General features: G+C 43.8%; 5 long non-coding RNA genes across 29 annotated transcripts; 1 reads left to right on the plus strand and 4 right to left on the minus strand.

Annotated features, from left to right (window-relative positions):
* Positions 1 to 1,006: 1,006 nt before the first annotated feature.
* LOC125551614 (uncharacterized) lies at positions 1,007 to 5,059 on the minus strand. 2 transcript variants are annotated; one of them, XR_007302915.2, is made up of 4 exons: positions 4,640 to 5,059; positions 3,897 to 3,955; positions 3,391 to 3,821; positions 1,007 to 2,390 (listed from the first exon to the last, which is right to left on the minus strand). It is a non-coding gene; the product is annotated as an uncharacterized LOC125551614 (long non-coding RNA). The 2 variants fall into 2 exon arrangements; XR_015600871.1 differs by having other exon boundaries at positions 3,897 to 4,552.
* An 11,664-nt stretch (positions 5,060 to 16,723) lies between these two features.
* On the minus strand, positions 16,724 to 22,332 carry LOC125551615 (uncharacterized). 12 transcript variants are annotated; one of them, XR_015600880.1, is made up of 5 exons: positions 21,877 to 22,332; positions 21,656 to 21,781; positions 19,284 to 21,526; positions 18,723 to 18,885; positions 16,724 to 18,636 (listed from the first exon to the last, which is right to left on the minus strand). It is a non-coding gene; the product is annotated as an uncharacterized LOC125551615 (long non-coding RNA). The 12 variants fall into 12 exon arrangements; XR_015600879.1 differs by having other exon boundaries at positions 19,284 to 21,523; positions 21,656 to 21,786; XR_015600877.1 differs by having other exon boundaries at positions 21,656 to 21,786.
* A 16,812-nt stretch (positions 22,333 to 39,144) lies between these two features.
* Positions 39,145 to 43,993, minus strand: LOC125551616 (uncharacterized). Of its 10 annotated transcripts, none has more exons than XR_015600882.1 (7): positions 43,381 to 43,993; positions 42,842 to 42,941; positions 41,859 to 42,760; positions 41,124 to 41,758; positions 40,905 to 40,994; positions 39,605 to 40,813; positions 39,145 to 39,497 (listed from the first exon to the last, which is right to left on the minus strand). It is a non-coding gene; the product is annotated as an uncharacterized LOC125551616 (long non-coding RNA). The 10 variants fall into 10 exon arrangements; XR_007302931.2 differs by having other exon boundaries at positions 40,905 to 41,758; positions 41,859 to 41,956; positions 42,681 to 42,760; positions 43,381 to 43,992; XR_007302924.2 differs by having other exon boundaries at positions 40,905 to 41,758; positions 41,859 to 41,956; positions 42,588 to 42,760; positions 43,381 to 43,992.
* A 7,603-nt stretch (positions 43,994 to 51,596) lies between these two features.
* On the plus strand, positions 51,597 to 65,680 carry LOC125551618 (uncharacterized). 3 transcript variants are annotated; one of them, XR_015600884.1, is made up of 10 exons: positions 51,597 to 52,342; positions 52,465 to 52,686; positions 53,313 to 54,210; positions 54,336 to 54,529; positions 56,786 to 56,871; positions 56,960 to 57,411; positions 57,537 to 57,614; positions 64,161 to 64,253; positions 64,708 to 64,838; positions 64,941 to 65,680. It is a non-coding gene; the product is annotated as an uncharacterized LOC125551618 (long non-coding RNA). The 3 variants fall into 3 exon arrangements; XR_015600885.1 differs by lacking the exon at positions 64,161 to 64,253 and having other exon boundaries at positions 64,941 to 65,092; positions 65,160 to 65,680; XR_015600883.1 differs by lacking the exon at positions 64,161 to 64,253.
* LOC125551617 (uncharacterized) lies at positions 60,424 to 63,324 on the minus strand. 2 transcript variants are annotated; one of them, XR_007302937.2, is made up of 6 exons: positions 62,899 to 63,323; positions 62,611 to 62,817; positions 61,937 to 62,269; positions 61,217 to 61,707; positions 61,001 to 61,065; positions 60,424 to 60,758 (listed from the first exon to the last, which is right to left on the minus strand). It is a non-coding gene; the product is annotated as an uncharacterized LOC125551617 (long non-coding RNA). The 2 variants fall into 2 exon arrangements; XR_007302936.2 differs by having other exon boundaries at positions 61,217 to 62,269; positions 62,899 to 63,324.
* Positions 65,681 to 144,179: the final 78,499 nt, after the last annotated feature.

The following is a 144,179-nucleotide window of genomic DNA, read 5'->3' on the forward strand; positions in this document are numbered from 1 at the left end:
TTAAAAAGTACATACAAACAGGCTAGCGATAATCCATTTATTCATGACATGTGCGGAATAATGTGTTATTGTGGGTAAAGAAAAACGACAAGAATATACGATGATACATTAGCACACTATACGGAGACATGCATGCATCATGGACGGTTTTCGGTTCAAGCATCACCAACTTATAGCATGTTCAACAACATTTAATGTTGAAGTTATTTAAAAATCCATAATTATTTCTAATCAAATAATTTCTCCACCATATAAAATCTAAAATAAGTATTTTAAACTTCCACTTTGAAAGATTAGACTAAAGCATTAAGTATATGCAAGTCACCTTAAATTCAACCAGAATATTGTTTTCGAAGTCAAGTGATTTTATTATTTTTAGAACAATAGTAGCTTAATTTTGAGTTAAAATAAGTAGGATGTTTTTTTTAGTATTTATAAGAGAATTTGTGTACTGCTGGCTGCTGCTGATTTACAAGGCGGTCACTGATGGGATCGATATACATATTTGTAGTTAATCTATATTAGCGCCCACACACACATGTACTTTGGGTGTTTCCTCATGGCACCGTACCTGGCGGAGATAGACTTGGACCGCGTTGAGGTAGAGCATCGTCGCCATCAAAGATAGATGGCAATCAGAGAGGTGAAATTACATATGTCTGGGAGAAAGACCTCCATTGTAGAGTGAAATCTTCTTTTGTTTTTCTCTGATCGTAAAAAACAGTGGGGAATGCTCACGATCACACAAAAGAGCAAAACCATATTGCATACCTGAGTGTCTAGATGTGACTACGAATTCACAAATCAGGGTGGGTGATCATGTAAGTTCTCGTTCACAAATCAGCATGCTGCGGAAAGCATAATGAGATATCCTGGAAGTAGGAAATATCCGACCAGCAAGGAGCACTCATTATTTTGCTACTGGCCTTTGCACACATAACTGAAAGTGGGATCGGTATTACTTAAATGCTGAAAAGAATCTTCTGACGATAGCAGTCATCAAGGAAACATGAACAGTTTGTGCATAACTTGGCTATTAGCCTTGGCACAAATCAATTAAAAGTGTGATTAGTAAGACAATTACATTATAAAAAACTCAAAGCTTTTACAAAATGATGGCAAAACTGCATACACAAAAGATAACTTTCATAACCAAATATACTATCTAATTGACTAAATTTCCTTTGCTTCCACGTCGTGGAAGTAGGGACGGACTTGTACGCATCTAGCCTGCAATCTGCACTTTGTGCAGCGCCATTGGCAGCGACACCGGAGCGAACCGCTTTGCGACTTCCCGTCGGCTCTCTTCTTCTATGTCCCAGCTCATGACGACTTGTAGAAGGAACGCTACATGCGTTTTCCACAACCTAGAATGAAAAATCTTGGTAGCAAAGGAAAATGTCGAGGAATGAGAAAGAGCAAATGTCTCTGTCTAAATAGCACAGTTAGTATTACAGCAAACAAACCTGCACCAACTGCCTTAACTGAACCTTGAAATCAAGACCTAGTTTAATCTGATCTGGCCAAAATAAGCAGTGAATTCATGGAACATAGTCATTTTCTAAAAGGAAACATATAGTTAGATTGTCCACTCTAGATCAAAGACTGCAGTTTGAAGGGACTGTCCAATCTACATAAATCATGACCATGTTTTCTACATTTCCTAACTAAAACAACATTGTCTGAACATTGGCTTAGGCATACTGTAATACAAATTGCAAACTGCTGACAAGTGTTGACCTGTCGTTGGTTTTTGATGACCATATAAATTAACTTGGGTGAAAAGAAAATTTCAGTCATAGTGATAGCTCCAGCCAACAACCAAAAAAGTAGTCTCATTGGTTATAAACATCGAGCAGTCCAAAAAGTTGTCGGCTCCAGAGCAGTACGGAACATCATCCTAATCAGATATATCCTGAGAATACTGAAAATGTACAGCCAGCAACATGAACAAAGATAACATCGCACACACTTAAATGATGGGGAAGAAACATGATGTGTTTCTTACAATGAAAAAAATAAGTTATCTCTTCAGTGGTGCAAACACATTATTGCCACAATGGGCATAGAAGTCGCTTTGCAGGCTAAAAGTACTACCTCCGTACCAAAATATAAGATATTTGGAAGGCCTGGTACGGAGGTAACACTATTTTTGTTGGTAATAGCACATAGAGCATAATATAGACAACTAAATGAAGTTAAAAATGGTATGTTTAATCATGTAATATCATGCATGTACACTGAAGAAAGGACAGTTGTCTTTGATAGAATTTCCAGTTCACCTGCACTGTGAAAGGACTGGAATCGCATATAAATGCCATTATCCAGTGAAGTAAGGTCTCAATGCCATTCTCCAGCATATGATTGATCACATCCTGGATGCTTTGCATCTACGGAAGAAGAAAATATGTCAACACAGAGCAAGATAAATAACATCTAAACAAAAGTAGTAGAGGATGGTCGGGCCGCTTTCAGATATGTTCTGTTCATTGTTTTTATCTTTGCAACCTGATGGATCTTTTGGATTAATTGAGAAGCCCACTTGTGATGCCACTGGTATTTAGATTATGAAGAAACTGTGGATAGCAAACTTAAGGCCTCCTTTGGTTCATAGGATTGGAAAATCATAGGAATAGGAAAGTCATAGGAAATGAGATGACATGCATCTCAAATCCTATGCATAGGAATAGAAAAGGAGATGGCCTTTGATTCACACCATAGGATTTTTTCCATTGAGTCTAGGCTAATGTTTATTTTCCTATGAAATGTGGAGGATAGGAAGAAATCCTCCATAGGAATAGGATTTCTTTCCTACAAACCAAAGAGCTCTGAAGGAATTTTTCCTATAGAAATCCTATCCTATGAAAATCCTACAAAATTCCTCCAAACCAAAGGAGGCCTAGTGTGTTTCCCTTGCTTTTAGTAGTCCTCTCATCACCACCTGACGGCTGTTCGATTGCGCATTGACGAAGGCATGTATGCAGTTTCTCAATCTGGCGAAATAGATAATTTAAGTAGGAATTTCTACCATGAATAACTACACAAAGTTTGCTCAGTTTCAGCAGCCGAGCAATGTCGGGTAGCCCATTCTCATCGCTGGAAACTATGGACATGAGAATATCTCCATGTTCAATTTCTCTATGGATGTGTAGTAACTAACCATCATTAGGTTACACGACAACCATGATTAGATGAAGTATGATATCCCCTGACGTGAAAGACAAAACCTTTATAAGTTGGAGTCTGGCTTGGACCTTATTTTCTTATTTATAATCTATTACTGTAACTTTTATAATGTAAAGCCTCTCTGTTTTGTCGTCCAAAAATTGGGAAGCAAGAAACAGAATTATCTCTGTACTGAAAAAAACTACAAAATCTAAAAGGATTTACCTATTAGCGCTTGAAGTCGTCCAGGTAGATGACTATCAAGCATAATGCAGTATTCAGCAACCATCATTTCAAGGCGATTTACATACAATTGCATGTTCTACACGTTCGGAAGTAGTACCACTGTGCATGGAGCTCCCTGATGCAGCTGATATGGATGCATACCTGGAAAGAACACAAGGACAAAGTATACAGGGGATATTGCTTGACACCGGCTCATGTGCTTCACCAGCTAAGGGAAGACCTTGGGATTGGGCATGTCGTGCACTGTTCCAGAATCTTCATGATGCTAATGCTAGAACGGCCAATAGAACCTGATTGAGAAATCACCGTTTTCCTTCCTAGTCCTCTAGTGATGTTTGGTGGGGCAACCCATTGTTGCTGTAGGTACATTAGGTAAAGCCTGTACTCCTTTTTCTTCCATTATTATTCAGCTGCAGATGCAAATCATCTAATGGGTAAGATGTATTTTTTTTCTTTGCCATACCAAAAAAGGATGTAGTTCTTACCATCCTACCATCATTCCGTTACACAACAATCCTGATTAGGAGAAGTATGATATCCCCTTCTGTGAAAGACAAAATATTTAGAAGTAGTAGTCCCACTTGGACCATATTTTCTTGTTAAAAATCTATTAGTTCTTAAAATGTAAAACTTCTTTATTTTTCACATCCAAGTATTGGGAAGCACCAAACAATATTATGTTTGTACTGAAGAAAGAAGAACAAAACCTAAAAGGATTAAGTTATTGGTGCTTGAAGGTCGTCCAGGTAGATGACTATAATTGTAACATTCAGCAACCATCATTCCAAGGCGATTTACTTCATACAATTCATCTACTACATGTGTGTTGCGTTTCCACATCAATATCACCTTTATTTGTAACTGGCATTTTTATAGGACATGTTCTGTAATACATAAAAACTCTAGGTCTAATACTACATTTTAAATTGTGAAGCAAAATTCAAGATTATCAGGCCCAATGGAATCTCATATGTCAATGAGTTACATCTAGTTGAACTGAACACACTTGCACACGGTTACAATATAATGACAACATGATAAAGAGCCGCAATTTTCCTTTCATATAAAGGAAAGGGGAATATATTACTGTCACAGTAAGATTGGATAGGATCAAAGTATAATTTCCGTTGAAAAGCTCACTCTGATAAAAAAAAAAGTGTACCAAATTGGGGAATTTTTAGGCAGTCAAATTTTTCTATGAAGTGGTACAGTAGAAAGAAGAAATTACCTAGGCAGAATCAAGCCGGCAGTTCGAAGAACATCACCTCGCCTCACAATAGGGTGGCGGCGATGTTCACCATTGGAACCAGGCGGATGGGTCCGACGGCAGATAGAGTGTGCCTAGAAGGAGTGGCTGGTGGCGAAGCCAGCGGGGTTGGGGAAACCAATGTCGAGGTGGAAACAGCGGGGAGGAGTCCCGGAGGCGCCATGGTAGCAAGGTCGGGGAGCCGCCAATGGCCGCGACGTCGAGTGCCGCCGGCGGTAGAAGGCAGCGGGTCCCCGGTAGTGGATGGGCGCGGGTGTGTTGGCACTTGGTGTAGGGGTAGGCGCGGCGGCGGGGTAGGACGCGGCGGCGGCCGGCTATGAGGGGCGGGGCGGGGCTGGATGTCCAGATGAGATCGAGAGGAAGGCTGGGTTTGTTTTTCTATTCTATCACTCGTACCGCTCCAGGTTCAGTTAATATGAGGACTGCGGCCGAATTACTAAATAGTACAGCGACCTTTGCGTAGAAAGGATGCGACGGTGAAAATGTGCTAACATTATGCTATTAGTACCACCTCGTTTATATTACGATTTTGTCTATACGAATCCTAAAAGCGTATTACGACTGGGTAAAAGCGTATTGTGACGATGAACCCACGGAGCCATCCCTCTCCCCTGCCCTCCCCGCACCAGCAGTGCACCAGACAGTCCTCGTCCTCATTGATCTCCCCCACTCCCGCAAATGTCCAACGCCCTGCTATACCTCCCCTTGTTTATCCCCTAAAAAACCTAAACATGATTAGTTAGATAAAGGGAGACCAAGAACGAACGAGGAACGAACCTGGGGCAGCCGGAGACGCGGCTGCGAAGCCCTACCCGAAACCCTAGCCATGGGGGATGGGCTTGCGAGCGGGCGGTAGAGGACGGGAGTGAAGACTCTGGCCGGAGGGGAAGGAGGCGTGGACCGTGGGGAGCTCGGGGGCGTGCTGCACGGCACCGGAGGTCACTGGAGAAGCGGCCGACGTGGGTGGTGGCGGCGGCGAGCGAGAGAGGAGGCGAGAGCCCGTGCTCCGTGTATGGACACATGTATTTTCTTTCTGTCTCTTCTATCGGCTTGTCTGGCTGCTGGATTTGATTCGATGTGCTAAGGCCCATGTAGGTGATGTACAGGGAGGCGTGACTGACGGGAAACGTGATGTAGGAGCCGATGAAATCGAAAATTACCTAAGCAAAAAAATTAGTACCACCTTGAATATGAGTGTTTTTTTTAACTGAAAGCGTAAATTCATAGGGAAATGCATATTATGACGGTGAATCCACGGAGTCAATCCGTGCTTTATTATTAGGGAAAGAAAAAATAATATATAAATATAAATATATATATTATATTATATTATATATATATAATATATATATAATAATATATTATACTAGTACAAATGCCCGTGCGTTGTACCGGGCGAAAAAAAGGCACACAACCTGCTTTATGCGTCATTTTTATATCCAATTTTAATAAACATCAATAATAAGGTTACACCGATTATTGCTTTTTGTAGGATGAAGTTTGGACATGAGGAATCAACTTAGCATTCTTTGTCTGATGGAAGAGTAGTTTTGGATGGAATAGTTGTCCATCGGTTTTATTTTTTACTATTCAAGAAATGCGAAAATTTCCTTATTTTTAATAAAAATCACAAAAATTGGGACACTTTTAAGGAAAGATAATGTTTTTATAGAAATTGGATCATTTTTTTTTGAGGAACTTTTTTTTGAACAGATGTATCTACTACCACTATAAAAGCAAGAGAGGACGGAGAACCAAGTCATCCTATCCATCCAAACCTGCAATCTGATGGTCTACATCCTTCCAACATACTAAACATTTTTTATGCTTTAATTACCCATCTATGCCATTACGTTAATTAATTACCCACCATGCTATTGGATTAACGTCATCAGGAACACGTCCCGTCAAAAAAAAAAAAAGAAATCCTCACGACGTCGCTGCCCTCTGCCCTCTCGCGACCACGCCCTCGGGCAGTTTTGGCCACCGCCCACACCTCGCCCCACCTCTCCCCCAGATCCTCCCCGCCAGCCACCGCCCTCGACATGTGCCTCCGCCGCCGGACCGCCGCGCCCCCGCTTCAGGCGCTCGGGCCGCCCCGTCCACGCGCCGCCCGGGCCGCCGGAGCTCGGGCCGCCCCATCTTGCCACCTCCTGCTGCCGTCCATGTGTAGCTCGTCGACTTAAAACGGCGCCACCGCTCCTTCCTTCTCCTCCTCCTGTGCACTCGCCCCGATCCACCCCACCTCCGATCGTCGCCCGCGCTCCTGCAAGCCGCCGCCGACCTCCTCAGCCGGTCAACCGCGCCCAACGCCCTTCTTTGTTTTCTCCCCCTCTCCTCACTAATCTCTCTCTGCTCCCAAACTACAGGACGCCATGGCCACCGGAGGCAGGGGACGCGGCCGTGATGGGCCCGAGCTCGGCGGCGTGGAAGCCATTGGAGGCGCTGGCAAGGCCAAGGGCGGTGAGCCTGGCAGCGACGGTCTTGTGCATTGAGCGCATGTAGGACTTCCTCATGAGTTGTTTTCCTCCAACGCCGGGGTATGGATCTACGTGCGGGCTGCAGCCGCCGCCACCGCCTCGATCCCGACCCCCATCCCCCCGCTTCCCGGGGACAGACCCCGTCGCCTTCTCCCTTGTTCCTCGGACCCCAGGACGTCCTGCTGTCATCTCCTCCCTGTCCCAGTCTTCATCCGGTCATAAGGTTCCCCTCAAAGAAGGTATGCATGAGCAGCTAGCTAGGTTGTTTGTTCTCATCCACCGCAGCATCAGTTCTCTTTCTTATTGAATATAATCAATCAATACCACTAGGCCGTAGAGATGGGATCTTCACAATGTCTGGGTCAGATCCGCCCTGGTGTCCATAGCAGGATCATGCATGTTGTTGTGTTCATGGATTCCATCTTGTGGATGATGATTTGTGTATGATTGGTGTGCTATCTTTATCTTGCGTGGTTACAAATTTTAGTTGTTTTTACAAGGAATGGTGTGCGATAGCTTAGTGCATTTTATCTTATAGTAAAATAATTAGAACTACTCTGCACATGGATACCCTTGCGTGTACAATTGCTATATTTTTTAGAAGATACTAACTAACTAAAGATTCTAACTGCCGCTCTTTGTAGATTTTGAAGGAAGGGGAGAAGTCTGCTAAGCCACCCCTTAGGAAGCGGATGGACTAGCTCGACGCGGTCTTTTCCTGCCCATTCTGCAATCATGGGAGCAGCATTGAATGCCGGATGTTAGTACTATATTCACGTGTTTTCCTGTTAGTTGGTTGATAATGGATGGCTATCTATCCATTCAACATTGTGAATGGCCTTCTTTTTCTCATCAGTCATATGCACAACCTGAGTGGTGAGGTTACTTGTCAAATCTGCCAGGAAAGCTTCAGCACCACTGCAAATGGTACATAGAACTGCAGATTGTACCTCTGGCATGCCGACGTCCTCACCCCATCATTGTGCGCCCCCGCCTATCCGCTCATGCATTCACATTGAGGAAGATGATGAGTACCTCGGCCTGGCCACGCCGCCGTCCTCTCCCCGTCATCACGCGCCCCCACTCGTCATCCATCCGCAGCTTTTCCAGTCCCGGCCGCCGGAGAGTCTCGCCGCTGGGAACAAGCACCTTGCAATCGTGGTGTGCTTCTCCGTTGGTGCTGTCGTATAGACATCTTGCAAGTAAGTGACCTTCAATCCAAATGTTATCTTTCTCTGCACTTGATTTCAGTTGCTTTCTTACGGTCTCCTGAATTACTTGGCATGTGTCAGCCATTCTGAATAGGGAACGTTCTTACGGACATCATGTTCACTTGGGATACTTACTGGATTAAGGAAGAAATTTTGAAATGCTTCTGAAACAATATCGTTTCATTACTTGAGGACTTTGGATAGTTCAGCATGTTCGATTGAGCATAATTAAGAAGCTTCATTTGTAATTATATAAAAAAAATTGTAAAATGATCTGTAAAAGTTGAACTTCTCACCAAAATTATATCCCTGAAGTTAAATCAAGTGAAAAAATAGTGTGTTGCAGTGCAGTTACTTGCAGTTGGGACTGATCTGATGAAGAAATTATTCTGTTAAAAACCTGGCAGATAGTTTTTCTGCTGGCAATATAATTACACTTGTTTGGATGTGCTTGTTTTGGATTAAATGATAGAATGGGTGCTGTACTGTTGTTCTTGATTTTCTCACTTATTTAGTAGTGTTTGACGGGCATTCTAATCATCTTTTGAGACCACTTTGGAGATGGAACCTGATTGAAAAGCTCGGACTTTCCTATTAGCAAGAGTATTTTATATCTGACCATGAAAATCTGTAATGCTATTGTTCCTGCAGATTCAAGAACTCAGATTTAGTAACACGATAGATTTTTATCATGCCTCGCTATGAAATCAGGTTTGCTTGCAGTGCAAAGGTCAATTGAGAATTTGAGATCCTTTGTGAAGAACTGTAGATGCTTGCTTGTCGACTGCCTAGAGATTTTGTTTCTGAATATTTTTGTGTTGGATCGCAGGATGTTGCTGATATATGGTTGTGTTTGTTCAAAAAAGTCGTGTTGTGTTACTGATCAGGATATTAGTATATCCCAATCTCATCACAGGATCTGTTCACTGGGTTTCTCAAACTATATAGCATTTTATTAGTTATGGGTTGGGGCAGTCTTCCTTTTTTCCTCTTGAGAAAACATTGAAGCTTAATGTCTTGATGCATTTGAAAAAGAGAATGGGAAAACAAAACAATTTACTTAAGGGTTACATGAGTGCCTCTGAATTTTAAAAAATGTCAGCAATAGTTTCCTGTTTTGACTAAGATTCTTTATTTTCTTGGGAGCAAGCATTTTCTGTAATTCACACCACAACATGACGGCATGTGCATAGAAAAAACCATCATTTCGGTAATCGGAATATTAGCTTCGGTAGCCTCATTTGCAATTGTGTATGTCTGTCAGGTTGATGCCGAGGTAGCTAGCAAAGATGCATGATGCATATATTATTCAGTATTGTTCTTACCGACGTTTTTCTTTCTGATGATAAACCACGGGGATAAATTGGCAATGTATCTCTTCACCTTCCCGAATGAGAGCTTCACGGAGGTCCTCCTGGTGTGGGAGATCATGAGAGCCTAGAAATGCAAATGAAGCTGGAAGGATTATTTCGTTGGTGTCCGAGAGCGAAATATTTTGTGTTGCAAAGTTAGCCGTGGACCCTGTGTCGGAGCTTTGGGATGATGATCTTGCCGCTACGCTGGTCATGTGTCAAGCGTATGCCTTTTACTTTTAATACACGGCATTTTTGAGGTGCAGGATTTCTCCAACAGCACTATACATAGGGCCTTCCAGACTATCTCATAGATTTTATCCTGTAAAGTCGTGTGAGTTGTTTCATATGGTCGAGTGTGAATGAATCGCTGGGATGCCACTTCTGCTGGTTGGGATGTTGACGGCGTGTGTGCTTTTTGCCGCTGCTAGCATCTAGATGAGTAGTACAGTGCACAACTGCATTAGCTTGGGACGTATGTGCTTCAATACTTCTTTTTCTGTTGGGCTTTAATATTCTACTAAATTTCTGATCGATAAAAATGTTTGTGGCTACTATAGTATATGTGAAATATACAAACATTTATTCCTTGTTTTCTTATCGTCTAATGTGTTTGACACTTTTTCTTTCAGATTTACCTCTCTTCTTTGTGCAGCAGGTGCAAGGTCTCAACATGTTCAAGGCTACTTCCAGCTCTTCTTTTTTCATTTTCATCTTATTTTTGTTCATGCATTTTTCTACCATACAAGGACTTGAGGTGATTTGTTGGTTGTAGGGCATGGGGAGCTTCACAATTATGTTAGCTCTATACTGAATGTATCAAAACATTGTTATGGTTACTTCTTATTGTTTGGTTACACAAAGTCTTGGCAGCACAAGTTGTATGTATATCTTGAGATACATGGTGATGCATCTTTGTGAGATTAATTGTGAACCCAATTTATTGATGCTTTGACAGTTTCTGATTTAGTGGCTTACGCTGAAGGTGCATACCATCAGCAAAGATATGATTAGGCTTAAGATATAAGGAGAAATAACCATTATATATGAAATTTAATTACACATGGTTTTTCGCTTCCGTGAAGGATGGAGTTATGTTTAATGTCTAACTTTCACATTTTGTTGTGTATGGATCCATAGTTGATGACCAAGTTATTGTTTATGTGTGTTATTTGACTGTCAATCTGTAGGTTGTTGTATATAATGGCTGAGAAGTCCATTGTGTGTGCATGTTCGATACGAGATATGGTAGCATATGGAAAGAATATCTGCAAAGCTATATATAGTTCAAATTTAGATTTGAGCTACATTGTTGCATTTGTTCATTTTATTGAAATAATTGTGTCCTAATTAGAATGACCGGGAAAATTTGCTTTTATTATTATACGTGCGTTGCACGTGCACGCTTACTAGTCTATCCCTAATAATAAAGCACGGATTGACTCCGTGGGTTCACTGTCACAATACGCTTTCTTTTCATGAATTTACGCTTTCAGTTTTTTTTCTGTAACACATCTATATTTATTTACCATATCCAAAGTGGAACTAATCTATCTGTATATATCCCGGCTGCGTTGTAGTTTTCCCCCGCCGATCCGGGAGCCCCTTGCCCCGCCGCCTTCGCGCTCGGCCTCGCCACCGGCTGCCGCGCCGCCGGACCTCCACGCCTCGCACCCCTCTCCCTGCTCTCCCTCTTCTCCGTTTCCTTCCCCTCTGTTTCTCTCTCACACACAAGGACTGCCTCTCACTTCTTCTACAGGAGCAGCCATGGCCAATGACTAACGCCGCCTCGCCCGGATCAGGCCGGAATCGACCTCCTGCAGCCGGATCCGCGCCATCCCGACCTCGCCGGCCTTCCTCCCTGTCTTCATCGCGATCCATCACCGGGCTCGAAGACAATCCCATTATGTAGCAGCAACCGCTGCCGCCGCCAGCAGCAGCAACAGCAACAGGCGCGGCCGAGATCGGCGGAGACGGGGGAGCATGCACGCGCTCCCCGACTCACCCCATCTGCGCGCACGTTCGCCATCGTAGGCGCCGGCGGCTACCACGCCCCGGAGGTGCTGGACACATGGCAGCCCACGCTGAAGGCGGACGTCTACTCCCTGGGAGTGCTCCTACTGGAGCTCCTTACCTGCAAGTCCCCGACACACGCATCCATGCAGGACGATGTCGGCGGCGCGCTCGACCTGCCGTACGTCGTTGGTACAGTCGGTGGTGCGCGAGGAGTGGATGGCTGAGGTGTTTGACGTGGAGCTCGTGCGGCTGGGCGCCATCACCGATGAGGAGATGGCTGCGCTGCTGCAGGCACCCGTAGAGCTATGGGCATAGAGGCAGCAACTCGAAACTCCATGGTTTGCACACAGCAGCACAACGCCACGGTCTGCATGCGGCATGACCAACTCCACTCAGATTAAAATTATGTAGCTGTATACGATCCTCCCTTTTGTTCAGGTTTCCATGATTTTTTCAGTTGAATTCAGTTGCAGATTCATTCAACTCATCTCCATTGCCACACACAGAAAGGCTCTGATTTTTATTTTTCTCTGCAAATTGTAACCATTGTTCATATCACACTAAGCAGGCACCACTTGTCAATTTTAGTAGAGTCTGTACATTGGGTCGTTGAGTATGACAGCTGAGCGGCCTCTGCTGATATGAAAATTCTTCCAGAATCTGGTAAGAAATTTCCATAGGACGTATATTCAGCTCCTGAGAAGTACTTAAACATCAAAGGATTGCATACTTTATATGTAAATATCTTACTCAGAAAAGTAGATCATGGAAGAGTCATCTGTACAGTCATTTTGAAGATTATGTTACCCAAATTACAACTCACATTAGAAAAAAAAACTGAGCATCTGCAGCTTTCTTCCTGAGATTGCAAAAGAAAATTAAGACAACATGCATGCTGGTGTCCTGCAATTAGTAAGTCATATCTAGAAAACCCAAAGTAAAACTGATATATGTCAAATGACCCATATTTAGGGTGGTTTTATCAGAGAGAGTATCGTGTATGGTTCACACAGACTCCAGATGTGGCACCTCTTGGAAAATTCTATTGTATGAATGAGGATCCTACATTTCCTTTGATCCGAACCTTTGGTACACAATTTTAAAGGTTTCATCATAATAAAAACTGACAGTCTTTATACAGTAATCTGAACATTTTGTGGGTTGCCGGACAACTTTGTTCTCCAGTATAGGTGGCGTATGTTTGTGCAAAATGATCATGTAAGGACATCTGGTAACTTTATTCTTTTGTGAAGGTTGATTTACTTGATGGAGAAAACTTACATTTCCTCTAAACAAGTGAACATGACATGTGTGATGTTCAAAAAAAGGAGTTTTCGTGTGTTGGCTGGCAGCCCTAATGAACTTTAGACATGTATCCGAGGTTTCGTTGGCTGTAAACCAGTACGGTCAACAATTTGAGTTTTAGCTTTCTACCAAAAAAATAGAACTTAACTACCGGTACCTTCAGATTTAGAATATTCCTCTGCTTTGGGACGGATGGTGGTTATTTGTAGTGATTGGGATAAACTCTGTACATCGACTACACGTGAATTTACCAATCTGATTAAATGAGTGGAGGTTCACAAAGTGCACATGTATAAACCTTTCGTCCATCACCTTAGTGACATGTAATAATTTTGTAAAGGTTACAATGATGCACCATTTAGAAGTAGCAGTTATTAAACTCTCAAAGAATATGCTGCAAAGTGGAAGGCACCGATCGAATTCCTCAGGACATTCATCCCTCTCCACCCACAACGCTCTCATCGTCTGCTAAATGGACCAAAATGATGTTTGGAATTGCTTGCTGCTGCAATTGTTATTCTAGGTTGGTTTGTTTGCTGCTACTATTACTTAAGATTATTGATATTGCTAATTTTTCTGGTTCAGAAACATAAATTTACTCGGAGTAATACCGGCCCCATGTCATGAGCTCATGCGCAATTCTCAAATGATCCATCTTTTTTCACATGAGCGTCAATTGTCCCACGACACAGTTTCTCATGATCAATGTTTTCTCCCGTTGCAACGCACGGGCATTTGTGCTAGTCTTTCCCTAATAATAAAGCATGGATTGACTCCGTGGGTTCACTGTCACAATACGCTTCTTCTCGTGAATTTACGCTTTCACTTTGAATTTAAATATATACATGAGGTGGTACTAAAAAATCGCTTGGTTCGTCCATCCGTTTTCCCCTTCTTTTCTCTTTGGTAGGCGTTGGGTCACCCGTCGCCCACCTAGGCCACAGCCCGTAGAATCCAGACGAGACACGATGGGAGCCGGCCCAGTCAATCAAGAGAGGAGGCAAAAACTTCCGCTGATCGTACTCCCTACTTCTGTTAGGTCCTCGATGGCATCGAACAGAGCTAGCCCATTATTGTGTAAAGAAAACTGATTTGAACTGCTATCAAAAGTACCACCTCGCTTTGTTATGTCCCATCATACCAATTTATATACGTCATTGAATTAAAATTCGTAAGAAGCCTCGAGCGTACATGGATCAACATGAGATACATCTTTGAGATGAAAAGCTGATGCAAACGACCTAGCTAGGGTATTCGTCATCCTCGCAACACCAGCATCCGCCGTCACCCCGCCCGCCGGTCACCGTCAATAGCATCAGATGCTTCCGGTGAGCGGCCTTGCATCGGATGCTTCCGGCGAGCAACCCCGCGTGGCTGGCGCTCCCGCCGGTGACCAGCCTTGCTTTTGCAGCCGCCCCATTGTTGCTACCCCCATACGAGAGAGTCGCGCGAGAACGCTTGCCGCTGCTGCAACTTCTCGCCGCCGTCAGCTAATTTCCGTCAAACACACCATGGCTGGATTTGTGCTTGCAGAGAGAGCATGGTTGTTGCTGGATATGGCGTGAGCTTGCACAAGCCTTGGCGGTGGCTCTTGCTTGCGCATCAGTGGGGTTCCAGAGATAAGGGGAGAGAAGGGAGGAAGGAAATTGGGGATGACGGGGACAAGAAGGGACGGCTATGAAGATAAGGTCAACAAGGGACAGCGGTCCGTGCGCCAGACGACACGCGTCACCCGCGCGAGACTACTGGTGGGACAAGCCTATGGCCGCTTTTCTCGCAAAAAAAGTGTACGGCGCTTGAAAACAAGCAATTCCCGTAGGATAGGATTAGATTTAGCTAGATTTGGTAATACTCCTATATAACTAGGTAACCTCGTGTAAACTTTCAACTAAATCAAATCGTCGTGCATGCATTTTTACATAATTGCCGGGTTTGGTACGACATTCTTTTTTAAGTTGGATTTGCATATGTTTGTGTTTTTTATGTACTCATACTTTTTTTATGTACTCATACTAACTACACAGGTCACGACACATACGGCACAAACATATATGTCTAGACGTCCAATGAAATAAATACATAAATTATCTTCAGGAGCTGCTGATCTCGATGTCAAAACATAGGCATTTACGTGTTATGGCCACGGCTGATCTCGATTTATACGAGTGCATAATAAATCATCAATGTCAAAACATAGACATTTACATGTTATGGCCACGGAGTGTTTAGTTATTCTCAATAAAGCTAAAGTTGTTGTTCCGAATCAGAAAGAAGATGCAATGTTTGATGTCCCTGAAGATGGTCACGTTGAAGGTGTGGTATGGAGGAACATGGCAACCACCTTAAACATCCTTTTGACCCAAAATTGATGCTATGGAGAAAAAAGAACAATTGCATCCAGATAAAATTATTTTGAAAGTGTTGTATATATATGATATTTTTACTGTCTAATGTCAATACAATACTTAATCTGCTGGTGTGGTATATGCTTTGTCACTAGGCATTAACAGACTGATCTACAACATCGTACTGAAATTTGTCGGACAAAAAACATGGTGTATATAGCAATGCTCTTACTTTAATATCATTTTTCCGCTTTCTAAATTACTTCAAAAAACATGATACTCTAGCACGCAAACAACACATATATTATTATACTTATGTCTAGCGTAATTAAATTTATTTATAATTCGCTACATATGCTCTATTTATGATCCAAAATTTATATTAGCTTTTAATCAACACCAGATTCATACAGTATACATGCAGGCAAGCAATTTTGATGGCAATCTCGAGTCATGGATGCTAAGAAACAAAAAAGGAAAAGAGATAGAGAGCAGTATGCACAGATGACCAATGAAGATAAATAGGAAAAACTGAAAAACCGTCGTAAAGCCTATCATTTCAAAAAAGAATTAAATATTGGCCCCAGTTGCAAAAAATACACACAAGGGACGAAGAAATATTCAAACATGAAGCCAACACAGAAGATAAAAAGGTGCGCACGGGAAAGGCAGAAATAGACAAATATGCAACCAGAATAAAAAAAGAAAGCTAGAATAGAACAAATTACAGCTAACCGTGAATTGAGACGCAACACACTAAACAAAAATTCAAGTGTGATGGAAAATCTGCATATAAACCACAGAACAGAATAGTACATGAATGAGGACTTCACGATTAGCATGCACATACACAACATGCTTGGACGTTAAGCGAAGTATACGCCATTTTTACTATATGATATCAGTAACTCAACATAATTGTCGTGTGTATGATTTTTTTATTATCAGTACGATGCTTCATTTACTTGTGAGAAAACGTCATATTGAAGTCAGATGAAAGACATCATGTGTTCTTTTACTTCAAAATCATTTGAATTAGTAACTGAACTCTTGAAGAATGTGCTTTAAAGTCAAGAAAAATGCACCCGGTGGAAGTCCTCCGTGCACCCCTCTCTCTCCAACCACTGGCCATCCAACCCGTAGCAACGCACGGGTATGTTTCCTAGTGATTACCAAAAATACTTGCTACTACGTAAAGGTACACTTGACTACTCATGTACGTGTGTGATAAGCACCGGATAGCACTTGCTGAATATCAATTATGTAATACAGTGAGAGTATCCATCTTCGTCGTAAACATACTGGCCATGAGAACATTTTAAGCACGGAGGGAATATATATGTTATAATGACACAAAGATAGAACAATATATGGAATACACCCTTGCATACCTCTTTTCCTTCAGCTACAAAGGATACCCTCGGATCTGTCATCGTTATTGGACTGAGCGAGGAAACAGTTAAGCATACAGGAATTATCTAATTAATGGAGCAACATGTAGGATCACATACTAATAAACTTGGTCAGTGTCATCTACACTCGGTCATTCAGTCTCCCCCTCATTAGATTTTCTAAAAGAGAACCTCCTCTCTGAATTCTATTAACAGAAACCAAAAGTTCATCTACAGCATGAAGAAAACTAAAAAGGGAAGAAGAAAACAGAAATAGGAACATTCAGGTAACCCCAGAGGGCACCCAAAACCCACAGATATCTAGGATCCGGGGTTTGCCCTTTCAGCAGCTGCGCAATAGAAACAAAATATTTCATCGCTAGATGAGAGTGAACATACTCGCAAAAGCAGTCACCAACAAGCAGGAACAGTCCACAAATGGCAAGAGTGGCTTTAAAGTTTGATTCCTCTGTTCACTTTAATTGCTTTTAAGCTGCCAGTCAAACGACTCTAGGTCGCCATCTTTGAGATGCTCGAAAGACATGATTTGTCACTTGCTCGAAGAGCTTTACTCCCCAAATCAGCACTAATCTGCAAAATTGACCATCAGTTTAACCAAATAACAAACCACATGAATCAGAACAAAAGTATCAGACACCGCATTTATTCTCAAAACAGGCCTCATTCATAAACCTCCAAATCGTCAATACAGCAGCCAACCCCACTGCAATACAAAAAATTGTCTTGATTTTTTCAATCTAAGCCCTCAGAACCTAAAGAAGTCATGATCACTATAAGGTACAGTTTTTCAGATTAAAAGTGAATTGCAAAATGGTTGAGATCAACTAAGTAGCCCATCTCCGCCATGTAACTAACATGCTTTATTGTTGTTCCACAGTTGAAAAGTATCTCCCCAAAGAGTCCATGTAAATCGCACTGATTCCCATATGATTTTAGGTTTAATGTAGCTGATTTGAACATTAACAAAACAATCACTGAAATAAGACTGACATATTGAATAGAAATATAGTTTGTGAACAATATGCTCGGGACAGATTCGGTAAGAGAAGAACAATCAAATAATATGACTTGTACCATTCACACTTAAAACTGACTAACAGAAAGGAAACCAGGAATAATTTTCCAACAATGTAATCATCAGGGATTCAACATCAAACACAGCTAACCCTACAGTTTGCGCTCAGTATGATCAATACGAATTCGACATGACAACCACAATTGAACATGAAGACTTGCAGGATTCACACATAAACTGCATAACGGATAGGAAACCATCTTAATAAACTGATATAAACTTAACAGATGAGATTGGAAGATGGAGAAGAAAGGGTCAGGGGAGAGGTTCAATTGGGTTGGTGCCTTTTTGAGATCAATATGCTCCTATACCTGGGTGGGGATGTCATGGCCTCGGCGGAGATCCGTGTAGGATTACGGGGCGCAGACGCGGGGCGCCTCGGTGGGGATGTCATGATGATCAATTGTATTTTACATACGAAAGGGGATTTATTCGGCCAAGAAATAAATAACTAAAAACTTCAGTAAAACGAAGGATAGGTTATGATGCATGGTACTGATTAAACCACATATATCAATGTACATACTTTTTTGTAGGCGCAAAAAGTAGGAGGTAATAAGCTACGTACCAGGTTGAAGCTCCCTACACATCCAAGGAATAAGGCCATCACAATCATCTATATTCAGCAAGTGCACACCGGCATCAGAGTTCTTGCCTGATCGTGACATGCCGCCATTCTCCAGTTACATATGATGTAATATGTATTCCGTCCCAACATAAGTGGGATGGAGGGAGTACTTGTTTACGAAGAACAATTTTCTTCTGTAATTACAATGCACGCACATCTTAGATGAGGTTCAACTGAATCTCAGTTCTATAAATTATGTAAAGATGCGAATTGGTGGCACCTTATTCTTCTTTTTCTTTTCTCTCGACGGGTTCCATCTATTCATCTGGACCATGCACCATCTCCCATAATTATGCCTTCAATCAATAAGCATGTGCATGCACAACCCTTTTGTCCCACTAATAGTTGTAGCAGCCCATGAGCCGTACCTGATCACCTTGAACCTAGTATGAAAAAGGAAAACATGTGAAGAATTTCTTCGTAATATACATGAGAAGATATATAAACTTCTTCCTATTCCTTGACTGAATATTTAGCACTGTATTTTTTGTTTGACATTCGGATCTTCACTTCTCATTCATTATAATCTGAATGATGCTCATAGTCTATTATGTTCATAGTCTATTATGCTCATATGGTAGTCCGATTGAATTCCACCATTCCAATTAGTCTCCAGAAGCATCTTAAGCCACAACTACTTATTACTCAGGCCTTGCAAGATATTATGTACTATATTTGTAAACTAATATAAGATCTTTTAGATCACAATTAGTTTACAGAGGGAGTACAACTCTAGCATATTTGCACATGATGATCTCATAAGAGGAGGAAGAACACATGCCTGCAAGGACAGATGAGACGCCCAGGGGATCTCGTGCTTGAGAGATCCTAGACAAATCTGCGATGTTCCCCTGAGGGAGAGAGTCGCGGATAGTGGACTCCTCTTCCCCATGAACCCCACTATCATCCTTTCTCCTCCCTCTTCCAGGAAATCCACCTCAAATTCCATGGATTCCTAACGGGGGTCACTCGAATTGACGGCTGGTTGCTCGGATTGGGTGCCGCGAGCTTGAAGATTGCAGGAGGTTGAAGACCGAGGAGGCTCAGAGTGGCGCCGAAGAAGACGGGAGCAGGTGCAGAGGGCAAGGAGATAGGGCGATAGACGACCGCGGAAGATGACCGGCCGCGCGTGCGGTGGCGATGGCGGCGGCAGTGCCGTACGTGTGTAGGCATCGAGGAGGAGAGGCCGTGCTAGTGGGTTTCTTTTTACAGAAAGATCTGCTCCCCCGTGCGTCAGCCCAACCCACGAACGAAACGTTTTTTCACCGTTGACATCGGATAGAAAAACGATGGCAACATTAGTACCACCTCGCGTATATGTATTAAATTCAAACTGAAAGCGTAAATTCATAGGAAGAAAGCGTATTGTGACGGTGAACAAGAGCCCGTGCGTTGCAACGGGTTAAAGAAACCACCAAAATTTGATGGGCCAAAAAAATGCATTAGCAATTGTAGGAAGTAAAACACATTTATAGAAGGACCAACATCCCAAATAATAGATCTTCAATCAAATTTCCAATAGTCAAATCATCCTCCGACAACACTGATATGGAAAGCTTAATTAGATATTTTGATGGCAGATTAATTAGAGAAATATTCAACAGAACTCACAACAAAAACCCAAAATGTCAATGTCCACCACTGTGTTGCATAGCTATTGTTCTTTTGGGATCATCATTGCATACTTTTAGAGCACCGTAATGCTGGCTATCACCATACTTTTTGATGATTCAGTTTATAATGCATGTTCAGAAATGCAAGCTCACCTTCTCCATGCATGGCCTCAACCGAGACTACGAGTCTACGATTGAGGAACAAAAATAAAAGAAGACCCGATCATCAGTTGAATAAAGTAAATACATGTGAACAATATAAAATTGACCAGAGGTATATTCGGCTATCTTATCATGAATAAAGAAGACCCAATATGAATTGCTACATATTTTATGGGATTGGAGAAAACAACGGGGTACACATATGTAGGCACCACAACTGCTCCTGATATGTACCACGTCCTCCTTTACCTCTCTGCCCCATCCAAGCGCATCCCATCTAAAGCACCCTGCCGGCTTCACCCTCGGCCTGCACCTCTCCGCTGCCTGGCTTTCGTAGCCGGCCACGGCGCACTGCACGAGCAGGCCGTCCTGGTCAACACAGCAGCGCGGCCGTGGATTTGATAGCGCCTCCCAGGGCCTGAAGCCAAGTGCACCTGACCATGCAAACGTTGCACTGGCACCTCCTCGAACCAGCACCACCGCCCCCGACATCACCCATCTACTCACTCCTAATCCTACTTTGCTAGGTGCAGCTAGCATATCTATTCATCTGTATGTAATTAAGCTAATTGATAACTGAAGAAAGAGCAGAATATATGAAACTACAAGAATTACTCCAGCATCATGTCCAAAAATTACTGTAACCAAGTTCAAGCCACCATGTTCAGGTATATGTAGTCAGCAACATGAAATTTCCTGGTTCAATCCTTTTCTAGTAACAACAAATTTTCAGAAAAAAAATAGACTGAAACATGGGCTTGTATCGCTGATTACCTGAAACATAATGCAAAATACATAAAAAAACATACAAAGTAGTTGGTTTAAAGACTCTAGTGCATATCAGCCAAGCTGAAATTATGAGCAATCAGAAAAAATAAAATGAAACAGGGGTAGATCCGAGGGGGGCAAATCAGCTGCATTCATTATACAGCAGTGCAAACAAAGGAAAATCAGATGAATTCACCGATCATACAGTGGTCTACCAACTACAGTAACATCAACAACTACTACTTGAGGAACACAGGCACCACAAGTTCACAACCAAAGCAGCAGGGCTGTTTTTGAGGGGGGCGAGGCATTACATACCTTTGCTGTAGCCGCGATATTAGACGGCTCGACGGATGTTCTTCTACCTCCGGCGAAGTTGAAGGCGACATGATGCTTTTCTCGTCCAAGTATTCCGAGATTTGATGGATTTTTCGGTCCAAGTACGCAACCTGATGGAGATTCCGGTCGAGGACCCTTCCTTCTTATAGGAGGGAAGTCCAATCCGGGTCAGGCAATCCATTGATTTGTGTTGGAGAAGGACAGTAGGACACGGTCACGAATTCAATCCAAATCAGACACGGAGCAGGATATCGGAGATTAAGAAGCTTACGTCGATGGAGGCCTGATTGGTTAGATCGTAGAGGACTGGCAGTGGAGACTCGATGTTACACAATGAAGCGAGCAAAATCGACGCCAACCACCAATCTGTATCATCCCATTCCCAGGTTGATGAAATCTATGCTGGAGATTTTGTAAGGATCAGCATTCAAACACAGAGCGGATCGAATAGGGCGAACGAAAGCGAGCAAGCGAGTAGAGAAACAGACTCACTTTTGCACGATGGCAACGCGGCCCTCTCGATGACGGCCGGGCGCACGGCGGCAGCCTCCTCGGGGGCCGTGAGGCGGGAGGTCCATCCCTTGAGAACCTGGGGGCCCCACGTCTCACCGACGGCGGTGAGCTGCATGACGCAGGTCCAGAGCAACATGGTCATGGCGGCGCGCACCATCCAGAGCTTCATCCGCGACCGTGCTGCGGACGACAACGGCGCTGGTGCACGGCATACTCACCATGCCTCCTCCACGAATGCTCTCCCTCCACCAGCAGTTCGAGCGCTCGCGCAGGGCGCGGTAGCCGCCGGCGACCGCGCAGACGGACGACGACGCGTAGGTGGTGTGGAGGAATAAGTCGGAGAGCGCCGCGCCGCCCTTCACCTTCTTGTCCTCCGCCGCCGCTCTGGAAAGGAAGCGGATAAGATACAATAAGGGGAAGGAGCACTGCGGGTTGAATATTCCAAATGACAGGGGTTTTATGCAAAAACGAATAATTATTTTTAGCAGATTTTTGGGCCACTGCCCAGACGGACGGGCTGAGGCCCAAGTGGCAACGCTTCAGCCATGTGAGACGATCTTAGGGCAAGGCCCAGGTAGTAGTGCGGACAACAGATCATGTACGTATGAAAATTTGGCGACGTGGTTCCCCGAATTAGTACCACCTCGTATATATGTTTTCAATTTAAACTGAAAGCGTAAATTCACAGGAAGAAAGCGTATTGTGACGGTGAACCCACGGAGTCAAACCGTGCTTTATTATTAGGGATAGACTAGTAAATATGTCCATGCGTTGCTACGGGTTGTTGTCCAAACCATGAACTATAGCCCGTGCATTGCAACAGTTTTACAAAATTAGTTATAGTTAGTTTACTTGTTATTTCATCAGATACATATTGCAAAAATAAAAATAACAGCTTATCAATAATCCAGAGAAATATATGCCACTTCCATTGATTATACAGGAACTGGTCAAAATTTATTATTAGATTTGGATCGAGATAAACTACTTTAGTTTCCCGAAAAGCAAAAAACTCCCTTCAAAATGTAGAATTAACTCTACATAAGATGCTCAATGGAAGCAAACATTTGTTATTTGTATAAGTTTATGCAAAACAAACTCACTGAAGTTACTCACCAAGATGCCCGATGCAATTCCAAAGCAGAAAACGGAATACAAACTCGTAAAACTCACAACAATGTCTGTATGCAAAGCCTCACAAGAGGTTTCTGCAATCTCACAAGATGCTGGGTTTAGTCTAGACGATCTTCTTCACAAGCATATTTTGTAAGCAACTACTACCTTTGATCCTCATGATGCAATGATTGCACACCAAATTTGTAGCTCTATTGGAATGTGTTGGTCTCGTTTATACCTTCGCATGATTGCGACTTTGGTTTACTTGTGCATGTATTCAGCGATGTACTGAATGTAAATAAGGCTATTTAGTGCCAGTCTGCCATTGCTTCTCAAGGCTTTAGTAAACAGACATATAATACCTCTTATTTATTTTATCTGAAGGTTCTTGTCGGATTCACAGTGTGAAAAAATGACAAAAAACTGACATTAAAATTTCTAAAAGTGGACAACTAAAGGAAATGTACAAACAAAATTTAATTTGTGTCAAGTAGGTCAAACCAGAACTATAAAATGTCATTTCTGAAATGTTTGCCAAGTATGTTATCAACATAAGAAAGGAGCCTTGCACTATGTTTTGACTGAAAGGTGCACATTGGTGACCTTAATGTAAATAACATGTCTTAAAATAGTTCATACAAGGGCTATAAAAACATATGAAGAACATAACCCTTCCAAGGTCAAATGGAGTTTTGAACCATTATCATAACCATGAAGATTCGAATCCCCAAAAATAGGGCAGTATTAAGATGTAGATTTCTAAAGTCGTTACACTGTTGTTTGTATCCCTATGGAAAACAAAATTTGAGTACAATTAAATCCTATTAACCTACTACAATAATTCAAAATAATCAACTAAATTGCATTTACCGAACATGAGAACTTATTCTTGGAAGATGTCAGAAAGGAGATCAAACACCATCAACAATAGGCTGTTTAGAAAATAAATGACATGTCAACTGGCATAGAAAATCTTTAAATCATGTTTGACATGAAAATTTGGCTATTACAAATGGCAACTAAATTACACCTGAGAAAGAAAACATCAAGAAGCTAGAGAGAACGGACATGAAAGAACCACCTGAACATACAATTGCACCAACAGGATAGAAATCCATCTCCATCGATCAAACTTGTTTTCACCCTGTCGTACGTAGTGGAGTACACATACGGCATATCTGATGCCATCGGTTCATCAATTGATTCAAAAGAAAAGTTCCGACCAAGCATGCATGAGCACATCCCAGGAGCTCCTAGCATTGACTTCCAACACCTATAACAGATTTTAATACCATGGAGCAGTATTTTCCATATGAGATCATCCTCACCTACTGGTCCAGTCACATGAATTTTTACAAGCCAATGCAACTTTTAACTGTCGGACTGAAACCACAAAGCTATAGGCCTGAAGAACAAAAGGCAAAAATCCTCAAATTAACTGACCGGCCACTTGTACTAGAATAACATATCTCTCCGTAGCGCATTATAGCATCATGTTAAACCAACCGGTGGCCAACATACCAGCTTTGACCAATCAAAAATAGATCCCATAGGAATCCCCAAAGAGCAACACTACAGCAGCAGATTACAACCTGATCAGAGATGCCAGCCCAAGGGCAAGGAGAGGAGGGCATACCTCGGTGGTGGTCGTCGAATCCTCATCTACTGGCCTACCTGCAGCTCGTCCAGAGAATATCGTAGATGTTGCTGCAAGAGCCCGACCCGCCGCACCGATGACCAGCAGTCCACCTGCAAGAGGGCGCAGGTGGAGGCCATGATGGCCCTCGTTGACGATGTCGCCTACCTCGCCGGCACCTAGCTCGCCACTGCCAAGGCCCACTGCAACATCAAACAACCAACAACGCTAAATTTTCCAATTGAAAGAAGCAAAGATTATTTAACAACAATAATTTTTTATCTCAAATTCAACATCCTTCAGAGCACCAGGGTCTCTATCTCTCTACCAATCTAAAGTTTCAAACGGTCCAATGCCAAAACCTCATAAAGTCACCACAAGGTTATCTTCTAATGTTTCGATTCGAAAGAAATCCCAAGAATTTCAGGTACCATTGACCTGAGCATGGAAGACAAAGCTTGTAAATGTCATGGTGATTTCACTCCTAATCGATGGCAGAATTCGTTTGAGAAATATATGCACAACAGAGGTACCGAAAAAATGATATAAACTGACCACGTCTAGGATTCTGATCTACAAAAATAGAAGACTTAATGTTTCTGGCTTGCTTTGAACTAATGCACCAAATGAAAACATTTGATGTGCCCTCCTATATAATAATTAGAAAACATAATTCTTTTACGAAGAAGAATAAATATTGTGTGTTGGACCATTCGGGTCGTTGGCATCAATTGTCAGTATTTTTTTAAGAGCGAGAACATCAACTATTGATCTTAAAATTACTTTATGTCCACTCAAAAGTATTAAAGCCACTCTTCACTTGCATGATCTACAAGTATCTGAACACTTCCTTATGGACTATATGGCTCGGAGGTCCATCTTAATAACGATCTAAAGTTAAAATGGAAGCAACTAAGGAAGCAGAAGTAGCCCGTTAGGAGCCCTAACTCAGAAACACGTAGATGCAGTTTCCTAATATAATCCAAATATATTTGAAAAGGTTGATTGTATTAAAACGGCAATAACCGACCATGAATAATAAATTTTGGAAATAGAAACAATGAAGTGCAAGTTAATCATACACCATGAGATGCGATAGATATATTAAGTTTGAATGTTTTCTTGTGCTGAAACAAACAAATGTGCATGCAGTTTTTTTTCAGCTTTAGCATGGGAGAACAGTACTTTGGCAGTGACTGAGTTTCTTCACCGGCACACTGATATTGACAATTACATATATTTGTTTCTACTGCATGTTAAATGAAAATTTTGATTAATTTGCGTACCTGTCTAACCTAGGATATCGCAATGCTCATAACAAATCTAATGACGTGTCTCACCTAACCTGCCAAACTCTGCTTTTTTCTTTCGGGGAAACCTGCCAAACTCTGTTATGATCAAATCTTTAAGATAGAGCTCCGGTCAAGTCAGTTGATTTAGAACCTTTTCAGTTTAGAGTTAGTAACATGTAGCGGCCAAGTTTTCTTATTTGTGTTGGCTTGTTGCCTTAATAAATGATCCTTTTCCAAAATAATATTATTACATACACATGGAGGCTAGGAAACAGAAAACTGTGTCTGAATGGATTGATAAATCTATCTATACGTTTGCATTATAACCTTAATCTAATGGAAGCAGAGAAATTCAAAGAAACTAATAATCTAAGAGCACATCATCAATCATGGAGGCGTTCTGTTTGAAGTTCGGTGTCATGTAGAAATTTAGAGCGCCTCGCTGCTGCTGTGCACAATTACAGGAATCCTACTGTTTCATTATAACTGTAGCATCTACTCCAAATACTGAATGATGGAATTAACCTATCAAATATTGAATGCAGCTAGTTTTGGGTTTTTAAATAGTTATTTGTCCTGACTAAAATAAGGATTTTGACATTGGTTGTAGTTTTGCGGCAAATTAATGATAGGCTGCAATTATGAATCCAAAATTTATATTAGTGCTAGAGCACAATCATTGTGCACAAAGTAAAGGAAAACAATTGGTATATACACGATACAGAAGAAATTGGAAGTATATAGTACACGGGTGCAATCAACATACAGAGAGGTCATGGACTTCGAAGAAATCTGCAACAAATCAAAGGAGACCGAGAGGGATGTGAGAGCTCACCCATTTGCCTGACACAAGAAATAGAAATTTTCTTAGTCTGTAGATTCAGTAAAGAAATTACAGTGAAACATAACATTCCAACTCTGCAAGACCACTAACAGTGGCGCATATACTCTCAGTTTTGATCATAATAAGCCAATAGCCCAAGATCAATTGCCAATCATGAACCTTCATGGTCCTGTAAAATAGCCTCTGTACCTCTCCATAGCACACTATAGCATCACATGAAGCCAGCTAGCGGCAAATAGACCAATTTTTACCTGCCAAATTTAGGTCCCGGATAAATCCTCTGCTCGCTCGTCGTCCATCCCTGCACGTCCTCCACATCAAATTAGCAGCAACTGCGTCAAAGTAGCAGCAGCAGCAGCATCAATCAACAAACAACAGGAAAGGAGCAGTACTATATGTAGCTAACAGCAGCGCAGCAGCCATCCCTCTCCCCTGCCCTCCCCGCACCAGCAGTGCACCAGACAGTCCTCGTCCTCATCGATCTCCCCCACTCCCGCAAATGTCCAACGCCCTGCTATACCTCCCCTTATTTATCCCCTAAAAAACCTAAACATGATTAGTTAGATAAAGGGAGACCAAGAACGAACGAGGAACGAACCTGGAGCAGCCGGAGACGCGGCTGCGAAGCCCTACCCGAAACCCTAGCCATGGGGGATGGGCTTGCGAGCGGGCGGTAGAGGACGGGAGCGGAGACTCTGGCCGGAGGGGAGGGAGGCATGGACCGTGGGGAGCTCGGGGGCGTGCTGCACGGCGCCGGAGGTCACCGGAGAAGCGGCCGACGTGGGTGGTGTTGGAAATATGCCCTAGAGGCAATAATAAATTGGTTATTATTATATTTCCTTGTTCATGATAATCGTTTATTATCCATGCTAGAATTGTATTGATAGGAAACTCTGATACATGTGTGGATACATAGACAACACCATGTCCCTAGTAAGCCTCTAGTTAACTAGCTCGTTGATCAATAGATGGTTACGGTTTCCTGACCATGGACATTGGATGTCGTTGATAACGGGATCACATCATTAGGAGAATGATGTGATGGACAAGACCCAATCCTAAGCCTAGCACAAAGATCGTGTAGTTCGTATGCTAAAGCTTTTCTAATGTCAAGTATCATTTCCTTAGACCATGAGATTGTGCAACTCCCGGATACCGTAGGAGTGCTTTGGGTGTGCCAAACGTCACAACGTAACTGGGTGGCTATAAAGGTACACTACAGGTATCTCCAAAAGTGTCTGTTGGGTTGGCACGAATCGAGACTGGGATTTGTCACTCCGTGTAAACGGAGAGGTATCTCTGGGCCCACTCGGTAGGACATCATCATAATGTGCACAATGTGATCAAGGAGTTGATCACGGGATGATGTGTTACGGAACGAGTAAAAGAGACTTGCCGGTAACGAGATTGAACAAGGTATCGGAATACCGATGATCGAATCTCGGGCAAGTATCGTACCGCTAGACAAAGGGAATTGTATACGGGATTGATTAAGTCCTTGACATCATGGTTCATCCGATGAGATCATCATGGAGCATGTGGGAGCCAACATGGGTATCCAGATCCCGCTGTTGGTTATTGACCGGAGAGTTGTCTCGGTCATGTCTGCATGACTCCCGAACCCGTAGGGTCTACACACTTAAGGTTCGATGACGCTAGGGTTATAGGGAAAGTATGTACGCGGTTACCGAATGTTGTTTGGAGTCCCGGATGAGATCCCGGACGTCACTAGGAGTTCCGAAATGGTCCGGAGGTAAAGATTAATATATAGGAAGTATGGTTTTGGCCACCGGAAGTGTTCCGGGCATCACCGGTAGTGTACCGGGACCACCGGAGGGGTCCGGGGGTCCACCGGGTGGGGCCACCAGCCCCGGAGGCCTACATGGGCCAATAGTGGGAAGGGACCAGCCCCTAGGTGGGCTGGGGCGCCTCCCACCAAGGCCCAAGGCGCCTCCAAGAGGGGAGGGGGGCAAACCCTAGGGCAGATGGGCCCTAAGGCCCACCTCAGGTGCGCCTCCCCCTCTCCCCCTTGTGGCCGCCACCCTAGATGGGATCTAGGGCTGCCGCCACCCCTAGGGAGGAAACCCTAGGTGGGGGCGCAGCCCTCCCTCTCCCCCTATATATAGTGGAGGCAAAGGGGCAGCACAACACATGAAGTTCCTCCCCTGTTGGCGCAGCCCTACCCCTCTCCCTCCTTGTCTCTCGTAGTGCTTGGCGAAGCCCTGCTGGAGTCCCGCGCTCCTCCACCACCACCACGCCGTCGTGCTGCTTCTGGATGGAGTCTTCCCCAACCTCTCCCTCTCCCCTTGCTGGATCAAGGCGTAGGAAACGTCACCGGGCTATACGTGTGTTGAACGCGGAGGTGTCGTCCGTTCGGCACTAGGATCATCGGTGATTTGGATCACGACGAGTACGACTCCATCAACCCCGTTCACTTGAACGCTTCCGCTTAGCGATCTACAAGGGTATGTAGATGCACTCTCTCTCCCTCGTTGCTAGATGACTCCATAGATTGATCTTGGTGATGCATAGAAAATTTTAAATTTCTGCTACGTTCCCCAACAGTGGCATCATGAGCTAGGTCTATGCATAGTTTCTATGCACGAGTAGAACACAAGTTGTTGTGGGCGTCGATATTGTCAATTTACTTGCCGTTACTAGTCTTATCTTGATTCGGCGGCATCGTGGGATGAAGCGGCTCGGACCGACCTTACACGTACTCTTACGTGAGACTGGTTCCACCGACTGACATGCACTAGTTGCATAAGGTGGCTAGCGGGTGTCTGTCTCTCCCACTTTAGTCGGATTGGATTCGATGAAAAGGGTCCTTATGAAGGGTAAATAGAAATTGGCATATCACGTTGTGGTTTTGGCGTAGGTAAGAAACGTTCTTACTAGAAACCTATAGCAGCCACGAAAAAACTTGCAACAACAATTAGAGGACGTCTAACTTGTTTTTGCAGCATATGCCTTGTGATGTGATATGGCCAAAAGGATGTGATGAATGATATATGTGATGTATGAGATTGATCATGTTCTTGTAATAGGAATCACGACTTGCATGTCGATGAGTATGACAACTGGCAGGAGCCATAGGAGTTGTCTTAATTTATTTATGACCTGCATGTCAACATAAACGTCATGTAATTACTTTACTTTATTGCTAAAGCGTTAGCCATAGTAGTAGAAGTAATAGATGACGAGACAACTTCAAGAAGACACAATGATGGAGATCATGGTGTCATGCCGGTGACAGCGATGATCATGGAGCCCCGAAGATGGAGATCAAAAGGAGCAAAATGATATTGGCCATATCATGTCACTATTTGATTGCATGTGATGTTTATCATGTTTTACATCTTATTTGCTTAGAACGACGGTAGCTTAAATAAGATGATCCCTCACTAAAATTTCAAGAAAGTGTTCCCCCTAACTGTGCACCGTTGCGAAGGTTCGTTGTTTCAAAGCACCACGTGATGATCGGGTGTGATAGATTCTAACGTTCGAATACAACGGGTGTAAGCCAGATTTACACATGCAATACACTTAGGTTGACTTGACGAGGCTAGCATGTACAGACATGGCCTCGGAACACGGAAAACCGAAAGGTCGAGCATGAGTCATATAGAAGATACGATCAACATGAGATGTTCACCGTTGATGACTAGTCCGTCTCACGTGATGATCGGACACGGCCTAGTCGATTCGGATCATGTTTCACTTAGATGACTAGAGGGATGTCTATCTGAGTGGGAGTTCATTAAATAATTTGATTAGATGAACTCAATTATCATGAACATAGTCTAAATTATCTTTGCAAATATGTTGTAGATAAATAGCTCATGTTGTAGCTCCCTGTTTCAATACGTTCCTAGAGAAAGATTAAGTTGAAAGATATTGTAAGCAATGATGCGGACTGGGTCTGTAGTCCGAGGAGTGTCCTCACTACTACACAGAAGGCTTACGTCTTTGATGCACCGCTCAATGTGCAAACCCCTACAACGTCGTCTGTGGATGTTGTGAACACCTGACAGACACATCCTGATGACTACTTGATAGTTTAGTGCACCATACTTTACGGCTTAGAATTGGGATTCCAATGACGTTTTGAACGCCATAGAACATATGAGATGTTCCAAGAGCTGAAATTGGGATTTCAGGCTCATGCCCGTGTTGAGAGGTGTGAGACCTCTGACAAGTTCTTTTGCCAACAAGATGGAGGAGAATAGCTCAGCTAGTGAGCATGTGCTCAGAATGTCTGGGTGCTACAATCACTTAAATCAAGTGGGAGTTAAACTTCCAGATAAGATAGTGATTGATAGAGTTCTCTAGCCACTATCACTAAGCTACTAGATCTTTGTGATGAACTATGACATGCAAGGGATGGAGTTGATCCCGGAGCTGTTCGCGGTGCTTAAGACTGCAAAAGGTAGAAATCAAGAAGGAGCATCAAGTGTTGATGGTTTAACAAGACCACTGGTTTCAAGAAGGGCAAGGGCTAGAAGGGAAACTTTATGGATGGCAAACCAGTTGCCGCTCCAGTGAAGGAACCCAAGGTTGAACCCAAACCCGAGACTAAGTGCTTCTATTGTAAGGGGAACGGTCACTGGTAGTGGAATTACCCCAAATGCATGGTAGATAAGAAGGCTGGCAACTTCAACAAAGTATATACGTGTTATTAATGTGTACCTTACTAGTACTCCTGGTAGCACCTGGGTATTGGATACCGGTTCAGTTGCTATTATTGGTGACTTGAAGCAAAAGCAATGGACTAAACGGAGACTGGCTAAGGGCGAGGTGACGATGTGTGTTGGAAGTGTTTCCAAAGTTGATGAGATCACCATCGCATGCTCCATCTGCCTTCGGGATTAGTATTGAACCTAGATAAATGTTATCAGGTGTCTACGTTGAGCATGAATATGATTAGATCATGTTCATTGCAATATGGTCATTCATTTAAGTTAGAGAATAATGGTTATTCTGTTTACATGAATGATACCTTTCATGGTCATGCACCCTATGTGAATGGTTCATTGAATCTCGGTCGTGGTAATACACATGTTCATGCCAAAAGATGTAGAGTTAATAATGATAGTACCACTTTATTGTGGCACCGCCGCTTAGGTCATATCAGGATGACTAAGACCCCGTTCTCAAGTACAATGAAACGAGCAAGTGACTTGTTGGAAATCATGCATGCTGATGCGTGTGATCCAATGAAAATTGAAGCGTGCGGTGGATATCGCTATTTTCTCATCTTCACTGACGATTTGAGTAGATATAGGTATATTTACTTAATGAAGCACAAGTCTGAAACGTTTGAAAAGTTCAAGCGATTTCAGAGTGAAGTTAAGAATCATCATAACAATAAGATCATGTTCCTACGATCTGATCAAAAGGGGATTTTCTGAGTTGTGAGTTTGGCAATCACTTAAGACATTGTGGAATTGTTTCACAGTTGAAGCCACCTGGAACACCACTGGGTTATGGTGTGTCCGAACGTCGTAATCAAACCTTATGAGATATGGTGCGATCTATGATGTCTTTTACCGATCTACCGTTTTCATTTTGAGGATATGCATTAGAGACAGCTGCATTCACTTTAGATAGGACACCATCTAAGTCCGTTGAGACGATGTCATATGAACATTGGTTTGGAAAGAAACCAAAGTTGTCGTTTCTTAATGTTTGGGGCTGCGATGCTTAAGGCTTCAGCCGGAGAAGCTCGAACCCAAAGCGGACAAACACATCTTCATAGGATACCCAAAGGTGACAGTTGGGTACACCTTCTATCTCAGATCCGAGGGCAAATTGTTTGTCGCTAAGAACGGTTCCTTTCTCGAGAAGGAGTTTCTCTCGAAAGAATTGAGTGGGAGGAAGATAGAACTTGATGAGGTTGTCGAACCTTTACTTCAACCAGAGAGTGATGCAACACAGAAAGATGTTTTCTGTGGTGCCTACGTCTGTTGAATAGGAAGTTAATGATAGTGATCATGAAGCTTCGGATCAAGTTGCTATCGAACCTCGTAGGTCGACAAGGATATGTACTACTCCTAAGTGGTACGGTAATCCTGTCTTAGATATCATGTTGTTAGACAACAATGAACCTACGAGCTATGGAAAAGCGATGGTGGGCCCGTATTTCGACAAATGGTTAGAAGCCATGAAATCCGAGATAGGATCCATGTATGGACTTTGGTGGACTTGCCCATTGATCGGCAACCCATCGAGATAAATGGATCTTTAAGAAGAAGACGGACGTGGGCGGTAATGTTACCTTCTATGAAGCTCGACTTGTGGGAAAGAGTCTTTTCACAAGTTCAAGGAGTTGACTACGATGAGAATTTCTCACCCGTAGCGATGCTTAAGTCCGTCGGAATCATGTTAGCATTAGCCGTGTTTTTCGATTATGAAATCTGACAGATGGATGTCAAAACAAGTTTTCTTACCAGTTTTCGTAAGAAAAAATTGTATGTGATACAATAAAAGGTTTTGTCGATCCTAAGGATGCTAAAAGGTATGCTGGCTCCAGCGATCCTTCTATGGACTAGACCAAGCATCTCGGAATCGGAATATATGCTTTGATGGAGTGATCAAAGCTTTTAGGTTTATACAATGTTTGCTAGAAACTTGTATTTACAAGAAAGTGAGTGGGAGCACTACAACATTTCTGATAAGTATATGTGGATGACATATTGTTGATCCGAAATAATGTAGAATTTCTGGAAAGCATAAATGGTTGTTTGAAGAGTATTTTTTTTCAAAGGAAGACCTGGATAAAGCTGCTTACATACCGGGCATCAAGATCTATAGAGATAGATCAGGACGCCTGATGATACTTTCAAAGAACGCACACCTTGACATGTTTTTGAAGGAGTTCAAAATAGATCAGTCAAAGAAGGGGTTCTTACCTGAGTTGTAAGGTGTGAAGTTGAGTAAGACTCAAAAATTGACCACGGCAGAAGAAAGAGGAAGGACGAAGGTCGTCCCCTATGCTCTTGTCATAGGCTCTATACGGTATGCCATGCTGAGTACTGCATGTGTGCCTTGCCACATGTCTGGCAAGAGGGTACAAAGGTGATCTAGGAATGGATCACCAGATAGCGGTCAAAATTGTCCTTAGAGGAATAAGGAAATGTTTCTCGGTTATGGAGGTGATAAAGAGTTCGACATAAAGAATTACGTCGATGCAAGCTTAACACCTATCCGGATAGCTCTGAGTAAAGATACCGGATACGTATAATGGAGCAACAATTTGGAATAGCTCCAAGTGGAACGTGGTAGCATCATCTATGATATGACACAAAGTTTTGGGAAGTACATAGGGATCTGAATATGGCGAGACCCGTTGACTACAACCTCTCACAAGCATAACATGATCAAACCCAGAACTCTTTGAGTGTTTATCACATAGTGATGTGAACTAGATCATTGAGTCTAGTAGACTCTTGGATGTTGGTCACATGGCGATGTGACCTGTGAGTGTTAATCACATGGCGATGTGAACTAGATTATTGACTCTAGTGCAAGTGGGAGACTGTTGGAAATATGCCCTAGAGGCAATAATAAATTGGTTATTATTATATTTCCTTATTCATGATAATCGTTTATTATCCATGCTAGAATTGTATTGATAGGAAACTCAGATACATGTGTGGATACATAGACAACACCATGTCCCTAGTAAGCCTCTAGTTGACTAGCTCGTTGATCAATAGATGGTTACGGTTTCCTGACCATGGACATTGAATATCGTTGATAGCGGGATCACATCATTAGGAGAATGATGTGATGGACAAGACCCAATCCTAAGCCTAGCACAAAGATCGTGTAGTTCGTATGCTAAAGCTTTTCTAATGTCAAGTATCATTTCCTTAGACCATCAGATTGTGCAACTCCCGGATACCGTAGGAGTGCTTTGGGTGTGCCAAACGTCACAACGTAACTGGGTGGCTATAAAGGTACACTACAGGTATCTCCAAAAGTGTCTGTTGGGTTGGCACGAATCGAGACTGGGATTTGTCACTCCGTGTAAACGGAGAGGTATCTCTGGGCCCACTCGGTAGGACATCATCATAATGTGCACAATGTGATCAAGGAGTTGATCACGGGATGATGTGTTACGGAACGAGTAAAAGAGACTTGCCGGTAACGAGATTGGACAAGGTATCGGAATACCGATGATCGAATCTCGGGCAAGTATCGTACCGCTAGACAAAGGGAATTGTATACGGGATTGATTAAGTCCTTGACATCATGGTTCATCCGATGAGATCATCATGGAGCATGTGGGAGCCAACATGGGTATCCAGATCCCGCTGTTGGTTATTGACCGGAGAGTTGTCTCGGTCATGTCTGCATGACTCCCGAACCCGTAGGGTCTACACACTTAAGGTTCGATGACGCTAGGGTTATAGGGAAAGTATGTACGCGGTTACCGAATGTTGTTCGGAGTCCCGGATGAGATCCCGGACGTCACGAGGAGTTCCGGAATGGTCCGGAGGTAAAGATTAATATATAGGAAGTATGGTTTTGGCCACTGGAAGTGTTCCGGACATCACCAGTAGTGTACCAGGACCACCGGAGGGGTCCGGGGGTCCACCGGGTGGGGCCACCAGCCCTGGAGGCCTACATGGGCCAATAGTGGGAAGGGACCAGCCCCTAGGTGGGCTGGGGCGCCTCCCACCAAGGCTCAAGGCGCCTCCAAGAGGGGAGGGGGGCAAACCCTAGGGCAGATGGGCCCTAAGGCCCACCTCAGGTGCGCCTCCCCCTCCCCCCCTTGTGGCCGCCACCCTAGATGGGATCTAGGGCTGCCGCCACCCCTAGGGAGGAAACCCTAGGTGGGGGCGCAGCCCTCCCTCTCCCCCTATATATAGTGGAGGCAAAGGGGCAGCACAACACATGAAGTTCCTCCCCTGTTGGCGCAGCCCTACCCCTCTCCCTCCTTGTCTCTCGTAGTGCTTGGCGAAGTCCTGCCGGAGTCCCGCGCTCCTCCATCACCACCACGCCGTCGTGCTGCTGCTGGATGGAGTCTTCCCCAACCTCTCCTTCTCCCCTTGCTGGATCAAGGCGTAGGAGACGTCACCGGGCTATACGTGTGTTGAACGCGGAGGTGCCGTCCGTTCGGCACTAGGATCATCGGTGATTTGGATCACGACGAGTACGACTCCATCAACCCCGTTCACTTGAACGTTTCTGCTTAGCGATCTATAAGGGTATGTAGATGCACTCTCTCTCCCTCGTTGCTAGATGACTCCATACATTGATCTTGGTGATGCGAAGAAAATTTTAAATTTCTGCTACGTTCCCCAACAGGTGGTGGCGGCGGCGAGCGAGAGAGGAGGCGAGAGCCCGTGCTCCGTGTATGGACACATGTATTTTCTTTCTGTCTCTTCTATCGGCTTGTCTGGCTACTGGATTTGATTCGGTGGGCTGAAGCCCATGCAGGTGACGTATGGGCTGAGATAGGGAAGCGTGACCGATGGGAAACGTGATGTAGGAGCCGATGAAACCGAAAATTACCTAAGCAAAAAAATTAGTACCATCTTGAATATGAGTTTTTTTAACTGAAAGCGTAAATTCACGGGGAAAAGCATATTGTGACGGTGAACCCACGGAGTCAATCCGTGCTTTATTATTAGTGAAAGATATACTAGTAAAAGGGCCCGTGCATTGCAACGGGAAAAAACAGACATGATACAGTCGGTCTTTTAGATTCGGCAAACTACGGTTTTCAGTTACAACATTATCGACTTATTCATCTTGAGTAGCATTGTATATCAATGAGAGAGGAAACATCAATATTGTTCATTCCTTCTTTATGAGGTCTCTCTTGTATGTCACTTTATATGGCCATACAGTCCTCTTTTTATTGTCATGTTATAGCTACATACCTCAACCCACGTAATGTTCATTCTTTTTTTACCGGGTCACTCTCTTATTGCCACGTTATAGCCACACACATCTCAACCCCGTACACAACTTGCATTCCTTCTTTACTGGGTCTGTCATTGTAAAATTATAGCCACACCTCACTTTATGTTTTGTTTATTTCCAGAGAGGCTTGTTGAATGTATATTTGGGAATATATATAAATTTATGAGATCTTGTATGAATTATCGAAATAGTACTATTAGTTAATAAAATAACATTTTTGATAGAATCGAAAGCTGGCCTACAACAATTTGCCTGCCTTGCCTCAACACCGGCCTACTTGACCATCCTTTTTAGCCGGCCCACGCCTAACAAACCCTAGCGCAGCTCGATCCCCTCCTCCTTCCCTTGTGCCTAAGGATGAGTATAAAAACTGAGAACCAAAGACGAAAAAACAGGAACCAAAGTGAAAAAAACCAAGGATTGAAACTTCGATTGTTCAATCGGTTAGCGAATGATAAAAAACTGGAATTATTGAGTTGAGCTCGGTCATTGGAATTTGCTAACCGAATTCCTAAATTAACTGAAATACAGTAATTAAAGCCGGCCAATTAAGACCTATGACCCATCCACGTTAAGAAAAACTACATGGAGATTTCCCACACCCTTTTTCTCAGCCATAAATGCAGTCCCCACACCACGTAGAACAAAAGAACGCAACTCTCGCATGATTTCTACCCTTTTTTTTTGAGCAAAATGATTTCTACCCTCCCAATAGAGGGAAATCCCTTCTTTTCTTTAAAAACAGGCCGGCCCATTCCAGCACACCCCAGCCAGGCCTCCACTTATCCCCACCACTTAGAGAACCCTAGCCCGATTCTCACTCGTCTGCCTCCTCTCGATCTCCTCGACCTCACCTCGCGCCGCCAGGAGGAGAGGAGCAGCGCGCGCCCGATCCCCTGCACCGATCGGCCGCTGCCGCCGGCGAGGTCCTCCACCGCCGCCACCCGCGTCTCTCGCGCGTTCTCCTCCTCCCTCTGTGCCCCATCGCCCCACTCTCACCCTCTTTCTCTTCCCTGCTAGCGCTGAAGGAAGCCATGGCCGCCTCCTTTCGGTTCGCGCCGCTGCTGTCGGTTGCCCTCGCCGATGCGTTCCCGGTTAACCCGTTGCCAGCATCTCCCATCCACGATGCTCCCCTCTGCTCGTCTTCTTGCTATCCCCTGCAAGCCTGCGTCGCCATGGTCCATGGCGTCGACGCCGGCGAACTCCTCGCCCCCGGACGACTCTCCATGTCTCCTCCATCTCCGCGCATGCCTCCCGCCTCGCTGCCACCGCATCGCTGCCGCCGCCAGATGTGACGAGCGCAGCAATAAGGATTGCGGGTTGAAGAACGAATCGGTTTTTGGTTTAGCCACTTATAAAAAGGGTCTGTGGGTTGATTAAATAAAAAGTTAGGGGCCTCTTGCAAAAATGCCACGGCGGTGAACCCGATAGACTCATTGCAACGGAGACATAAATATTTTGTAGTTCAATACCAATTATATGTGACATTTCTGTTAACCTGCAGAACGTCAGAAATTATAGAATAATGATGCCTACAAATAACAATGCACCAGGAGAAACAAAATCACCTTTTTTAAGTAAAAAAACCTGATCCAACATTCAAGTAATTTAGGTGCTGATCTTTGTGCATAGTACTCCCTCCGTAAAAAATAAATATAGAAACGCTTAGGTTTTTAAAAGTAGTGATCTAAATGCTCTTATATTTCTTTACAGAGGGAGTACTACGCTACATTACACAGTGATGATGATACAAGCAGGAGAAAATTGAGTATTATGAAGTGAATCTACCAAACAGCCCTGACTACTAAGGATCAATCTAGATATTTATGTGACCTTCTAAATCATGGCCCTTAAGTTTCTTTTGATGCTGGCCTTACTTCATATAAAGGGATATCAGATTGTTGATTGATGCCAAGCTCGTCCATCTTGTGATAAAGGTGTGTTGCTTTCTCTTCTTTTTTAGATGAGCAATAACAGTTCAGAAGTGCACCATAGGTTCGATGGTTCTTGGCCATCAAATTATTTTTCAGCTACCACAGTGACATGTATCTTTATAAATGAGGTCCAAACGTTTTCCACGGTCAGTGTACGACATGTTCATACCCTTGTATCAAGCAAGAGTGTCCGAGAGGACTAAGTTAGCTACAAACAAACTTCATTGTACTACATGAAGAATAAAGCATGAGAGACTGGATATCTCTGTTGTCAGTTTGGTTCACACCTCCGGCCATGTTGGTCAACTGAAATACACTCCAGCTATAAGCTTGCTACTCAGTTGAGATTATGAGCACTGTACTGAGCCTAAGATAAAGAAGGAACCTTGAACAGAGTTTGCTTTCAAGACACCGAGATAACAAAAAGCTCAATCCACTTAGTATAGCGGAGTAACACTCAAGGTTATGTCAACTACAGTATTAGCAAACTAAAGTCTGAATCATCAATGCCAATTGAAGATCACATTTGTTCGCATTCGAAAGTCAGAGTGCATCAAATCAGTATAAAAAGAATCCAATGCATCCTTGCAAATCTCTAGTGCATAATCACAAGTGAAAAAGGACAAACTATTTAGTAAAACAAGGGTGGTGCAAACTCAAGTCTGAATCATTATCAATGGCAATTGAATCGAACTCATCTCTGCTTCTGATCCTCTGCTGCCGCCCCTGACCTGCTGATTCTGCTCTCTGCTGCTGCCCTCGGTTGCTGTACCTCTCCTTCTCCAATGAACTGCTGCTCCTAATCTTCTCTGAACCCAAACTGTTGCTGCTTCGCTTCCTCTCTAAACCTCGTAACAAAATTTAGAAAGCTTAGAGTGCACCATAGCAAAAATGCAGGTCTCGACATAGGGTAATAAAATTCTGATCTTGGGATCTTTAGATGAAGTACCTGCGATCAATTCCATGTGTGCAACACTCCAACTACTAAAAGAGTCAGGTTCGAAGCTAGAGCCTCTTGGTAAGAGCTGAGGGATTCTACACCAACCAAACAACAAGGCACAAGAAGACCATGATGTATCAAGTCCTAGAAAATTGAGTATTAGTTGCATTTTTACTCAAAAACACTTTCAACTACTATTAGATGCTCCAATCTATATGCGCGTGCCTAAAAATTCTAGGCTGCAAAACCAAAGAAAACGGAAAAGATCAAGACACACAATTGTTCCATTGCATGAGAAGGTAAGCTGATCTTTACAACATTCTATATATCTTATATCTTTGTGAGACCCACGGGCTCAGTGTAGAAAACTCTTCTAATGGATATTAATATTATTGCTGCTAATGTTGGTCCTTTCAGCCTCAAATTTCTACTCCAGTTTAGACAGGAAGCCCCATTGTTCAGTATAGATGGCAGTTTATATGTGTTTTTAAAAGCAAGAGCACCACCTCATGCTATGGAAACCTAAAGAGCAGACAACAAAAATGCCCATTTACATAATCTAACAAACTTTAAGCTAGTAGTCCTATGACCACAAGTTTATTACTATGGACATTTACATTTGTCTACTTGTAGTATAATCATATAACGGGCAAGCACAAGTTCCAGTATATAGTATAGCATACGTACACATAAATGTAGACCAAATTTCATCGGCTAGAATTGTGAACCGAATCAATTAGAAGAATACAAACGGACCATATCCCCACAGAATAAGAGATGGCCAACTGCTCATCATACAATATGATGATCAGAAGTGTGGAACAATTCACACGACAAATAAATAAACTTGTTCAGCAGCCTCCCCAGCACTCGGCAATGACACCGGCAGCCTCCCCAGCACTCTATCACTGCACGAGCTACCATTACCCCTTGTCTATCTCTCGATCTTGATCTAGAAAAATAACAGTGAGAAAAGAATTATTTACCTGATACAAAAAATATAATTCTCTGGTGCATGAAAAGAAACTATTGTGGCAATCATTAAACATGCAACAGGACTTTATAGGAACCGCATATAGTCATGGGTAAATCTCAAAGCATCTTTGCTCGATATTCTCTTTATATGATCTGCCAAAATTAGGTGTGCTTCTTCTGCCATTATGCTTGGCAAACTCAACAATTCGCTTGCTATAGTTCCTTCGTACTATATTTGGCAACCTAAAAATAATGTGTAGGGGAGGGCATAAGTGTATGTCAAAGGATCATAACCCAAAGTATGTTTAGTAAATTACCACAGAAAAGCACAAACCTGAGTGTGCAAAAGAATTGTTAGCAATTGGGATGGGCATCGATGAAGAACATTTCTGATCTACAATGTTTGAACACCGGGAAACTTACTCTTTTTAGAAGAAAAAAATGGCCAGGAGAAATCACAAATTAGTTCCAGCTCCCTCCATGCTTCTTATATAAATACAACCAAAAAGCAGTGATAAAAACTTCCCCCCTTGAGGCAGTATGGACAGCTTACCAAATCTTTAGTCTTTCTCATCTTAAGGTCATCTCCAACATCAATACTCTGAAAACAAATATGCCAAAGATGGGTTTTACCTTCCCTGGAAGTTTATAGTACTCCAAAGCTTCATCCAACCGTTGTTAACGGAGGGGAATACATATATATGCAGGCAACCACAACCTGCTCTCGTGACCCGTCGTCTTGGACCTTGCCGCCCCGTCCCAGTGCCTCCATCTATCTGCAACAAACACACCTTGCCGCCCCGTCCCAGTGCCTCCATCTATCTGCAACACACACACACCTTGCCGACTTCACCCAGGCCTACCCCTGTCTGCGATGGGCCTGTGCCTCCAGCGTCCGCCATGGCCTGCAGCTCGTCCATCGTGTGCTAAAACCTGAATCCAGGTTGTACGTTGTCCCGATCCAATCTCTCCTTTTTCCTTTCTCATCATCCGATCTTTTTTCCTCGAGGTGTCTCACTATAGACGCAGACTTTTTTTAGTTCTATTTAATCGGCCATAGGCACAACTCTTTGTCACCCGAGTTGTGTAGTCTCTCCTTTAATTCCTTCCTGCATATATTTATGTCAATGTGCTTACGTCCGTTCTCTCATCAAATGCCCGTATGTTGCAACGGGAGAGCACCGGTTCCTGTGAAGCACGGTTGGTCGAGTTGAGAAACTGTGTCATAGGACAAAAAAAGCAAATAAACTATCCTTCCACTACTCAATGATAAAAGCAAATAACTTACTGTGCAAATGGCTCAAGTCAGTTAATTAGGAACTTCTTCATATTAACCAACTCTTCACGTGCAGCAACAGCCATCATCTCAAATATGCTGAGGCTTGTCTATAAAGGCAAGAACAAAATCAAGTTTAGGAACATCAAAAATTAATTAGAATGAGAATAGTACGTTGATGGCATGTGGCAAGCACAGAATACTCAATCTCATTCTTGTAGGGAACAATCAAATGCAGCAATGTGGCCACCTTTATGACTAACTTTTGTGGGATTAAAAGAGCTACATCTGTTGACATTCAACAGTTATTGGCTTCATTCTTACCCTAATTCTTAGGACATATTTGTGTTTACAACAACATTCAGGTCAGGTAACAAAGACTAACTCCCACGGTTACATGCTTGAGGTGATGCTATCATTCTGTCAGTATAATAGTAGAAATCCTCATATCCTCTTGCAATGAGCAGAAATATAATCTGTATGTACATGTTTATGTTTTTTCTACCAAGAGAAAACTATTATGGACATGAAACATAATCAAATCAGGTTGATTTCTATTTACAGAAAGAATCCCATTTATATGGTCTATCTGTACAATTATATGGCTAATGGTTAGAACGAATGAATTTATTTTGGGGAACAAGAGAACGGATGATTTGAAGTGTATGTGCTCCACCACTATGGTGAGGACACACATATTGCTTATTGTGCAGGATAATAGAAACATGCAGAACGTCTTACCTCAGATTTGCAGGAGTACTACTGGACCAGATCTTATCAGTTCAAGGAACAAATTGGAGTGGTGCGCAGTAATACTTTTCTTACAGAACTTACTTTGCACGTAAACTAATCTCTAACACAAACACATCTTCAGAGCCACCCAATAGCTCAGCCGACTTCGATCTTGACCCCAACTGTACGATACAGGAAAACAAAGTTGACTAAACCACACAAGAAGAGAGGATTCCAATATGATGAATCCGGTGATGGAGCACCTTTTGGTCCCTGCAGCAAAGCTGGATGCCACGAAGGAGAGGATATGCCGAGCGTCAGGTGGCTAGCATGACAAATGTTCCCAAGATTTTTTCCTGGACACTAAAAAACTAAAAACAGTTGGATTCAACGACAAGCATACACGATCCTTTAATTCTCCACAAAACAAAAAATTGCAAACATAAAAAAACATACAACTTTACATGTTTTTCCTTTTTTCTCTCAAGATGGAAATCATAATACAGAAGGAGATAGGCCAAAAGATTGACTAAAGGAATAACAGAGCAGCTCCTCTCTGTTTTTCCTGAACCACTACACTTTTTTTCCTGGACCTCTGCAAGGGACAACAGCAAGCGTCTGGATTCTCCACTGCTACCCATGCAACTTGCAGTACAATTTTGCATATTTATGCAGGTTTATATGAGGCAACAAGCCATGACCTGAGTTGTGTGCTGGCCATGATCTCAAGGTGTGCACACGACAGTAAGTATTCTAGCAACATCGATTACTTGAAGACAGAGTATACATTGACAGAACTTACAGTATTACTTGAAGACAGTGGGCATTGACAGAATTTCATCCTCCAGCGGCGGAGCTTGGCAGGGGCGGCGGCGCTGTGAGGTGCAGCCCATGGGGAAGGTGAGGGGCGGCCAGATCCGCGGGTGCTGGCGACAAACGACGGCCTGGTCGGGCGCTCGGTGAGGCAGAGGCGCGGGGGCACAGCTGCGCAGGGAGGCTGCCGGTAGGCTCGATTTGGAAATCAAGGAGAGGACTGGGTGGATGGATTTTTGGATCGGGGGGATCCCGATGGGAGGAGGGTAGGCGGTGGTGACGCTCGACGGCGGGGTGTGTCCGGCGGCGCGCGGTGAGGGCAGGGTAGGAGGTGGTGTTGCGCTGCCGGTGGAGATGAGATTGGGAGGCCGGGACGTGCGTGGCTGGGCAATTTTTTTCTCTCCCGTACCGGTTCGGCTGACTTACTATGAAGACTGCGAGTGGAATATCTAAAGCCTCGTTCGGTTACACCCCTTCACAAAAGGATTAAAGGGGATTTGAAGAGGTTTTGACTTGTAGGGGATTAAATCTATTTCAATCCCTGCCAAACCCCCTTCAAATCCCTCCCACCCGAACACAGCCTAAACGGAGAGGGACTTTACGACTATTAGTATCACCTTGTTTATATTACGATTTTGTCTATATACGGATCATAAAAGCGTATTATGATATGAGAAGAAAGCGTATTGTGACGGTGTATTCATGGAGTCAATCCGTACTTTATTATTAGGGATAGAAAAATAAAAAAACTAGCACAAATGCCCGTGCGTTGCAACGGGAGAAGAAGAAAAAATAAACATACTTTCGGAACCCAATAGCTCAAGACCCTTCCCCCTCCTCCTTCTCCCATGACCGACTGTCAGACATGGTAACATTAGTAAACTCTTTGAAATCTTCCACATTGCCGCATGAGAAACAACATGGAAAGATGTGTTGTGCAAAAACATAACCGTGAAAGGAATTTGTAAGTGTACTGTAGGTGTGTGCAATTTAAATCCATCTGGTCGCGAGTATCTTTTCACATATTTATTGACGTTGCTTAGTGATGCCCCAAAAATAGCGCACTATAATGAAAATAGTAAAGTCTTAGTACAACGTTCTTGCTTCACTATGGGGCAACAAATATTTCCATGAATCAGTGTTGGATAGGTTTAGGGAATGGGTAGCATAGCACTATTTGTGTTGAACGATATTAGAAGCATTTTTTGCGGGGTAATGTTATTAGAAGCATTTTTTGCGGGGCAATTATATTAGGAGCATTGTACAAATATCCTCCATCAGTGGCTAATATGACAAAGTAAAGTGCGGAGTTTGTGTCGCACACAACAGGGAGTCCACCTACTTGTGCTTTGGTGACCAACATTGTAAGAGTTTGTGACGAGCGCTAGCGGGTCGAGCAGAAAAATAAGAACAAACGTTTATTTTTGTTTTTGGAGACCGCCCTCTTTCTTTCCTTCCTTATTCTGCCATACGACATGAAATCCCCCCTCCTCTTTCCACATGAAATCCGATCCCTCTTTCCTTCTTTATTTTTCTTTCTTTTCTTCCTTATATGTCAAGAGTCATGAAATCCCTCCTCTTTCCTTCTTTATTTTTCTCTCTTTCCTTCTTTATTATGAAGGACTTATTTCCTTCTTTATTGGTTTCCGAGATGGCTCCTTAATACCGAGGAAACTCATGAAATCGCCCTCCTCTTTCCTTCTTTATTTTTTCTTTCTTATCTTCCTTATTCTGTTAAGAGACATGAAATCCCTCCCTCTTTCTTTATTTATTTTTTCTCTCTTTCCTTCTTTATTATGGAAGGACCTATTTCCTTCTTTACTGGTTCCCGAGATGGCTCCTTGATACCGAGGAAACTCGAAGATGTATATAAATTACAAAGATTGAGTTTAAGGTAGCGGTATGGGACTATTTAAAAGGGTTTAGAGTTCGATTCAGCCCACCATCGCATACTTTTCTGCACCAGGCTTTGGGCCAGCTTTGCCTGTTCAGTTGTGTGGCTTCCCTCGGCAGGGTGGGCCAAAATAATGAGGCGACCGAAAATCCTCCTTGCGTGGTAGACTAAATGGGTAATCCTTGTTTTTCCAAACATACAATGGACCAGCTGAGTTGGTTGCCCATTTAGTCTACCCTCAGCTTCACCTCCCCTTGTTAGTCTACCCAAACATACAATGGGTAATCCTTGTTAGTCTACCCTCCCCCCCCCCCTGCACCACCCTAGGCCTGACTAACACTGTCCTAGCTTCACCTCTCCACCTCTCCAATCACCACAGGTTGTTGTGTTCTTATGTACGCGTCCATTACATCAGAGACTCTTACCACCACGTGTAGGATAAGCTCGAGGATCCTTTTTTCGTTTACAAAATTATCATACAATGTAAATATGTCAACTGCTCTTTGCAGAATCGCTAAAAAATTCATGTTAATTTCCTGCGAATGAATAATGTTTGATTTTTTTGTATGAATTTCTATTTTGCGTTGCCTAGGCTTGCCAAGGTGGACATGACTAATATTATTGTAGAAGGCACTTCAACTTTTGCCTCGAATGAAACAAGGTATTTGGATCGGACTGTAAGCACCCAAAACATTTTTGCTTGCTTCCTTTTTGAGTTTCCAGTTATCCTCTATTTCCCTTCTTCATTTTTACTGGATGTGAATCATTTATTGCTGTCACTAAATCCATGTTGGAAAATCTACATTGGTTTGACATAGGCACATTGATGAGAGTGCTTAAAGCTGCCACAGTTGTTTGAGTGGTTTGTGTTTTCAGTACGAAGAAAATCTACATCTTATTTTTATTTTGTGAAGAAGAGCCATCTCAATTTAAAGTGTGAGTTGTTTGTGTTCTCAGTACGAGATCTGCTATCAATTTTTTTCCGGTGAAACATAACATGCATGCAAGGTAGCTACTGTTATGTTGGAAACCGAACTTACTGCATCTAGAAAAGAATACTCATTGTGCCACCAGTTAGTAGCAACTTATCAAATCCTGATGGTTAGAAGCAAGTTTCACTCGCTGAAAACTATTGTTGTTGTATTCCTCTCATGAGTTTTGTTTTGTTCCTATTGCTGATTGGCTGGCCCGTTTTTACAATTTTCTAAGTAATTTTATATTATGACATTCTTACATTCATAGTTTTGGTTTTCTTCAGGATGGGGACTTATATCCTTGTTAGGCAGTGAAGATGCTCTTGTGGGTCACATAACACATGTTTAAAGCCTATCTCCCGGTGCAAAGCACGAGCGATTTTCCTAGTAATTTCTAATTGTCATTGCAAACATGTTCAATCATAATATGCTAAATCATGGATACTAAGTTAAACATAGTTACAAAAACAAAAACAAGTTGAGTTCATACCCGCTTTTCCCTGCCACAATCACTTCATCAAATATCGTCATTATTGCCTTTCACTTCCACAACCGAATGATGTGAAAATAATAATAGTGCAAAAGTGTCGTGGGCTAAGTTGGAATCTGCAATATTTTATTCAGAGGAGAAGACAATAATATGGGCTCTTCGTTAGATCAACAATAATGCATATGAGAGCCACTCGTCATTTTCATCGTGGTCTTCTCCTTAATACGACTCAATAAAAAAAGAATTTTAGAGAAACACACTGAAATATTTTTGGAGTTTTTGATTTTTCATAAAGAAAGCAAATTAAGGAAAGAAAATGAAACGAGAAAAACCATTTACACGGGAAAGCTTCCAACAAGCAAAAGAAGAAACGGGAAATCTTTTTGGGTTTTCTTTTAATACTGCAACTAAATTAAACTAGAGAAAAAAATGAAAAGAAGCAAGAAATATTTTTGGGTCCTCTCAAAGTTTTTCAAACACATAAGAAGAAAGCGAGAAAATAAAACTAACATGGATAATACAATGAAAAAGTATTAACACCAAAAAACTGCAATGAAGTGTGTGAACATGAATATAATGTCAGTGGAAATACGTATTCCCCCAAGCTTAGGCATTTGACCTAGCTTGGTAATCGCCACCCATAATAGCCATCCAGTCCCATGTGAAAGTGCTGAGGCGGCGGCATCTGAGCGTCCCACTACTGGGCTGCTCCTCTACCGCTGCATGGTTGTTCTGTTAGGCAACAATATCCGCTGGTAGGATGGTTTATCCGTTCCTAGCAATAGAATCAAACAAAGTAGGTGCAGGCAACGGGATAATATCACGGGTATTCTCACCAAATACCAAGTTATAACAAATATGGTTAAAAGAATCAGAAGCATAAATAAAGTGGTGGTTCTTCATCGCATGGTGATCTAGATAAGCTCTGGGCAACGGAAAATCATGATGGCGTATCTGAACACTAAAACATCTCGCTAAGCGAGTGGCATAAATACCACCATGGATTTTACCCTTAGTTCTGTTAATGTGCAGACGATGCAATGATTGTTGGGGAACGTAGTAATTTCAAAAAATTTCCTACGCACACGCAAGATCATGGTGATGCATAGCAACGAGAGGGGAGAGTGTTGTCTACGTACCCTCGTAGACCGAAGCGGAAGCGTTGATGCAACGTAGAGGAAGTAGTCGTACGTCTTCCCGATCCGACCGATCCAAGTACCGTTACTCCGGCACCTCCGAGTTCTTAGCACACGTACAGCTCGATGACGCTCCCCGGGCTCCGATCCAGCAAAGCTTCGGGGATGAGTTCCGTCAGCACGACGGCGTGGTGACGATGATGATGTTCTACCGACGCAGGGCTTCGCCTAAGCACTGCAACGATATGATCGAGGTGGAATATGGTGGAAGGGGGCACCGCACACGGCTAAGGAACGATCACGAGGATCAACTTGTGTGTCCTAGGGTGCCCCCTTGCCCCCGTATATAAAGGAGGGAGGGGGAGGTGCGGCCGGCCCCAAGGGGTGCGCCTGGAGGAGTCCTACTCCCACCGGGAGTAGGACTCCCCCCTCTCTTGCCTTGTTGGAGAAGGAAAGGGGGAGGGAGAAGAGGAAAGGGGGGCGCCGCCCCCCCCTTCCTTGTCCTATTCGGACTAGGGGGGAGGGGGCGCGTGGCCTTCCCTGGCCGGCCCCTCTCTTCTCCCTTATGGCCCATGTAGGCCCATTAACCCCCGGGGGGGTTCCGGCAACCCCCCGGTACTCCGGTAAAATCCCATTTCACCCGGAATGAATCTGATGTCCAAATGTAGGCTTCCAATATATCAATCTTTATGTCTCGATCATTTCGAGACTCCTCGTCATGTCCGTGATCACATCCGGGACTCCGAACTAACTTCGGTACATCAAAATGCATAAACTCATAATAACTGTCATCGTAACGTTAAGCGTGCGGACCCTACGGTTCGAGAACAATGTAGACATGACCGAGACACGTCTCTGGTCAATAACCAATAGCGGTACCTGGATGCCCATATTGGCTCCTACATATTCTACGAAGATCTTTATCGGTCAGACTGCATAACAACATACGTTGTTCCCTTTGTCATCGGTATGTTACTTGCCCGAGATTCGATCGTCGGTATCCAATACCTAGTTCAATCTCGTTACCGGCAAGTCTCTTTACTCATTCCGTAATACATCATCTCGCAACTAACTCATTGGTTGCAATGCTTGCAAGGCTTATGTGATGTGCATTACCGAGAGGGCCCAGAGATACCTCTCCGACGATCGGAGTGACAAATCCTAATCTCGAAATACGTCAACCCAACATGTACCTTTGGAGACACCTGTAGAGCACCTTTATAATCACCCAGTTACGTTGTGACGTTTGGTAGCACACAAAGTGTTCCTCCGGCACACGGGAGTTACATAATCTCATAGTCATAGGAACATGTATAAGTCATGAAGAAAGCAATAGCAACATACTAAACGATTGGGTGCTAAGCTAATGGAATGGGTCATGTCAATCAGATCATTCAACTAATGATGTGATCCCGTTAATCAAATAACAACTCTTTTGTCTATGGTTAGGAAACATAACCATCTTTGATTAACGAGCTAGTCAAGTAGAGGCATACTAGTGACACTCTGTTTGTCTATGTATTCACACACGTATTATGTTTCCGGTTAATACAATTCTAGCATGAATAATAAACATTTATCATGATATAAGGAAATAAATAATAACTTTATTATTGCCTCTAGGGCATATTTCCTTCAATGATAGCCCCTAAGTTGTAGGTGTGGTCATTGTGGAGTGCATGACTAGAATGGCGAGGCCAGGGGCACTAAGTATACCGCCCTTCTCTCTAGCAGTCAGACACTTCGTGACAAATAAGGCAATGTAATGCACAGAAGGAAACTGCAGAATAGTGGTTGTGGCTTTCGACATGCCCCTTCCCCCACCCACTTTCAAAGTGAGGAGGAAGACCTCAAACTCTGTCGGTCTAGGCACTCTTAATTCCCCATCAGAGGGAATTAAACATATCTCACAAAATTCAGTGAGCGGTATCTGACGGGTTTTATAATATAAATTAAACCGCACTGCAGGAGGTTCATGCCTATTTAGAAAATAAATTTTTTGCACAAAGGAGTTCGTGAGGGTTTGGTGTTGGTCACACTCATCTGCCAGGAAGTTGGTAAGTCCAGCATTTGCAATGAACTGCTTGAACTCTTGGTGGAATCCGACTTCTTCCATGAAGGCAATGTGCGGCCATTCGCACGGCCGGACCTCCATCCATCGTGGAGTGTTGATGTCATCAGCTGATGATTCACCGATGACTCCCTCGGAATTCTTCTTAGATGAAATCCTTCGAAAAAGGTCCATCTTCCTAAGAACAAGTTGAAATTTTTGAGCCACAAAATGATGTCAACAAAACTTCACAAGATTGATAGTAACTACTCACATGGATTCCTAGAGGCCATATCAAGCATTCAAACTACTTGGAACTCAAGGAATTCAACATGCAAGGTCATTTATAGCAGCACCAAGAGTAGCTAATTACTCAAAATATAAACCACTAGAACAATAACTAATTGGAGCAATGGAGGAGTCCTATACGAACTAGCAATCCCCCAAAACAGTTTCGGGAACGGAGCTCCGAGCAAGGAGATCAAAATTCATGGGTTTGAGAGGAAAAACACGAGAGAGAGAGAGAGCTAGGTCACGAAGTGAGCTAAAGGGATAAGTGAGGCGGGCCTTATGGGGCCCACTACCCACCAGGGCGCACCAGGTGGGTGTGGCGTGCCCTGGTGCCTAGTGGCCACCTGAACACCCCCTGTGGTGTTTTTTGTACCAAAAAATTCTTAAATATTCAGAAAAAATTCGTGTCAAAATTTCACGTCATTCTGAGCACTTTCATTTTCGGGCACTTTTTATTGCACGGAAAATTCAGAAAACGGGATAAACATGGCATTTTATTGTATTTAACTAAAAATAATAGAAAATAAAAGGTGGGTATAGAAGGTTGTGCCTACTAAATTCATCGACCACGTGCCTGTCGAAAACAACCCATTAATAAGGTTGGTCAAGTCTTATTAACAACCATTTTCAATTAGCATGAACCCGAAGAACTTTCGTAAAACACTAAGTTACCTAAATAGGGATAAGCATCTCCTCAACAGTAAGTGTTTCATATTTCTTTTTGACAGTAGGTAGAGGGAGTTTAAAACTTCCAACAGTAATTGTCGAATTTTTTTCAATAACATTGATACCATTCACTTGAAATTGTTTCTTCGGGAAGTGCGCCGTATGCTCATTACCATTGATATGAAAAGCGACATTGCTTTTGTTGCAATCAATAACAGCCCCTACAGTGTTCAAAAGGAGTCTACAAAGGATAATCGACATGTTGTCGTCCTCGGGCATATCAAGTGTAACAAAGTCTGTCAAGATAGTAACATTTGCAACCACAACAGGCACATCCTCACAAACATCGATATATATGGTAGTTGACTTGTCAGCTATTTGCAATGATATTTCAGTGAGTGTGAGTTTATTCAAATCAAGTCTTTTGTATAAAGAGAAAGGCATAACACTAACACCGCTCCTAAATCACACAAAACAGTTTTGACATAACTTCTTTTGATGGAACATGGTATAGTTGGTATTCCTAGATCTCCTAATTTCTTAGGTACTCCATCCTTAAAAGAATAATTAACAAGCATAGTGGAGATTTCAGCTTCATGTATTTTCATTTTATTAGTGACAATATTTCTCAGATATTTAGCATAAAGGGACACCTTTAAAATATCATCCAAATGAGTTCACAAAAATACTGACATAAGCATTTCAACAAAGCGTTTAAATTCTTTCTCATCTTTTTTCTTAGATGGTTTGGGTGGAAAGAGTATGGATTTCTAAACCCATGATTCTCTTTCTTTACCATGTTTGTGCCACCCGAATAATTAAGCTACAGTAATCCTCTACTAATGATGCCACGTTACCATGATTATTGTTGTTAAACTCACGTTGATTCAAACCGGCTCATCCCTTGTCTCCCCAATTGATGCACAACACCTCCTTGTCGTTCCCTCCCTGCGCGCGCCCCTGCGGCTAACCCCAGCCGCCAACTCGTGTTGGGGACACTGAGGATGGGAGCGGGGCAGCCGCGTCGCTGAGGGGTTGGACCGGCTGGGTCGTCACCGCTTGGGTGGTGAAGTAGGGGCAACGGTGGTGCCGTGTTGGGGCGGAGGAGAAGGATGGAGACGACGGGCGAAGACATTGTTGGCGTCGGCGGCGAATCTGGTAGAGCCCCTCTCTCTTCCCAAGCCTGCCCCTCTCACCCTCTTCCTCAAGCGGCAAGACCCCAGGGGGATGGAGGCCTGACGACGCGGGCGTTGGTGCGCTTGCGTGGCGGTCTGGCGGTGGCCGGAGGACGCCCATCCCAGCCAGAAGCAGCAGAAGGCAACTGAAAAGTGGAGCAGATCAAGCACCCGGGGTCACCTGAGGCGGCTCGGTGCACCTCCAAGTGCGTCAGTAGCTGCGTCCTCCGTGGAGCCGGCGCTCCCGGCATCATCAGGCCCTTCAACGTCAGAAGGTAATTAGACCAAGGGATGAGTCATCGATAGATGGACTATGTCCAGCCATTCATTATCCCCATGCTTGTTCTAGCCGATCAACTATTGTACTTGACTGACGCATATAATTGCACACATCCAGACCCCTGATGGTGTTCAAGGAAGTTTTCCGCAGCTGGCAGTAGTGCTACGTATGTGATGTAGAGCAGTTCGGACCATGGAATTCTTCTACTCGATTCAGAACAGCATCAGTGTAATGTGTTTGTCTGTACAAGTGGTCTGACACCTACGTCCTAATCATGGACGAAGAAGACAAAGACAATGATCCATGGTATCATCAACATGTATGCTGCAGCTAACAAAGGTCAACTTATCCAACTATTCTCCGTCCCTACTGCATTCCACAATTACCATATACTATACTACATGATCAATGGATGAGCTATGAATAGCAGTAGCTCTTGCTGGAATAGTGAAGCTCCACCTTCTTTTTAAGGAAATGCAAGTAACATACCTTAGATAATTATTTTTACCGCGTATTCATCATCGTCTTCTCCCCGTGCGGCCGCCTGTACAAGCGTTCCTCTTCTTTGGAGATCGATGTGTTTATTAAAAGCAGCAGTTCGTTTGTATGGATGGATGTGGAGCTTATTAGCTGAGACAACGATCAGCCTGTTCCCGTATGCAGACAAAACTATTTTTATCTATTTTTTGGATGAGTGTGCTATAATTGCTATTAGCCTATTGAGGATTTTGCTACAGCTTTGATCTTTCTTTAAATAATTCTGGGTAGGAGAGTAGAAACAATATCTCTACTCATATGGAGTCATGGTACGTGTTAGATGGTTGCTTTGACAGGAAACATATATTGCCTCGCCTCCATTGTTGTTTCGTTTATGAGCATCAGGAGACTCGCTGTGATATGGATGTAGATGACAAGAAGAGTTCAGAGAAGTAATTTGAAGCAGATTCATTGGTCCTAATTTTCAGGGAGGGCAATAATTTTAAGTGAGGCTGCGGACGGGATGAACCAAACTCTTGCACCCGATATGCAGGCAAGTAATCTCTTACCCTTAAATTCCCTGGATTGTTTTACAGTTCATTAAATCCATTCTCCAAGAAAACAATTATTTATGTTTCTATATCAAGAATAATATTCTTAACTGGATTATGAGCAAAAAGAAGGGAAGGTGATTAGGACTGCATTCAGAGTCAAACCTTAGACAATAGGCAATAGTGAATTTTTTTGTTTGCCAATGAAATCAGATGATGTTTCTCACAAAGATGGTACACATAGTGTGTTATCTGTTGTTTCTTCATAACACATGCTAAATATCGGATTATCTTCATTGTATAGCTAATCCTTCTGCCCTCTGCATTAGGCGAAGGCATAAGCCTAGGTTCAGAATATATTATTATATGTTGGACAGTTTAGTATTTACCATCTTCCTAGATTATTCTATTATTGTTGAATGTATAATCGTTTCTTAATCAGAATTAAGAAAATCTTTCCGACCAAAATAATTAAGCATGTATGAAGTACTCCAGACTAGCGATTTTTATATTTAAAGAAAACCGTATGAAAATTTTCATGTAACTGTTACCGTGTAACTAATCTTCATTTCTAACAAAAAGCGTATGATATTTCCTTTCAAAATATAAGGAGAAATTTTCAGCTAGGACAAACATAAGTGTAGTTTTACATGATACAAAAGGAAATTATTGCGTGCCAAGTATATACATGTTTAGCATTTTGTACATCGAATTGGGCACACACACAATTGTTTCTGGTAACTGTTCTATGCAAGGGATATATGAGGTCACCGAGGAGATCCTTACTGCAATCCCATGCCTCAACGCCCAATGGTCCTACAATCTAGGATGTCAGGTAGCATAAGTAGTACCCTATTAGTTGTTCACTGAAAAAATTCATGCTGGGATGATGCAATCTTTTACTTAATTTAGGATTTCTAGACTGCAATAAAACAAACTGATGAAGTTCGCTGTGAATAGGAATGTGGCTATGCTCTACGACAGTGATGTAAGGGAGAAGTGGCAACACAAATGAGTTGTTACGAGAGTTCAAGAATTTGTTACTCCCGTTACAACGCACGGGCATGTGAGAGAAAATATTCTGCCAGAGCTCTCCTAGCGCGTCCACTTTCTTCCGTGGCCAGCAGCAGCGACAAAAATTCTGGGCACTTAGGGTGAGATAGACAAGCATGATTTTCCCTTTTGTGATGATATTTGCATTCCAGAAGTAGTTCTTGCTTCATGAGATTCTGCTTATGTTTATTTTCAGATTTCAGGACTGACGTAGAGGAAGTGATTAGTACTTTGAGCCGATTGTGGACCTGTGGTAGTTGATATGCTTGATTGTTCTGCTTTGCTTATCAACTAGCGATGCTTTGATTTTAATGTGGCCCCTAACTTATTTTTTAGAAAAGAAGGATGACCTCCGGCCTCTGCATCTGGGAGATGCATACGGCCACTTTATTGATTATTCTCAAGGACCTTACAAAGTATTACAATAATGTGCCTGAATCCACCATCTTAGCAACACATGCCGCTACTCCAATCCAAAAAGATGAAGGGGTGCTAGCTGGACCACTACCCAAACCACTCACCTAAGCCTAACATCAAAAGCCGGAAGCCGAAACATATTCGGAAGCCCCAGCCGAGCCACATACCGGGTCTGGGGCACAATCCGGTCAGACGCACTCGTGTGTCGTAGCCACCATCTTCCACAGGTCCGTCTTCAGAACATATTGAGGCTTCTACCTTGTCTGGCCACTCTGCCATTGACGTCACCATGACGCCAGACAACAACCTCCTCCTGCGCGAGTCCATCTCCGTGCATCGGACGCCGAGCCTCCACAGCGCCATGCCGCCGATATCCGCCGCCATCGATGTGTGAGATGAAGTACCGCTCCACCATCCGCCTAGCCAGCACTTACTCCAAAACGATGGCCCTAGGAGGGAAATAATCATCGTCCGATCCGGAAGACCCAGATCTAGGGTTTCCCCCGGAGCATCCCGAGCCTGATGACGCAGACTGCAACGACGATGCCTCGACAAGGGAATGACATCTAAGACGCCGCCATCGTCCGCCATGACCGTAGTTGGCGCGATTTTCATCGGCAGTTGCTCCACCAGACGTGCGCCGCCGACGTCGCTGGTCCCTTCAACCGCAGCAAACTCCAGAACAATGCCCTAAAGAGGGACTACGACGCAAAAGCGCCGCCATCGCTCGATCCCAAGGAGATCTAGGGTTTCCCCCGTAGTTGCCCGCGCTGTCAAGGGCCAGACAAGGGTAGAATCCCGCGGATCTGCCCAGCTGCCGACGAGTCGCACCCACCACCGTGCCGACGGACGACCAGCAATCCGGCCACGCCGCCGCGAACCGATCCGGACACGCCGCCGCCGTCCCTGGTGGCCGCGACGCGCCAGATCGCAAGGCCTCCTGCCGCGAGGAATCGACGTCGCCGAGGCGCCACCGCCACCCGCCGTGGCGACCGGCCCGCCGCCACGCTCCGGCCCGGCGGCGCTGTCCCGCACCAGCCCCACCCGAGTGAGAGGGCCCGAGTCCCCGCCGCCGCCGGCGACGGCTAGGCTTCGCCTGGCCGCGCCCTTGGGCGGCGGCGAGGGAGGAGGAGGAGGAGGAGTGGGGGAGGTTCGGCGGCGATGAGATCTGGGGCCTCTCGGTCGCCCACGCGGGGGACGGCTCGGGAGGGACGGGTACTTGGTTGCACCCGACAAAAAAAATTAAAATAAATAAATAATAATAATAATAACTTATGAACTCTTAGTCTGGAAACTACAGTTATTCAGCGGTTAATTATAACTTTTAAGAATGGTTACCTTGATGTTGTTAGTTCTCCCTCTTGTTAACTAGCCAAGAGGTAGATCTCAGTTTCATTGAGCTGCTCGCACTTAGTTTTTAGTGTTTCAGTCGTACTGCAATGCCAGCATCCTTTTTATTTGGCATTACGAAACAGTGACATCAAGATGCTGAAGCATGCTATAGTTTTTTTTCAAGACAATATAGATGCAACTTAGTTCAAATCTGACACTTGTGAAAATTTTCACATGTTATACGTAGTTGGTGATGGGGTATATAGAGCATGATGTAGTTGGTGACAACACATGATTGTTTCTGTGCAAATATATTCTTTCACCTTGAGTTCTTATTATTGTACATGATCATATGACAACATTGTAGTTTCATCCACATCTCTGCCATAGCACTACAAATGGAAACTTTTATAAGTCCAATGTTTCCAGTTTAAGAATGCATCGGCATTTTGTTTATATTTATTTGAGTCGCTACTAAATTGTTAACCTTGAGCATCACTTGATCAACTATGTGCATTGAAGTCTTATTTTCCTCTCCTAAGCCCGAGACTATTGGAATGGGTCTACTCCTTGCTAATCATCACCTGACCAATGATACGCTGCAACAGGACACCTCACCACTGGATGAAACTCACAATGACCGGAATCTACAACGTCCAGTGTGTCATGGCGTCCCTCCTCTAGCTCACTCATGGTTATCATCGTCTTTGTCGCCCTTTCACAAATCCCTATGGGGGAAATAATGTATGACATGTGTTGCCTACTTGATTCTGGCTTTACAGATCTTCGCACGTGACCTGCGGTGAGGACCAGTTTCTTAGGGGACATAGTTGAAGAGCAGCATTGATTGGTAAGCCTCGTATGGTATTACTTTACTTGCATAATAAGTATGTATATTTACAAAGTTAAATAAGTATGTATATTTTAGGCCTATAATTTACTAACTATTTCAATCTCTCTTGTGGATCTGTGGTGAGGTGCGTGGTGACCTGTGGCGCCTGAGGGCATCCGGATGTTGGTAGACACACTAAGTTGCGGCGGCCACCAGCTGCAGTAGCTGCACTACAGGGCGGCGGGCGGCAGTAGCAAGATGAGGCAGCGACCAGCAGCAGCTGCACTACGGGGCGGCGTTAGCAAGTAGCAGCAGTAAGGCGAGGCAGTGGGGAGCAGCGGAACAACCATGCAAACTGCAAGAAGAATGAAGCAGCGGTTGCAACATATGGTGAATCATCAGGTATCACTTCTTTCATATGCCTTATGTTTGAGCATGATTAGGAGCTAGCTTGAGAAGAGAAGTTAGTGCACATCCTTCTAACTCTAATGTATCATGGTAATTGCTTCAGTTCACATTTTTTCCAGTTTACAGATACCCATGAGATGAAATACCATGCTATCTTTTAGTCAGATAAGTTGATGACATGTGCCAAATTATACATGGTAAGATTGGTACTTTTTTCTTGACGTATATTATTATCAAGCTCTTCTTATAAATATGATTTATCAATTTGTAGTAATACATCCCATGGAAGATTACTCTTGTCCGGTTTGTTATAATTAATTGCAATATAAAACATTTTGGCTGCTATGTTGTCTGCCCTATGGTTGGATATGGCCGGCTATGCTATATCTGTTTAGGAAGGTTGAGCACAAAGTAAGAAAATACTACTTTCATCATAAAATCAGTTGCTTAAAATACTAGTAAGCATGCACGTGCAATGCACGTCTCGACTGAAAGCATGTTATACTATGGAACATAAATATTTCTATCATAACATAGAATAATTCTCTTAGAGGATTTTAAATTTGATGCAAGGTGGATAGAATTCCCAAGTCATAAAGACGTGTCGATTGTTTCATGAACCAACGTTCCCCATACCCAAATAGGGAAACATCAGGCGTCAGCTGGGCGATCACATTCGGCGACCGCCCCCCTCCTGAGTTGTACGATCAGGTCATGTGCGTCGTTGGATTTGCCCCACTACCCTAGCTCCCATGCCCCCTCAGCACCACTTGTTGCGCCACTTCCCAACAGACGTCAGTCTCCCGCACCACTGCTTGCAGTGCCCCACTCCACAGCTCCACCGTAGTCGACGCTGGCCGCCCCGCGTCACCACTCGCATCAATGAAACACGGTGTTTGCAGCACCGCCTCACTCGACACAGAACAGTTGTCGCCGGCTCGCCAGTGCTTCTCGCCTCCCTCGCAGAACGGTGTCGGTCCGCTCGCAGTAGCAAACCAGCATGTTGCATTGATATCACATCTTTATCACCAAAATAAGGCTACTCATTACCTACAACTAATGTGGTTCAGTGGCCAGCCCTTCCCGGGCCATACTAAGCGACGACCCATACATAACCAGTCAGGTTTCCCAGGCCATACTAAGCAAGGACCCATACATAACCAAAAACCAAACCTGTCTAACAGACAATGCAGATGCCTAAGCTGGTGAAATATTATGTGGAGATCCTGACCAATAATTTGACATCATTTAGGGTTCATTCTTCCATGGTCAGGTCCTGACCAATGGAGGTATAACAAAATTTGCAATCTATCCATTTTAAATAGAATGTGCCTCCTGTAACTTTCACAAAACATACAGGCATGTCCTATGCCCAAATAAGGCCAGGTCAACAAATTTTCTGAAAAATACAGGTAGTCGTTCGAGATTGTAAGTCTGTTAGTAGCTCTTCGATGACAAAATCTAATAGTGATCAGGATGGACATCCATGGTGTCTCTAATTTGGGGCTCTACTTAGCCTTTGTTTGTTTCGTATGAATTTAGGTGGTCCATCAAATTTTCATCTAAGCTCAATAAAACAGAGCCATGCATAGCCAGTCATTACACGACCAATAGCAATTGTACACAAAATAGCTCACCCTGAACTGACAAAAGCATCAACTATGATCAGCGACGCATGTGAAATCACATCCTAAGTCCTAAAAGTATATGGCTACTGAATATCAGGGAACATGAAAGCAGCAAGGCAATGACAAATGGACCAGTTCCATGGCAGCATGATATCTCTGCCCTCCTATCCTTGTGAATCTTGGTTATTGGCAGGGAAAAGCTTCTGAGTTGCCTTCATTGGTTTGTGGGTATAGACCCCTGCAGTGTACAACTTTCTGTAGAAAAATGTAAAATGGTAACACTGTTCTAAATGGATTTGCTAATAAAACTCTAAATTCAAGTAGGTGTGAGTGCAAACCATGCAGAACCGTTCTTTCAGCCAATCAACATCGTTTTAAAGCAAAAGAAATTGAGAAATAAAGAACACATCTACGCAGACCATGGCAAGTTGTCTCTGCATAATATACCGACAAACTTTGCAAACATGTATAGAAAAAGGACCTTATAAATCACGTACATATGAATATGTCTTCTCTAAATGTAGGCCCTAGTTGAGAAGCAAGCCAGATCTGGACATTCAGTAACTAAAGCCACAAACTTATCCACCTCTTCATCCTTGATCAACATATTCTATAAGATAGTAGTATATCTGTGTATGCAGTGAACAAGGCCCGTATGTTGCAACGGAAGAACACTCATGAATGTAATCAACTAAACTAAAAAATTTGCTAATATGTCTAGCATCACACACCTCTCCTCCTCGTTCTACCTCACCACAATTGCATTACATATTATGGTTATACATATCCTCAAACATGTAAGAACTAATATTTTCTTTCTCACGTGTATGAAGAAATACTTACATTTACATGCTAGAAACAAATAGGATGAAAAGTACATATGTCGTTCATTGTTGTCCTTGTATAAAAACAGTACAAACAAAGACATAAACTCACTAATCCTTGTTGTCTCTCTTTATTTACAGAGCATTTAACCTCTGCCTCATTGAAAGTATTCAAAACACAGATTTCCGCAAACTATAGGTAAAAGCTCCAATTTCCACTAAAACAGGAACCAAATATTGCAGCATAACATTTTATCACTTAGTAGTTAGAAAGAACAAAAATTGAGCTATTATACCAGTGAGTATAGTAATACCTTCAATTGTTCAAAGAACAAAAAATGAGCTATTATACTCGGTGAGTAAGCATATAATCATTCAAAGTAACCAAGGTCAGAGGTAAGCAGAAACTATAAATACCATGTGCTCTCGCTTCTTTCTGTACAAAAATACGCACCATTTTATACAAAAAACTGTACATGGTCAGGATTAAACTAATTGTGAACTCATAATCTGAACTTCAAAGAACCAAGTTTTCTTACTCTAAGACAAGAGTATAAATAATGATATGTAAATGAATAATCATAATCTAAACCAAGTTCTCGTATGATGTGCAGGAGTTACATTTCAAAAACAGTTTGTAACGCATAGCAATACAATGTGATAATCAGGCTTCAGTCATAATGGGTGAAGAATGCCTACCAGTATATCTACATCTCAGGCCTAATAAGAAACAATGAAAATGCAGTCAAGATGGTGAACAAGCTAACTTTCTTTCCCATTGAATCTTTGATATAACCACGGTAGTGCGAACCAATGACTTTGAGCTTGTCAAATGGACGCTTCTCCCATAGTTCTTTATGCCCCCTTCAATACTTGTTCCCTTTGCTGCCTGCACATAGGAGCGGTTTAGATACCAAGATAACATAAGATATAATATATATCCATTCCGAAGCTTTCGACTTTAGTGGTGATACAATCTAGCTGCTATGATTACTCTACTGGACATATAAACATGACAAATGGCAAGCCCTAGACATCAAATAAAGACTTTGTGGGAGGTAACATCCTTCTCGATATGATTTCATGAAAAGTTCCACATAGGGTATATAAGTCTCAGCATGCGGCATGTACCTTTTGTCAATGTCAACATACTCAAATAGGAATAGGTCTTCTTCACCAAGTTCCAATGTAATAGGCTGTTGAGAAAAAAGATGCAATACCAAAGGTAAGAACGGTCTCTTGGCCAGTATATTCTGATAATTAGTCTAAAGGAGAAAAAACGCATAATGGGTGATAAATTAGTACAAAGATAAATAAAATTATAGAAATGTGGAAGAAAACCTCGACCTTAGGAGTTGCGGGAACCATAATCATTTTACCAGTTTCATAGCTCCCAATAAATGCAAACTGGGAGTTCATCCATCTCATCACCTGATGACCTCTTGGACTTAAAGTAGAGATGATTTCTGAAACAAAATGTGAGATGTTTAATCTTGGCCTCACCCAAACACACTTCTGTACTTTCTTTCGCAAATATATATTCAAATAGCTTGCATATAAATTGGTGTCAAAAAAGAGCCAACTTAATCAAATGGCCTTGCTGCATATAATCAATAACCTTCAAGGTATTTGGAAGTACATATTTGTTTTATGAAAACCCATAATAAAGTTCTTCATTTGCATCTCTTGTTATAACCCAACTGAAATTTAATAAAATCTCTGAGGTGAAAAACATATATAAAATAATAGACAAAAATAAGTAGGATTGAGCACATCCCATGTGTTGTGTCAAGGGTAATTGTCAAGATTTTTAAGGACGACCCATCATGAACCAACACCTGCACAATGGTCTAGTTTAGTAAAGAAAATCAAAGTTCAGAAGCATGTTAACAAATAGTTGAGAAAACATCTTGAAGCAGAGGGAATATCATGAGAGCTTGATTAACATTGTTCTCCACAAGTTGACTACTCCTTTTTTTTCAACGTTGACCTCCATATGAAATATCTTATAAAGCATTGCAAGCTAGAAAATATGTAAGACACACTGGAAGAATAAAAAGAATGTACCTTGAGGCTCTTCTCATCCTTTTCTGGAATAGCTCTTCTCATCCTTTTCTAGAATAGCTTTTTTTAGCATAGTGCTTACCCGATGTTCTAGAAAATTCACTAATAACAGGAACAACAAAGATTACATTGCATCAAAGAAACAAAAAAAAATGTAGCCAAGTAATTCTAGCATGGTACTACTTCACTATTCAGCATGCTTTTTTATCAATCTACACTTGTGCCCCACTAAAAATCCTTTGTAAATCACCACTTCAATCTAGTGTTGGGCTAAAAATAAAATGTCGAATATAATCCCTCAACAGCAATATACACATGTGCCATCCACTTATCCACCTGCAAAGCAAAATCATCGGCATCAGTAGGATGTCCAGAGCATGCTATAGTCTAGCCGTCCCAAACTTTTCTATGATTTTGAAAACAAAACTATGATTTAGAAACGGAAGCATCAGCTTTTGACTCATCGATTAATCCGGAGATATAGAAACTGAGAAATAGCAAAGGGCAATGCTTTGGTCAAGAGAATTAGGAAAGACTAATCACCGTACTGTACCAAAGTAGCAGTCGGGTATGGTGTTCAGTACGAGTGTATATGGGGAGATGGTGATGGACGCTCTTGTTTGACAGGCCAATAAAATGCCAAGATAATTAGCAGAATTCAAGAGGAGATGGAGAACCTGGTGGCCGCCTCGCCGGATGCCTTCTCCGCAGCTTGACACCGTGCCGCCGACGCCAGTGTGTGCACGCGCTCCTAGCCTTATGGTTCCATTCAATGCGTGATGCATCATCTTACTACAACGACCTGTGGCCGCTGAAACTAATCACACACACGCATGCATACAAACCAGATCAAAGATCAGGTGTTGCCGGCAAGCCCTTGCGACCTGTTCAATCCAGATTGGTGGCTCAAAACTACTGATGCACATGAAGCTTATAGACAGTCATTGGGTACAGAGGAGGACAACCATGGAGATGGAGGCCGATGTGGGAGGCGCAAGAAGGTGATGCGCCCCGGTGGTACTGCCGTCCAAATCAAGGGCGCGTACAGCCTCGGCGCGGAGGAGACGAAGCCGGGGCTATGCAGATGGATGAGGGTACGGACGCGGCCGACGACGGTCTTGCGGCGGCCCACCGGCGGCGACGTGGGAGCGCGCCGGTTGCCAGCTACTGGATGGCGGCGAAGGGGGTGGCTCCGGCGGCTCCGCCAAGCTGAGCGGCGGGGAGGTGTGGCTCTGGCTGCGGCTGACGGCCGCGGGAGGAACGGCGGGGCGGCGAATGGCCCGTGCGGGAGGAGGAGATGGCGAGAGGTCGTGCGGGCGTGGAGGAACGGCCCGTGCGGGAGGATGCGGGGGGCGAGAGATCGTGCGTGCGTGGTGGGTAGATATTTTTTAACCGCGGAGCAGGGTTAGCGATGGCCTTAATGCGTGGCTTGTAGCATCAAACAGGGAAGGATTATGGACCATCAGATTATTATAAATGTACGGACCTGATTGTTTGGATCTGCCCCTCTCTTCTTTTATAGGGGTAGTAGATGGCATGGTGGGTAATTAAAGCGTAAAACACGTTTAGTATGCTGGAGGGATGTAGACCATCAGATTGCAGGTTTCGATGGATAGGATGATCTGGTTCTCCGTCCTCTCTTTCTTTTATAGTGGTAGTAGATTAGTGTATCATGATCTAAAAAAGGTGTATCATTTGTGATATATATATACTGTTTCTAAATTGTCACAAAGTATATGCATACGCTATTCATCCATCCATCCATCTAGATCTAATGTATCTTTTCATGTCCCTGCAAAAGAGCTTATCACTATGTGTGTTCTGGTTATATATTAACAAGAATAGCAGAGGAACCGATGGCAAAAATAAGGAACAATATTTTTCTTATTTTCAAGAAAGGCATTTAGTTGATTCATGTCAGTTCTTGGAACTAAAGCATCATACAATGATAGGTAATAGTAAGATACTTGACACATCTGAAGCTGAAAGTGTTCTCTTATATTTCTTAAACTTTTTCATTGTATTATATTCTATAAGAGCGTCAAAGTCGTGTTCTGTTTTTTTGGATACGACAATGATGTTTTGATCATTGATTTAGTAAAGCATACATATGAAGTATGATAGTGAAGCTAAATGCATGCCCAATGGTCAATTCAAGACTTCAGGGTTAATTTGTTTTGTGTGTGTTGCTTAAAATGTTAAAGCTGGCCTACATCAATTTTTGCAGGTGGGCTGGTGCTCTTGGCATAATACTTTTTGTGCAGTTGTGTTACAACATGTTTTCATTGAGATGTTATCCAGTATTTTTCAGCTCCTAAAGGTTGTGCACTTGTGCCATATTTTTTTTGCGTGAAACTATAACAAAATTGTGTAAGGTAAAATTTTGGTAGTTGCGTAAGCTGACCAATTTACTCTTTTCTTTCTTAAGATCACATTATAGTACTTGCATAAGCTGAACCAAGATGCTTTCTTGCTACTGCTGTAGTATGTAATGAAATTCTGAGATAATAATGTAGTTAAGCAACTTTCTGTAACTGACTTTGTAGGTCTTAGTAGTGCAGATTCCTTTTGGACTGCAAGGAGTTTACTGAGATACAAATCATTGTTTGCAGTATAATCATATGAATATTCCTGCTTAGTTGTAGATATGTAGGTTTAGTAGCTTCTCGGGTTCCCATCTAATCCTAACATGCAGTTGTTTGTATTTTTTTGCCTGTACCATTGTTTCTTGAAATAGTCTATCAGTCATGTCTGAACCTAGCGTTCCTTAACAGATAGGCTCCTCATTTCAAAAGGATTAAATGAGTCTAGATGGTCATGGCTTGTCGTCCGTCTTGAAGCGAATTCAGAGCCCGGTAGGATCGCACACCGTATGGCTTGGACATCGGAAGAAGATACAAGATTGGTAATGATATTACTTGCCTCAGTGCTCGATTTATATTTTATCCTATTAATTTGAACTTATTTACTTGGTTGTCTCAGCTAATTTATTTGTCCTCAAATGCAGACAAGCGTTCGGTCGAAAAATTCAAATTATTCCATCGATAGAATAACATGAATAACAAGTACTGGGATGACATGGTTGTTACTACAATAGTAAAAGGCCAAGTCACGGGAGGAGAGATGCTCAGCGTGTATGATGGACATGGTGGCTCGGAGGTGAGGTTATCTTCTCTTGAAAATCTTGACCCACAAAAGAAATTAACCTTGACGCCGTGGGAACCAGGAAAGCGTAGATCACGAATGGCCCCACAATTTGGTGGTGTTTGTGTGTTGTGCGGTCAAACCTTTCTACCGGCTCCATTGCGATGCAGCAGTATCACCTTCTCTGGGAGATGAGACGATGGGATGTGGCCGCGTCGTGCTACCTGTTGTTGTTCTAGCTTTGTTGTGTGTGTGTGTGCGCGCGCGCGCGTGTGTGTGTGTGTGTGAGAGAGAGAGAGAGAGGGAGGGATGGAGGGCATTGGCTGATAGGGGATGGTTATGTTGTTGCTAGATATGAGCAACATTCTGTCTATGTCTTTAGAGAAGCCTTTTGCTTTAGTTTAACTGGGGTGGAGAGTGGGTATTGTTGTGACAAAGTTGTATGTTACTAGATTATCAAACATGTTGTTTAGGTGAATATCTACCGTCGGAAAGAGAGCAATGGTACTCTGATTGTACTTTTTTATGCTTGATGTTAAAGAATACTCTTGCAAGCAGTTAGCGACGAGCTGATGGTGCATTATATTGTATAGAAGATTCTTTTGATCCCACAATGCCAATTGTGCATTTGTTGTTCTATACCTATTTTGTCCCTCATGAATCTCTATATTTAAAAATTATTGGTAGTAACTATTGATTAACTCCGTGCTTACCTCTCAAGTTCTTTGCGGATTTTTTGTAATTATTAGTAGTACATCAAGTTTTGAATAATAATTATTAGTAAGTACATGTTGATCACTGCTTATAATGAAAATAAATGTCCATGGTTTAAAGGAGCTTTATTGTTTCAGTCCATACCAAGTTATCTGTGGGTTATACTGAAGCTTATATTGTCTCTGGTTAATCTGCACATCAAATATTCTAAGCTTCCTTTTTATGAGCAAACGGGTGAACTAAGAAAGGAAAACTTGTTCTCTGCCTGAATTAGCTGAACATTGTCAACTTATTAAAATGATATGAACTTGTGTATAATGCACATAGCAGGTTGAAAAACTACCATTGTATTTTCATATACTGTTTGAGGCACAATTTTTCTGAAAACATGTTGGTGGTCAGTGGTCAACAGAAGCTTTCAACATTCTGCATGGTGTTAATATTCTTGAATTTGTTTTGGTTGACTGCATAACCGAGTAACATTTCTCTTCATATTCTTACTATATAATTTCAAACACATTTTTTCTAGAAAATTGGCATGTGACGAGGGAGTATTTTTCACATACCCTCCTATACACTACATGGATCTAAGATTTTGTGTAAGTTATCGTAACTCTTCATTCTATGTGGCATTAGTATCAAAATGTTGAAACAATATTTCCTTTTTTACTTAGTATGTGGCATTAGTATCAAAATGTTGAAACAATATTTCCTTTTTTACTTAGTCCATGATGCTAGAGTTAACACGAGGTAAGAAGTTTTGCGAGAAGGAAACTATCCAGACGTTAGCAACATTATTTGATAGCTGGCCTGGGATAGACAACAACATCTCATCGTGTAACATGATAAGTAAAGTATTTTGTCTATTGTTATCATGGTTTATTTGTTGTTTCTAATAGATTCACTTGTAGATTTATCTTCCCTATGTATCCATCGGCCGATACATCTTATACGTCATCGACAAAGAGGCACGTCGTCTATATATTATAGACCCTATTCAAACATCACAATCTTAGAGGATAAAAATTTGAGGCATGCACTGAAATTTAAAAGTTTTGCAAGGGATTTCAAAGAAGCACTCGAAATAAAGCTGCCTGGTTGGAATTCCGATATATCTAAATGACAACATTTATTTCTGGTTGGTATTTCAACAAGTATAGATGGGTAATGAATTCATAATAAAAACATTTCTTTTTGTTATCACTATATTTTTTATATTATTAATTTTAAAAACTGCAGGAATGTGTCGGGCTATTTTGTTTTTCATTTTATGTTCTGGTGGAACAGTCAAGAATTGGTCAAGCCGGTTTGCGAGGTAAGTATTGTCCGTTACATGATTTAAGACCTTCGGCGTGAAATTTTCATACTAACTACATATATTATTTATGTAGGATGGGTATGAGTTGAGGAAATAATTTTTATTATACTTTCTAAAACAACGTGGGAATGAAGCTAAAGGTAACTTTCTTGATATTGTGAAAGAATTTTTTAAGCACATCATCTAGATATTGACAGTTTTGTAATAGATGTTAAGATCGAACATGGCTCAGTTTGTTACATGGACATGTCGTTAATCCTTCTTTTTGTTATTAATTTACATTCCAAAAATGGACTTCAATTATTCAATAATTGTGTTTGTGTTATATTGTTTGTACGTGTGAAATTTAACATGTAACTCTTGCAAACTATTTCAAGAGCCCGTGGCAACGCACGGGCACTCTACTGGTAGTAGTAGTTAGGCTAATTAGTGGTTAGGTGTAGTGTATATGACATATAGACCCTACTATTAGATAAAAAGATAAATTAGATTAAAATATTTAAGTTTATGACACATGGTTCACACCTCCCCTTTTGACTAGTCAAATTGACTTGGTCAATTCAGTTTAAACTAAATAAAAAATTTCCAGAAATTCACTAAATATTTGAAAATTCATAGAAAAATAATCGTAACTCAGATCAAAATGTTTTGTATATGAAAGTTGCTCAGAAAGACGAGACGAATCCGAATACGCAGACCGTTCATCTGCCATAATAGAGAACATGCAACTTTCCCCCTTTGGTATGTTTATCCGAAAATGCGCAAACTTCAGGAAAACTTTTCTGGATATTTCCCCCCTTCCCCGGTACCATGTAGCACTGCGTTAGAACACCACTAGCATCGCATATCGTCATGTCATGCTTAGTAATGCACTTGTTTGCTTTGTATTTACTGTTTCTTCCTTCTCTTCTCTTCGGTAGATGATGACCCACAAGTACAGGGGATCTATCGTAGTCCTTTTAATAAGTAAGGGTGTTGAACCCAACGAGGAGCAGAAGGAAATGATAAGCGGTTTCCAGCAAGGTATTCTCTACAAGTACTGAAATAAGTGGTAACAGATAGTTTTGTGATAGGATAATTTGTAACGAGCAACAAGTAACAAAAGTAAATAAGGTGCAGCAAGGTGGCCCAATCCTTTTTGTAGCAAAGGACAAGCCTAGACAAACTCTTATATGATCTAAAGCGCTCCCGAAGACACATGGGAATATCGTCAAGCTAGTTTTCATCATGTTCATATGATTCGCGTTCGGTACTTTGATAATTTGGTATGTGGGTGGATCGGTGCTTGGGTAATGTCCTTACTTGGACAAGCATCCCACTTATGATTAACCTCTATTGCAAGCATCCGCAACTACAACAAAAATATTAAGGTAAACCTAACCATAGCATGAAACATATGGATCCAAATCAGCCCCTTACGAAGCAACGCATAAACTAGGGTTTAAGCTTCTGTCAATCTAGCAACCCATCATCTACTTATTACTTCCCAATGCCTTCCTCTAGGCCCAAATAATGGTGAACTGTCATGTAGTCGACGTTCACATAACACCACTAGAGGAGAGACAACATACATCTCATCAAAATATCGAACGAATACCAAATTCACATGACTACTAATAGAAAGACTTCTCCCATGTCCTTAGGAACAAAAGTAACTACTCACAAAGCATAAACATGTTCATAATCAGAGGGGTATTAATATGCATATAGGATCTGAACATATGATCTTCTACCAATTAAACCAACTAGCATCAACTACAATGAGTAATTAACACTACGAGCCGCAACCATGGATCGGCGCGGCTTCCGGGGAAGGAATCCGAGCCGCAACCTCGGGAGAGTGAGCGCGTTCTCCTTGCTACCCACGTCGACCATGGATTTTCCTTGCCTCCTCACCCTTTCTTTCGGGGATTTCTGAATTTCTTTGGGGCACAACTCCATCACTCCACTCCCAACACAATCGTGTATCTCGCTGCTTTCGTGTCTTTGTGCGAGAATTTCTTGGGTTGTCGGCCTCACTGGGGTCTTTTCAAGCACATTTTCACCTGTCGTTCTCAGACGGTGAAAAAGGCCAATCCGAGTGATGAGAGAACACAAGTGATTCAGATGTGTGGGGGTCTTGGTGTTCAGATGAGAGAGAAAAGTTCCTTTCCGGCCATGATTCTTCCCGACTTGGTCCGTGAATGGCAGTCAACCTGGTTTTACTGCAAAGACCAGCCGATGCCAGGGCAGTCGACTGGCCTCCCTCCTTTTACCATGGACCGAGTGAGGAAACCCTCCTCTTTGAAGGTGCTCCCGGAGGAGAAGGCGCAAGTTAGGGTGCTGGTCGAACGAGTGGTCCAGCTTATCCGTGGCGGGGTCACTGGTATGGATCTCTTGGAGGTTTTCCTTCGGCGGCGCATCCAGCCTCTTCAAGTTCGAAACCATCCGATGTGGATGTATTCGGGTCTTGACGACACCACTCGGATTCACCCGGAGGAGGTCGATGACGACACACTGGAGGGGTAGCTGTCGGGCATCACCGGAAACAAGGACAACCCCAGGGGAGCTAGGAGAGTTCCTCCATTCGACCAGTCCCACGAACCAGAGAAGGTCCGATTCTGAGCTTTTGATTATAATCTAAATTCACTCGCGCAGCTGTCTATACTGCGTCGACTGACTTTATTCTTCCTGCTTTCTTTCAGGCCCTTATCGAAATGTACTCAGTGCCCAACGGAGAGCAAGAGCAAGATCTGGAAGGAGAGGCGAGCGGCGGCGATAGTGGCGAATGGCATTCTGACAGAGAAGAGGACGAAGAAAGCGACGACTCAAGTGACGAAGAAGAAGTCGAGTCGCCTCCTTGCTGGGAGAGGCGATCCAAGCTTGACCAAGAACGACCGAGCGCCCGTGAAAAGGCGATTGCTCAGACTGGTCAGTCTTCAAAGCGTCCTCGGACATCTTCACCAACCCCAACTGAAAAAGTGTCAAAGCATCTCAAAGTTGCAGAGCAGAAGCCTCGGAAGGCGTTGCCGAAGATTAAGATTGACATCCCCGTCGCTTCTGCGTGAGTGTCTCCCTTTGTATTCACTCGACGCTCCGTGCTGTTTATTTTTTCTTGATTTAACCAGATGAACTTTGGAACTGGCAGCGCTGCTACTTCTGGGACCTCAGCTTACAGAGATGAGGATGAGGTAATGGAGGATGCAGTCACTTCCAATCTGGGTATGATTTCTGTCATTCTGTCTTTATTTTGTCGACTCAACTGCAATGTGTACCATTGGGTGATGTGATTTTGGCGATTGATCTTTGAACAGCTCCTAACATTATTAACCTCCCCGATGATGATGATGAAGAGCTTGAGAGGCCTTTGACGAGGAAAAATAGGAAATCTCCTGCAAGCAAGGTGCCACAGTCGACGCCGATGGCGGAACCAGTCGTTCAGGACGCTGGTGATGCCAATCGGGGTTCTGTTACCTTCGCCATACCATTGTCGAGTGCCCTGCCTTCTTCGTCGACTGCTCAAGCTCCTGCCGACCCACCTTCAATTTTTGCGATCCATCATGTCCCAGAGGACGAAGTGAATGCTGTCAAGGAAGCCATACGCCAGGCGGGCATTATGATGGAGAAGGTGAAGATGGTGCGGGACGCCAGTCAGGCCACCTATGACACCAGCTCGGCTCTCCAAAGCAATGTTCAGGTTAGCTGGTCACCGCTTGTTCTGTTAGGATATGCTATCTGGAGACTCTCTTTCCAAAAAACTTTGCATTTGTACACCCACTGGGTGCGTCGATTGAATTTTTGGACTAGTGGGGGCACGCTGAGTGCACCCACTAGGTGTAGTCCCCGAGACTATGGTGGACTGCTGGCAGTCGACTGTAGTCTTTGTATTTTGATTCTTTCGCTCGATCTGGTCTGGCCGTGTCGAGTGTAAACCGAACCGGTGGGGGCACGCAAAGTGCACCCACTGGGTGTAGTTCCCGAGACTATGGTGGACTGCGGGCAGTCGACCATAGTCTTAGTATTGATTGTCTTTGTCGTTTTTCGCTGTAAAATAACTTCCCCTCCCTGTTTGCAGAAATCTTGCGATCTTGAAGCTCGCTTTGCTGACTTGGAGAAACAACAAATCCAGCTAAACCTTGACTTGGAATTGGCCAAGATAGAGCTGCAAAAGGCCAAGGACGACGCCAATGGTAAGACGAGCTTGTCGACTGGTTTGTCTTAGGCTTGAGTACCCTTCTGCTCTTTCTGAATCAAGCACCATTTCTTTGCAGAAAAACTGAACGAAGCTCTGGCGAAGAAGGATCAGGATTTGGCTGCTGCTCAAAACAAAGCTGATGACAGAACCTCTCTGGCTGAACAGAAACTGGCTTCAGTCGGCCAATTGGAAGAAGAGAACGCCAAGATGAAATCTGCCCTGAACGAAGCCAACAAGGAGTGCATGCGCTTGAAGAAAAACAATGTCAACCTGTACGAGAAGATGGAAAGCATCGCTCGCAGGAGGGACGATCTGGAGAGTTACCTGAGGAGCCTTGCCAAGAAGTTGTTCATCAAGCTTGAAGGTATACATTTTGTTCCGACTGATGTTTTTTTTGTCGACTCAGCATACGAAAATTGACTTATCCTTGGATCGTGAATGCAGAGTTTTGCCAGAACTTCGAGGAGGAGACTGGGCGGATTGAGCCAGGTTTGGACCCCATCAACTCTCCCGTGAAAGATGAAACCACCATGAATCTGCTCCGACTGGAATCCCGCATCGACGGTGTTATGGACTACTTGGCTCGACTGAAGGTCGCCACGTCACGGATCGACACAGCACTTTGGCTAGGGGCCACGCTCCAGAATGATCTCGAGTCTCTGATGACTCGACTTAACGAGATCCCTGGTCGAGTGCAGGAGTGGAAGAAATCTTCTGCCCGGTGTGGTGCTGATGTGGCTCTGTCTTTGGTTCGTGTCCATTGCAAGGAGGTGCGACAAGATAAGCTGGCAGCAATCAAGGTCGCCAACACCCAGAGGCATGACTTCCGATCTTTTATGGAGACTTTTATTGCTGCAGCCACTCGGATCGCCGACGGCGTCAACCTGGACGAGTTCGTCGAGCCTGCCAGTCCTCCTCCTGTGGAGTGAACAAACATTTATGCCCCACCTTAAATTTGCCTCGGAATGCCGAGTGGTTTTTGTAACCGTTAACTTTAGGGCTGAATGCCCGAGCACTTCGATCTACGGTCTGGAACCTTTAGGATTTATCTGAACTTAGTTTATCGTTGAATATCTTCACGAATTCTCCGTTGAGTGGAACTCGTTCTTCACTCGAGACAACTTTTGTATTTGTGGCGCAGCTCCGAAGGAGAAGGTAGCAGTCGACCTGCACCTCGTCGTCCTTGCGGGTCGGGATGGAGCGCACGTTGTGTTTGTGGCGAAGCTCCCAAGGAGAAGGTGGCAGTCGACCTGCACCTCGTCGTCCTTGCGGATTGGGATGGAGCGCACGTTGTATTTGTGGCGAAGCTCCGAAGGAGAAGGTGGCAGTTGACCTGCACCTCGTCGTCCTTGCGGATCGGGATGGAGCGCACGTTGTATTTGTGGCGAAGCTCCGAAGGAGAAGGTGGCAGTCGACCTGCACCTCGTCGTCCTTGCGGATTGGGATGGAGCGCATGTTGTATTTGTGGAGAAGTTCCCAAGGAGAAGGTGGCAGTCGACCTGCACCTCGTCGTCCTTGCGGATTGGGATGGAGCGCACGTTGTATTTGTGGCGAAGCTCCGAAGGAGAAGGTGGCAGTCGACCTGCACCTCGTCGTCCTTGCGGATTGGGATGTGATTCATACTTAGGCGAGTACTGGACTGCAGCTAAGCCTCCGAGTGGGAGGGTCGCTCTCCACTCGGTAGGATTTTTCAAACTTAGGCGAGTACTGGACTGCAGCTAAGCCCCCGAGTGGGAGGGTCGCTCTCCACTCGGTAGGATTTTTCAAACTTAGGCGAGTACTGGACTGCAGCTAAGCCCCTGAGTGGGAGGCTGGCTCCCCACTCGGTAGGATTTTCAAATACTTAGGCGAGTACTGGACTGCAGCTAAGCCCCCGAGTGGGAGGCTGGCTCACCACTCGGTAGGATTTTCAAATACTTAGGCGAGTACTGGACTGCAGCTAAGCCCCTGAGTGGGAGGCTGGCTCACCACTCGGTAGGATTTTCAAATACTTAGGCGAGTACTGGACTGTAGCTAAGCCCCCGAGTGGGAGGCTGGCTCACCACTCGGTAGGATTTTCAAATACTTAGGCGAGTACTGGACTGCAGCTAAGCCCCCGAGTGGGAGGCTGGCTCACCATTCGGTAGGATTTTCAAATACCTAGGCGAGTACTGGACTGCAGCTAAGCCCCTGAGTGGGAGGATGGCTCACCACTCGGTAGGATTTTCAAATACTTAGGCGAGTACTGGACTGCAGCTAAGCCCCCGAGTGGGAGGCTGGCTCCCCACTCGGTAGGATTTTCAAATACTTAGGCAAGTACTGGACTGCAGCTAAGCCCCCGAGTGGGAGGCTGGCTCTCCACTCGGTAGGATTTTCAAATACTTAGGCGAGTACTGGACTGCAGCTAAGCCCCCGAGTGGGAGGCTGGCTCTCCACTCGGTAGGATTTTCAAACACTTAGGCGAGTACTGGACTGCAGCTAAGCCCCCGAGTGGGAGGCTGGCTCTCCACTCGGTAGGATTTTCAAACACTTAGGCGAAACGGGTTCGCAGCTAAGCCCCCGAGTGGAAGGCTGGCTCACCACTCGGTAGGAAATTATTTTTACAAACTTAGACGAAACGGATTCGCAGCTAAGCCACCCACTGGGGGATTTCTCACGCAAACAAAAACAATAACAATCACTGGGAAAATTATAACGCTCTTGTCTTTGATAAATAAACTACAGAAGTTTTTCTTATTACATCTCATCCGAGTGAGAATTCAAGTATAAAAGGGGCGGAGCAGCTCCGCATTCCAGGCTCGTGGCTCATCAATCTGGCGATCGACATTATAAAGGTGGTACGCTCCATTGTGGAGGACTCTGGTGACTATGAAGGGACCTTCCCAAGTAGGAGCGAGTTTGTGTGGTTTCTTTTGATCCACTCGGAGGACCAAGTCTCCTTCTTGGAAGGCTCGACTCTTCACATTTCTGGCATGGAATCGACACAAGTCTTGCTGATAGATGGTCGATCGGATCATGGCCATTTCTCTTTCTTCTTCCAGGAGGTCGACTGCGTCCTGCCGGGCTTGTTCTGTTTCATCTTCAGAGTAGAGCTCGACTCGGGGTGCGTTGTGAAGCAGGTCACTCGGCAAAACTGCTTCGGCTCCGTAGACCAGAAAGAATGGGGTTCTTCCAGTCGATCGGTTCGGGGTTGTCCTCAATCCCCAAAGAACTGATGGAAGCTCGTCGACCCATGCACCTGCTGCGTGCTTGAGATCGCGCATCAGTCGGGGTTTCAGTCCTTTGAGAATTAAGCCGTTTGCTCTTTCCCCTTGTCCATTCGACTGGGGTGAGTGACTGAAGCGTAGTCGACTCCTGTGCCTTGAGAGGCGCAAAAGGCTCTGAATTTGTCAGAATCGAAGTTTGACCCATTGTCAGTGATGATGTTGTGCGGAACTCCATATCTGAATATCAACTCTCTGATGAAACTGATAGCAGTGCAAGCATCAAGATTCTTGATAGGCTTAGCTTCAATCCATTTGGTGAACTTGTCGACTGCTACTAGCACATGAGTGAAGCCGCTCCTGCCCGTTCTCAGTGGTCCAACCATGTCCAGTCCCCAAACAGCGAAGGGCCAGACGAGTGGAATGGTTTTCAGGGCTGACGCGGGTTTGTGCGACATATTGGAGTAAAACTGATATCCTTCACATTTGTCGACTATCTCTTTCGCCATTTCATTCGCTCTCGGCCAGTAGAATCCCGCTCGGTATGCTTTAGCCACAATGGTCCGAGAGGACGCATGATGACTACAGGTCCCCGAGTGGATATCATCAAGGATTATCTGACCTTCTTCTGGTGTTATACACTTCTGACTGACTCCAGTCGTGCTTTCTCTATACAACTGTCCCTTTATGACTGTAAAGGCCTTGGATCGACGGACGATCTGTCGAGCCTCTTCTTCGTCCTCTGGGAGTTCTTTCCTTAGGATGTACGCGATGTACGGTACCGTCCAGTCGGGAGTGATGACCAAAACTTCCATGATCAGGTCGACCACATCTGGAACTTCAACTTCAATCGGATCCGTGGCACTTTTTGGCTGCGGGGCTTCTTCAGTGAAGGGATCCTCCTGAACTGATGGTGTGTGGATGTGTGCCAAAAACACATTGCTGGGAATGGCTTCTCTTTTGGAACCTATTTTCGCCAAATCATCAGCTGCTTGATTTTTCAGTCGGGGTATGTGATGAAGTTCTAATCCCTCGAATTTCTTCTCTAGCTTTCTCACTGCATTGCAATAACCAGTCATGGCCGGACTTCTGACGTCCCACTCTTTCATCACTTGATTAACCACCAAATCTGAGTCGCCATAGACCATGAGGCGACGGACGCCGAGTGAAATGGCCATGCGCAACCCATATAAAAGTGCTTCGTATTCTGCTTCGTTATTGGAGGAATTAAAGTGGATTTGAAGAACATATCTGAGCTTATCTCCTCGGGGGAGACCAATACTACTCCAGCACCGGAACCATTCAGCATTTTGGAACCGTCGAAGAACATGGTCCAATGCTCCGAGTGAACCTGAGTCGGCAGTTGTTGTTCAATCCACTCGGCGACGAAATCTGCTATTGCTTGGGACTTGATAGCTTTCTTTGCCTCAAACTTGATATCTAGAGGAAGGAGTTCAATCACTCATTTTGCCACTCGACCGGTTGCATCTCTGTTGTGCAGGATCTCTGACAATGGAGCGTCACTGACGACCGTAATGGAATGATCAGAGGAGTAGTGAGCAACCTTCTTTGTGGTCATATAAATACCATATACAAGCTTCTGATAATGAGGATATCTTTGCTTCGACGGGGTCAAAACTTCAGAAACATAATATACTGGGCGCTGAACTTTGAAGGCTTTTCCTTCTTCTTCCCGCTCGACCGTAAGTACCGTACTGACGACTTGTCCCGTGGCTGCGATGTAAAGCAGCAAAGGCTCTTTGTTGATTGGAGCAGCAAGCACCGGCTGGGTGGAGAGCAGAGCTTTGAGCTCTGCAAACGCTGCATCAGCTTCAGAAGTCCACTCAAACTTGTCTGACTTCTTCATCAATCGGTAAAGTGGCAATGCATTTTCACCGAGACGAGAGATGAATCGACTTAAAGCGGCCAAGCAACCAGTAAGCTTCTGGACGTCGTGCACTCGCACGGGACGTTTCATCCGGAGTATAGTACCAACTTTTTCTGGATTGGCGTCGATTCCCCGTTCGGAAACGAGAAAACCGAGTAACTTTCTGCCAGAAACTCCGAATGTGCACTTTGATGGATTAAGCTTGATATCATACCTTCTGAAGTTGGCAAAGGTTTCAGCAAGGTCAGTCAGCAGGTCGGAACCCTTCCGTGACTTGACCACAATATCATCCATGTATACTTCCACATTCCGACTGATTTGAGTGAGCAAACACTTCTGAATCATCCTCATGAATGTGGCTCCGGCATTCTTGAGGCCGAATGGCATGGTAACGTAACAGAAGCACCCGCATGGAGTGATGAAAGCTGTTTTGATCTCATCAGGTCCATATAGACGGATCTGATGGTACCCGGAATAGGCGTCTAAAAAAGACAGTCGCTCACATCCCGCAGTCGAGTCGACTATCTGGTCGATGCGGGGGAGAGGAAAATGATCTTCCGGGCAGGCCCGATTGATATGTTTAAAGTCAATGCACATGCGAAGTGACTTGTCCTTGGGGACCATGACAACGTTGGCGAGCCACTCGGAGTGGTAAATCTCTCGGATGAATTCCGCTGCTATGAGCCGAGCCACCTCCTCACCAATAGCCTTTCTCTTCTGGACGGCGGACCGTCGGGGATGTTCTTTGACGGGTTTCACTTTCGAGTCGACTCGTAGGCGGTGCTCAGCCAGCCCCCTGGGAACACCCGGCATGTCAGAAGGCTTCCATGCGAAGATGTCCCAGTTCTCATGGAGGAACTGGATGAGCGCTTCTTCCTATTTGGAGTCGAGTGTTGTTGAGATATGAGTCGGAGCAGCACTGGGATCGGTCGGGTGAATGTGAACCAGCTTCGTTTCACCAGACGACTGAAAAGCTGATTCTGTAGCGGGCTTCTTGCCTCACAACAAATCACTCGAGTCTGCAGTCTTCTGGTACTCCTACAGCTCCACCACTGCCATCTGAGCATCAGCGATCTTTGAGCCTTTCTGAAAACACTCTTCTGCTTTCTTCCGATTGCCCGTAACAGTGATCACACCTTTGGGACCAGGCATCTTCAATTTGAGATACACATAACATGGTCGAGCCATGAAGCGTGCGTAAGCTGGCCTGCCCAAAATAGCGTGATAAGCACTCTGGAAATCCACAACTTCAAACGTCAACTTTTCTTTGCGGTGATTCTTGGAATCACCGAAAACCACATCAAGAGCAATTTGGCCTTGTGACTCAGCCTCCTTCCCAGGAATGACTCCATGGAAACTCATCTTGCTGGTACTGAGTTTGGACATTGGAATGCCCATCCCTTTCAACGTCTCAGCATACAGTATGTTCAAACCACTGCCACCATCCATCAAGACTTTGGTCAGTCGAGTGCCTTCAACAACTGGGTCGACCACCAAAGCTTGCCTCCCAGGGGTGGCAATGTGCGTTGGATGATCGGACTGGTCGAATGTGATGGCAGTCTGAGACCACTTCAGATAACTGGGTGTCGCCGGAGCAACCATATTCACCTCACGGTTGATAACTTTCAGTCGACTTTTGCTTTCAACATCAGCAAAAATCATCAAGGTGGAATTGACCTGGGGGTATCCATCATCACTGTCTTCCTTGTCCTCAACTTTGTCCGACTCCTTTTCCTTATCTTTGGGTTGTTTGCCCTGGAACTGCTGGACCAAGAGCCGACACTGTCGAGTGGTATGTTTCGGGTAAATGAGCTTACCCTCTTCATCTTTCTTGGTGTGGATGTGACATGGCAAATCCAACACATCATTTCCGTCTTGATCTTTAACTTTCTCGGGGTTCCAAGGCCCTTTGGGTTTCCCCTTAAACTTTCCTTGAGTTACAGCCAAGGCTTCCCCAGGAGCAGCTGGCTCGGCTTTCCGCTTCTGTTTCCGATTGGAATTTCCTCCTCTGGTTTCTTGGGCGACTGACTTGTGCTTGCCACTCCGGAGTCGATCCTCATCTTCACCATTAGCGTACTTGGTGGCAATCTCCATCATCCGATTCAGAGGCATGTCTCCGGTTCGACCGAATTTCAGATTCAGTTCTCTGTACTTGACGCCTTCTTTGAAGGCACAGACTGCTTGGTGATCAGGCACATTCTCTACCGTGTGATGTAACATGATCCATCTCTGGATGTAATCCCTTAAGGTTTCATTCGGCTTCTGCACGCAAGACCACAGTTTCGTTAGTCCTGCCGGTCGCTTGCATGTTCCTTCAAATGTAGTGACAAACATTCGGGCGAGATCTTCCCAAGTGTAAATGCTGCTGGGTGCTAACTGATTCAGCCACGCTCTGGCCGAGCCCTCCAACATGAGAGGCAGGTGCTTCATGGCCACTTCATCATTGCCACCGCCAATCTGGACAGCCACTCGGTAGTCTTCAAGCCAAGTATCGGGCTTGGACTCACCAGTGAACTTACTGACTCCAGTCGCCAACCTGAAGTTGGGAGGAATCACAGCGGCCCTGATGGCTCTACTAAACCACTCTGGCCCTGAAACATGTACTCTGCTGCTGGTAGGTGCATCTCTGTCATGACCTTCTCGGTGAGCTCTGTTCCTGTCGACCAAATCTTGAACGAGAATGGATCTCGCATCAAAGCCTGGTTCCCTGGGGTCGACTGGAATCCTTCGCCCAACACTATGAGGGCACCTGTCATCCTGCTGTCGAGGCACATACGATCCACTCCTCGGGGGAGGGGTGGGCACTCAACGTCGATCGTCATGATCGAATCGGTGATCATACTGCTCACGGTTTCTGTACTGATCACGTCGGTCCCCACGTCCCTCACGCCTCAGGGGCGATCTTGGACTATGAGCCGACTGGACTGTGTCTACAGCAATGGATCTGCTATGAATCCTATTCCGCGACTGAGAAACAGCGGAATTCTGGTCTCCTGCTGCCCGGAGTAACGCTCTGATCTGCAGCAAGCCTCTGCCAGCCTCTGATTGGGAAGGCTGGATCGACTCTGCTATACGGGCTGCACTGCTAAATTCTGAATCGGAGTTCGATATACCCGTGGGGGCGGAAAGAGCTGACGTCGACTGGATTTTGGAACCCGTTGCCGCGCACGCTCGTCGAGTGCTCGCTGGAGGTTCTCCAGTCAAGTGCGCTCAGCCAAGTTTGCCAGGCGCGCGTCCTCCAAGGCACGAGCCTCGGGGGTTTCTCCAACGATAGGAGTGTGCAGTGCATCCATGTTCCGGCGACGAAGTTCTTCTCTCTGCAGCGACGTGAGAGGCTCGGGGAGATATTCCTCATGGGGATGCGACGGTTCGCCTCCACCTGCGCCTCCGTCGGTGCGGGGAAAACCGGGAGGACTGCGCGGTCCATCGACCATCAGAACCTCCGCCGCCGGATCACTGCTGTCGCACTCGGATGCGGTCTCTGCGGAGCCAGTCGACAGGTCGAACAGGCCGTAGAGGGATTCGTCGGGCTCGATCACCGCGGCTTGAGGGGTGGCCGACTGGCGTGCCACCGCGTGTCTCACCCACCGCTGAAGTCTCGACCGACGGAGAGCTTGCGCCGGCGGGAAACAGGGAGGGAGGACAACACAGGAGCCGACTAATAATGGGTCGATGGTTGCCGCAAGAGGACGCCGCGAACGCATGCGCGAAAGTGTGTTGCCCCGCGGACAGGGAGTGCGTCTACGTCGAGTGGAGCCTCCTGAAGCCAAGCGGAGTCGTCGGCGATGAACGTGAGCGCGCTGAGACAGATCTCGCGGCCCTCCACCAAAACTCCGCCAGAAACCATGATGATTTGGATGGGAAAAGATCGCAACTCCTCCAACAGATCGCTAAGACACCGGCCCCACAGTGGGCGCCAACTGTCATGGTTCTAAGTCTGACAGTAATGTAGGGGGGGTAGGTATGGAGAGGCAAGATCTTAGCTATGGAGTAGTTGTAAGCACACGAGGTTTACGAGTTCAGGCCCTTCTCGGAGGAAGTAATAGCCCTACGTCTCGGAGCCCGGAGGCGGTCGACTGGATTATGTGTGTATGAATTACAGGGGTGCGAACCCTTTACACTAAGTAGGGGGTGGCTTATATAGAGTTCGCCAGACCCCTCCGGCCCTCAGTTATGCAGGGTTTCAAATACATTAAGGTCGGGCATTACTGGTAACGCCCCTAATAAAGTGCTATGATGACCATAAAAGCTACTTAATGACCGACCGTTAGCGTGCGGAGTGACTTTAGGCCTCCTGGCCGTCGAGTGGTTGGATCTTGGTCGAGTGATTGCTTCTTGGTCGAGTGTCTTTGAGTCTGTCGAGTGGAACACCTCCAAGTCGATTGAAAGGTGATTTCTTCTAGAGATGTCCTTGGGTAGGGAAGTTAGGACAGGTCCATGACCCTACCCTAGGTACATAGCTTCATCAGACGTATCAACTCCCCCAAGCTTAGAACTCGCTTGTCCTCAAGCGAAAAGCCGAAATCGAAAAATATGTCCACATGTTTAGAGATAGAGGTGTCGATAAAAATAATATACGAACATGAGGGCATCATGATCATTCTTAGAACAGCAACTCATATAATTCTTTGTCATATAATATCTAATGCTAGAGTAATAATTCAATCACAATATCAAGTATGAATCGTAAACTTCATTGAAAACTAACAAACTACAATCTCAGTCATTGAAGCAATTGCAATTTATCATAACATAGGAAAGAGTCAATGTATGAGAGCTTTTCAGCAAGTCCACATACTCAACTATCATATAATTTTTCACAATTGCTGACACTCACGCAATACTTATGGGTATGGAGTTTTAATCGGACACAGAGAAAGATAGGGGCTTATAGTTTTGCCTCCCAACGTTTTACCTCAAGGGTAATGTCAACAGTAATAGTTCATGAAAACTCACATCCAATTAGCCATATATACCAGGATCTTTCCAACATATTGTGCTTGCCAAAGGATAAAATGTAAAAAGGAAGGGTGAAGATCACCATGACTCTTATGCAATGTAGGAGATAAAAGTAAAAGATAGGCCCTTCGCAGAGGGAAGTAGAGGTTGTCATGCGCTTTTATGGTTGGATGCAAAAAATCTTAATGCGAAAGAATGTCACTTTATATTGCCACTTGTGATATGGACCTTTATTATGCAGTCTGTCACTTTTATTACTTCCATATCACACGATCGTATAAAGCTTATTTCCTCCACACCAATCAATCATACATATTTAGAGAGCAATTTTTATTGCTTGCACCGATGACAGCTTACTTGATGGATCTTACTCAACCCGTAGGTAGGTATGGTGGACTCTCATGGCAAAACTGGTTTAAGGGTATTTGGAAGCACAAGTAGTATCTCTACTTGGTGCAATGAATTTGGCTAGCATGAGGGGGAAAGGCAAGCTCAACATGTTGGAGGATCCAAGACAATATAATTTATCTCAGATGTAAGAAAACATAACCCATTACGTTGTCTTCCTTGTACAATGTCAACCCTTTAGCATGTCATATTTTAATGAGTGCTCACAATCATAAAATATGTCCAAGATAGTATATTTATATGTGAAGACCTCTCTTTCTTTATTACTTCCTATTAATTGCAACGATGACCAAAACTGTGTTTGTCAACCCTCAACAACTTTTATTCATCATACTCTTTCTATGTGAGCTCATTACTCTCCATAAGAGTCACATGATCTCTTTGTTTCTTTTTATTTCTTTCTCTTTTCTTTTATTTCTTTATGATCATGGAAAAATAATCAAGCCCTTGACTGAACACTAATCTTTATTATATAGCTCACAGACTCGATTACATAGAAGGATAATAAAGCAAAACTCACGACTAGATCATACTAAGAACTTTTATTCTACTAGATCAAGATATTACCAAAAGGATCGAACTAAGAAAAGCGGTAAAGATAAAAGTGATGGTGATACGATACTGGGGCACTCCCCCAAGCTTGGCAGTTGCCAAGTGGAGTGCCCATACCAGATACTCAATTCTTCTTTGTTGGTGGAGACGGTGGTGATTTTGTTGATGATGTAGGCTTCTTCCTTAATTTGCGCTTGAGGACAAAATTTTGGTCCCTTAGGTCCTCGATCTCCTGCTCCAAGCTCAGTATCTTTTTGCATAGTTCCTGCTTGTTCTCCTGCAAGAGGCGAAAATGGATAAACTCGATCTTAGGTTTCTTTACCCTATCTGGGAGGCTTGACTTTTTAGCTCCACATGCATGTCCCCAGGTTGAGGTAGTGGGACTTCATCTTCATCTGAGCTAGTATCCTCCTTTCCCTTGGGTTCATAGTCCTCTTCTTCTTACGTAGTCCAACCGCAATGCTCCACATCCCCATAGACCTTAGGACCTGCAAGGTAATCAGCCACGTAGCTTTCTCCTTCCGAATCCTGGGACGACATGTTGCTCTGTCTGCAGCAGGATAGCTCAAAACAAAGACAAGAGATTTTTGCGTGATACGGGAGTCAAAACCCTCGGGAAATTATATAATGAATTTTTACCGACCAAAATACGTGTCGTGTACGAAAACGGAGTCCGGAGAGCACATGAGGTGCCCACGAGGTAGGGGGGCGCGCCCTCCACCCTCGTGGAGCCCTCGTGTCCTTCCCGGACTGCTGCTTATTTTTCTATTTTTCTAAATATTCCAAAATGGAGAAATATTGCCTTAAAAACTGATTTGGAGTCGGTTGACTTACCGCACCACATACCTATTCCTTTTCGGAGTCTGAAACGTTCCGGAAAGTGTCCCTTATGTATTCCTCCAGGGTTACGGTTTCAATAACATTGGTTTCAACATTTATGGGATTACCTGAGATATAATGTTTGATTCTTTGACCGTTCACCACCTTGTGTCTTTGAAAAAGTTGTTGATTTTTATGGCACCGGAATGGTAGACCTCCTCGATAACGTAAGGACCTTCCCATTTAGAGAGAAGTTTTCCTGCAAAAAATCTTAAACGAGAGTTGTATAGCAATACATGGTCACCTACATTAAACTCACGCTTTTGTATCCTTTTGTCATGCCATCTTTTAACTTTTTCTTTAAACAACTTGGCATTTTCGTAGGCTTGGGTTCTCCATTCATCAAGTGAGCTAATATCAAATAACCTCTTCTCACCGGCAAGTTTAAAATCATAATTAAGTTCTTTAATAGCCCAATAAGCCTTGTGTTCTAGTTCGAGAGGTACGTGACATGCTTTTCCATAGACCATTTTATACGGAGACATACCCATAGGATTTTTATATGCAGTTCTAGAGGCCCATAATGCATCATCAAGTTTCGTGGACCAATTCTTTCTAGACCTATTAACAGTCTTTTGCAAAATTAATTTGAGTTCTCTATTACTCAATTCTACTTGACCACTAGACCGAGGGTGATAAGGAGATGCAATTCTATGATTAACATCATATTTAGCAAGCATTTTACGGAAAGCACCATGAATAAAATGTGAACCACCATCAGTCATTAAATATCTAGGGACTCCAAATCTTGGAAAAATAACTACTTTAAGCATTTTAATAGAAGTTTTATGATCAGCACTACTAGTTGGAATAGCTTCTACCCACTTAGTAACGTAATCAACAACAACTAAAATATGTGTATAACCATTAGAGGAAGGAAAAGGTCCCATATAGTCAAAACCCCAAACATCAAATGGTTCAATAACAAGTGAATAATTCATAGGCATTTCTTGACGTCTACTAATATTACCAATTCTTTGACATTCATCACAAGATAAGACAAACTTACGGGCATCCTTGAAGAGAGTAGGCCAATAAAAACCAGATTGCAATACCTTATGTGCAGTTCTATCTCCAGCATGGTGTCCTCCATAAGCTTCAGAGTGACACTTGCGTAGGATCTGTTCCTGTTCATGCTCAGGTACACAACATCTAATAACACCATCTACTCCTTCTTTATAAAGATGTGGGTCATCCCAAAAGTAATGCCTCAAATCATAGAAGAACTTTTTCTTTTGCTGGTATGTGAAACTAGGTGGTATAAACTTAGCAACAATGTAATTAGCATAATCGGCATACCATGGAGCAGTATGAGAAGCATTTATGACATTTAATTGCTCACCAGGAAAGCTATCATCAATAGGTAGTGGGTCATCAAGCACATTTTCTAACCTAGACAAGTTGTCTGCAATGGGGTTCTCAGCTCCTTTTCTATCAACAATATGCAAATCAAATTCTTGTAGCAAGAGAACCCATCTAATAAGTCTAGGTTTAGCATCTTTCTTTTCCATAAGATATTTAATAGCAGCATGATCAGTGTGAATAGTTACTTTAGAATCAACAATATAAGGTCTAAACTTATCACAAGCAAATACAACTGCTAAGAATTCTTTTTCAGTAGTAGCATAATTTCTTTGAGCATTGACTAGAGTTTTACTAGCATATTGAATAACATATAGTTTCTTATCAACTCTTTGTCCTAGAACAGCACCTACAACATAATCATTAGCATCACACATAATTTCAAAGGGTAAATTCCAATCAGGTGGCTGAACAATAGGTGCAGAGATCAATGCTTTCTTAAGTATTTCAAATGCTTCTACACAATCATCATGAAAGACAAATGGTATATCTTTTTGTAATTAATTAGTCAGAGACCGAGAAATTTTTTAGAAGTCCTTAATAAAACTGGCATGACCAAGGAAACTTCTTATACCTTTGATGTCCTTGGGACATGGCATCTTTTCAATAGCATCAACCTTGGCTTTATCAACTTCAATACCTCTTTCAGAAACTTTATGCCCCAAGACAATACCTTCATTAACCATAAAGTGGCACTTTTCCCAATTCAAGACAAGATTAGTTTCTTCACATCTCTGCAAAACTCGATCAAGGTTGCTCAAGCAATCATCAAAAGAAGATCCATAGACGGAGAAATCGTCCATGAAAACCTCAAAAATCTTTTCACAAAAGTCAGAGAATATAGACATCATGCATCTTTGAAAGGTAGTAGGTGCATTACATAAACCAAAAGGCATACGTCTATAAGCAAAAGTACCAAAAGGGCAAGTAAAAGTAGTCTTTGATTGATCCTTGGCTGATACAGGTATTTGAGAGAAACCAGAATAACCATCTAGAAAGCAAAAATGTGTATGTTTGGATAATCTTTCTAGCATTTGATCGATAAAAGGTAAGGGGTAATGATCTTTTTTAGTAGCCATATTTAATTTGCGGAAATCAATTACCATCCTATAACCTGTAATAATTCTTTGAGGGATCAATTCATCTTTATCATTAGGAACAACAGTAATACCTCCCTTCTTAGGGACACAATGGACAGGGCTTACCCACTGACTATCAGCAAGGTGATAAATTATACCTGCCTCAAGGAGCTTTAGAATCTCCTTTCTTACCACTTCTTTCATTTTAGGATTCAGCCGGTGTTGATGATCACGAACTGGTTTAGCATCTTCTTCCAAATTAATTTTATGTTGACATAGAGTAGGACTAATGCCCTTAAGATCATCAAGAGTATACCCAATAGCAGCGCAGTGCTTCTTCAGAGTTTTCAATAATCTCTCTTCTTCATGCTCTGAAAGGTTAGCACTAATAATAACAGGATATATATTTTTCTCATCAAGATAAGCATACTTAAGAGTATCAGGTAACGGTTTAAGCTCAAACACGGGATCACCCTTGGGTGGAGGAGGATCCCCTAGGATTTCAACAGGTAAATTGTTTTTCAGAATAGGTTCATGTTTAAAGAATACTTCATCTAATTCCCTTCTTTCATTCATAAACATGCCATTTTCATGGTCTAGCAAATATTGTTCTAAAGGATCACTAGGAGGTACGGCAATAGAAGCAAGACCAATAATTTCATCCTTACTAGGTAATTCTTCTTCACGGTGTTGTCTACTAAATTTAGAAAAAAATAAATTCATGAGTCATATCATCTAAACCGATAGTAACAACATCTCTTTTGCAATCTATGGCAGCATTAACAGTATTTAAGAAGGGTCTACCAAATATAATGGGACAAAAGCTATCTTGTGGAGAACCAAGAACAAGAAAATCAGCAGGATATTTAGTTTTCCCACACAAGACTTCAACATCTCTAACAATTCCCATTGGTGAAATAGTATCTCTATTGACAATTTTAATTGTGACATCAATATCTTCCATCTCAGCAGGTGCAATATCATGCATAACTTCTTTGTATAAGGAATAAGGTATTGCACTAGCACTAGCACCCATATCACATAAGTCATGATAACAATGATCTCCTATTTTAACAGAAATAACAGGCATGCCTACCACAGGTCTAGGTTTATCTTTTTCACGGGGTTTAGTAATTCTAGCAGTTTCATTACAGAAATAGCAATATTATCAGACAAGAGATCTTTAACAATAGCAATATTAGGTTCAACTTTAACTTGCTCAGGAGGTGTATATGTTTTAATATTACTTTTATGAACCGCAGTTGAAGCTTTAGCATGATCCTTTAATAAGAAGTAGGAACAATAGGATCATTATAAGTGGTAGTCTTTTCTTCAACTTTAATAGGTGCAACTACTTTTACTTCTATGGGAGGATGATATTTAAACCACTTCTCCTTGGGGAGATCAACATAAGCAGCAAAAGATTCACAGAAAGAAGTTACTATCTTAGAGTCAAGTCCATATTTAGTGCTAAATTTACGAAAAATATCGGTATCCATAAAAGATTTAACACAATCAAAACTAGGTGTCATACCTGACTCCTTACCATTGTCGAGGTCCCAATCTTCAGAGTTGCGTTTAATTCTTTCGAATAAATCCCATTTGAATTCAATAGTCTTCATCATAAAAGAGCCAACACAAGAAGTATCAAGCATGGTGCGATTGTTACCAGAAAGCCGAGCATAAAAATTTTGAATAATAATTTCTCTTGAGAGCTCATGATTGGGGCATGAATATAACATTGATTTAAGCCTCCCCCAAGATTGAGCGATGCTTTCTCCTTCGCGAGGCCAAAAATTATATATATATAATTGTGATCACGATGAACAAGATGCATAAGATAGAACTTCTGATGAAATTCCAATTTCAATCGTTTGTAATTCCAAGACCTCATATCACCACATAGCCTATACCATGTCGATGCATCTCCCCTCAAAGATAAGGGGAAGACCTTCTTCTAAACAACATCTTTGGGTACACCTGCAAGCTTAAATAATCCACAAACTTCATCCACATATATCAGATGTTCATCAGGATGTTTTGTTCCATCTCCTAAAAAAGGATTAGCTAGCAGTTTTTGTATCATACCCGAAGGAACTTCAAAGCAAGCATTTTCATTTTCATTTTCAGTAGGTTCAGTAGGTTGAGGAGCAACTCTTTGCTCTATTGCTCGGGGTGAAGATACCCCGAACAAGCCCCTCAGAGGATTACTTTCCATAGTAACAAATGACAGTAAATTTCAGCACACTATATAAAATTTTCCTTACCAAATTCCACCTACCAAAGGCGCTTCACTCCCCAGCAACGGCGCCAGAAAAGAGTCTTGATGACCCACAAGTATAAGAGATCTATCGTAGTCCTTTCGATAAGTAAGAGTGTCGAACCCAACGAGGAGCCGAAGGAAATGATAAGCGGTTTCCAGCAAGGTATTCTTTGCAAGTACTGAAATAAGTGGTAACAGATAGTTTTGTGATAGGATAATTTGTAATGAGCAACAAGTAACAAAAGTAAATAAGGTGCAGCAAGGTGGCCCAATCCTTTTTGTAGCAAAGGACAAGCCTGGACAAACTCTTATATGATGTAAAGCGCTACCGAGGACACATGGGAATATCGTAAAGCTAGTTTTCATCACGTTCATATGATTCGCATTCGGTACTTTGATAATTTGGTATGTGGGTGGACCGGTGCTTGGGTACTGTCCTTACTTGGACAAGCATCCCACTTATGATTAACCTCTATTGCAAGCATCCGCAACTACAACAAAAGTATTAAGGTAAACCTAACCATAGCATGAAACATATGGATCCAAATCAGCCCCTTACGAAGCAACGCATAAACTAGGATTTAAGCTTCTGTCGCTCTAGCAACCCATCATCTACTTATTACTTCCCAATGCCTTCCTCTAGGCCCAAATAATGGTGAAGTGTCATGTAGTCGATGTTCACATAACACCACTAGAGGAGAGACAACATACATCTCATCAAAATATTGAACGAATACCAAATTCACATGACTACTAATAGCAAGACTTCTCGCATGTCCTCAGGAACGAAAGTAACTACTCACAAAGCATAAACATGTTCATAATCAGAGGGGTATTTGCATATAGGATCTGAACATATGATCTTCCACCAATTAAACCAACTAGCATCAACTACAAGGAGTAATTAACACTACTAGCAACCTACTAGCACCAATCCCGGACTTGGAGACAAGAATTGGATACAAGAGATGAACTAGGGTTTTGAGATGAGATGGTGCTGATGAAGATGTTGATGGAGATTGCCCTCTCCCGATTAGAGGAGCGTTGGTGATGACAATGGCGATGATTTCCCCCTTCGGGAGGGAAGTTTCCCCGGCAGAACAGCTCTGCGAGAGCCCTAGATTGGTTCCGCCAAGGTTCCGCCTCGTGGCGGCGGAGTTTCCTCCGAGAAGATGGCTTATGATTTTTTCCCATCTAAAGACTCCATATAGTAGAAGATGGCCACCGGAGGGCCACCAGGGGGCCCACGAGGTAGGGGGGCGCGCCCCCCACCCTCGTGGGCAGGGTGTGGCCCCCTGGTGAAGTTCTTGCTCTCAATATTTTTTATATATTTGGAAAACATCTTCCGTGAAGTTCCAGGACTTTTGGAGCTGTGCAGAATAGGTCTCTAATATTTGCTCCTTTTCCAGCCCAGAATCCCAGCTGCCGGCATTCTCCCTCTTTATGTGAACCTTGTAAAATAAGATAGAATAGGCATAAGTATTGTGACATAATGTGTAATAACAACCCATAATTCAATAAATATTGATATAAAAGCATGATGCAAAATGGACGTATCAGTAGACCTCGAGACAAATGCTACCCCTGTGATCATCTGCATCGAAGATGACCCCCTCCTCGTCTGAGCAACCAGTCAAGCAAACCCCCCATGTTCATTCCGATATCAGCCATTCCATTCTCTCTCATGCTTGCATTAGATTTTTCCACTGTACTTGATTGCTCCTATTCTGATGCATAGCCTGCTTTTGTAACATGCTATTGTACCTTACTGCTTATCCTAAATTGCTTAGTATAGGTTGGTTAGTGATCCATCAGTGACCCCCACCTTGTCCTTGTTGCCCCTACTTCATCATCATTGACTCGATCAACGTGATCGACGACTAGAGCTCAACACCTCACATCACATCACGCCCCTTTAGTTGTATGACTCTGCATAGTTACTATCGAGCGCCGAGGGTGATACCTCGTAACGCACTCCTGATGATAACTCTGTAGTGTAGCTATTCGGTCATGGTCATAGAGGGTGATTCCTCCTTCACCACTCCCGATACAACTCTGTCGTGCAACACCTCAAGTGTGAACCTCGAGGGTGATTCCTCCTAAGTTTTGTTTGAGGATTACATCGATTCCCTCTTGATGTTATGGACACACAGTTACCTGAACTTTCTTGAGACCGTTGTTGAAGTCGGGTCGACCTTGAGGGGTACCCGCGAGTTCATTTCAAAGTCGGGCGGGCCCGGAGAGCACCCGCGAGGTAATTACATTGCACGTCCGGGCATTTTGGGCTTGTGCCGTAAGTCCACGAGACGGGGCGACGGGGTCACATCGATCGTGAGTCTTTGCTCGTTACCGTGAGCTCCTAATACACTAAAGGTTTGGGTATTTGTTCTGAGTTGGCCTCTGGCCTTTACGCACTAACCACCACGCGAGAATAGTTATGGGCCTCGACATAACGGTATCAGTCGAAGCTTTGTCAAACGTCCAGTTCAGCATTACGGCATGGCTGGGCCGGCACCATCCTGTAGTGGTGGAGCCTGGACCCGCCCTGCACGCAACGACCCGGAGTGCAACGGGCGATGGGCCCAAGACCTGGAGTGCTTAGGATGTAGACCGGCGGGGACCTCTCTGCTGAGCATGGGCTGGGACGTGTTGATCTTCTGAGGCCGGGCATTGACTTACAAAAGTGTGTCTAGCCAGAGTAATCAAGCATGTTGGGTAACATGGTGCACCCCTGCAGGGAAGTTATCTATTCGAATACCGTGTCCACGGTAATGGACGTTTAGACTTGTATCCTGATCTATTACAACTAGAACTGGTTACTTGAGACTTTTGATGGATATGTTGGCTCTGGGATTGCTTTCTCGCAGGGAGTCGAGGAAAGATCTCTGGGCGTTAATACTACAATGTGCTTATTAAATATTAAAATGCTATTCTATACTCTTCTAAATGTTGCAATATGCTTGGAGCTGCTTGAAGATGCTAGTCTTCGATAGGCTAGGCCTTCCCCTCTATTCTGGAATTCTGTAGTTCAGTCCACAGATACATACCTTCCTTTGACACCAATGCATACTTAGTATAGATCTGATGCTTGCGAGTACTTTGGATGAGTACTCACGGTTGCTTTGCTACCCGTTTCCCCCCTTCTTCCTTCTTTCCAGTTGTTGCAACCAGATGGTGGGTCCCTGGAGCCAGATGCCTTCGCCGACGGATACTACTACATGGAGGCCGCCGAAGACCAGGAGTAGTTAGGAGGTCCTAGGCAGGAGGCCTTGCCTCTTTGATTGTTGTTGCTTTTGTGCTAGCCTTCTTAAGGCAGTCTTATCTAAATTTATATCTGTACTTAGATATTGTTGCTTCCTCCGACGCTTGTGTATCGAGCCCTCGAGGCCCCTGGCTTGTAATATAAAGCTTGTATTATTTTAATTTGTGTCTAGAGTTGTGTTGTGATATCTTCCCGTGAGTCTCTGATCTTGACCATACACATTTGCATGTATGATTAGTGTACAGTAGAATCGGGGGCATCACGGTTTTCTAGCAGCAAAGTCTCTCTTATCATATCATTTATTTTTAGGAGGTGGGTTATCAAGATCAACAACAGGTTCTATTTCAACATCATTATCTGGTTCTTTACCATTGTCTGGTTGAGCATCACCATGAACATCATTATTGTCATTTTCATAATCACTAGGTGAATGTTCATTACCGGATTGAGTTTCAACATCAGAAATAGAAAAATCATTATCATCAGAAGGTTTTTCCACCTCAGGTTTACTAGAACACTACTAGGAGAAAGCTTATAGATAGAATATTAGTTGTAGCGCGGGATTATTTAACCGCACTACTTAGTGGTAGCGCGGGGCAGCAACCAGCGCTATAGGTTGTGCAGTAGCAGTAGCGCGGGGCAGCAAGGCAGCGCTACTGCTAAGTGATCCCATCGCCACCTGCCAGGGCTACCCGTACTAGTAGCGGTGGGCGAAAACCAACGGTACTACTAAGCTCAATAGCAGTAGCGCGTGTTGGTGGCCCACCGCTACCGCTATGTGTGCACGGGGCCAGCAGGTGGGCCCCGATTAGCAGTAGCATTGGGCCACTGACACGCACTACTGCTATGGATCTTAGCAGTAGCGCCAGTGCGCTACCAGCGCTACTGCTATACATAGCAACCACCTTTTCCCCTCCCACCCTCCCCTCCTCCCCCACCCCTTTCCCCTCTCCCTCCTCTACCTCCCTCACTTACTTCTTCCTTCTCCTACCTCTCTTCTCTCCCCATTAATGCCCCCATCCACGATCTCCTTCATTAATGGATTCTCTTCCTCACTTGATTTTATTTGTCTCTCCCTCCTTCTCTCTTCCCCAGTCATGCCTTTGTCTCACTAGCTTGCTTTCCCCCCCTCAACACTAGTTAGGTAGATCATCTCCTTCCAACTAGATCTACCATGCATCTTTGTCCTACTACTTTCGATCCCTAGCTAGCTAGATAGCGGCACCAGCCATCTACCGTACGTGTGTGCTCAATCCCTCTCTCGGGACGATCGGTGAGTAAAAAGTTGTGCTTTGCAAGAATGGAAATATTTTTGTTTGGATGGTGAGAATGTGCATGTGGCATGAGTTGCTGCCTATGTGTAGTTGTCGGATCGTGTGTGACATGAGTTGCTTATGTTTTGCCGAAATGTCGATTTATTTCCATTTCGGCGAATTTCAGGCAAACTCTATATGTCCTATTTTTAGGGAAGGTCATGCCGAATTTTTTTATAACTCTGATATATGCATATATATGCATGCATGGTAATAATTCTTTTGCTTATTATACCGCGTAGGCAATCACGAAGGTGAATGGAAGGGTGGTGGAAAGATGGTTACGACCGCGGTGCAAGACATGTATTCAAATAAATGGACTAGGATTATATATCCATGTAGAAAATGCAAACTAATCGTCATCTTGGACCCCTTTGACCATGGCAGTTTGAAGGCGCACCTGCTCATGCATGGTTTCATGGATGGCTATACTCAGTGGATAATTGAAGAAGAAGATGATGATGTCCATGTGGCAGGCAATAACGACATGGGGCTAGCGAAGAGATGGATGACGATGGTGGACTTGGAGACGAGGGTGCATGACATGTTGGCAGAGAAGAGGCCGTAAACGGTGGGGAAGAGGGCACCGTACACGGTGGAGAAGAGGTGGATATGACGCAATCTTCGACGTGACTAAGTTTAGTCGTGCAGCACACTCATGTTCAAGACTGATATGTCTCCAACGTATCTATAATTTTTGATTGTTCCATGCTACTATATTATCTTTTTTGGATGTTTTATATGCATTAATATGCCATTTTATATTATTTTTAGGACTAACCTATTAACCTAGAGCCCAGTGCTAGTTTCTGTTTTTTCCTTGTTTTTTAGCTTCGCGGAAAAGGAATATCAAACGGAGTCCAAATGGAATAAAACTTTCGTGCTAATTTTTCTTGGACTAAAAGACACCCAGGAGGCTTGGAGTTCAAGTCAGAAGAGCCACGAGGAGGTGACACGGGTGGAGGGTGCGCCCTAGGGGGGCGCCCCCTACCTTGTGGGCCCCTCAGTGACCCCTGACCTAGTTCTTCCTCCTATATATTCACATATATTCCTGAACCTCCAGAAGCATCCATGAAAACACTTTCCCACCGCCGCAACCTTCTGTTCGAGTGAGATACCATCTTGGGGCCTTTTTCGGCATCCTGCCGAAGGGGGATTCGATCATGGAGGGCATCTACATCAACTCTATTGCCCCTCCGATGAAGCGTGCACAGTTTACCTCAGATCTACGGGTCCATAGCTAGTAGCTAGATGGCTTCTTCTCTCTCTTTGATTCTCAATACCATGTTCTCCTCGATGTTCTTGGAGATCTATCTGATGTAATCTTCTTTTGCGGTGTGTTTGTTGAGATTCAATGAATTGTGAATACTATTTGAATCTTCTCTTAATTCTTATATGCATGATTTGACATCTTTGTAATTCTCTTTGAACTATCGGTTTAGTTTGGCCAACTAGATTGGTTTTTCTGGCAATGGGAGAAGTACTTAGCTTTGGGTTCAATCTTGCGGTGTCCTCACCCAATGACAAAGTAGGGGTAGCGAGGCACGTATTGTATTGTTGCCATCGAGGAGAAAAATATGGGATTTACATCATATTGCTTGAGTTTATTCCTCTACATCATGTCATTACTTAAAGCGTTACTCTGCTCTTCATGAACTTAATACTCTAAATGCAGGCACGAGTCGGTGATATGACCAATTCAGTAATTGGCACCATTAATCCAGTAGTTGTTCACATCGTCGGTGATGTTTCTATTATACTAAAACAAGAGACTGCTGATGTATATGTGCCAGAATATACAATCTTTGATGAAAAATATCTGGAGGAGGTTGCATCTCTAGTTCAGGTTACGTACATGCATACTATGTCCATGATGGAGATGCACCCACATAAGAACGAAGAGATGTTTAACATACATGCATAGCCTAGGGAGAAGCACATGTGTGTGCATGGAAGAGACGACCTGTACACTAGCATGTTTGAGCCAGAAAAGAAAAGAGACAATTAGGATATGAAGAGTCTGGGCTGGTTTAAAGAAGTGGCGGTGCATATTGATTTTCTGTTTCTGTTCTTACCTCGTAAGGAAAATATTACTTTTGTAGTTAGGCTTGCCGGGTCATGGGATTATATTTGTTTATGTGCATTAGGTTGGGGGCCACCGAAAGGAGCAAAGTTACAATGAAAAAGGTGGCACGCACAGAATCCATCGTATCTATAGTTTAGGTTGTTTTGGTAGTCCATATATTTATCGATATGTAAAAGGCAATACCCATTATAAAGAGTCCAGCTTAGTTTATTTTCATTACTTGATTTCCAAGTTAGCTTAGGGTGTCCGGCCACAATATAAGGCAAGTCAATACGTGATGTAAAGGGGAGGTCATTTTTAGATGAATTAGACACGTGTGTGTTTTTCGGCCGTCGGCCATTATCGAGTTTTGAGATACCTTGTCAAAAGTCTCTACTAGCGTGTGAGTTCCTGCGACGCGACGCGTAGGAGATTACAAGCTGAACCTATACAGTTTGTCCACGTTATTCCTTCAGATCGAGGGGTTGGCATTTTGTTTTTGCGAGGTTTGTGAACATCTTTGTAAACCAGCATCTCGTTCTTGTTGTGATGGTGTTTTGTGCCGTGAAAGATCGGGCCAACAATGGATCGACCCTCGCCTCGAGGTTTGCTCTTCATCAAGTGGTATCAGAGATCGGCGTTTATCATGGCACTCCGGAGGAGACGGCAGGCGCGATGTCACCAAAGAGCTACTAGAGGCTCTCCGACAGCTTTTTGCTGGAGGAGAGAGGCTATGGTGCTGAACTATTTTGCACCTGTTGTAAAGCGGGTGAGAACATTTGCGCCACAACGATCGACCACAACAGTTCGATCAACAAGATCGGCATCGACATGGTGGAGAAGCTGCAGCTATCGTTGACACCACATCCACGACTGTATTCATTGACGACATTCTACGACAAGCTTGGCATAACGCACAAAACTATGGCATTTTTTCAGTCGACAAATTTTCTTGTGAGGTTTTGTGCGACGTAATTCCAGTACAGATGATTTCTTGTCATATGCTGTTGGGAAAGCCATGGTACAAGAAAATTAATGCTACACACGACTATCTTGCAAACACATTCACTGTCATACATGATGAAAAATATATGCTCATGGTCATGGAAAAGAAGTCGTTCAAGACTTGGAGGAAAGAAAGAATGCAGAAAAGGAAGGAGCAAGAAAGGGCAAAGGAGACAGAAGCTGCTGATGTTTTCCCCGCGCATGTTCAGCCCACGGTCAAAGTTGTTGCTGAAGGGACCAACTGAAACCGAGGACGGTTCCGCCTAAAGAGGGAGAGGATGATATGACCAATTCAGTAATTGGCACCATTAATCCAGTAGTTGTTCACGTGGTCGGTGATGTTTCTGTTATACTAAAATAGGAGACTAGTGAAGTATATGTGCCAGAACATACAATATTTGATGAAAAATATCTGGAGGAGGTTGCATCTCTTGTTCAGGTTATGTACATGCATACCATGTCCATGATGGAGATGCACCCACATAAGAATGAAGAGATGTTTAACGTACATGCATGGCCTAGGGAGAAGCACATGTGTCTGCATGGAAGAGACGACCTGTACACTAGCATGTTTGAGCCAGAAAAGAAAAGAGACAATCAGGATATGAAGAGTCTGGGCTGGTTTAAAGAAGTGGCGGTGCATTTTGATTTTCTGTTTCTGTTCTTACCTCGTAAGGAAAATATTACTGTTGTAATTAGGCTTGCCGGATCATGGGATTATCTTTCTTTATGTGTGTTAGGTTGGGGGCCACCAAACGGAGCAAAGTTACAACGGAAAAGGTGGCACGCACAGAATCCATCGTATCTATAGCTTACGTTGTTTTGGTAGTTCAGATATTTGCCGAGATGTAAAAGGCAATACCCATTATAAAGAGTCCAGGTTAGTTTATTTTCATTACTTGATTTCCAAGTTAGCTTAGGGTGTCCGGCCACAATATAATGCAAGTCTATACGTGATGTAAAGGGGAGGTCATTTTTAGATGAATTAGACATGTGTTTGTTTTTCGGCCGTCGGCCATTATCTAGTTTTGAGAAACCTTGTCAAAAGTCTCTACTGGCATGTGAGTTGCTGAGACGCGACGCATAGGAGATTACAAGATGAACCTATACAGTTCGTCCACATTATTCCTTCAGATCGAGGGATTGGCGTGATGTTTTTGCGAGGTTTGTGAACATCTTTGTAAACCCGCATCTAGTTTTTGTTGTGAAGGAGTTTTGTGCCGTGAAAGATCGGGCCAACAACGGATCGACCCTCGCCTCGAGGTTTGCTCTTCATCAGTTGGTCGATGTGTGGAGTAATAGCAGTACATGTAGGCATGAGTCGATCTTCTTGACACGAACGTGATGCCTATATTACATAATCATTGCCTTGGATATCGTCATAACTTTGCGGTTTTCTATCAATTGCTCGACAGTAATTTGTTCATCCACTGTATTATTTACCTTCAAGAGAGAAGCCTCTAGTGAAACCTATGGCCCCCGGGTCTATTTTCCATCATATTAGTTATCTACTATTTTGCAATCTTTTATTTTCAGATCTATAAACCAAAAAACCCAAAAATATTTTATCTTTTGTTTAGTTTTAATTATCTATCTGTATCAGATCTGACCTTTGCAAGTGACCGTGAAGGGATTGACAACCCCTTTATCGCGTTGGGTGCAAGTGTTTGATTGTTTGTGCAAGTATTGGTGATTTCTGCGTTCTTCTCCTACTGGATTGATACCTTGGTTCTTAACTAAGGGAAATACTTATCTCTACTTTGCTGCATCACCATTTCCTCTTCAAGGGAAAAACCAACGCAAGCTCAAGAAGTAGCAGGAAGAATTTCTGGCGCCGTTGCCGGGGAGATCTACGCCAAGTCAAGCCCACCAAGTACCCATCATAAACTCTCATCTCTTGCATTACATTATTCACCATTTACCTCTCATTTTCCTCTCTCCCACTTACAAAACTATTTTCAAAAAGACTTGCCCTTTTTTCGCCCTTCTTCCCTTCGTCTTTTCGCTTGCTTTTCATTCGCTCGTTCACTAGATCGATTTGTTGCCACCATGTCCGAATCTGGGGAGATTATTGTTGAAAAGGATAGTAGCAATAATGAGGGAAACCTGGATAATTTTTCTAATTTTGATCCTCATGAAGAATCTACTATCTTGCACACTAAAAAACTTTGCATAGGTAGCGGTAATATTAATGGAAAATGAGTTATTCCAGATTTCTTTACTTGTGCCAGTGCGCTACCCACATTAGGTGGGTCTATTCTCCATAAAACTAATAGTCTCGTGGATGCAAAAAAATTTCTTGTAATTGAACTTGAAAGACAATTTGTTCATATGCACCCTAGCATACAAAGGATTTTCCTAGAGTTCTCTAATATTGTGCATTCTTCTGTTAAATGCGCCGCTATCGTATTTCTAGCTCATGAGTTTAGATTCATTATGAAAGAAGCTAGTGAAATTTTTGCGCATTATAAAATTTATGGTGGTCTTCCTCCCATAGAGGGGATTCTCTTTTATCAAGAAGAAATAATGCATTTACAATCTGTCGATCATGTTGGTTATAACAAAAATTTAAGAAAAAAGGTCCCTACCGATGTTTTAGTTGAGAGAATTTCTGCACTTAATGATAACTTTTCTATACAAAAAATGGATTAGGTTTCTTTCTAGAAAAATAAGCTCATGACTTTTTCCCAAAAGAACGCTTATAATGATGAGTTGATCATACAATACGAGGGGCCGAAGGAGGAGCAATTCCTCCCGAACTTGATCCTAGGGATTCTTACCCTATTAAATTTAGCCCTTTTGATTACTTTTGCTTACCACAAAGAAAGCTTGCTGCTTAACGAAGGGAGTGTGAGATGAGCATACGTGATATGACTTATTTTTATGGCAACACCTAGATCTATGTTCTTATGTCTAGCTAAGGGCATTAAACAATAGCGCTTGTTGGGAGGCAACCCAATTTTATTTTTGTTCTTGCTTTTTGGTTAGATGTGTGTTTGTGTTTTAATTAGTGTTTGTGACAAGTAAGACCTTTGGGATAGCTTACGGTGATAGTTGATTTTATCTTGCTGAAAAACAGAAACTTTTGCGCTGAGGAAAGCAATTCTCATTTTTAGCAGAAGCATGATAAAATACTGATTCTTTTTTCAGAAGATTAATACACAAATTTCATCAGTTTTCCTAATTTTTCAGAATTTTTTGGAGATACAGAAGTATTCGAGAGTTACAGTTTGCTACAGACTCTTCTGTTTTTGACAGATTCTGTTTTCTTTGTGTTGTTTGCTTATTTTGATGAATCTATGTGTAGTATCGGGGGGTATGAACCATGGAGAAGTTGTAATACAGTATATATTACACCAATATAAATAAAGAATGAGTTCACAATAGTACCATAAGTGGTGATTTATTTTCTTACACTAACGGATCTCATCAGATTTTCTGTTGAGTTTTGTGTTGTGAAGTTTTCATGTTTTGGGTAAAAAATTTGATGGATTATGGAATAAGGAGTGGCTAGAGCCTAATATTGGGGATGCCCAAGGCAGCCTAAGGTAATATTCAAGGACAACCAAGAGCCTAAGCTTGGGGATTCCCCGGAAGGCATCCCCTCTTTCGTCTTTGTTTACCAGTAACTTTACTTGAGGCTATATTTTTATTCACCACATGATATGTGTTTTGCTTGGAGCATCTTGTATGATCATATGATATGAGTCTTTGCTATTCAGTTTTCCACAATCATCCTTGCCGTACACATCTTTTGAGAGGGACACACATGAATCGTGATTTATTAGAATACTCTATGTGCTTCACTTATATCTTTTGAGCTAGGCAATTTTGCTCTAGTGCTTCACTTATATCTTTTTAGAGCACGGCGGCGGTTTTAGTTCATAGAAATTGGTGAACTCTCATGATTCACTTATATTATTTTGAGAGTCTCTTTAAACAGCATGGTAATTTGCTTTGGTTATGAATTTAGTCATAATATGATAGCATCCAAGAGGATATAATAAAAACTTTCATATATAGTGCATTGAATACTAGGAGAAGTTTGATTCCTTATGATTGTTTTGATATATAAATATGGTGATATTAGAGTCATGCTAGTGAGTAATTGTGGATTGTACAAATACTTGTGTTAAAGTTAGTGATTCTCGTAGCATGCACGTAAGGTGAACCGTTATGTGATGAAGTCGGAGCATGATTTATTTATCGATTGTCTTCCTTATGAGTGGCTGTCGGGGACGAGACATGGTATTTTCCTACCAATCTATCCCCCTAGGAGCATGCGCATAGTACTTTGTTTCGATAACTAACAGATTTTTGCAATAAGTATGCGAGTTCTTTATCACTAATGTTGAGTCCATGGATTATACACACTCTCACCCTTCCACCATTGCTAGCCTCTCTAGTACCGCACAAATTTCGCCGGTCTATTAAACCCATCATATACATTCCTCCAAACAGCCACCATACCTACCTATTATGGCATTTCCATAGCCATTCCAAGATATATTGCCATGCAACTTCCACCATTCCGTTTATTATGACACACTTCATCATTGTCATATTGCTTTACATGATCATGTAGTTGACATCGTATTTGTGGCAAAGCCATCATTCATCATTTTATGTCAATATTATGTATGCTTTAAGTACTATTGTTTTTATGTCAACATTAAACTTTTGTTTGGAATCTTATGGATCTGAACATTCATGCCACAATAAAGGAAATTACATGGATACATATGTTAGGTAGCATTCCACATGAAATTTTTTGTTCTTATCATTTACCTACTCGAGGACGAGCAGGAATTAAGCTTGGGGATGCTTGATACGTCTCCAACGTATCTATAATTTTTGATTGTTCCATGCTGTTATATTATCTATTTGGATGTTTTATATGCATTAATATGCTATTTTATATTATTTTTGTGACTAACCTATTAACCTAGAGCCAAGTGCCAGTTTCGGTCTTTTCCTTGTTTTTTAGCTTCACGGAAAAGGAATATCAAACGAAGTCCAAACGGAATAAAACTTTCGCGATGATTTTTCTTGGACCAAAAGACACCCAGGAGACTTGGAGTTCAAGTCAGAAGAGCCACGAGGCGGCAACAAGGTGGAGGGTGCGCTCTAGTGGGGGGGACCCCCTACCTTGTGGGCCCCTCGGTGACCCCCTAACCTAGTTCTTCCTCCTATATATTCACATATATTCCCGAACCTCCAGAAGCATCCATGAAAATACTTTTCCACCGCCGCAACCTTCTCTTCTCGTGAGATCTCATCTTGGGGCCTTTTTCGGCATCCTGTCGGAGGGGGATTCGATCACGGAGGGCATCTACACCAACTCAATTGCCCTTCCGATGAAGCGTGAGTAGTTTACCTCAGACCTACGGGTCCATAGCTAGTAGCTAGATGGGTTCTTCTCTCTCTTTGATTATCAATACCATGTTATCCTCGATGTTCTTGGACATCTATCCGATGTAATCTTCTTTTGCGGTGTGTTTGTCGAGATCTGATGAATTGTGGATTTATGATCAGATTATATATGAATATTATTTCAATCTTCTCTGAATTCTTATATCCATGATTTGATATCTTTGTAATTCTCTTCGAACTATCGGTTTAGGTTGGCCAACTAGATTGGTTTTTCTTGCAATGGGAGAAGTGCTTAGCTTTGGGTCCAATCTTGCAGTGTCTTCACCCAGTGAAAAAGTAGGGGTAGCGAGGCACGTATTATATTGTTGCCATAGAGTATAAAAAGATGGGGTTTACATCATATTGCTTGAGTTTGTTCCTCTACATCATGTCATCTTACTTAAACCGTTGCTCTGTTCTTCATGAACTTAATACTCTAGATGCAGGCATGAATCGGTCGATGTGTGGAGTAATAGTAGTAGATGCAGGCAGGAGTCAGTCTACTTGACACGAACGTGATGCCTATATTACATAATCATTGCCTTGGATATCATCATAACTTTGCGCTTTTATATCAATTGCTCGACAGTAATTTGTTCACTCAACGTATTATTTACCTTCAAGGGAGAAGCCTCTAGTGAAACCTATGGCCCCCAGGTCTATTTTCCATCATATTAGTTTCCGATCTACTATTTTGCAATCTTTTATTTTCAGATCTATAAGCCAAAAAACCCAAAAACATTTCATCTTTTGTTTAGTTTTAATTATCTATCTCTATCAGATCTCACCTTTGCAAGTGACTGCAAAGGGATTGCCAACCCCTTTATCATGTTGGGTACAAGTGTGTGATTGTTTGTGTAGGTATTGGTGATTTGTGTGTTCTTCTCCTACTAGATTGATACCTTGATTATTAACTGAGGGAAATACAGGTAGATATTTTTGAGAGGGGAAGCCTTGTGGAGCCCAATGTACTGTGCGGATGTGTGCGTGACAGGGGCACCGACGTGGCACACGGTTAGTTTGCGTGAACCGTGTCTGTTGCGTCATCCGACTTGTCCAATGTTCATAAATTTGGCGAAAAATGACGCGGGAGAGGGTCAGAACACGAACACACTTGCATGTGGACCAAATTTATGTATGAAAAGGGTGGTTTTATTTTTGAATACCAAATGCAACTTCGATGTGGCACCTATCTCGCAAAGCACACGGTATTGCTTGCCCCCCTCGTGTCGGCACGATGGGGATCCTAATCTATGAATGCATGCCCCCTCCCCCCAACCGAGGTTCACCTACAAAGTGTGAAGTAGCTAGTAGCCCCCTCCCTTGTGTCGGCACGAAGGGAATCCTAAGCTATGAATGCATGCCCCCCCAACCGCGGTTCACCTAGCAAGGTGCAAAGTAGCTAGCAGCCCCCTCCCTCTTGTCGGCACGAAGTGAATCCTGAGCTATGAATGCATTCCCCCCAAATCGAGGTTCACCTACCAAAGTGCGAAGTAGCTAGCAGCCCCCCTCCCTCGTGTTGGCACGAAGGGAATCCTAAGCTATGAATGCATGCCACCCCCCAACCGAGGTTCACCTAGCAAAGTGAGAAGTAGCAGCTAGCAGCCCCCCCTCATGTCGCCACGAAGGGAATCCTAAGCTATGAATGCATGCCCCCCCAACCGAGCTTCACCTAGCTAGCAAAGTGCGAAGTAGCAGCCCTCCCCCCCCACACACTTTCAGTCGGCGGGCCAGAGAGCATCTCTCACAAAGATGGATCGTAAAACAGACCAAGAATAATCCACCTTGGTTGTACAACCTGTCTCTTGTTGTTTGTCAAAGTGATGGCCGTCCATGCGACCTCGGAGATGGGCCAGCTCGCCAATAATCACGCAAGTAGCTAGTCCCTGAAGACAACCACTACATGCATGTGGCCCAAACATATGTATGGAGAGGTGTGTTTCTGAGTAACAATGGAACAACTTTGATGTGGCAATGAGTGAGGGTTTGGTTGACAATGCATATGTATGTTACGCTGCATTTCAAACCAACGACGGGGATTCATGCATGCATGCATGCATAGTATATGCGCTCAAACTTGATTAAGTCTGAATCTCACCATGACCTATACTACGATAACACAAACCGAATGAATAATCCGCCATGGTAACCTATCTTGTTGTCGGTCAAGGTGATCATGGATGTCCATGCGGGCCCACGAATATATAGGCTTGTCGCCGATAACCACGCGAGGGAGTGTACCGTTCGAAGGCAACCACTACACGCATATGTATGGAGGTGATGCATGCATGCATGTTTGAATACCATTTCACAACATTGATGTGGCGCGTGCGTAAAAAATCGTACACTAGCTCCCCACACAGAGCGAGATCAATTCATGACGTGTCGTTGTACTAGCCACTTTGACTCGATGGGAGGGATTCATGCGTACACATGCATGTGTGTGTGCTCAAACTGTATCATACATGTCATCCCAGAGCATGACCTATATATATATATATACCGTATTACAAGCAAAAAAAATAATCCCCTCCTAAGTCAAATTAACCTCTCTTGTGTTGTCATGCAAAAAGTAGTGATGGACCAAGAGGGCCCACAGATGGAAAGCATTTATATCGCTGATAACTGCTTAAGTGGGTGCGAGAGGACAACCACCACCACTTTGCATGTGGGCCGAACATATATATGTTGAATACCAAAAATGCACAACTTTGATGTGCCACATGCCTCAAAAACCATAAACCATGCACCCACACAGATCGAGGTTCATGAAGCGTACTACATATGATGGTCCCCTTCCCCCCTCCTCACCGCATACTATATGCTCCTGCCATAATATGTACAATCCAAAAGAATCCTCATCGATGGTGAAATTAATTAACCTCTCTCGATGTGGGTCAAAGTGATGCATGCATGCATCGACGATGGCCTCGGGGGCCCACAGATGGAAGCGTCACACGTGAGTGTCCTAGCTAGGATAACCACCGCGTGCATGCATGTGGCCTAAAGAGGTGTTGTGTGATGTTTGAATAGCCAATTTCACAATTTTGATGTGGCACGTGCCTCGGAAAGCGAACAGTCTCGACACTGAGTGAGGTGTATGATGTCACTTGAAGCTACGTCGTTATTTCCCCAAAGAGGAAGGGATGATGCAGCACAGCGGCGGTAGATATTTCCCACATATATGAAACCAAGGTTATCGAACCAGTAAGAGAACCAAGCAACACAACGTAAACAACCCCTGCACACAAATAACAACCACTCGCAACCCGATGTGTTAAAGGTGTTGTCAATCCCTTTGAGATAACGGCGCCTCAAACGGTGCCTGGACGGGAGAAACTTCTGATAGATTGAAATAATAGATCGCAAATAAAATAAAGTGTAGAAAAGTATTTTTTATTTTTTGGTTTAATAGATCTGAAAATAAAAGCAAGAGAAAAATAGATTGCAAAGGCAAATATATGAGAAAGAAGACCCAGGGCCGTAGGTTTCACTAGTGGCTTTTCTCGAGAAAAATAGCAAACGATGGGTAAACAAATTACTGTTGGGCAATTGATAGAATGCCAAATAATTATGACGATAACCAGGCAATGATCATTACATAGGAATCACGTCCAAGATTAGTAGACTGACTCCTGCCTGCATCTACTACTATGACTCCACACATCGACCGCTATCCAGCATGCATCTACTGTATTAAGTTCATGGAAAAATGGAGTAATGCAATAAGAACGATGACATGATGTACACGAGATCCGTTTATCTATGGCGGTAGATATAGATCCCATCTTTTTATCCTTAATAGCAACGATACATACGTGTCGGTTCCCTTTCTATCACTAGGATCAAGCACCGTAAGATCGAACCCACTACCGGGCACCTCTTCCCATTGGAAGATAAATAGATCAAGTTGGCCAAACAAAACCCAAATATCGGAGAAGAAATATGGGGCTATAAGAGATCATGCATAAAAGAGATCAAAGAAACTCAAATACTTTCATGGATATAAAAAGATAGATCTGATCATAAACACAAAGTCCATCGATCCCAACAAACACACCGCAAAAGAGTTACATCATATGGATCTCCAAGAGACCATTATATTGAGAATCAAGAGAGAGAGAGAGATGAAGCCATCTAGCTACTAACTACGAACCCGAAGGTCTACAAAGAACTACTCACGCATCATTAGAGAGGCACCAATGGAAGTGGTGAACCCCTCCGTGATGGTGTCTAGATTGGATCTGGTGGTTCTGGACTCTGCGTCGGCTGGATGAATATTTCGTTGACTCCCCTAGGGTTCTGGTATTTTGGGGTATTTATAGAGCAAAGAGGTGGTCCGGGGGGCACCCGAGGTGGGCACAACCCACCATGGCGCGCCTGGGCCTCCTGGCGCATCCTGGTGGGTTGTCCCCTCCTCGGGACTCCCCCAGGTGCAACCAGGGCCCAATATCTTCCATCTAGTGCATAAAAAATCTTCGAAAAGTTTCGTGGCATTTGGACTCCGTTTGATATTGATTTTCTGCGATGTAAAAAAACATGGAAAAAATAGCAACTCGCACTTGGCACTATGTCAATAGGTTAGTACCAAAAAATGATATAAAATGACTATAAAATGATTATAAAACATCCAAGATTGATAATAAAATAGCATGGAACAATCAAAAATTATAGATACGTTGGAGATGTATCAGCATCCCTGAGCTTAACTCCTACTCATCCTCGACTAGGTAAGTGATAAAAATAGAATTTTTGATGTGGAGTGTTGTTCATCATGTCATATCATATTCTTTTCTTTATAGCATGGACATTTGGACTTTTATGTGATTCAAAGCAATAGTCTAGTTTTGACATAATAATTTAGATACTCAAGCATATCAACAAGCAACCATGTCTTTCAAAATATAAGCGCTAAAATAAGTTATCCCTAGCCCATCATGCTCAAACATTGATCCATTCATGAAACAAACTCGAATATTAACTACACCCAATACTTAAGCATGATCATATTGCCTCCTAGTTGGTGCTTTTATAAGAGAAGATGGAGACTCAAACTAAAAATTGCATAAAGTAAAAGATAGGCCCTTCGCAGAGGGAAGTAGGGTTTTGTAGAGGTGCCAGAGCTCAAAGCGAAAAATTGAGATAAAAACATTTTGGGAGGTGTATCCATCCCACCAACAAAAACGACCTAGAGTTCCCAATACTTTCCATGCATAGATATATCATAGGTGGTTCCCAAACAGAAAATAAAGTTTATTCCTTTTTCCACCATAACTTTCACTTTCCATGGCTAGCCGTATCCACGATTGCCCTCCATACCAACACTTTCGAAGGAATTTATTATTTGACAACATAAAGTAAATTCATTTGATTTTGTATTTCGGGACTGGGCATACCTAATACATTTGCCTTACTCTCGTGCAATGACAAGTGAATAAACACCCATCTTGAGAATAACACATCTAGCATGGAAAATATTAGCCACCCCTCACTGCTCCTCGAGCAAAACAAACACACAAAAGAGAAGTTATTTTCAAAATTAGAGATGGCACATGCAAATTTTCTTAGAACGGAAAAATAATACCGCATATAGGTAGATATAGTGGAATCATGTGGCAAAACTAGTTTAAAGCATTTTGGATGCACAAGCAGAGGTCATACTTAGTGCAAAATGAAGGCTAGCAAAAAGATTGAGAAGCAACCAACCAAGAAACGAATAATCTCATAAGCAAGCATTAATCATAATTAACACGGAATAATACACCACAAGTAGGATATAATTTCATTGCATGATTATTGACTTTCGTGCATGCATAGGGAATCACAAACCTTAACACCAGTATTATTACTAAAGCATAATTACTCATCAAGATGACTCACATATCACATCATCATATCTCAAAACTATTACTAAGAATCAAGTTTATTTTTTCCAATGTTCTTCATGACATTTTCCCTTTTTTTTCTTTATCCTTCTTGGATATCTATCACTTTGGGACTAATTTTCATGTGTTGCTTTTCATAAGCTCAAACAAATATAAGTGAAGATCATGAGCATAACAAATTTTCTTTCTCTCAAAATAATTTAAGTGAAGCAAGAGAGAATTTCTTCAAAATTTTACTAACTCTCAAATAAAGCTAAGTGAATCAAGAGAGCATTTCTTCAAAAATAACAAAGAACACCGTGCTCAAAAAGATATAAGTGAAGCACTAGAGCAAGTCCATTGCTCATAAAAATTTAAGTGAAGTATACAGAGCAATTCTAACAAGTCAAGATATAATTTTGAATATCTCAAATAGGTATGTCCAGCAAGGATTGATGACTTAAAACACAAAATAAAACAATCAAAGACACATATCATACAAGACGCTCCAAGCAAAACACATATCATGTGACGAATAAAAATATAGTCTCGAGTAAAATACCGATAGTTGTTGGAAGAAAGCGGGGATGCCGCTCGGGGGCATCCCCAAGCTTAGTTGGTTGCTCATTCTTGGATAATAGCTTGGGATTCTGGGGAATCCCCAAGCTTAGGCTCTTACATCCTTCCTTCATCCATCGTAAGATAACCCAAAACTTGAAAACTTCAATCACAGAAAACTCAACAAAGCCTTCGTGAGATCCGTTAGTATAAGAATAATAAATCACTACTATAAGTGACGTATCAAACCAATTAATATTTTGTTTTTTATTATATATACTGTATTCCAACTTTTCTATGGCAAAAACTCATCAAAGAAAACCATAGAGCCATCAAAATAAGCACACAACACAAAGAAAACAGAATTTGTCAAAACAGAACAGTCTGTAGCAATCAGACTATTTCGAATACTTCTGTAACTCAAAAAACTCTGAAAACTTAGGAAGACCTGAGAAATTTGTATATTGGTCTACTTCAATTGGAATGGGTATTTTATCGCTCTCTGGTAAAAAATGAAAATTAATTTTGTGAGCGCAAAACTTTCTATTTTTTCAGCAAGATCAAACAACTATTGCCCAAGAAGATCCTAAGGGCTTAACTTGGCATAAATACTAATTGAAACACAAAAAACACAATCATAACAGTAGAATAATTGTGCTAACACTCAAAAACAGGAAGCAAAAAGCAAAAATAAAGTTTATTCATTGGGTTGCCTCCCAACAAGCGCTATAGTTTTACGCCCTTAGCTAGGCATAAAGCAAGGATCTAAGTTTTGTCTTCCGAAGTTTTGGAAATTTTTGTAAGGGTTTTCTCAAACCTGGGAGGCTCTTTAAGCTTTCCTATATTCTCCGAAAAAGAAACCATCTTAAGATCCAAAATATTTAATCGCTTATTACAAAGAGTAATCAAGTCATTCATGTGATTGATACTACCATTGAGGTGTTTGAGGGGTTCATTATATTTTTGTATTTCAACCATATGCTTATGCAAATCACGAAGTTTGTCCAACATTTGAGCTCCCTCGGGGGTAAAAAGAAACCCCTTCTTTTGAGGTGGAATTCCCAAAATTCCCTCTAAGATTTCATAGGTAGCATTGGCATCAAGATCAATGAAGTTTCCTTTAGCGGCAAAATCGAGAAGTTGTCTATGATGCAAAGCCAATCCTATGTAAAAATTTCGATGCAAAACTTTAGCATCCCCCTTTAAGTTGGAAATACGATACGATTCCATAAGCCTATACCAGGCATCTTTGAAGTTTTATCCTTGTCCTTGCTTGAAGTAAAGGACTTCAAAATCTGGTGACAAAGGAGGAGTAGGGATGCTAGCCATCGAGACTAGAAAGCAAGAGAACGACACACGGAAAGAGAGAGGCGAATAAAACAGAAATTTTTTGTGAAGTGGGGGAGAGAAAAACGAGAGGCAAATGGAAAATAATGTAAATTGCGAGGATATGAGATTTGTGATTAGGAACCTGGTTATGTTGAAGATCCTCCCTGGCAACGGCGCCAGAAATTCTTTTTCATGTCGCTTGAAGCTACGTCGGTATTTCCCCAAAGCGAAAGGGATGATGCAGCACAATGGCGGTAGGTATTTCCCTAAGATATGAAACCAAGGTTATCGAACCCGTAGGAGAAGCAAGCAACACAACGTAAACAACCCCTGCACACAAATAACAACCACTCACAACCCGACGTGTTAAAGGGGTTGTCAATCCCTTTCGGGTAACAACGCCTCAAACGGTGCGTGGACGCAAGAAAGTTGTGATAGATTGAAATAATAGATCGCAAACAAAATAAATTGCAGCAAAGTATTTTTGTATTTTTGGTTTAATAGATCTGAAAATAAAAGCAAGAGAAAAATAGATCGCAAAGGCAAATATATGAGAAAGAAGACTTGTGGGCCGTAGGTCTCACTAGTGGCTTCTCTCGAGAAAAATAACAAACGGTGTGTAAACAAATTACAGTTGAGCAATTGATAGAACCTCAAATAATTACGACGATACCCAAGCAATGATCATTACATAGGCATCACGTCCGAGATTAGTAGACCGACTCCTGCCTGCATCTACTACTATTACTCCACACATCGACCGCTATCCAGCATGCATCTAGTGTATTAAGTTCATGGAAAAACGGAGTAATGCAATAAGAACGATGACATGATGTAGACGAGATCCGTTTATCTATGGCGGTAGATATAGACCCCATCTTTTTATCCTTAGTAGCAGCGATACATACGTGCCAGTTCCCTTTCTGTCACTTGGATCAAGCACCGTAAGATCGAACCCACTACCAGGCACCTCTTACCATTACAAGATAAATAGATCAAGTTGGCCAAACAAGACCCAAATATCGGAGAAGAAATACAAGGCTATAATAGATCATGCATGAAAGAGATCAAAGAAACTCAAATACTTTCATGGATATAAAAAGATAGATCTGATCATAAACTCAAAGTTCATCGATCCCAACAAACCCACTGCAAAAGAGTTACATCATATGGATCTCCAAGAGACCATTGTATTGAGAATCAAGAGAGAGAGAGAGAGATGAAGCCATATAGCTACTAACTACGGACCCAAAGGTCTACAAAGAACTACTCACGCATCATCGGAGAGGCATGAATGGAAGTGGTGAACCCCTCTGTGATGGTGTCTAGATTGTATCTGGTGGTTCCAGACTCTGCGGCGGCTGGATGAATATTTCATCATCTCCCCTAGGGTTCTGGTATTTTTGGGGTATTTATAGAGCAAAGAGGCGGCCCGGTGGGCACACGAGGTGGGCACAACCCACCAGGGCACGCCTGGGCCTCCTAGTGCGCCCTGGTTGGTTGTCCCCTCCTTGGGTGTAACGCCTCGGATGTAACTTTCCCTAATTGTAACTCCAACTCTTGCCATTTTCGGCTATGTGATATGTTATTTCCTTCGTGGTTGGGTTTTGTCTTTCGTTTTTGCATTTTGTTCATATCATGCATTTCATCTCATGTCATGATGTGCATCTCATGTGCATTCGTGTTCGTCTCATTCATGTGGTCATTTTCCCCGTTCTCCGTTTCGGAATCCAACACTCGCACATGCACCCATTTCACCCCTCAGATTTTGTTTCATGAGCGGGATAAAACCGTTCTCGGAATGGGTCGAAATTTGTAGAGTGGCCTTGGTACATCACCGGTAGGCCGCCTATCAAATTTTGTTCCATTTGGAGGTCGTTTGATGCCTCCAACGGTTAACCGGGTAACCGTAAAAACCCCTCTCTCATTGCAGCCTAGCACCCCTCCACAACAGCCCACTAGCCCATCTAAACCCCCTCCATGCTCTCCATTGTTGGATCACGATCTTGTGGTAAAAAACCGCACCTCATTTGGACTCTCCTAGCCCCCTACCTATAAATATGCCCTCTCCCCCGAAATTCACGGGCTAACCCTAACCCCCTCTCCCTCTTGGCCGCCGGACGTGTCCGCCCGCCGCCGGACAGGCCCGCAACGCCGCCCCGAGCGAGTGGCACATTGCCACGTGGCACCGCGCCGCCCCCGCCGCCAAAGCCCGCTGCAGGCCCTCCTCGACCCATCGCCCACAACGCAACCCGCGCTCTCCCGCCGCCGCCCGCGACCGCGCCCCGCTGCCTCGATCGCCGGCGTCGACCCTCACAACCGCGCTGGACTTCGTCGCTTGCCAAACCTCCTCGCCGTGCCTCCCGCGGCCCGCCGCCAACCGTCACCGCTCCGCCCCGCAGCGCGCCGACCACCCCGCCGGCCCCCGCCGCTGTCGTCGCCGCCGCCCTTCGTCGGACCCGCTTCCGGATCCGGCCAGCTCCACCATCTCCGGCCGCCGCCTCCCCCATCTCCGACGAGCCAGCTCTGCCTCGGTTCTCGTGCACGAAGAACCCTAGATCCGAGGGGTATATTTTTTGTCCTACTCCTTGGATTTCTACATTACGTGACCCTCTTTGACATGCCATATCTCCATGCATATAGCTCCAAATTGCGCATATGATATACCAAAATGTTCGTCTGGTGTTGCTCCTCATGTTAGTGTCATTTGCAGGCATGTTACTGTCCATATTGATGCCCTATCCTTCGTTGCGAATGTGCTATATGATGTTGTTTGCTGGAATTCATCATAACTTGCTGATTTGCCATTTTCATTGCATTTTGTGTGCATCCTATGAGCATCATGTCTACATGTTTTAGGAGCTCCTCCATGCCATCTTTACATTGGTGCAAGCCTTGTATTTTTATGAGCTCTGTGGTGACTAGCGCAAGCATGCAAAGTAGGCTATATGATGTTGCTGATTTCAGACACTTAGTATTTTTGCCAAGTCTTTTCCTGTTACATTAAGTTGCTATGTTCACTTGCTGCCACAAGTATATCCATGCACATTTTGAGGAAGTTCAGTAAGAGTGTTTTGAATATATGGTTATGCTCTATCCATTCATGCCTCCGGTTGCAATTATGGAGTAGCGTAGCTTGTCATTACCATGCTCTACTTTGCTAAATATTGTTGCTGGCAGATTGTTAACATGAAGTTCATTTTTGCCATGTGTTTTTCTAGTGACCCATGCACCCTATGAACTTGCTCTTGCCATGCTTAGCTTCCTAAATGTGTCTACTTACTGTTGGTTACCTTGTTATGCCATGAAATGCTTTGTGGTCAATGGCATGAGCTTGCAAAGTTGCTATCATGAATCTGTTTCTGCCAAGCTATGTATTTCTTCTAAGTCTGAAACTGTTCATATCACTTGCCATGTTTGCGTGGGTGCTACCATCTTTTCTATGCATCTTTGGCTAAAGTTCTGTAAGGGAGTTTTGTTCTTTGCCTTTAGTACTAGGATGCCATGCCTTTGTTTTCCATGATATGTTCTTGTAGCATGTTGTCTACTAAATCTAAACATTGCTACATGATGCTGTTTATGACATGTTTAGTATTTTCTCCAAGTCTGTGAAGCTATTATCATTTGCATTTTTGCCATGCTATTTTAGGCTTGTTCTAGTGAGTTGTAGCAGGAGCTCAGTGTTCATGATTTGTAGAGCTTCACTTGTAGTTCACTGCCGTATGTTTTGTTGCTATGTTGGAGTGCTGTAGCATAGTTTCCTGTTGCATCTTAAGTGCTATGATGCTGTTAAGCACAGTTTTGCATCGTTCTTGTCTTGCTCGTCATTTGCAAACCGTGCATCCGTTTCCGGTGATCCTTATATTGATTTCGACCAAAATCACCCCATCTTTCCAGTGGCATGCTTAGTTTCCCAAGTTGATGTCATGATCATCCTTTTCCCTTCTGGAGTACCCGTATGCATTGCACATCATATCTTGCATTCCATGCCATGTCTTGCATCATGTTGCTTGTGCATTGCATCGTGATTGATTGTTGTTCCATTGCTTGTTCTTGCTTTGGGTAGAGCCAGGAGATGAGTACATGAATGAGGAACCTGTTGAGTACGTTAACGAGGAGCAAGCTTTCGAAAACCCTGAGAACTTTGCATGCAATATGATCATTACCCTCGAAATCACTTCTATCTTTGCTTGCTAATTGTTCGTTCTATCGCCATGTCGCGCTACCTACCACTTGTTTATCATTCCTCCCATATTGCAATGTCAAGCCTCTAACCCAACTTCCTAGCAAACCGTTGTTTGGCTATGTTACCGCTTTGCTCAGCCCCTCTTATAGTGTTGCTAGTTGCAGGTGCCATGCAGGTTGTTCCATGTTGGAACATGGATATGTTGGGATATCACATGAACTCTTATTTTAATTAATGCATCTATATACTTGGCAAAGGGTGGAAGGCTTGGCCTTTTGCTTGGTGTTTTGTTCCACTCTTGCTGCCTTAGTTTCCGTCATACCGGTGTTATGTTCCTTGATTTTGCGTTCCTTACGTGGTTGGGGTTATGGGACCCCCTTGACAATTCGCTTTGAATAAAACTCCTCCAGAAAGGCCCAACCTTGGTTTTAACATTTGCCTAATAACAACTAAAATTTTGCCTAGGGAGTAATTAACACGAGGATCATCTTAATTCAACCCCCCGGGCCAGTGCTCCTCTGAGTGTTGGTCTGAACCGAGTAGACTGCGGGGCCACCTCGGGGAAACTTGAGGGTTGGTTTTACTCGTAGGATGTCTCATCCGGTGTGCCCTGAGAACAAGATATGCGTAGCTCCTATCGGGATTTGCCGGCACATTCTGGCGGTCTTGCTAGTTTTGTTTTACCATTGCCGAAATGTCTTGTAACCAGGATTCAAAGACTGATCGGGTCTTTTCGGGAGAAGGAATATTCTTTGTTGATCGTGAGAGCTTGTGATGGGCTAAGTTGGGACACCCCTGCAGGGTATAAACTTTCGAGAGCCGTGCCCGTGGTTATGTAGAAGATGGGAATTTTTTAATATCCAGTTGTAGAGAACTGGGGACTTGACTTAATTAAAATGCATCAACCGCATGTGTAGCTGTGATGGTCTCTTTTCGACGGAGTTCGGGAAGTGAACATGGTTGGGTTATATTTGAACGTAAGTAGTTCAGGATCACTTCTAGCTTTCGAACGTTGCGTAGTTTCTCTTCTTACTCTTGTACTCATATGTTAGCCACCATTTTTCTTAGTGCTTGCTGTAACTCCACCTCATAACCACATCCTACCCATAATCTTAAATAGTCTTGATCTCGTGGGTTTTGAGATTGTTGAGTCCTCGTGACTCACAGATACTACCAAAACAGTTGCAGGTGCCGATTATACCAGTGCAGGTGATGCCACCGAACTCAAGTGGGAGTTCGACGAGGACCTTGGCCGTTACTACATGTCTTTTCCTGATGATCAGTAGTGGTTGCCCAGTTGGGACGATCGGGATTTAGCATTTGGGGTTATCTTCTTTGCATTTGGATTTGTTTGTAGTCAAACTATGTGTGTACTCTGAATGATGTATGAATTATTTGATCATTGTGTGATGTGGCGTGTATGAATTATTTGATCATTGTGTGATGTGGTGATTGTAAGCCAACTCTTTATCTCTATCCCTGTTCTTGTACATGGGATTGTGTGAAGATGACCCTTCTTGCGACAAAACCAACATGCGGTTATGCCTCTAAGTCGTGCCTCGACACGTGTCAGATATAGCCGCATCTTGGGCATTACAAGTTGGTAATCAGAGCCATCCCCGACTTAGGAGCCCCCTGCTTTATCGAATCGCTGACGTTGTTGAGTCTAGAACAAAAATGTTTTGAGTCTTAGGATTATATATATTAGAGAGTAGGATTCTTTTTACTCCTCAGTCCCCTTTGTCGCTCTGGTGAGGCCTCCTGACGTAGATGTTTTGACTTTCCTCTCCTCAATTTCACTAAAAAAATTAGGATCACACGAGTATCTTGGGACCGTTCCGATATTCTTGTGACGAGAACATTGTTCTTGGTGCCTCCTAACATTTAGGGGTTGGTGGCAGTGTCCTGGGGAGTTGATCTCCGAGGTGTTGTCGTCACAATTTTATCGTTGCAGTTCTGGAATACCTGAGTTCCCCGACATAAAAAATCTCTTTTATGCAGTTAGTGGTGAGATAACCTCGACGCCACCCAGTACTGGGGAGGGAGTTCGGGAGTATTGCCATAGCTCGTATAACAGATGCTTTTCGAAGGTTGAGGTACACTATTTCCGGAGTTTTCTTGGTTATGTGTTGACGGATGGATACAGTTGTAGCGTAGGGCTTGTTAGTTGTGTGCTATATATTGTGCCTTCCTGTATCCCCAACACCAGATTGCATAACCAGAAAGTTTCGGGAGTTAATAGGTGGGAATTCAAGTAGCTCTAGTTATTCTTCCAGCAGATATTTGGTATGCGATTGGGTAATTCTTCCCACTTATTTGTTCCAGTCATACCTTGTTGTTTCCTTTATGGACCTTTATATAAGTGGCTTCTCACCTTAATGGTCGTGTAATGTTAACTCTGGAATTCATTTGTTCAATCTTTGTTCGAATGTTTATTGTGAAGACTATATGTTGCAATTTCTATCTGTTGATTCAGCTTGTCTATTTGTCTATCATGGTTCTAACAGATATCACCCTCTTCAGGATGGCTCCTCCAACGCGCCTGAATCCTCAACGTAATGATGGAGATCAGGTGAAACCTCCACCTCCCCCACCTCCTCCGCCTCCGGAGGCATGGCAAGCTGTCATGGCAGCCACCAATGCCAACACCTAGATGCTTTTGCAAATCTTGCAAGAGTGCAACCAAGGGCAAGGCAATCAAGGGAATCAAGGTGAAGGGAAATTCAACAATCATCCTTAGTTTGCTACCCTCAACTAGTTCATTGCAAATCAGCCAAAGTCTTTCAGCAACTGTGACGAGGCCATGGACGTCGATGATTGGATTGTGGACATGAGGAAGCATTTTGAATGTAGCAATGTCAGGCCTAAGGACTTCGTCAAGTTCGCTTCTTTTTAGCTCAAGGACCAAGCAGCTGATTGGTATCAGCAATACAAAGATTCCAGAGGAGGTCGAGTGATTACCTGGGATGATTTCTGCCGGGACTTTAAAGCTCATCACATTCCAACAAGTGTTGTTGAGAGCAAGCGTGAGGAATTCCGCAATCTGAAGCAAGGAAGCATGTCTGTGTATCAATACAACATCTAGTTTCAGAAACTTGCTCGCTTCGCAAGGCAGGACATTCCTGATGAAAAGAGCATGATCTATCACGTCAGGGGTGGCCTCAGAGAGGATCTTCAGTTATCTCTCGTTCTTGTTGCTACTCAGTTCGATCAGTTCTATGACATGTCCCTCAAGAAAGAAGGTGCTCGGCTCAAGTGTGAGGCCTCAAAGAAGAGAATCAGGGATGCAATTCAGTCTTCTTCTTCCTCACAAGTGGCAGCTAAGCAACAGAAGTTCTGGCTTCCTCCACCCCTCTGTTTCGTCAGCCCTACCAGCAGAAGAGCAAAGGTGGCCATGGATCTTCCCACCCACCCAACCCAGGCTATCAGAACAAGTCTCAGACTCAAGCTCCAAAGACAGGTGCTCCTCCTTCTTATCATCGTCCGCTCTCAGAGGTTACTTGCAACAAGTGTCATCAGAAAGGTCACTATGCAAACAAGTGCTTCAACCAAAGGCGCCTTCCGCCTCCTCCTCCTGTGAGGTCTTCAAGCAGTGCAGTGGTGAAGCATAATCCCAAGCATGCTAAGGTGAACATGATGAATGCAGCTCAAGCAGAGGATTCTTCAGATGTGATCATGGGCAACCTTCCAGTTAACTCCATTCCTGCAAAAGTATTGTTTGATTCTAGTGCATCACATTCTTTCATGTCATACCCATTTGCATCGGAGCACAATGTTGACACAGAGGTTTTTTCCAAAGTTATGCAAGTTTTTTCTCTGGGAAAGATTATGACTTCTAGTTTGGTAGCTCCCAATGTCTCTATCAATATGGGGAACTATAAATTTCTGGCTTCTCCAATTGTTCTCGGCGACTCTGATGTTGATCTAATTCTCGACATGGCTTGGCTTTCTAAGCACAAGGCATTCCTTGATTTGCTGCCAGGGAGATTAAATTGACACACTCTTCTGAGGATGTGATCATATGTGCCGCTCGTGATGAAACCATTCGGTTGTTCTCTCTCAATGAGAAGGTCAGTTAGACGCTATTTCTAAGATTCCAGTTGTTTGTGAGTACCAAGATGTCTTTCCAGAAGAGCTTCCGGGTATGCCTCCTCACCGGCCAGTTGAATCCGTTATCGATCTTGAGCCTAGTACTGAACCCGTTTGCAAGCGTCCATACAAGCTTGGACCAAAGGAGCTGAAGGAATTTAAGAAACAGCTCGATGAACAAGAGCATCTGGGTTTGATCAGATCGATTTCATCTCCGTGGGGTTGTGGTGTTCTTTTTGTCCAGAAGAAGGATGGCATGGACCGACTTTGTGTCGATTACCGTCCATTGAACAAGAAGACAATCAAGAACAAGTATCCACTTCCCAACATCAATGAGCTATTTGAGCAACTCAAAGGTACAAAGGTGTTTTCCAGGCTTGACCTCCGTATGGGTTATCATCAGATTCACATTCGTGGAGAAGATATCCCCAAGACAGCATTCAGAATAAGCTTTGGTTCTTATGAATATACTATCATGTCTTTCGGCCTTGTCAATGCTCCTCCAACATTCTCTCGTATGATGACCTTCATCTTCAACCCCTACACCAATGAATTCGTCCTGGTGTATCTCGATGATATCTTGGTGTTCTCCAAGAATAAGAAGGATCATGCCAAACATTTGTGATTGCTGCTCGACAAGCTCAGAGAGTATGAATTCTATGCGAAGTTCTCTAAATGTGAGTTTTGGCTTGATGAAGTTCTTTACCTTGGCCACACCATCTCTGCCAAGGGTATTGTTGTTAATCCGGAGAAGGTTTCTGCAATTGTGAACTGGGAGCCTCCTCAAAATGTCAAGCCGCTCCGTAGTTTCCTTGGGCTTGCAATCTATTGCCGAAGATTCGTTGAGAATTTCTCAAAGATTGCAAAGCCTCTTTCCAACCTCCTCCAGAAGCATGTCAAGTATTCCTGGATGCCTGAGTGTGACATTGCTTTCAACACTCTCAAAGAGAAGCTAGTCTTAGCTCCTGTTCTAACTCATCCTGATGAATCCAAGCCGTTCGCAGTTTTGTGTGATGCCTCATTGCAAGGTCTCGGTGCCGTGTTAATGCAAGAGAAGAAAGTTGTGGCCTATACTTCTCGCTAGTTGAAGCCCAACAAAAGGAACTACCCCACTCAGGATCTTGAGTTGGCGGCAGTTGTCCATGCATTGATAACATGGAGACATCTCTTGTTGGGAAGGCAAGTGGACATTTTCACCGATCACAAGAGCCTCAAGTATATCTTCACTCAACCCAACCTCAACCTCAGGCAAACTCGTTGGGTCGAAATGATTCAAGAGTACAACCCAAGTATTTAATATACTCCGGGCAAGGCCAATGTGATTGTAGATGCTTTGAGCAGAAAGGCTTATTGCAACAGCTTAATTCTCAAGCCATTCCAACCAGATCTTTGTGAACCTTTTTGCAAGCTCAACCTCCAAGTTGTTCCTCAAGGTTTTCTTGCCAACCTTCAAGTCACTCCAACTTTGGAAGACCATATTCGCAAGGCACAACTCCTTGACACAATGGTGAAGAGGGTGGAACACGGTATTGCCGAGGGCTTACCCAAATACAAGTGCTATCGCATTTATGACAGAGACACTTTATTGTTTGATGACTGGATTGTGGTTCCTAAAGGTGATCTAAGGAAGGTCATAATGAACGAAGCGCACAATTATCTTCTTTCCATTCATCTAGGCAGTTCGAAGATGTACCATGACCTCAAGCAGTCGTATTGGTGGACTCGAATGAAGCGAGAGATCGCTCAATTCGTGAATGAATGTGTTGTCTGTCGAAGGCTGAAAGCAGAACACCAACGACCAGCTGGTCTCCTTCAACCTCTTGCTATTCTATAATGGAAGTTTGATCATATCGAAATGGACTTTGTCACTGTATTTCCAAAGTACAAGTGTGGGAATGATGTTATTTTCGTTGTCATTGACAAGCTTACAAAAGTGGCTCATTTCCTTCCAATCAAATAATCTATCACGGCAGCTTAGTTGGCAGAGTTATACACCTCCAGAATTGTCTCGTTACATGGTATTCGACAATTGATCTCTTCAGACCGCGGAAGGATTTTCACTTCTAAGTTCTGAGACTCTTTCCAGAAGGCCATGAGCACCAACATTCGCTTCAGCATGACTTTCCATCCTCAAACAAGTGGCCAAGTCGAGCGAGTCAATCAAATCCTCAAAGACATGCTCAAAGCTTGTGCCATCTCTTTCGGTATGAAGTGGGAAGATTGTCTCCCATATGCCGAGTTCTCCTACAACAACATCTTCCAAGCAAGTTCGGGCAAGGCCCCATTCAAAATTCTATATGGCAGAAAGTGCCGTACTCCTCTCAATTGGTCCGAGACTAGTGAATGCCAACTTCTTGGCAATGACTTGATCACAGAAGCTGAAGAAGTGTGTAAAGTCATCCATGAAAATCTCAAATCTGTGCAATCGCGCCAAAAGAATTACTATGATAGCAAGCACCGTGACTTGGCTTTCGAGATCGGAGACCATGTCTACCTCTGTATCTCTCCAATGAAAGGCACTCGACGTTTCGGTATCGAAGGGAAGCTTGCCCCTAGATACGTGGGTCCTTCCAAGATCATTGGCAAAAGAGGCGACCTCGCCTATCAACTTGAGCTTCCGTCCAACTTCGCAAATGTGCATGATGTGTTTCACGTGTCACAGCTTCACAAGTGCTTCAAGACCCCTGAGTGCAACATCAACTTCGAAGAGATTGACCTCCAAGAAAACTTGTCTTATCATGAGCATCCCGTTGCCATTCTTGAAGAAACTGAGCGAAAAACTCGCAAAAAGTTGATCAAATTCCTGAAAGTTAAGTGGTCTCACCATTCCGACCGAGAAGCCACCTGGGAGCATGAGGATCACCTCCGTTCTGAATGTCCCGAGTTCTTTCAGTCCTAGATCTCGGGTTGAGATCCTCTTGTAGTGGTGGAGAGTTCTAACGCCCCGGATGTAACTTTCCAAAATTATAACACCAACTCTTGCCATTTTCGGCTATGTGATATGTTATTTCCTTCGTGGTTGGGTTTTGTCTTTCATTTTTGCATTTTGTTCATGTCATGCATTTCATCTCATGTAATCATGTGCATCTCATGTGCATTCGTGTTCGTCTCATGCATCCGGTCATTTCCCTATTGTCCATTTCGGAATCCGACCCTCCCACATGCACCCGTTGCACCCCTCAGATTTCGTATCGTGAGTGGGAGAAAAACATTCTCGGAATGGGTCGAGATTTGTCGAGTGGCCTTGGTACATCGTTGGTAGGCCGCCTGTCAAATTTCGTTCCATTCGAAGGTCATTTGATGCCCCAATGGGTAACCGGGTAACTGTAAAAACCCCTCTCTCATTGCAACCCAACACCCCTCCACAACAGCCCACTATCCCATCTAAACCCCCTCCATGCTCTCCATCATTGGATCACGACCGTGTGGGCGAAAACTACACCTCATTTGGACTCTCCTAGCTCCCCTACCTATAAATATGCCCTCTCCCCCGAAATTCACGGGCTAACCCTAACCCCCTCTCTATCTTGGCCGCCGGACGTGTCCGCCACCGCCGGACGTGCCCGCGCCGCCGCCCCGAGCCACTGGCAGACCGCCGCGTGGCACCACGCCGCCCCCGCTGCCGAAGCCCGCCACGGCCCAAAGCGGGCCCATCGCCCCGCGCTGCCACCCGCGTTCGCCTGCCTCCGCCCGCGACCGCACCCCGTCGCCTCGGTCCCCGGGGTCGACCCTCGCTGCTCGGCCGGACCCCGCCGCCTGCCAGACCTCCTCGCCGTGCCTCCCGCCGTCCGCCGCCAACCGTCGCCGGTCGGCCCCGCAGCGCGTTGACCACCCCACTGGACCCCGCTACCATCGTCACCGCCGCCCTTTATCGAACCCGCGCTAGTATCCGGCCAGCTCCACCATCTCCGGCCGCCGCCTCCCCCATCTCTGGCGAGCTCGGCCCTACCTCGGTTCACGTGCACGAAGAGCCCTAGATCTAAGGGGTATATTTTTCGTCTAAGTCTTGAATTTCTACATTATGTGACCCTCTTAGACATGCCATATCTCCATACATATAGCTCCGATTTGTGCATATGATATACTGAAATGTTCGTCTCGTCCCGCTCTTCATGTTAGTGTCATTTGCATGCATGTTATTGTCCATATTGACACCCTAACCTTCGTTGTAAAAGTGCTATATGATGTTGTCTGCTGGAATTCACCATAACTTGCTGATTTGCCATTTTCATTGCATTTTGTGTGTGCATCCTATGAGCATCATGTGTACATGTTTTAGGAGCTCCTCCATGCCATCTTTACGTGGTGCAAGACTTATACTTAGCTCTGTGGTGACTATCACAAGCATGCAAAGTAGGCTATATGACGCTGCTGATTTCAGACACTTAGTATTTTTGCCAAGTCTTTTCCTGTTACATTAAGTTGCTATGTTGACTTGTTGCCACAAGTAGTTCCATGCACCTTTTGAGGAAGTTCAGTAAGAGTGTTTTGAAGCTATGGTTATGCTCTATCCATTCATGCCTCTGGTTGTAATTATGGAGTAGTGTAGCTTGTCATTACCATGCTCTACTTTTGCTAAATATTGTTGCTGGCAGATTGTTAACATGAAGTTCATTTTTGCCATGTGTTTTACTAGTGACCCATGCACCCTATGAACTTCCTCTTGCCATGCTTGGCTTCATAAATGTGTCTACTTACTATTGGTTACCTTATTATGCCATGAAATGCTTTGTGGTGAGTGGCATGAGCTTCCAAAGTTGCTATCATGAATCTGTTTCTGCCATGCTATGTATTTCTTCTAAGTCTAAAACTGTTCATATCACTTGCCATGTTTGCATGGGTGCTACCATCTTTTCTATGCATCTTTGGCTAAAGTTCTGTAAGGGCATTTTGTTCTTTGCCTTTAGTACTAGCATGCCATGCCTTTGTTTGCCATTATATTTTCTTGTAGCATGTTGTCTACTAGCTCTAAACATTGCTACCTGATACTGTTTATGACATGTTTAGTATTTTCTCCAAGTCTGTGAAGCTATTATCATTTGCATTTTTGCCATGCTATTTTAGGCTTGTTCTAGTGAGTTGTAGCAGGAGCTCAGTGTTCATGATTTTTAGAGCTTCACCTGTACTTCACTTCTATGTGCTTTGTTGCTATGTTGGAGTGTTGTAGCATAGTTTCTTGTTGCATCTTATGTGCTATGATGCTGTTAAGAGCAGTTTTGCATCGTTCTTGTCTTTCTCATCATTTATAAACCGTGCATCCGTTTCCAGTGATCCTTATATCGATTTCGACTGAAATCACTCCATCTTTCCAGCGGCATGCTTGGTTTCCCAAGTTTATGCCATGATCATCTTTTTCCCTTCTGGACTACCCGTATGCATTGCAAATCATATCTTGCATTCCATGCCATGTCTTGCATCATGTTGCTTGTGCATTGCATCGTGATTGATTGTTGTTCCATTGCTTGTTCTTGCTTTGGGTAGAGCCCGGAGATGAGTTCGTGAACGAGGAACCTGTTGAGTGCATTAATGAGGAGCAAGCTTTCGACAACCCCGAGAACTTTGCAGGCAAGATGATCATTATTTCGTTGGCCATTTCCAGCCCGTGTTAACTTTCGTCCTTCCAAGGGCCCATTTATTCTTGGGCGCATTACTAGAATTCGATTAGTTACGGTCCGTTACTGGCCCATTCCATTTGTGGGCCAAATTCATCCTGTGTTTACATTGGGCCCGTTTGTGGCCCATTAACCCATTGGGCTGTTTTCATAGTGTTATCAAATATGGCCTATTAACCGCCCGTTATGGTCCATGAATAGTATGGACCATGTTTGGCGAAATGATTATATGCCCCATAGAAGGCCCATGGATCCTACGACCCGTAGAAGACCAATGGACCCTACGGCCCGTACAAGGCCCATGGATCATAAGGCCCATAGAAAGTCCATGGATCCTACGGCCCGTAGAAGGCCCATGGATCATATAGCCCGCAGGAGGCCCATGGTTACAATAGTCCGTGTGTTGCCATGATTATTGTGGCCTAGTTACCAAAAATATGTTATAATGGCCACTAGAAAAACGCAGAAAAAGAACTTCAGTGACTACAAGCAAACAACTAAACAAGACAATAAGGAAATAAATAAGCAAGCACTAACGCTAGCCTATTACAGCCATTACACATATTACATCCACTGGGCATCAAAGTTCGCCACCAGAGCAAGCATAGGGAACAAAGCAGCATATTACATACACTGGCCGTCAAAATTGGCCACCAGTTCAAATAAACGCGGAAGCAAAACAAGTCCATAACTGAAACAACTTCAGAAGAGCTCAAGAAATGTTATCCTGGGTATCCACCATGCTGGCAATAAGCTTAGCAAGCTTATTAGCTTTGTTCCTATTTAGCGCTAAAATCATCCAACGCTTGCTGTTGCACCAGAAAGTATGCATCTGAATGCTCCAGGGACTTCCGCAGTCCTTCCGCTTCTTGTCGCAGCACAGCTGATCGATGTCTTGCAGCTTGTAGTTGAGACTCAAGAAACCAAACTAATTTAGACAACGAGTTTGAATAGCTTGTGCAAGCGGTAGTGGCTAGTAACTCGAACAGTAAACCAAGACAGGACTTTGGGGTTGCCTCGGTGTCTTCAAGATAGTTTTCCTTAGCTGTTCTATCAGCTTTGTTGGAGACCAACAAGGATGTCTCACGATCCTGAACCTTATCAGCATTACTTCGTTATCATTGCTTAATAAGGCACTCTTCCCCAATAATCTGTCAGCATTCTAAAAGAGGAAACAAGCAGACACATAACAAGTTTAGCATGTACTAGTATATGAAACTCATTTCGGTGAACCAGTTCATTAGTAAGGTGGACAAGATTAAACTACCAAGTCATCTATTGCCAAGTAGTACATTATAAAAGCATCAAACAAACATATATCTATATCCTATGGTCACTTCATTGTCTTTCCAAATCAAAATAGAGACACGGTTCAAATCATTTCAGTTCAAGAGAAAGCAGCACTAAAAGAATAAAAAGTGTGGGAAACTAAACGACACAATAAGATTTCAGATGGGTACCATGGGTCTACATGTACAACAACACTATTGGCCCTGTTATGATGCTAGTAATGTGCATGTTATTAGAAGTCAAATGTATACACAATTGAAATTGAAATCAACAAAGCTATTTATAAGAGCAAACCTATTAAAGAAAAATGCATAAACATACCTGTTGTGCCATTGGAGTTTCCATTGGATAGTTCAATTTAAAAATTAGTTTGTATGAGTAAATACAGTGATACAAGAGCAAAGCAGTATGCACAATAGCAATGGTATCTTAAATGAGAATAGTTGTTCTTTAGGTTTAAGCACTTGTTCTACATGAACAGAGTACAGTAAGACGCAAGCATATAGTACTTAAAATAAAATGAGCTCATAGACCTTACCACATTCTTGGTTTGGGACCAGTAAAGAACACGGCATTCCCAGTCATCGTCCAGTAAATGTGTCTCAGGAGAACGTAAGGGAATTTGATGAGTTTCTTTGCCAGTAAGTATGTTTTGTTCAGGTATTTCCGATACTGCCACCAAGCATTCTGGAAGATAGCAAAGGTATTAGCACATGTTACCTCATCCTGAGTTTCCAAATCGGTCCTTCTCTATAGAGAAAAATGGGAAAATTTGTTGTATTATAGCCATCATGGAGGTAGAATGTATGGGACAAAGCAAAGTAATTGCCATGAATATCATTACTTAAACATAACTCCTGGACAAACACCTGCAACTGGCATTTTCCTTCATCGTCAGTAAAATATTTCCATGATGGGAAGATACGCACATAGGATTTAACAACATGAAATGCGATAGATGCAAAACTATGAATGGCTGGTTGTGCTACCTCCACAGGAACAGGTGTACCAATTGGTGGAGTTGGGGTTCGCCATGGTTGTACTGGCGCTTTGGGCACTGGAGCTGGCTTACTAACTGCTCTTGTTTGGGAGCTCTGTGGTGGAGATGGTGCTGTGTCAACAGAACTAGGTTACTATCTGCTGGGGTTGGGGTTAGATTGGGTGAAGCTGGTTCTCTGTGCATCGTAGTAGGGGTAAAATCTGCGAGAGTCTGGGTTATGTGTGGTAGGGCTGGTTCTCGTGCATGTACAACCGGGGTGCTATCTCCACCAAGAGGTATCACTATTTTATTTGAAGACTGTGTTTTTACTCCGCTAGATACTGCCATCACCCGCTCCAATTCAAATGTCTGATAACCATGAAACATAGTTGAATGTACAGACATTGTAAGAGAGACAGATGCAATAGATAGTGTGGAAAAAAGATGGCATTAAATAATTTACATGTATATTGTTTAACTAAAATGGATAACATGACATAATTTCACATATATGACGTCTATCTAAACTGGATAGCATAGCATAACATAATTCAAAGATATGATGACTAACTAAACAGGATCGCATGACATAATTCACATACATGTTATCTAAATAACCAGGATCGCATGATTTAATTCACATATGTGATTTATATGCTAAGCAGAGGGCATTCGCATATATGATGTCTGAACTAAGAACATGGTGTTGAATATTGTGTATATGATGTCTAAACTATGTAATGCAAGACACCATATGCATGATATGAGCAGTAGAACCATGCCAAGTTAGAGCATACATCTCGGTGGGGGAATAGGACTGGTCATCTATCTCTGAATCCATCTCCGAGGAGCTACTGGGACCTAGGAAGAGATGTGCTTCAACAGGTTGCACTTTCTGCTTTGAAGGCCTTGTTTTCACTCCAGATTTTTCCATCACCCACTCAAATGTCCGATTCACAAGAAGAGTAGTTTCATGTACAAACATTGTCGACAAATGGAAATTTAATGAAGAAAAGGATGGGCTAGATATCATTCAAATATATGATGCCTAGTTAAACAGGATGGCATTTCATAATTCCCATATATGGTATTGAAACTAAATAGGTGGCATTACAGAACATGTCTAAACTAAGCAGATGACATATATGATGTCGAAAGTAGTCACTGTAAGGCAACATATGCATGATATGACTAACATCATCATGCCAAGTTAGATCAAACACCTTGGGGGGTAAATAGGAGTGGTCAGCTGCGTCTGAATTCACCTCAGAACAGATATCTTCCTCTGGATTACAATCTGGAGAGGGGGAGGGTTTGCCATTGAACTTACCATGGAGCGATGTCTGCATGACATTGTATTGCCGCGCAAAACTCTTCTATTTTTCTCTATATGTTTAGCATGACCGTGTACAATATCTGACATGCATTCAAAAAATATAGTTATATTATGTAAGGAGAGCATGCAAAAATCTAGAGTAATGGTAACAATCTAGACTAATGGTTACAACTAGTGGATGGATCCAAAAATAATGATAGCAGGTTGGTGATTGCTTTAATTTAATAAAAAAACAGATGACGATTGCTTTACTATTTGTTTCCCACCCAAGATGAACAACATAGGCATACCCTAGGTGAACCAGATATTAGACAAAGATACTATTCACTGCTGCCCCGATATGTGCCCCACAACTAATTTAGAACTCAAGTTTGAACATCAATTTGGGCCTGACTTGGAGTCTAAGAGGTGAACATGACAATAAAGTAGCAGGTAATATTAAGCAATGCATAACATAAGCAGAAACAAAAGAGTGTGACCTCTCTTGTGGACCCGTGTACTCCTCAGGTTCAAGTGCTGAGTCGATGATGGTGATGCCGTTGCGGTGGGTGCCGGCGGCAGGGAAGGAGATCTGAGGCGGCGAAAGACGGTCAGGAGTCGTGATGTCTGGTTTGGTGGATGCTTCTGTCGATGGAGCAGCTCAAGTGAGGTGGACAACATCGCGGCAGGAGTAGGACAAACCACAAAAAAAATTTCTTTGACACCTACCTGTAACTGAAGTAATTCTGTAAGGGCTCATTTGGCTTGCATGATTCTAAAAATGCAGGGATAGGAGGAAAAACACCGGAATATGATAGGAATGCACATGGGAAACACATCATTTGTGAACGCAGGATTTCTGTCAACTTGGGTGTTTGGTTCACAGGAAAAGGAGGAGCAGAGGAATGCAAAGAAACATGACCAAAATAATGTGAAACCATATGAAAGCGTGTACAGTTAGAATGTTATTCCGCCACTAATGCACTTGGTCTTGTTTTCATGAATAGGATATTGAAAAGTAGGTCGAGGTGGATGTTTTGCTCCATTCCTTTCAACAAAATGCATGAATAATTGAATAGTAGAGTGCCATAGGAAAATTTCCTATTGCTATGTTTTTTCGTTGAACCACAATAGGCCTAATGGATTGACACGAATTTAGAGTAATAAGTGATGCGACAAGTATACAATCTCTTTGCCATAGCCGTGTCGACCTTAGCATCATTGGGTTGGTCGCTGAAGAAGTTGAGGTAGAGGTGGCTGTCGGAGGTGTGAAGGGAGATCTGAGGAATCTGTAGACGGCGTTCAGGGCACTACTCTGTTGTGATGGATCGTTCCGTCCTTGGAGCAGCTCCGGTGAGCCGTAAGACGTCAAGGCTGAAGCAGCACAAGACATACATCGTTAATCTCAAGTGGGATTCTAATAGAATCTCCAATAGATGATGTAAAATGCATTACCAAAAAGTGATAGATGTAAAATTTACATTGCCAAAAACCACCTGACTACAACAGATGAGGTAAAAACTATTGACTCTGAACATAACAGTCAAAACTGAAATTTACTGTGGCATCTGAATGTTACTGTCGAAACTGAACACAATGATAGCAGAGATGCACTTCACGCGGGATAGTTTAGGGAGGGCCTGCAGTTCATCTTCAAACTGCACCCCCTGAGCCTCCAGCCACCACCGGCCGAACCCCGCGCCACCTTGCCTCCCCGAAACAACTCCCCACCGCTGCCCCCAAACAACTCCCCAGCACCGGTCCGCCACCGCCTCGCCGCCCCCAAACAACTCCCCAGCGCTGGTCCGCCGCCGCCTCGAAACAACTCCCCACCGTCGGTCCGCCGCCTCCCCGGCCAGCCCTCTAGCCCCCCGCCCGCGCCAAGCTTTTTCTCCAGCGATCCCCACGCCACCGCCCCACCACCGCTCCCCCACCGCCGGCGAGCAACACCCCACCCAGAACCCTAAGATAGAAAGTGGGGTACCTCTCCGGCGAGCCCCCCTCCCTGTTGCGGGTGGTTCTTCCTTAACTCCGGCGAGGCCCACCACCACCCGAAAATCGACTGACCCAAAAGTCGATTCAGTCGACTGAAGTGTAGCTAAATTGGAGCAGAGCAGCAACACAAGCGAGGGGGAGAGCAGAAACATGAGCGAGCGAGAGCCGAAGCAGCAAGCAGCAGCTCGAGCGAGCGAGCAAGAGCCAGAGTAGCAGCAACATCGCGAGTGAGCGAGCGATAGCCCGGGAAGCAGCAGCAGCAACGCGAGCGAGCGAGAGCCGGAGCAGCAGCAGTAGCACGAGCGACCGAGCGACAGCCAGAGCAGCAGCAGCAGATCTGGCTGGTATATACGCCGCCGCCGAAGGGGCCTCGCACTGGGGAGAGCCGCTGTGGAGATGTCGCTCGCGGTGCCGCCTTCGAGGTAGGCACTCCATGGGGGTGCGGGATGGAGCACCGTCGGCGCCGGGAGGTCGAGTTAAGGAGAAGGTGCGATGCGATGAGTGTACAACCTCTTTGGTGGTGCCGAGTAGGCCTCGGCTTCATTCGAGGAGTCAGTGAGGATGCTGCGGTTCCGGTGGAGCAGGTTAAGGCGGCGCTGTGGTGATGGAGCAGCCGCGATAGATGAGGCGATCATCGGAGCAACTCCTTGGAGGTGGAGGACGGGGCGGCTGAACCGACGGGTCAACGGGATGGACGACGGATCCTCATCCAGGGAGGCGGATGAGGGACGTCGAGGTATTGTGGTGGACGACGTCGTTGGGGAAGAGGCTCCGGCTGGGTAGCGGTGAGGTGGCGGACGAAGGAGGGTGGGGTTTCGTGGCTGGAGCGGAGAGGTTATGGCGGCCTGGGATTTCGAATGGCGAAAAGGAGGCGATGGGAGGGGGGAACCATGACTTAGGGACACGCTTGTCCAAAATGTAGGGTGTGTTACAAAAGTACCCCCATCGATTTGAACTACAGGCCCTTTCGGCTAAAGGTTAGAAGGGGGATTTCGCGTGTCAGGATTTGGCAGTTGGAGGGAGGTTTTCGCGCGTGTTGTAATTTCGGGATCGCAAGGCGCGGGTTGTGAAGGCGCGGGTTGAGTTTTAGGGACAAGCCTAACGTGTAATATTGTACTTGTACATACCAAATCAATTCGCACTTCCCTCAACGAAAAAAAACGAAAAAAAATAAAACTATTCACACCAGACAAAGAGAGAGTCTTGTCCCGTTTTACTATAGAAATGCTATTCAAAGCTACACAAAGAGAGAGTATGAATCCATGTTATGTCCAATTAAATTTTTTCGCTGGCTGTATAATGCATGTAACCTACTCATACCAAAATTTTAGTGCATTCCAAATGTTTATACTACCGTTGCAATTCGAACTGAATTTGAATTCATTTCTCTATTTCAATAAGAATCTACAATCATGATTGTTGCCAACTTCAACCATCATTCGTGTATTACCTTAACAACACACCACATGATTACTATAAAGATAGATATGAACTATGTGTACTATATGAACTCGAATTCAATCTTTTGAATACACTTGATGTTGATTCCAAATAATAGTACATTAGATGTACTAACTATATATTGATAATCTAAACCATGTTCCATACATACATGTAACATCCCCAAATTTTCAATTTGGAATGTTATGTATTAGAGCATCATTGCAGATCATGTTTTATTGCATTTTGGTTGATCCTAGAAATTCCACGCAACTCAAGGACCTACAGAGAGACTTGGGGATTTCGTTATTTTCATATTTGAGATTTTCTCGAATTATGAAACGAGGATCGTTTGATTTTAATTATTTTTCTCTGAATTATTTCTTTTATTAAAAATAAAAGAGAGAGGATAAAATGGATTCCTGAAAATAAAGAAATATCAGAGATTTAATATTAAAATCAAATAAGATTTTTATTCGTAGTTTTGTCGCTATTTTAGTTGAATTAGGAAAAAATGCGTTTTTAAAATTGCATTTTAGGCCCAAATAACTGTTCACCTTGTCCGGCTTATTTTTAGAGGACGGGGAAAATTTATTTCGGGATTTTCGGAGTCCGTTTAGTATTTCTTTTCTTTATTTTTCTGCACATCGAAATTATTAAAAAAAACAAGCGACTTAGGGCCGTATTCGGCCAGGACTTCTCGGGCCAGGCCTTTAAAAGCCGCCACCCCAGCCCGTTCAACCCGCCCCACCACCGGAACCCTAACCCTAAGCGCCGCCCCGCCACCCGCGCCGCCGCCGCGGACCGCCGCCCGCGCCCCGCACCGCCCGCTGGAGCCCCCGCCACCGCCGACTCGCGGGACCCCGCCGGAGATTGAGGTAGCCGCCGGTTATTTTCAAAACCGATCGGTTTTATTTCATAAACAATAGATCCGTTTTCTTTTAGATCTGGTTTAGTTTTTTTCGGTTTAGTTATTTAGCGAACATCTGCTTGTACATTCGGTTTTGCGAACGGTTTTCACCGTTTAGCCGCAGATAACGAACGTTCGTTCGTTAGCCTGTTCGTCACTTTTTCTTTTTCTAAGATTTTCCGCGATTATTTTCACTCGCGATTTGTGATCCGATTTTCGTTTTAGTATAACTTTTCGCTTGTTTATCGGAATCAGGCGATTCAAACGCCTAGAGTTTCGTCTCCAAACCCTCTTTCCGTTTAACCAACTTAAACAAGTTTTTGATACTGTAAAATTTGACCTAGGTCCAGATTAGTAAACTAAACTTGTTTCTCTCACTGTTTGAGTTTTGTTGCTTCGTTTGATTTGATTCTTTTTGCCAACCAGAGTTCTTAAGTTGAACTTTCTGGTTAGATCTCTTATTTGAGTTTTACCCGTGGTTTTGCTTGATTGCCTATTGTATGCTTGTTTGATTGCGATAGAGTACCCGGAGTGCGAAGGGTGCTACATCGAGTCTCTAGGTTTCGCGGACCATCAGCAAGGCAAGTAACACTTTGATCATACCTCTTACTACCCAGTTTTCATTGCATTAGATCAACCCTCAAACATTGCATGTTTAGGATCTGAATTAAATTGTGGGTTTGGGAAGTAGATGAGGTAGTACCTATTCACCTGTTTATTATCAAACCCTGGGAGTTACTTCTACGTTGCTTATATGGCTATGCTATGCTAGTAGATGTGGATTGGGTTAATGGTTACTTAAGGTGGCAACTTTAATACACATCTGGGTGGATTGAGGCACCTGGGGAACCCAGTGATTGCCTGTATTTTTGGAAATCCTGGGGTACCGTGTGATTCTCCTATGGACCGCCACCCAGGCTCAAAGGGATCATGAGATTATTCATATTGGAAACTTCCGTGTGCAGCCACATGCCATTATGGGCTCTGGCATAGTTGATTAAGTCGTGTGAACTCTTACAGTGGTAGACTAGCAGATGTAGGGGATGTAGGTGTACCGGTCTACCCATCGTAAGGTGCTAACGCTTCTGAAAGACTGTGTCTCGGTCATCCATTTCTCAAACACTTTGTACTGCGAGAAATCCAACGGAGGAGATCGAGTCTTGTGGGGAAAAGTGCACAAACCTCTGCAGAGTGTACAAACTAATCATGGTTAGCCGTGTCCCCGGTTATGCACATCTTGAGTATCTAGGTCTTGGAATATCATGTGGATCTCATCACTCTTAATTTAATTTGATTGGGTTTAAGGATGATTACTTTTAATTGGGATTGAGTTGGGTGAACCTTCTCAATGTTTAACAACTACCATGATAGTTAAATAAAACTTATTCCTTTGCAGTAGGGAAAAATTGGCTTTTCGCAAAACCTATTAACCATACAGCCTCCACCAGCCATATATGCATAGTGATAGCTTTACATTGTTCGTTACTCTCTTGTGTTACCTTGCCAGCATATTCTATGTGCTGACCCGTTTTCGGGCTGCAACGTATCATGTTCCAGACTTTTCATACGATGAGTAAGGAGCCTTAGGTCGTGGTATTTCACTCAGTGATGCCGTTGGAGTTGATGGACTCACTTTATCTCCCAAGCCTTCTGCTGTTATCATATTAGATGGCCTTAAGCCATATTTATTGTAATAAGTTCTCTTTTGAGACATTCGATGTAATAAGTGTGTGATTGCCACTCTGCTATAAATCCTTCGAGTACTGTGTGTGTCAGCATTACCGATCCAGGGATGACACTTATACACAGAGATCAGACTGTTTGAGGTCTGGTTGCTACAAAGATGGCATCCGAGCACACGCTGACTATAGGACACGACCACTTAGCTAAAGCCCTAGATCACTATTCTCTTCTCATTTCTAACTCCTCTCCTTTTTTCTACTCTTTAGGATGGCAGATGCAAGGAACAAGTTTGGGCAACCGGATGAAGACGCCCCCTTTGGAAGACACTTGAAGGAAGTCACTAGGTGCTTAAACATTGGAATACCAAGCTTCACCAGGACTTACAACGCCACTTTACCAGAAGAGGAGCGATGGATGATTCAAGTTCAAGTTCCAGGAAGGACATTCGCGCCAGTCACCAAACCCATAGAGTTTTCCTTTGATGCACCAACCTGGAGTCTAGGAAAGAGTATGGAAACTCACATCACCATGGGACGCATTGGATAAGTTTACCACAAGGATCTCAAGGATACTATCTACCAGATTTGTGGGCGCCGAGATGAGCAATGGGAGATGATTAGCACCAGGAAGGATAGATCCATTGCAGCTTTCATCCAAGAGTAAAACCAGCATATTCGCCGCCAGGAGAACCAGATGTGCGCAGGCATGATAGATCTGAAGAAGGCAATGACCAGGATCACGAGCTTGAAGTGGAACTCAAGGCTACTCGTGAAGATTATGAGGAGGAAATCATCGTACTAGTGGAAAGGAATGACGATCTGGAAAGGAAGCTAGGAGTATTTATGGGAGACCCCACGCCAGGAGGAGAAGACGAAGAACCCAAGGAGATTCGTCCGGAGGACTACATCATCATCGACGACACCGATTCGGACCCCGACGATAGCGATGATGACTATGTTGATGAAGCTAGAGCAGATGTCATGGAGTCTTTGACCGATCAATATTTCTAGTTGACCACCAAAGCAGTAGTAGTAGTCTACCATGTAAATAGTATAGTCGAAGCACTTTGTAACGATAGTTCTAGATCGATTGTATGCCCTTGCTTGATTGATTGAGTGATATGATTGTCTCATGTGCATATGGGTAGTGTTTTCTCACTAGATCTCATTCTATTCTATTCTCTTCTCTCTAAACCCTCAGATGCCTCCGAGACGTGACCCCGAATTTACTTTTCCACCGGAGCTCACTCAGTTGATCCAATAGTAGAATACCCTGATGCAACTGTTAGTTCAGAACCAAGGCAACAATAACAACAACAACAACCCATCGCCACCACCACCACCAGTTGAGAACTTAGCCTCTTTTCTGAGGTTGCAACCGCCGGTGTTTTCCAGTAGCACCGAGCCGATAGTTGCAGATGATTGGCTCCACAGGATTGGAAGGGGGTTAACCACTGCAGGATGCACATATGCTGAGAAGGTGCGTTTTGCTGCACACCAATTGGATGGACCAGCAGCCTCATGGTGGGAGAATTGCACTGTCACTTACCCTATAGCCACTGTCACATTGGATCAGATCCAGGAAGCTTTCCGTACTGCCAATGTATTAGCAGGAGCTATGGCCATGAAGAAGTGTGAGTTTCGCAACTTACGCCAAGGAGGACGCACTATTGGCCAGTATGTGGATGAGTTTAGCAAGTTAGCACGTTATGCTCCAGATGACGTTGCTATGGATGCAGCTAAGAAGGAGAAGTTTCTAGAGGGACTGAATGATGAGCTAAGCATGCAGATGATGGTAGCAAATTTCAATAACTACCAGGAGTTGGTGGATAGAGCTCTCATGCTTGAAGGGAAGCAGCAGCAGATTGATAGCCGCAAGAGGAAGTATGGACAGGGGAAGTATAATTCTGGAGCCCAGCAGAGACCCCGTTTCACCCCGAACTCGGGAGGACTTGTTCATAACCATGGAGGCCACACTCATAATGGGGGAAGTTCACACAACCATAATGGCGCCAAGAACGGCAATGGTAATGGAGGAAGTAGCGGACATAACCGTTCCAACCCGGCAACACCCGCCAAGAAGGATCTAAGCCATGTTACTTGCTACAAGTGTCAGAAGACCGGACATTACACCAATGAATGTCCTGAAGCTAAGAATGGAAATGGCAATGGAAGCTCTGGGAAGAAGCCCAACCCTTTCAACAGGGGACAAGTGAACCACATTAACGTGGAGGAGATCGAAGCCTAGCCAGACGCAGTAATTGGTAAGTTTTTGGTTGAGTCTTTTACTGCAGTCGTTCTTTTTGATACTGGTGCATCACATTCATACATATCGAGGGGATTTGTGGATAAGTATAAGTTGGCCATTAGAGTTCTTAAGACACCCATGTTAGTAACCTCACCCGGAGCAGAGTATATGGCAAGCCATGGATGTTTTCAGATGCCATTGGCCATAGGTAGGCATGTTTTCCCCTCCGATCTGATAATTTTGGAATCACAAGGTTTGGATGTGATTCTGGGTATGGATTGGCTATCGATGTAAGGAGGAAACATCGATTGCGCCAGTAAGATGATTTTACTCACCACCCCAGAAGGAAGAAGGATCAAGTATGTATCCCGACATGTGCCGAATAGGACTCAAGTAAATTGCTTATCAGGAGTAGTACAGGAGGAAGTACCAGTGGTGAAGGAATTTCCGGATGTATTTCCAGAAGAGTTGCCAGGCATGCCACCGGATAGAGATAGAGAGTTTTTGATAGAGCTTTTAACAAGCACAGGGCCAATATCTAAGAGACCGTACGGGATGCCCGCACAAGATTTAGAAGAAATTAAGAAGCAGATTAAGGAGTTACTGGATAAGGGATACATTCGACCAAGCTCGTCACCTTGGGGATCACCAGTACTTCTAGTAGAAAAGAAGGATGGATCGTTAAGGATGGTTGTTGATTATCGTGGATTAAATGAAGTAACGATCAAGAACAAGTACCCACTGCCGATGATCAATGATTTGTTTGATCAGCTGCAAGGAGCTAAGGTGTTTTCCAATATCGATCTGCGATTAGGTTATCACCAGTTGAAGAATTGAGAGCAGGACATACCTAAGACAACTTTTACCACAAGGTACGGGCTATATGAGTATACCGTTATGTCATTTGGCTTGACTAACGCACCTGCCTATTTTATGAACATGATGAACAAAGTGTTTATGGAGTTTTTGGATAAGTTCGTCGTTGTGTTCATTGATGATATTTTGGTTTACTCGAAGAATGAAGAAGAACATAAAGAACACTTGCGTTTGGTACTTGGCAAGCTCAGGGAACATCAGTTATATGCCAAGTTCAGCAAGTGTGAGTTTTGGTTGAAGGAAGTTGGATTTCTTGGACATGTTATATCCTGAGAAGGAATAGCAGTAGACCCCAACAAAGTTGTCACCGTGACAAATTGGGAAGCACCCATGACAGTTGGAGAGATCCGGAGTTTTCTTGGACTCGCAGGATACTACCGGAGGTTCATTGAGAATTTCTCAAAGATTGCTAAGCCCATGATGGAGTTGTTAAAGAAGGACACCAAATTCAATTGGACTGAGGAATGTGAGGCCAGTTTCCAGGAGTTGAAGAGACACTTGGTTACATCACCGGTGTTGATTCTACCAGATCAACGCAAGGATTATGAAGTGTATTGCGATGCTTCTCGTCGAGGACTTGGAGTCGTGCTTATGCAGGAAGGAAGAGTTGTTTCGTATGCCTCACGACACCTTAAACCCCACGAGTTAAACTATGCTACGCATGATTTGGAGTTAGCAGCCGTAGTGCATGCATTGAAGAAATGGAGACATTTTCTCATCGGAAACCATTGTGAGGTATACACGGATCACAAAAGTTTGAAGTATATTTTCACAGAGGAGGAGTTAAATCTCAGGCAGAGGAGATGGTTGGAACTCATTAAGGATTATGACATGAAGTTGCACTATCATCCCGGAAAGGCTAACGTAGTAGCCGATGCATTGAGCCGCAAGAGTCATGTCAATACCCTCAAGACCGGAGGATTACCCAGGGAGATAGCAGAAGACCTTCGTGAGCTATGTTTGGAGATAGTTCCGAGAGGTTATGCAGCAGCTTTGGAGATTCAGTCCACTTTGATGGATAAGATTAGAGAAGCACAAAAGACGGACATGGAGATTGCCGAAATAAAGGAAAGGATGAGCAAAGTAAAAACCAAGGGATTTCGTGAGGATGAGCACGATACTTTATGGTTTGAGGACTGCGTATATGTGCCAAAAGATCAGGAGATCATGAAGTTGATTCTGCAGGAGGCCCATGATTCGCCATATTCGATTCACCCAGGAAATACCAAGATGTATCTGGATTTGAAGGACAGTTTCTGGTGGACCGGTATGAAGAAAGATATTGCGGAGTATGTAGCAGTTTGTGATGTATGTCAGAGAGTGAAGGCAGAACATCAGAAGCCAGCTGGATTGCTACAACCATTGCCTATACCCGAATGGAAGTGGGATAAACTAGGCATGGATTTTATCACGGGATTGCCCAGGACTTGTTCAGGCTATGACTCGATATGGGTTGTAGTTGATCGATTGACGAAAGTAGCTCATTTCATCCCAGTAAAGACCACTTACACCAGTGCTAAGTTGGCAAAGATTTATATGACCAGGATCGTATGTCTGCATGGAGTTCTGAGGACCATTGTATCAGATAAAGGAACCCAGTTTACTTAAAAGTTTTGGAATCAGTTGCATGAAACTTTGGGAACCAGACTGAGTTTAGTACAGCTTTTCACCCGCAAACAGATGGACAGACTAAAAGAGTAAATCAGATTCTCATGGACATGTTGAGAGCTTGTGTGCTAGACTATGGATCCAGTTGGGATGATAATTTGCCTTATGCAGAGTTCTCTTATAACAACAGTTATCAAGCCAGTTTGAAGATGGCCCCTTTCGAAGCACTGTACGGAAGGAGGTGCAGAACACCGTTGTTATGGGACGAAGTTGGGGACCAACAGTTGTTTGGACCAGATTTGATTAAAGATTTTGAAGAGAAGGTTAAGCTGACTCGCGATAGACTCAAGGTAGCCCAATCCAGGCAGAAGAGTTATGCGGATTCGAAACGCAAGGAGACAACCTATGAAGTCGGAGATAAAGCGTATCTTCGAGTATCACCACTCCAAGGAGTGAAGCGTTTTGGAGTTAAGGGAAAGTTAGCACCACGTTTTGTGGGACCATACAGAGTTTTGGAACATATGGGAGAAGTTGCTTACAAGTTGGAATTACCCGAAGGATTGTCCGGAGTTCATGATGTGTTCCACGTTTCTCAGTTGAAGAAGTGCCACGCGGAGATGGCAGAAATTCCTCTGAGGGATACAGTGCCACTAGAAGCAATACAGTTAGATAGCGATTTGACCTACGAGGAGAAACCAGTCAAGATACTCGAGTTTGCCAGCCGAGTTACACGCAGCAAGGTTATCAAATTTTGAAAGGTTCAGTGGAGTCACCATACCGAGGATGAAGCCACTTGGGAACAAGAAGAAGACTTACCAAAGGATCACCCTCACCTATTTTCTAGCCAACCCGAATCTCGAGGGCGAGATTCATCTTAAGGGGGGTAGGTTTGTAACATCCCAAATTTTCAATTTGGAATGTTATGCATTAGAGCATCATTGCATATCATGTTTTATAGCATTTTGGTTGATCCTAGAAATTCCATGCAACTCAAGGACCTACGGAGAGAGTTGGGGATTTCGTTATTTTCATATTTGAGATTTTTTCGAATTATGAAAAGAGGATCATTTGATTTTATTTATTTTTCTCTGAATTATTTCTTTTATTAAAAATAAAAGAGAGGGGATAAAATGACTTCCTCAAAATAAAGAAATATCAGAGATTTAATATTAAAATCAAATAAGATTTTTATTCGGAGTTTTGTCACTATTTTATTTGAATTAGGAAAAAAGTGTGTTTTTCAAAATTGCATTTTAGGCCCAAATAAATGTTCCGGCTTATTTTCAGAGGACGGGGAAAATTTATTTCGGGATTGTTGGAGTCCGTTTAGTATTTCTTTTCTTTCTTTTTCTACATGTCGAAATTATTTAAAAAAAAAACCAACCGACTTAGGGTCGTATTCGGCCAGGACTTCTCGGGCCAGGCCTTTAAAAGCCGCCGCCCCAGTCCGTTCAACCCGCCCCTCCACCCGAACCCTAACCCTAAGCGCCGTCCCGCCACCCGCGCCGCCGCCGCCGACGCCGCGCACCGCCGCCCGCGCCCCGCGCTGGAGCCCGCCGCCGCCCGCGCCGCCGCCCCGCCGCCCGCGCCGCCCCGTGCCGCCTCTCGCCGGAGACCGCCGGAGCCCCCACCGCCGCCGACTCGCCGGACCCCGCCGGAGTTCGAGGTAGCCGCCGTTTTTTTCAAAACCGATCGGTTTTATTTCGTAAACCCTAGATCCGTTTTTCTTTTAGATCTGGTTCGGTTTATTTTTTCGGTTTAGTTATCTAGCGAACGTTTGCTTTTACGTTCGGTTTTGCGAACGGTTTTCACCGTTTAGCCGTAGATAACGAACATTCGTTCGTTAGCGTTCGTCAGTTTTTCTTTTTCTCAGATTTTCCGCGATTATTTTCAGTCGCGATTTCTGATCCGATTTTCGTTTTAGTATAACTTTTCGCTCGTTTATCGGAATCAGGCGATTCAAGCGCCTAGAGTTTCGTCTCGAAACCCTCTTTCTGTTTAACTAACTTAAACAAGTTTTTTCTACTGTAAAATTTGACCAAGGTCCAGCTTAGTAAACGAAGCTTGTTTCTCTCGCCGTTTGAGTTTTGTTTCTTTGTTTGATTTGATTCTTTTTGCCAACCGGAGTTCTTAAGTTGAACTTTCTGGTTAGATCTCTTATTTGAGTTTTACCCGTGCTTTTGCTTGATTGCTTATTGTATGCTTGTTTGATTGCGATAGAGTACCCGGAGTGCGAAGCGTGCTACATCGAGTCTCTAGGTTTTGTGAACCATCATCAAGGCAAGTAACACTTTGATCATACCTCTTATCACCCAGTTTTCATTGCATTAGATCAACCCTCAAACATTGCATGTTTACGATCTGAATTAAATTGTGGGTTTGGGAAGTAGATGAGGTAGTACCTATTCACCTGTTTATTATCAAACCCTGGAGTTACTTCTACGTTGCTTATATTTCTATGCTATGCTAGTAGACATGGATTGGATTTGAGTGTTTTCATGACAGATGTGAGATTGTTAATTTAATGGTTACTTAAGGTGGCAACTTTAATACACATCTGGGTGGATTAAGGCACCTGGGGAACCCAGTGATTGCCTGTATTTTTGGAAATCCCAAGGAACCGTGTGATTCTCCTATGGACCGCCACTCAGGCTCAAAGGGATCATGAGACTATTCATACTGGAAACTTCCGTGTGCAGCCACATGCCATTATGGGCTCTGGCATAGTTGATTAAGTCATGTGAACTCTTACAGTGGTAGACTAGCAGATGTAGGGGATGTAGGTGTACCGGTCTACCCATCGTAAGGTGCTAACGCTTCTGAAAGACTGTGTCTCAGTCATCCGTTTCTCAAACACCTTGTAGTGCGAGAAATCCAATGGAGGAGATCGAGTCTTGTGGGGAAAACTGCACAAACCTCTGTAGAGTGTACAAAATAATCGTGGTTAGCCGTGTCCCCGGTTATGGACATCTTGAGTATCTAGTTCTTGGGTTATCATGTGGATCTCATCACTCTTAATTTAATTTGATTGGGTTTAAGGATGATTACTTTTAATTGGGATTGAGTTGGGTGAACCTTCTCAATGTTTAACAACGACCATGATAGTTAAATAAAATTTATTCCTTTATAGTAGGGAAAAATTGGCTTTTCGCAAAACCTATTAACCATACAGCCTCCACCAGCCATATATGCATATAGTGATAGCTTTACATTGTTCATTACTCTCTTGTGTTACCTTGCCAGCATATTCTATGTGCTGACCCATTTTCGGGCTGCAACATATCATGTTGTAGACTTTTCAGACGATGAGTAAGGAGCTTTAGGTCGTGGTCTTTCACTCAGTGATGCCGTTGGAGTTGATGGACTCACTTTATCTTCCAAGCCTTCCGCTATTATCGTATTAGATGGCCTTAAGCCATATTTATTGTAATAAGTTCTCTTTTGAGACATTCGATGTAATAAGTGTGTGATTGCCACTCTGTTATAAATCCTTCGAGTACTGTTTGTGTCAGCATTACCGTTCCAGGGATGACACTTATACACAGAGATCATACTGTTTGAGGTCTGGTTGCTAGAGTACACCGTGTTTATCACACAAAGTATAGTGCCCCGCCCCCTACATTATGACAAGTATATAGCCCTGAGCTGCAAAAGCCACACATTAGCCCAAATTATAATCAATGTTCTACATTATGATATCTTCTTCAAGTATCCGTATCCACTTTTTTACAATGAAGTATGATGTATGTTCGTTTTTAACACCTTCACGATCCTCTTCTCTTTGTAGCTAGCTAGCTAGCGCTAATTTTCTATCGTGCATGCACACGCCTGCCCCCCTCTCACCCTCCCTCAGCGTCCCCTCCATCGTGCACGTTCGTAATTTCTCTTTAGGTCGTTCACCCGCGGTGTGTGTAGGCCCCCCTACTCCTTCTTTTCGGCACACACCAGTCGATATACATCTCTAGCCAAGTGTGCCTACCACAAACACATACTTCCCCTCTTCTCTTCTCACTGTCCATGCTCCCTATGTCCAATACAGTTCCACGCAGGTGCACACTCCTGCCCCTCTTTTCATCGATCTTATAGTCGCACACTCCTCCTCCCTCGACATAGTAGGCCTCTCGCACCACCTCCTAGCCGCACCCCTCTCCCCCTATCTGTCTCTCCGGACATTATTTTCTTCTAACACATGCATGCATGTGTCGGTGGGAACGACACCTATGGGATCACAAGAATCCCTACTACGGTTAGCGGGGCGCGGGGTCGTGAGAAGAGCGGATCAAATAGATAGTACACAGTTTGTTTATCCAGGTTCGGGCCGTGAGGATGCGTAAAACCCTACTCCTGCTTTGGTGGATGTATATTCCTGTTCTTGAGCTAGCTCTGGGCATTAGGAGCTCCAAAAAAAGCCAAATCTCTCTCCTGGTCGCCTCGGGCCTCCTTTTATAGAAAAAGGGGTCGCCACAGTGGCACACAAGAGATGGAAAGGGTACAGTGATGCGAGGTTATCCCTCGCATTACATGACAAGGCGCATTTAATGCGTCTTGCTTAGGTGTCCTTGCATTATCTGGGACGGGGGAGAAACCTGTCTCGTCCGTCGCCGCTCCTTCTTGTGTCGACACGCGCCCTGGCCAGCGATGCCTGTGATGCCATGTAGGTAGGCAGGCAGCTGAGGTGGCGCAGTGGTGGGTCTTCACGAAGATCTGCATGCCGCCACGCAGGTGCCTGCCCAGCTGGTTGGGTCGGCAGCTGCGTGCGTATGGTGGTGGAGGTTTAGTCGGCGTGGGCCTGATGGTGGCCCTGCAGATGTCCTTGGCAAGGGCCTTGCCGGGGCCCCGGCAAGGGTCTTGCCGAGGCACCTGCTGTCATCCCCGGCAAGGCGCTTGCCGGGGGTCTCATGGTCTTCCCTGGCTGGTATCTCGCCAAAGGTCGTCGTCTTCTTAGTGCGTATCTGATCTTGAATGTCTTCACAAAGATCTGCATGCCACCACGGGGATGTCTCCCGAATCCTTGCCCCTTGGGGGCAGTGGACTCAAGGGTAATTTGCTTCGTAGGCGTAGGGCGAGTCGCCGCGGCAAGGGTCTTGCCGGGGTTGCCAAAGCTGTCTCCCGGCAAGGATCTTGCCGGGGGAGTCCGGTTCGTCCCTTTTGCTCTTCGTGGTCTTGGCCTTGGCGTCGTCCTAGTTCCCTTGAGCTTCGGTCTTACCCTGGCTCACCTCCCTTGCCTTGCTTGGTGTGGTGGTGCCCATGGCTCAGACTGTCCGTGCACAGTTATAGGGGTACAAAAAAGTGTACCCCTCTTTTTGTACACCGACAGGAGCCCCCGGGCCTGGGCCACACATAAGCGCAACTCGTTGTTGGGCTAGGCCCAAAAACGGTGCGTGAGCAGGCGGGGCGGTTTTTTACCACGGTAAGATTTTTCGCGCGCTGCGCTTCCCATGACTCCCTCGCGTGGCGTGGCGTGGGGAGGTGCGTGTGACATCGGCGGCATGCGTGGGGTTGGTCTCTGCACGCATGCGTCACGTCGTAGTAAAAGGGCGGTTCGCATCTTCCCCATAAACGGAGGGAGGCGTGGAGGCGCGACCCATTTACTGAATGGGGCCGAGGCGCGGTCCTCAAGGCGTCCACTCCCCACGATGATGGGGTGGGGAGAGGTCGCCTCACCCGTCCCCTCGATTCTGCACGTCCTCCACGTGTCTCCTATGCGCTTGGGGTGGCAAACGGTGGAGGCGGGAAACCGGGCCGTCGCTGGTTGGGGCAGCGGGTCGGTCCTGGCTCCCTGCGCCTTTCATGTTTTGATTGGCCGAGCCCCAACCCCGTTCCTTTATAAAGAGCGGGAGGGGGGGGGGATGGCGTCCCGCATTCTTCCATCTCCTTCCTCCTTCAGCTTCTGCTCCTCTCTTCCATTCGTCATGGAGAGAGGAAATCCCGGTCCTTCAACGGTGGCGGCGAGGGTCGCCGCTTGACAACACGTCCCTCCTTCTCCTGTGCCTCCGATGGCAGGGCCGACCGCGAGGGGAAGGGGGAGGGGGCGAGGCCGTGGGCGAGGTCGGGGCGCTCGGGGAAGAGGAGGACGGGGTGGCGCGCCGGCCTCGCCCCCGCCAGCAGCTCCTCCTCCAATGTAGGGCCATGTTGGGGATGACCCTTGTGAGTTCTTCGTCAGGCTGCGCCGGCCGCCGCGCCGTCGCCTTCGTCTCCCGACTCCATTTACGCGGGAGATGGAGCTGGATCCACCGGAGTCATTGCGGCTGCACATGAGGGGCTGCGGGATCAGTGGCACGTGGGTCCGCGTTGACTTCCCCGCTCCTCACGTGATGTATCTTCGTCGGGGATGGAAGATGTTTGCTCATATCCACAGCTTGACGGAGGGGCTCACTCTCCATTTTAAGCTAATGGAGGGTGGCCTTCTCCCTGTCAAGGTTTTCGGGCACTTTGGGACTCGTACAAGGTGCTGCGTGGAGAGCTCTTTTGATAGCGAAGACTCCTCCTCGGGCGGGAGTGACGAGGAGGACAGCGGCAGCGATGACGAGGGCGGTAGGCGGCAGGATGACGGGTCCGACTAGGTGTCGGGTGCTGCTCCGCGCGGCACCGGCGACCCCATCATCCGCGTCGCCGGCTCCTTGAACTTCTCGGGGTCGTCTCCTTGGGCGGCTGGCGTTGGGAGGCTGCGGAAGAGGAAGAGGGCGGGCGGCAAGGCCGTCAAGTCGGAGTACGTGGGCACCGATGCCTTCGACGCGTGCTGACGTCCTGCCGCCTCGTCTTCGAGCTCTGCTTCCGGCGCCGCCATCACCATCCAGCCTTTGGACAGCCACCAAGATGTTCTCTATGCGTCTTCTGCCACCCGTAGCTCGCCTAGGTGCTCCTTTTGCCCTTCTCGCCTCCTTGACCTGCCTCCTGAGGAGAGGGACAAGAAAGGGATTACGGGCACCTTATCCCTTTTTAGTTTGTAAGCCTCCGGGCCTTTGTTGAATATAAAACTTGTAATCCCTTCATTCATGTTTTTCATTCCCTATGGACTGTATCTGAGTGGAATGTTTTTAATGAAAAAGGGATGCTTGCCGGGTCATTTGTTTGCGGGTGGAACCCACGACAAGGAGTAAATCCTTGATATCTCTAAGATAAACACTTTCTCACCTGCAACAGGCCTTGCCGTCTTCCCACTTCGCTCGACCTTTCTCACGCCTTTGGCGGAGGCAGGGATGAGGCGGGTTCAGGCTCCTTGTTTCATCCTTTCGCTGCCGCGACTACGACCAAACTTGGTCCCAGGAACGAGCCCTAGGGCCTAG

The sequence above is a fragment of the Triticum urartu genome, chromosome 4A (assembly GCF_056163025.1).
Source record: "Triticum urartu cultivar PI428250 chromosome 4A, HENAU_Tu73, whole genome shotgun sequence".
NCBI classification, from domain to species: domain Eukaryota; kingdom Viridiplantae; phylum Streptophyta; class Magnoliopsida; order Poales; family Poaceae; genus Triticum; species Triticum urartu.